Source organism: Sander lucioperca, chromosome 16, assembly GCF_008315115.2.
Source record: "Sander lucioperca isolate FBNREF2018 chromosome 16, SLUC_FBN_1.2, whole genome shotgun sequence".
In the NCBI taxonomy this organism is placed as follows: domain Eukaryota; kingdom Metazoa; phylum Chordata; class Actinopteri; order Perciformes; family Percidae; genus Sander; species Sander lucioperca.
Genome location: NC_050188.1, coordinates 7,231,048 through 7,375,226, shown reverse-complemented (window position 1 = coordinate 7,375,226; position 144,179 = coordinate 7,231,048). Strand labels below are relative to the sequence as shown.

Genomic DNA, 144,179 nt, shown 5'->3' with positions numbered 1-144,179 from the left:
TATCGTACAGGAGAGCAACACCTGGTCCACAAATTCATCCACACATTTAATATTTATTTACAAAACATTCTAAGAACATTTTAGGCAAATACTTATTCAAAAACGATTCAATTGCATTTACATTGGCTGGAGGAAGCAGAGCAGCCTTTCCCGATGTGGACTAGGGTTGCACGATATCAATTATTATCAATTATGAATTTGCGATATCGATATTAATTTCGATATTTTTAAACATATGTAAAATTACAAAAGTTATTGGAAAACGCATCAAAATAGATACAACGCAAGGTGTATTTCAATTGATGGTAATATTGGACTGGTCCAACATGAATATATAAATAAGCACCATGTCTACAGAACAGGACATGTTTTACTGGTTGGACAGTATAAAATAAATAAATGAAGAGAACAGGACACAACTTTTCTTTCGCTTCTCTGATTCGTTCCGTTTTGTTGTCTCTATCTATTTCTTCACTTACTGTCACTCTGTCGAAATATGCACACACGTGGTACGCTCCATAGGGTTTGTCACGTAGTGGACCCGTGTGCTGACGTGTACTAACACGTGCAAGTGGCACGGTAACTGGCCAATGAAACATGATTATTGCGTTTCAAGCAGGCTCTAAATCTAACACAACTAAGCCACGCAGCCAACGGACGGGACGCAGTGCTCCACAAAATAAACTAAATATTGCATACTTATTGCGACACTTTCAATATAATATTGCGCAACGTAATATTGCGATAACAATATTGAGTAGATATATCATGCAACCCTAATGTGGACATCTTGACAGCCAAGCACCCTAACTCCCCTCTTTTGAGTAGCTGTTTGATAGGGCAAGCACTGACATGTCACATGAGGGTTTGTGTGATCTGATATAGCAAACGTGGCAGGTGTTGATGTGAGGGATTGATAGATTGCTTCCGGCTGGAATAGGGCTGCATGATTTGGAGAAAATATTGCGATTTCCAATACTGCGATTTCGATTGCGATATAATGGTATCATGAGTTTACTTGATTATCAAGAAAAATGCAGAAAATTGGCTACTAAATTTTAGAAATGTTTTTTTTTTACTTGAAAATACAAAGTTAAATGCTTATAAGAAGAAATACATAAACAAAACCGTGCAATACTTTTTTTTATATTTTACTTAAATAAAAATTCTCATTAAAATAATACATTTTGTATACCCTTATAAACAATGCCATTTAAGATGGGTGTTATATAATAATTAGTGAAGTTACAAAATATACTTTGTACAACCTCTTCTTAAAGTCTGCATGCTCTGAACCCCTCCACACTTCTGGTACTTGACCATTGGTGACACACACACTACTACCTCAACACACTGATTGCTCACTGGTTATCACACTGGTTATCACACATCTTATTGTTTAACTTAAATCGCACAATTTTGACATTGCGATCTTGATTAATAGTGCAGCCCTAGGCTGGAAGCAGTGGGCCCGTCTCTGACGGGCTGGAGACCAGATGAAGAACACTACTCTATAGAGACTTTCTTCTTTCCCACAACACAAACTTTTGTAAATACACCTTTTAAAAACTGAAGGAAGAGCAGGTCTTCCCCGGCGAGGACGCCGACGGAGTGGAGCCCAAGCACCGGAGGAGTTCCTGAGGCAGCAGCCATCTTCTGACGCCCAACCATCTAGGGTCTGGGTGGAGTGAGTAGCAGCACAAACCCCTCTAGAAGTAGCTTTAGTTTTCTGTACTGTTTGATTTTGTCTTACATTGGCACTATTTAGAATTTATTATTGTATTGTAAATATTACTTATCTTTATCTTATTTGTACATATTACTTATCTTTTTTATCTTTATTTGTATATATTTCTTATTGTCATGTCTGTTTCTGTTTTTAGTTCCATTTCCTGTTTTATTTTGTAGTCTCTCTGTTCTCCCATGTGTTGTCTTGTTTTACTTCCTATCTTCTACTTACCCGCCTGTGTGATTACCTGTCCCCGCCCCTATGTGTTGCACCTGTGTCTCATTGTCTCCCCTGTCTTGTGTATTTAAGTTCAGTCTTTCGTTTAGTCCTGTGCGAGATCGTCTGTTTTTCTTGTGTGCAGCCTTCGAGCGGTTTTCCTTGTGTCCTGTATTCCTGAGTTCCTGTTTCCCCTTGGATTTTTGACCATTACCTGTTTTTCGGATTTCCCTTTGCCTGTCGTTTCCTGGACACTGTTGCTTGTGAGTTTTTATTAGCTTGCTAATAAAACCATTGTATTTTACTCACCTGAGTTGTGCATTTGTGGGTCCATTCTCTGGCGTGAGTGATACTTATCTTTTATATTATACTTGTTGTATTGCACCGTGGGTCGGAGAGAAATGTATTTTTAATTGTTCTGTATATCTGGCACATATTGCAGAATTGACAATAAAGTTGACTTAACATGACTTGAAAGATGTACACTCATCCAGACCAGTTTAGTCTAATTCTCAGGTTGAATGCAACACTTATGGACAGTGAGACAGAGGGATTAATGGTACCAGCTAAGTTAACCTTTAGTAGCTGTGTGCAGTTATTCAACGAGCGCAGGTTAGCTTTAGCCCATTTATAACACCTAAGCTTTATGTTTACTTCCGACTCCCAGGCCCGCAGTGATTGTGCCCGACTCCTGCATTATCTGTGCTGTTCCCTAGGACCTCAATCATAAATTAAGTAAGTAATCACACCATCAATATTTAGTGTGTGTGCCTCTAATACCCCTTTCAACAACCAGGGTTATACCCATATTGACTGTGTGTATGAATGAGTTAACCCTCCTCGATCTACTGTGCTTCGCGACCCAGGTCACCAGGTGGGTTAGATCAGGGTAGTCTAGGGTCCATTTCAATGTGAATAGCGCACGACGACGGCATCTATTCCCTGAATTGACACCTTGATCCATAAAGTTAAACAAAGGGTGTTTGCAGGTAGACACACACACACACATAGATATACACATGGACTAAGTCACACACTATACAAACTCATATGTGCGTGTGCACATGTAAAAAGATGTGCTTTATATTCTTCTGCAACCATATATTATATATTTGACAAAAGCCTTATACAACACATACAGTTCACCTCCTGTGTGACATTGACTTATTATGATCTCTCTTTTTTCCTTTGTAATGTAATGCATGCTGTGTATTTCCATGTGTTTTACTGTGTTTTGTGTCTGTCTCACCCGTATGAAGCACTGGAACTTTTTGTCTCTGGCCAGCAGTTCTTTGTACAATTTGACAGCCTTCAAGTGGCGGCTGCAGAACTCAGCATAGGTCTTTCGCATGTCGTCCGCACACTGGCCTGAAAACTGGCAGAAAAACACATGCATGTGACTGAGACAGAACTTGTGCTTAAATGCAAAGGAATGTCACTGTTCACAACTGCAATATGTATTCAGATTTAAGTTGTCAACATAACCAAATATTTCTAGGAAACAATCACAAGTAAATAGCAATCTCACAGAAAACATCATAAAAAGGAAAATCAATTATAATTAAAGCTGCAAGCAGCAATAAACGTGCCCTTGCACATTGCGCATGTCCAGGGTGGGGGGGCCGGGGTCTCAGTCGATGCGGCTGTGTATTTCCATCACCGTTAGACACTGCATGCACACGTTAGACTGAATTCCCTCCATGGAGTAGACTGGGTAAACCCAGCCCAATCTGCCGGCGATTTGATTTCACCCTGCAGCTCAGGCTGGAAACCTGTACATTTTTCTATCCTGCTTCCGTTACAAATCTGCGGGGACCAATCACAAACTGGCTTATCCACCTGGCACGCTATTGGCAGGTTTAACACGATGACGATAGAGAAGCGAGGCAAGCATGAGTCTGTTACGTGTCACTATTATGACTACAAACGGGTTAAAAAATGGGAGGGGAAGGTGTTTAGATTACATGACTGCCATGTTTGTTGTTTACTAGCAGTTTTAAACAGATTAATCCCTTGTCGTGAGTAGGAATGGCTTATTTTACGTATCTCTGTCTTTAATGCAAACACATGAGTTCAGTCCAAAATGGCGGTGACTTGGCGCAGATGTTGTATTGGCTACCCAATGGCGTGTTTCCTCTTATTATTATAACCTCTTTGGTGTCTCTTTCTGATCACGTACTGTATTTAAGGCTGTTTGACTCCCTGTGGTCTGTACATGAAGAATCATACAGATGTTTGTAGAGGTAAACCTGCTCGGCCAGTCTTCCAAGCCGATCATGTTGAACTGAAAGCGCAGCGCACACCTAGTTACAAAAATTCCAAGGTGCACAACCACGCGCCATGGTGATGTCATTTTATGGCTTGCGCTAGGAACACAACAGCGACTATAAACCTAGCTTCAGTCTGTTGGTGTGTTGGTGTGTCAGTGTGAGTCTGTTGGTGTGTTACAGTGTGAGTCTGTTGGTGTGTTGATGTGTCACAGTGTGAGTCTGTTGGTGTGTCACAGTGTGAGAATGCATGGCAGTCACCTGCTCCAGCAGTATGTCCCCCAGCTGGTGAATGGTGAAGTTGCGGCTGGATCCAGACTGCAGGCTGCTGTTGTGCCGCAGGAGAAGCTGTGCCAGGAAATGGGAATGTATCCTGATCAGCTGGTCCAGGCAGGGGAACATGGCGTGCACGGTGCACGGGTCTAGCTGAAGCTCATCCAGCATGCCTTGCCGGAACACCCTTTCCATGATACGCAGCGTTCGCATGTGGTGCAGCTCAGTCTGAATCAGTTCTAAGAAGGACACATGGCCACATTACGCACATGCACGCACGCACACGGACGCACACACACACAGAGACACACACATCAAAGTCACGTAACGGACTGTAGCAGTCAAAACATTGAATGTCTGTACTATGGGGGAGAAACTTTAGTGTCGATCAACTACTACTGTCACCATAGATGACATCCTGCCTCTTGATGACGTTTTTGCGGTGTGTCTGCAAGTAATTGTTGTCCACAGCCATACTCCATGAGTCAGCCTTGAAGTCCTGGCCCTCGAGTTCCAACTCCTCCAATACTGAAGTGTAGTAGTTGTCTCCTAAATAAGAGAAACCCATCAGCATCAAAGATTTCAGGCTGACAAATGATGTTAGATCTCTATACTAAACTACCAAGAAGTTATTGTTAAGATCCTGTAGCAGGTTGGAATGAGAACCAAGGTCAGCAGGTTGCACTGTAAGTCCAACTGAAATCACAATTAATCACACCCTTTGCAGTCAAAATCCTGGTAAAGTGGATATTAAATATAATACTTTAAAAAATACAAATGTCTTTAGAGATACAACAGATGCTATTTTAGCCTCTAATCCTGTGAGTGGGTGGGCCATTGTACATGTTTGATTGCAAGTTTAGCTGGCAGGAGTCCAGTGATGGAATATGACTAAGTACATTAACTCACTATCATTTTTTAAAACTTTATACTTCTACATGTCATGCCTACTACATGTCTGTAATGTCTACATGTCTAGGAGAAATACAGTATATATATTTTCTTGAAACTTTTAAAGTAAGCTAACAAAGCCCTTTTAAATAGAATTGAATATTTACTCTAACTTTTCACTAAAAATGTTTTTATTTATACCTAAGTCACTTCCCAAAATTTATCATTAAACCATCGGCCTCAGCGTCAGGAAGTATCGCGTGATATCAGGTCTCGCAATGTAACGAATTGCTTCACGGCACTGCACACATACAAGTCCCCATCCAGGAACCAGCTAGCAAGAACAAGGTAGCGATGGAGTTTTTCACACTATCGTCATGGCTGAGCCGGCAAAAAAGAAGCAGAAAGCTAGGAAAGCATTGTTGGAGGAAAAGAGAAAGAGGAAACGGCAGACTGACTGAGCGAGTTTTTACACAGTGTTGCCAAATATCTATTCTGAAGCTGTAGGGGGAGCTCTATAGAGAAACCTGCGAGCAAAAAGCAAGAAAACAGTGAAGAAATTGCCAAAACTGCATAGCGCCCCTTTAAGAGAGGATCTGTCAATGTTATGGTCTGGAATATCCAGAGTTGCAAGTAGTTGCAAGAGTCTCAAATGATTCAGTGGAGGTGTACAGATAATGATTCAAACATTAACTCTTAACCTTACACTATCTTGCTGCTGCACTATACAACTTACCAACTTCACACCCCCATCTCCCCCCAGCCATTTAATTCATGATGTATATTTTAAATGTTCTGATACCGTCATCATTGAGAGACTCCACTGACATAGCTCTGGTCCTGAAGCTCAGGGAGTCTGTGGACTGGGAAAGGATCCTGCGCAGCCCCAGGGGAGTGTCGTCATTCAGGGTCCTACAACACACACACACACACACGTAATCAAATGTGCAATTCACTTAGTAGAACATACAGTAACTTTTTACCACATCTAGTCAGTGTGTCGTTAAGGACAATACCTTTCATATGAAGTAATTGTCTTCCACAATGCAATGCTCACAATACTTTTGATATGCTTCTCTTCTGATTTGCATGAATCACATTTGAATTGGTTTGTCATCTTTAAAGAATGTGTCTGCATGAACATGTAAATCACATGGAGCAGGATAGACAGCAAGGAATAGGAAGAGCTTGTGGACAAGGAATCTGTCACAGAGGTGGGCATGGCCACCAACAGAGAGGCCAGAGAGGTGGGCTTGGGCCCCAAAAGAGAGGCCAGAGGTGGGCATGGCCACCAACAGAGAGGCCAGAGGTGGGCTTGGGCCCCAAAAGAGAGGCCAGAGGTGGGCATGGGCCCCAACAGAGAGTCCTGAGAGGTGGGTATGGTCCCCAACAGAGAGGCCTGAGAGGTGGGCATGGACACCAACAGAGAGGCCAGAAAGGTGGGCATGGGCTCCAACAGAGAGGCTAGAGAGGTGGGTATGGGCCACAACAGAGAGACCTGAGAGGTGGGCATGGGCACCAACAGAGAGGCCAGAGAGATGGGCATGGGAACCAACAGAGAGGCCAGAGAGGTTACTGTAAAAACAAAATTGTTCAAATCACTGTAGAGGATGTCTTCATTGATCGTAACTTGACTACACATAGGATAGATATTATAGAAATGTTGGGTAATGTAAGTGTATTACTAAATGTGAAAACCAAAGCAATAAATAAAACTGTAAAATCAATTAAAAAAAATAATATTACCCCAGCTAAAGTAAACAAATCAGTAATATTTTTCGGTCCTGTATGTATTTTTCAAGGATGTTAACAGGTTTTTAAAATATATTTCAAAGAGCTCAATTAAATTCAGTGGAACAAGTCATTAGTTTCTGATCAGTGTTTGACCCCCTCTGGTGGTGTATTTTGATTCTTGCCGTTTGTAGAAAGTATTTGAGATAGCTCAGGTGTCAGTAAATATTCTGATCCTAAGAGAATGGAGAAAGTATCAAAGAGCAGCAAATGTTCAGTATATGTCAAGTATATTAGGTCTAAAATAGATAAAATAGGTGTAAATAATGAAAGGACTGATGAGTGAATGACAATTACCTGCTTTTGATTTCAGATTCATGTATCATACATATTAGTTCACAGTCACTCACTGGAACACTTGAAAACAAGAGCTTTCATGCTATAAGAAATGTCTACTGTACTGTGAGAAAAGCCCATTGGAAGGTGCTTACAGAAAAGGAACAGGAATATCAAGTCACACAGGGTCTGACAATAGTTTAAGCCATCTAATGCAATGCAAAGTCTTAAAATGCAATGCAGTCAGGTGTGTCTTTAGGTATAGGCGAGTTAGTGGCAACCATTTAGATTGGTGCTAAAGAGTTGGAAGAAGTATCTTGTAATTAATTTCTAGATTTAAAAGTCTGTCGTCTGTCCAAAACAAGCATTTCATTGTTAAAGTCACTGCTCACACTGCACACATACTGAGAGAAGTCTACAGACTGACTTTGTATCGGAACATTCTTCTGGAGGCTGACACTTGGTTGTCATTTTATTTTTATTTAACCTTTATTTAACCAGGTAGGCCGTTGCGAACAGGTTCTCATTTGCAACGGTGACCTGGCCAAGAAAAGCATAAGCGTGCAAGACAACATACAGTTTCACATTCAATACAATACAAGAATACAGAATACAATAGGCTACATAAAGTGAGGATTAAGTAGGCATCACAAAGCCGGCGCAAAGTGAGGTGTAAGTAAGTTGATGGATATGCAAAAGTGATATGGTAAAAACACAATATACGTGAATAGACATATCTATCTATGTCTACCTCATGTCTATATAAATGCTGAAATATAGTGACGAGTCAATATACAGTTAGTGCAAATAGTGGTCTAGGAAGTGATGTAGATCAGTAATAACACAATAAACATGAATAGACAGTCTATATAAATGCTAAATGTAGTAAAGAGTCAATATACAGTTAGTGTAAATAGTGGTCTAGGTATAGATCAGTAATAACACAATATGCATGAATAGACAGTCTATATAAATGCTGAGATGTAGTAGAGTCAATGTACAGTGCAGATTGTGGTCTAGATAGTGATGTAGATCAGTAGATGTACAGAAATTGTGTGACAACAAAGGTGGGAAGAATAACAGTTGAGCATACCAGGGCAGATGAATAGTGCAAAAGAGCGTAAACAGATATGATAGCAATGCAGGTGAAGATGTGCATCTGTGCAACTATGCAGAGATGACAAGGGTGTGCAAAACAGTGGATGAAAGATGGGGAACAGTTAGCACGTACAGTGATCGGACAGGAGCTTAGACAGACGTACTTTGAAGGCAGTTAGTGGGATAAGGGTTTTGAGTTTCAGGTTTTTTTGTAGATTCCAATCATTTGCAGCTGAGAACTGGGAGGAGTGGCGGCCAAAGGAAGGGTGTGCTTTTGGGGTGACCAAGGAGATGTAACTGCTTGAGCATGTGTGGGTAAAGCTATTGTGACCAGTGAGCTTAGGTACAGCGGGGCTTTGCCTAGCAAGGACTTGTAAATTAATTGGTACCAGTGAGTTAAGCGTTGAGTGTGTAACGAGGGCCAGCCAACTAAAGCATAGAGGTTGCAGTGGTGGGTGTTTATAAGGGGCTCTGGTCACAAAACGTATGGCACTATGGTAGACAACATCCAGTTTTTTCAGGAGAGAGTTTGAGGTAGTTCTGTAAATGACATAACTGAAATGGAGAATTGGTAAAATTGTCATTTTCACTTAAGCGAGTTAGGCAGCATTAGTGAATGAGGTCCCTTTGCGGAATAGGAAACCGATCCTAGACTTAACTTTAGATTGAAGGTGGTTTATGTGTTGCTGGAAGGAGAGGGAACTATCTAACCAGACACCTAAGTATTTGTACACCGCCACATTTTCTAATTCCAACCCATCGAGCGTGGTAATGCTTGGTTTTGCCAGAGTTTAGTAGTAATTGGAGGTTTCAGAAGGAGTGCTGAATGGCATTGAAGCTCTCCTGGAGGTTTGATAGCACAGTATCCAATGAGGGGCCGGATGTGTACAGGATGGTGTCGTCTGCATAGAGGTGGTTTTGAGAGTTTCCAACAGCAAGAGCCACATCATTGATAAGAAAAAGAAAAGAGTCAGCCCGAGAATCAAACCTTTTGGCACCCCCATAGTGACATCCATAGGTCCAGACAACAGGCCCTCAGATTTAACCCTATCAGAAAAATAGTTATTGAACGACGTGAGGCAGTCATGAGAGAACCCAAGGTTGTTGAGTCTGTCGATAAGAATACGATGGTTAACAGAGTCAAAGGCCTTGGACAGATCAATGTAGATGGCTGCACAGTAATGCTTTTTGTCAATGGCTGCTGTGATGTCGTTTATGACCTTGAGGGTGGCTGTGGTACAGCCATGACCAGCACGGAAGCCAGATTGCGTAGCGGAAAGGACACAATGGGATTCACAATGGTTGGTAATCTGTTTATTGACCAAGCTTTCGAAGACTTTCGAAAGACAGGGTAAGATGGATATGGGTTTATAGCAGTTTGGGTCAAGGGTGTCTCCCCCTTTGAAGAGAGGGATGACTGCGGCGGATTTCCAATCTCCAGGAATTTCTCAAGATGCGAGAGACAGGTTAAACAGGTTGGTAATGGGGGAAGCAATAATATTTGCAGATAATTTTTGGAAGTTGGGATCCAGGTTGTCTAACCCAGCTATTTGTATGGGTCCAGATTTTGCAACTCTCAACGCATCAGCTGTCAGGATTGGGTTTGAAGGAGAAGCGTGGTGGGGGGTGTGGACGTGTAGCTGCGGGGGTTGTAGAGCAATTTGCTGGGGGGCCGGCCCCCAGCATTATAACAGCCTGTGGAATTGTTGGTGTGTATTCAGTGACCGCATGGTTCATTTCCCATATATTATATAACTAAAATAGAAGTATTGTAAACTAAGTAAAGCGCTGTAATGTGAACATATAGTGCCATAGAAGGATACAATCCGAGCAGCAATTGCTGGTTGAATTTAGCCGCTACAGAGCTCCGGGATGCTGGCTACCAGCGGCAGTTGTTTAGCCGCACAGAGGTGACTGTGAGCCGGCTACAGGCTTTCAGGGGCCATGGTAGTGGAGTTCATGTTTTGTTTTGTTTCATGATCAAAAAACCTCAACCCCTCTGCCTTTTCATAAATCACACCCTGCTGATATGGACCTGTGTGTCTGCAATAAAGTTGAATAAAGCCAAAAAATAAAGTCAAAGTAGCTGTTGAGGAATGGGTTAATTTCCTATGAATTCTCCACAATAAAAGCCCCCCGTTATTTTTGTTATTCAAAAGCTCTTAATATGGAGTGGCGAAATCAGGAAATGTTGGGTCTTCATCAGCAGCAACTTGATTCCTATAAGCAAAAATGAAACGTAAAATAAAGCAGATATGATCTAGCTGTAATCGCAGACTTTTTTTTCTGTGAGACATTGCAACAAGTAACCTAATGATAAATGCAACTGCAGCTGACAGCAGCGCTGCTATCACAGTATCCTAATATTTTTTTCATTGATAATATGCCAAGTTTATTTCACCTCCACTATTAATTAGAATGTCCATTTGTTTGACTCAATTTACAGATAAACCACTGTTGGTTGCTGCAGGCTGTTATCGCTCAATCCACAGAGCTTGCATGTTGTTCGTGATTGTTTATATGGACATTAATATTCCAGGCATGAGGCTGCTGTACGTCAAATTTTGCAAAATAAGGCTATAGGCTTCCCTATACAGGAAACTCTTGAGATCTCCGTCGGATCAGCTGCAGTTCATGTGTTTAGCCGCCAAAGTTTAAAAATGTAGGAAACAAAACAAGTATATTTAGGAAAATGATCGTTTTGAATTAAAACACTCTCAAGAGCATGCATTTGCTGGGTGCTTGTACTTGTTTTTTCCCAGGAAGCGAACTCCGCTCCCCGGCTTCAATGCGCTGTGTTTTATGATCCACCCCGACCTGCTCCTACACTGCCAACAGCATTCTCATACAGCAGCAGTCAGAGTGGTGCATAAAGCAATAATAACATGGAGTGGTAACATAGTTACAGTAGCCTATGTGTATGCATGGTACATGTGAACAGCCTGCTCAGATAGCGCACGGCACATGCCGAAATTTGTTACCCTATGATTAATTTTCCTCAGTGTTGGCTTTTAACCATTGTGTTGTCTCATAACATAAGTTGTCTCTGTTTTAGCTACAGAGTGAGGCATCTCACTTCTGTACCATCTTTGTTGGGAGTCGCACATGCACAGTAAGTACTGCTAGCTTGTCAGTTGCAGAGTATGAGGGAGTGCCACGCTAGCAGCTAGGCGAGCATTATAACGTTTCACAAAGTGACGCACGTTCATCACAGAAGTAAAGGCTGGACTACAATAGAGCTGTTTGGAGCAGTTTGTGAACAGTGTTTTCTGTTGGAGAAGTCCCTTTGGGGTGGTCTTTGGGATTTTTCACTTTGTAAACCTATAACGTGCACAAAAAGATATATAACACAATAAAGGAAAAGGGAAAAGCCAAAAGGCATAATATGAGCACTTTAAGAAATGCACATTTTATTGTAGCTGCTGGCTAATGAAAATGAGGCTCACCCTGTAATGTTGTTTGTGGAGACACTCTTGGACAGGGATAGGCTGGAGCGACCACGGCGAGATCCCAGCAGGGACTGTCGGAAGCTGTCCGAAGGGTAGATGGCTGAACTTGGACGCTCGCGCATTCCTGGAGCTATGGAATGAAATAAGTTGTAGGTAGAGGAGGTAGAACAACACGAGGGAGAACAACAAGGTATAGAGATGTAGAACGAAGAAGAAGAATATAATGACAGCCATAACAGCATGTTTAGGAGGAAGATAAAGCAAACAGGAGTAGGAGGGGAAAATGAGTTTGATGATAAAGAACAGAACAACATGCAGTTTTTTAAGGAAAATGAGAATAACAAGCAGAGAGGGAGAAAGAACAGAAAAAATAGGAATTGCAAAAGGAGAATTACTTGAGGTAGGAAGAGACTGAAAGTTTGTGTTTGTGGCTCTTACTTTTTGTGCGCAGTGTAACATTCTGCAAGGAGTTATTCCGCATTGGGGCAGTCTTCTGCTGCTGTGTTAATCAAGGACACAAATCAGTATGTAGCATGTACAGAAGCATTTTGTTTTTAAAAAACCTTGCATCTTAAGCCATGCATTGATTTATTCATTCAATAAAGTTGTTTTCTATATTTTCCATAGTAACAACAATCAGTTTTTGTCTTTTGTTGTATCACCTTATAGCACCTTAAATACTGTGTGTTAAGTTACAACAGTGTTTTTTTTTATTTTGTCCATACATGTCATCCATCATCATAGCCCCCTGATCTGCTGGAAGATTCAAAGTGTATTGCTAAGAGTAGAACAGTTGAATAGCAATATGTGTGTTCGGTCAATAGCAGATAAGGTGTTTTTGCTAATGCTACCACCTTCTAAGCCCTCAGAAGAATAGAAGTTCAGTCGGAACACCCTCACTCTCGCACTACAGGCCCAGCGGTAATCCCTCTGCTCTGAGTTGTTGTAAATGTGTTTTAGAAATGTGATGGGGTATCGAAACTATCTCTGCACCCAGCTCCATATTCCATACTGTATGGGGGCTCTGTAAAATAATGTAATATCGTAAAGAAGTGGAGCAGTCACAGAATCCAAAAACCAACACCACTGCTCACACCACAAACACAACCCAATGGGCCAATGCTACAAAGGAACCATATACAAATGTACAATATTTACAAACCCCTAATCCTGCAAGACAGGGAGAGAAGAAACCCTCGGTTACCGTAGCAAAACCAACAATAGCCATGTTAGCTCATGTAAGCTCTAATACTTTGGTACATCTGCATATAATATTTAAAATTACTTAACTGTTTGTCACTGACCGTTGCCTAACGTCAACACGTCCACCTGCCTTTAAACGGTGTGCCGGTGGACACAACCGGCACAGGTCGGTGTAGTGAGCAGCCAGTACCGCCAGGGGATCAGTTTATGCCGTTGTCAAAGTGGCATATGCCATCAGCCATCGGCAAATGCCGCTGTAGTAAGCGGCAAATACCGCCAGGGCATCAGCATATATGTACCACAGTGGCTGGCCATCAGCCACTTTTCGATCTCGGCGTCACTCATGTATAGAAATGACATATTGCACAGCAAAGGTGACACAGAGTAATAAATGAATAAATATGCATAGTGCAGAATATTGTCCAGTGATGGCTCATATTGCATGTATCAGCTAGTAGTGCTACATTATAATGTTGTATTAAAGGTGCCGTAGGTAGGATTGTGAAGATCCAGGACTTAGCCAAAAAAATTTGAACATCGACAACTTCTCAGTCCCTCCCCCCTTTCCGCTAAAGCCCAAAACGGTCTCCTAAGCCCCTTCCCCCACAAGGGAGAATGAATGCGTGTGCATGAGCAGTGATTGATACGCAGTTAGACACCCCCCCTGGCCCTGATTGGTGCGTCTGAACAGGGAGCGGTGGATTTTTGCAAATCGCACTACAGGCTGTAGGTGGTGCCAGAGGAGCCAGATTTTTTATTAATTATCTGCTTCATGTTGTTCTACTCGAACATAGGGACAGTTTCAGCAATTATGACAGAAAGTTAGTTTTATAAGTCTTACCTACCTTTATAGAGTCTGACTGCTGCTGGAATGAAGGACATGCCGTAGCGCTCACTGAGGGTGCAGCAGTGCGCTACTGAAGGAGCTGCTGAGGGAACTCACAGTCTCGTGTAGGGGGTGAGAGGTGTCACCGCACTCAGTTATTTAATGTATTGGACATTGGTTACTGGCAGCCCAGAACACATGTCTGAACATGTTCTCCCTTTCTCGCACCGCATTGGCCTAATGTAGGTCTGAATGAAAGACTCAACATAACCTTTTACGCCACGCTGACACAGTTAAAAGCTGTTTGCTTTCCCCTTTGCCACACACCTGAACCTGTTGTTTACCTATATGCTTTTCCGGTGCCAATGCTCCACCCAGTGATCAAACACAAATCTGCATATACCGTACATTCATGTCACCAACGTGCTATATAAATGTCACATTATGGCTCCAACAGCAGGCATGCTCTACATGAAATATGATAAATGAAATAAGGGTTGGCGTTAAAATACACCCTCTGTTTTGTGTAATCTTTGTGTGACTACTTGCTATTCATATTCTTCCTCTCTCATGGTTTATAGTCTTTATTTGATATACTGTAAAAGGTCTGTGTGTTTTATATTTACACTTTTTCATAATTTGTGTCAGACTGTAGGATATCAGTTTGAGGCTGTCAGATTGTGTGATGAATGTGTGGTAAATTTAATTGAATTTTTTTTATGTAAGAGCATCTATGCCACTCTGATTTAACCACCATCATTTTGGTTGTGTGTGTGGTCACATTGGGAGAATTTGGTCCTAACTGTGTGACTCTGTCAGGATTTTGCCAAAGCTCCAAAGGGTTCTTTGGGGGAAGTGTCTCACAGTGCAACCCAGGACCATCGTGATAAATGACCAAAGATTTCAATGTTTTTTCCATGATTAGACAGCCCAAAAGGCACAAAAGGGCCTTTGGAAGGAATGAATAACAGAACCGAGAGGAAACCCTTGATATGTTAATACCTTCTGTCAATAATTAGAGGTGTGATGATTTGTGGTGTAGCCTGTTTCTTACCCTCTGTTTCATTTTGGCACAGTTTGGCAAAGTGTCTCGACAGCGGTTATGGATAGTGACATTGCATGCTGGAAAAAAAAAAAGACATAGAGAACACGGACATGTTATTCTGTATCTTCTTTTTGGAGCAACTTCCTATCCCGAGAAGCCAAGTGCATCACCAAATAAGCTGGTACAAACCCATGTACTAGTCTGTAAAATGTGCAGTAACTATGTTACTTACTAGGGCAGCTGAGCGCCTCCTTGGCAGTAATACTCTTGTTGCATGCTGAACAGAGTGTAGTTCCTGACACTGTCAATGAGGTGAAGAGGTGACCATTGCTGTAACGTGCCTCCCTCTCCCTTGCCACCTTCTCTCGCTCCCTCATGTGCTCTCTCTCTTTATTCTGGAAAAGAAACAGACAAAATGGAGGGTTTAAGAACAAAACAGGACGTCACACAAATGACCCGTTTCATAGACCCCCCCCCCCCCCCCCCTCCACACCACCCTGCGGAGAATCACCAGATCACTTTTTTTGGTGTGAACGGCCCTTAAAGGAGAAATCCGGCGCAAAATGAACCTAGGGGTTAATAACACATGATTACCGAGTCGACCGTTCGAGGCGTCATCTTAGGAAAACAGTCATGACCAGTCGAACGACGAACGCCGTGTAGCTCAAGCACGGCGTTCGTCGTTCGACTGGTCGTGACTGTTTTCCCAAGATGGCGCCCGCCTCTATACGCAAACGGTACTATCTTTTTAATAAACTGTCTGTATACTTACAAAGTTCTCAATGCTTTGGTTTATATGTTCATTATGCTACCGTGGAAGTGTGGTGGTATTTTGAGCCTTGTTAGTGGTATAGAAATAGCGATTTCTAGCGCTAGTCGTCGATGCCCCGACGACTAGCTTTATAAGCTAATTAGCGGTTTGGGCTAAAACTGGTCACATTCAATTAGCATGAAAACAAATCCCAGAGAACGGTCGACTGGGTACCATGTGTTATTAACCCCTAGGTTCATTTTGCGCCGGATTTCTCCTTTAAGTCCAAGAGTTTGATTCATGACCGCCAAAGTTGTTGTTTTTTCTGTTGCAAAAAGGGGTAAAATTGTGAAGACAGGTTTAGTTTTCTAACTAACTAATTAGTTAGCGTTGATCATCCTGGTCATTTTATATGCAGAAGTTGAACTGTTATGGATTCAGGCGCCACTGAGCAACCATTATAGCAATGAATGGGGCTCCGCCTCCAAGGCTGTATTCAAGTCTGACTATACACCCATGCTCTCACCAAGTTAGATGGATGGACATCGCCGTTGGAGATGAGCCATTTTTTTACTCCTAGTCCTGAAAGTAAGACCAAAAATGTTTTTTTTTTCTGCCAGGTTCATTTCCTATTTTGAGATGCTTAATGACTCCAGATCCTGGTTCTCTCTGACATAACCAAGACATTCCTGATAACATATGATATTGTATCTCTGCTTTCTGTCAAACTTACTACCAAGGTCTTCTCCAATGATCTGGATTTTAATTAAATAAATTAGCATATTTATAGCATATCTATGTATGTAGGTTGTACATTTTATTCTACACTTGTATATACATGTACATTCTTTTCCATTCCTTTAAGTATATTTTTCAGTAGTTGTTCTGGCATTTTTGTCCATGGTAACTTGCTGCTTGTAACAGGCTAATTTCCCAATTTGGGATTAATAAAGTCCTTTCTATCTATCTATCTATCTATCTATCTATCTGTCTATCTGTCTATCTGTCTGTCTGTCTGTCTGTCTGTCCTACATCCAGAAATGGGCTGAAAGGAGTAACCCAGATTGAATCCTAAGGGGCAGCATAGCACCCTGGGTAATGTAAGTTTAGCCTTCCTGACCGACATAATATAGACTGGGTAAACCCAGCCCGATCTGCCGCCGATTTGATTTCGTCTTAAAAGATTGAGCTTGGTCTGGTGATAGCCAGACCACACATAATACTGTCAATGGTACACATAATGTACTGACACGACAGGAATAAAACACATAAATAAATGCACACTCATACACATTTTGTATGTAATCGCAGCAATATGACATAAAAAAGGCTGTTGGCAAATTTAAAACTGGAACTGCCTTCATTTTGTAATTTATTTTTGTGCTATATAAGCTTAAAGGTATAATATGCAACGGCATTCTCTTTTCTTTCTGGGCGGTAAGAAAGAGCCTTTGTGCCCCACGTGGGTGTGTAACCCTCAGCCAATAACAGCGTGCAGAGTGTGCAATGTGTGTGTGTGTGTGTGTGTGTGTGTGTGTGTGTGTGTGTGTGTGGTAATTAATAATTTATGGTCACTACAGTAAAGAAACAACAACAATATATCAATATAATCAACCGGTTGAAAAAATAGATGTAAGGAAAAAAAAATACATGAAGTAGAGGAGTGAATGAGAAGGCACAGTAAACTGTGATGTTATCTGTTGTGTGCTGGTTGTCTATCAGCCTGTGACATGCACTCACATATCTCGCTGCTTCTACAGACACTATTTTCTCCAAGTAGATGTTCAGTTTTTGTCTAGTCAGATAGTGAGTCAAAATCTGTGAGTTTATATTTCATTTTCGTAAAGAACTGTGTTCTAATATCTTTATATGTGCTAGATAGTAGCAAGAAGTATTGCTCTGTCTCCACCTGTCTCTGTGGACAGAGCTGACACAGCCTGCCTTCTCTAGGCAGCCAGGTCTGTCTCTGTGGGCCAGTCTCTATGGTCAGGCTGTGATCACTGAGTCTGTATGTAGTTAATGTCTTCTCTAGGAAGCCAAGTGTGCCTGTGTCGGCCAGTCTCTATGGCCACTCTGTGATCACTAAGTCTGTACGTAGGTAATGTCTTTCTCAGCTTCTGATACGTCACAGTGCTTAGATAATTTGCCACTGTGCCTCTGTTTAGAGCCAAACAGCATTGAAGTTTGTTTAGAGTTTTTGTGATAGATGTCCAATAGTCAATGTTCTTTTGCTTTTCTTTAGCTATGATATGGTTGGGCCAGATTGTGTGAGGGCTGTCCTTTTAGAGGTGGGGGGCCTCATGATCAGCAGGCTGAGGTGACTCTTCTCTATGTTCTCCTCTTGGCAATGGAGGGCTTTGTAGTAGTAGGAGTCAGGGTCACTTTTTTGTGCTTTTCTGCTTTTAATTGACAGGACAGTTAGGTGAGAAAGGGGAGAGAGAAGGGGAAGACATGCAGGAAATTGTCACAGGTTGGACTCGAACACTGGACCTCTGCGTCGAGGCATAAGCCTCTCAGTATATGTGCGCCTGCTCTACCCACTGAGCCAACCCAGCCACAGGTTCACTGGATTTTAGGTGTTTGTAGAATTTGATTGCTCTTGTTTGTATCCCTATTAAAATGGGAAATTTGCCTAGTTCAGCTCTGCATCCTTTGTTGGGGATGTTCCTGCGGACTCTAAGAATGCTCTTGCAAATCTCATTGTGTAGAGTTTCGATTGGGTGTTTGTCCCAATTTTTAAAGTCTTGATTTACAAGAGGACCCCATACTTTACTGCCATACAGTTACAGGTTTGATTAAAGATTGTAATATTTCAAGCCAGATTCTAATGGTTGAAGATTTTTTTTTTAACCGGTTATGAAACAGTCTCTATTTAATACTGATGCCTCTGTATCAAAGGGCAGCTCATCCAGCTGTGTACAGGGTGTTTGGGCAAACTTTTATAATGATTTTACAGAATTCCAATTGTAATTTTTTAGGGGAAGTTTTATCCCAGTTTTTAAATTCTGGTTTTGAAATTGGGCCCCAGACTTCACTTCCATAAAGCATTATTGGTGTTATCAAAAAATTGTAGGATTTTTAACAAAATTCTTGTGGGGAATTTTTTTTCCCAATTTGCATTTGATTGCATACAAAGCTCTTCGAGCTTTATTACAGAGAGCATTTATGGCCAGGTTGAAATTGCGTGATGCACTAAATTCAACCCCTACGTAATGATATGAATCCTTTTGTTCTAGCCTGGTGTTGCCCAGAGTGAAGTTGTAACTCTGGCTATTTCCCTGAGATCTGGCTGTCCTCTGAAATACCGTAACACTGTTCTTTTTCAGATTGACTGTCAGTGCCCATTTCTGACTGTACTGCTCTAGGATGGACAGGCTCTGTTGTTAACCCTCTGCTGTTGGGGACAACAGAACTAGATCATCAGCATAGAGCAGGAACTTGATGTTTGTATCATGAAGTGTGAGACCTGGGGCTGCAGATTGTTCCCACATGGCTGCTAGTTCATTGATGTAAATGTTAAACAGTGCTGGACTCAAACTGCAGCCTGTCTCACTCCATGCCCCTGTTTAAAGAATTCTGTTCTTTTGGAGCCAATTTTATTGCACATTTATTTTCCATGTACAGTGATTTAATAATGTCATAAACTTTACCCCCTACACTGCTTTTAATAAGTTTATAAAGAAGCCCTTTGTGCCATGTTGAATTAAATGCTTTTTTAAAGTCTATGAAACATGTAAATATTTTCCCATTTTTAATTTTGGTGTAGTTTTAAATAAGGGTGTGTAGACTGTAAATGTGGTCTGAAGTACAATATTTCGGTAAAAAGCCAAATTTGATTTTTACTTAAAACATTGTGCTTGAAAGGAAGGACAGTATTCGGGCATTAATAATACTGCAAAAAAACTTCCCAAGACTATTGTTCTCACAAATGCCTGGGTAATTATTAGGGTCCAATCTGTCACCATTTTTGAAAATAGGGGTGATGAGTCCATGATTCCAGATCTCAGGGAAATATCCAGACTCCAGAACAAGGTTGAACAGCTTGTGGAGAGCTGCCAGCAGTGTAGGGCTACTGTGTTTTATTAATAATAATAATAATAATAATAATAATAATAACTTTATTTGTATAGCACTTTTTAAAAATAATTGCTTACAAGTGCTTTAAAAGAGGAAACAAAAGCACATGCAAATTGATACACATACCCATACAACACATTCTCACTCTCATCGCGTAAAACACAGACGCTTGGTCAGGTGCCTTTGGTGTTGTTATTGACACTAAAGTCTCCTTTAGCGTCATATCCAAATGTGCTTTATCTAAGCGCGCTGGGTTGGGACTATTGGTGTCACTTTTGACACAGTTAGGTTTAGGAAAAGATCGTGGGTGGGCTTATAAAAGGTACGTTTACATGACACACGGGACAAGAACGGGACAGTTGGGTTTAGGAAAAGGAGAACCGGACAGTTGGGTTTAGATAAGGAAGAATGGGACAGTTGGGTTTAAGAAAAGAAGAACGGGACAGTTGGGTTAAGGAAAAGAAGAACGGGACAGTTGGGTTTAGGAAAAGGAGAACCGGACAGTTGGGTTTAGGTAAGGAAGAATGGGACAGTTGAGTTTAAGAAAAGAAGAACGGGACAGTTGGGTTAAGGAAAAGAAGAACGGGACAATTCGGTTTAGGAAAAGAAGAATGGGACAGTTGGGTTTAGGAAAAGGAGAACCGGACAGTTGGGTTTAGGTAAGGAAGAATGGGACAGTTGGGTTTAAGAAAAGAAGAACGGGACAGTTGGGTTTAGGAAAAGAAGAAAGCGACAGCGAACCCTGGTCTGTGTTGTTTGATCCATCCACCACCCCAACCAACCTCCCTACGCGGAATTTCGGCCTTAAATACTACTCTCTACCGTTGTCTCTGTTAATACTACGTCATCTTCATCTCCCCGGTGTGTTCTACACACACACTGAAGGGTGCTTTTCGCGTCGTATCTGACGCTGACAGCCACTGCCCAAGGGTCCGTATTTTACAAGTTTGAAGTGAGACCGTTGACCAATATGTACACATCATTGAATAGTGAAAAAAGTAAGATGGGACAGCTTTAAAGGACAGAAAAAAAACTACTCAATAAACAAAATAAGTTTACAGGTGATAGGAAAAATAAATAAATGAAAATGGCATCACATAAAAGCAAGTCTATAAAATGGGTTTTAAGAAGTGATTTAAAAGAAGTCAGTGATTCAGCGAGCCTTATCTCCTCGGGCAGGCCGTTCCAAAGCCGAGGCGTCCTGACGGAGACGATCACCTCTGGTTTTTAACCTCAACTTTGGAATGGTCCTGCCCGAGGATCTAAGACTGCCAACAGGCTCGTACAAGGGGCTGGATCCAGACAAGCTCTAAAAGTAATCAGTAAAATCCTTAAATCAATTCTGAAACAGGAAGGGGGAGCCAGAGAAGTGAAGCTAGGATTGGAGTGATGTGTGAAGCCCGGCTGCTGAGTTCAGGACCAGCTGGAGGCGGGAGAGGGGGTTGTAGTTGATGCCGGTTAGAAGAGAGTTGCAGTAATCAAGACTGGAGAAAATGAGGGCATGGACTACCTTTTCAAAGTTGGGCTGTGACAATATGTTTTTTTTATTTTGTTATATATTGTATGGAGGAAACAGGACTGAACAAGTGAAGTCTGAATCAAAAATGACACCTAAGTTTCTTGAAGATGCTGTCGACTCCACAAATCTTTCCAGCCTCGAGAGCCTGTAGTTGGCTCTGTAATTCGTTTAGTGTTATTTGTATGTAGAGGGTTTTGGTAGTCTTTGATCTTTTCTTCTAACTGTTATAGCACTATATTTACAGTAATATTCTTATACAAAAGTTCAAAGAGATTTTTTTCAGATCAAACCATTTTGTATTGGTAATTTATCTTTAGTTTGTTTTTGATTGATTTAAATCTACTGAACAGTTACGGTTCACTTCAATGTGAAAACCAACTGTACCAAAGTACGGAGTGGACTGCTATTAAATGTGACTTTAAGGCTATATATACACTATAAGGAGTTTTTCAGCGGTTATGAAACTCATAACCTCTCAATTTAATACAGATGCCTCTATGTGAGAGGGCAGCGCAGCCAGCTGTGTACGGACTCAGATCTGTTCTCACTGCCGCATTCAACCTGCAATCAGAGCGCCAGCGGGAGGCAGATAGCTTGGCCCCAGACACCAGCGGCTTTTTCTCCAGCCAGGAGCAAAAATGTCTGATGCCGGTGTTTACCAAGCAGCAACCTATGGTGCAAAAACATTTAGCCAATGCGGAAGTGTCAAAAACTGCAGCATGTGACGTCACAAAGACTACATCCATATTTTCTACAGTCTGTCGTGTCTACAAACGCCAACCGACAAAGTAACCTATTACACCTTTAAATTCAAGAGGTCCTCCCTGTCAAGCTTTGGCAACCTGTAGTGAGGGTCGGGACACAGGCAGTATGATAAGAGCCATCTCGCAGTGAGATATATACATTGAATTGATCATTCTTATTGCCTATATTGTGTATAGGCACCTTAAAGCAGAAGCTTATTACAGTCAGCTCCTGGGACTTCCATAAGTAGAGCGCAGTAGGAACAGTTTAATAGTGGAATTTGTCTTTTTATATATTTATTAAGCTTAGAGGAAAAGTATGTAATGGACAAATATATTATTACAGCTACAGTTCAGGACTGGTACAGTAAGACTGGTGCCTTAGGAAATTTAATGTTTATTTTTACACATTGAGGCCTACAACCTTCTCAAAGAAAGCAGTAATATCACACACACCCACTGCCATTTCTATGGCAACAGTTGCTATAGTCTAATATCCAGTGAGCTAGCACACAGTGTACAAGCAAACATACATAGACACCACCACCTACATTCACAAATACATGAAGGCCTATTCTATCTAAATGAGAAATGGTGTGCCAATGCAGCTATATCAGGGCCCATGTCCTGGGAGGCCTGTGCTGTGTTGTAATGAGTAGGCCTTGTATCCAAAAGAGGAAATGTTTCATGGCTGAGAGTGCAAGAACAGGCAATGACACAGTGATAGAGACAGAGGAGGGAAATGACAAAAACAGAGACAGGAAAAGAAAAACGCACACAACTTAGTAGTAAAGATTACTTATCTGATCTTGTGCCTGTCCTACTAAACGCAGTGTGGTTGGCAGAAACTGAAGTCTGTCGGATGCCATTGCATGATGTAAATTTATTTAATGTTACACTCAATACTGAACATAATGTCAACTCACCCGCTGGTTGATCTCCCTCATCCTCTCTTGCCGCAGCTTCGACAGATTGGTAACTCTGGACATTGTGACAGTCAGAAAATAAAATATCCAAAATTAATGTTTGTACGCTTCTCTGTGGATCCCTCAGATACCTACCAAAGAGAAACAACTAAAAATCTTTCCTCACTGGCTAACTGCAATGTGCTTCTGCTTCTAGTGAAGTGGCTGTTCCTGTGAGAAATCTGACTTCTGAATCATCACCGCCCACACACACACACACAAGCACGCACGCACATACACACACACACACACACATACACACGCAAGCACGCACACACACACACACACGCGCGCACACAGTGTTCAGCTGTCTCTGAATGCCTGGTATAGATCATTTGCTTTTAGCTACAGTCTAATATGAAACCATTTATAATAATAATATTAATAAAATAATAATGCTCCCATTTTAAAGCAGCTCTTCTAGTAATGATAAAGAAATGTTTTGGTTTTAGGACTGTCTCCTTTTGGAGTTTTCTTTTCTTTTTTAAACCTTTATTTATCCAGGTAAGTCGATTGAGAATAATTTCTCATTTGCAACGACAACCTGTCACATTCACACAGTAACACATTCATACCTGGAAACTGCCCAGTACAACCACAGTCTGATCTGCTGCCACTGAGCAGCTCCACTGGAGCGGTTGGGGTTAAGGGCCTTGCTCAAGGGCACCTCAGCGGTGGTAATGAGGGAGGGACAAGCGCTGCTCTTTCACTTCACGATTTCATCCTGCCAGTCTGGGGATTGAACCTGCGACCTCCCGGTCTTGCTTCCTTTACCCCTAGGCCACCACTGCCCCAGGTTGGTGGGCCTGCCACACATTTGCATACTTCCCAGAGAGAGCGCTAGGCTAAACTAGGCTTTAGCATCTGTGTTTACGGCTCCCGCAATATCTTTGTTTTGATTGAAGGTTCAGCTAAACGTAACACCTCCAGCATGAGTTGAAATACTCCTTCAGGAAGACAGGAACTTCAGAGAGTTGGGACGGCACAACACAATAACACATCGTGGTTAAACTGCACTGCCTGCTTAATTCTTTCCTAAATTGAATGTTTATTAAATGCTTCTGTGTAAGTCATCAAGGTCTCCCGAACATTCCTCACATACATGAAATGAGTTGTGCTGCTCCTCAGTTTTTCCTTAAAGCTATAGTGCGTAGTTTCTGGTGCCCCCATGAGGAACTCTAAGTAATGACAACAACGCTGTTGTTGCATCCACATGATAGGTGAATGGGGTGGAGGAGGGTTGCATCGATTTGACACTGATATAACAACCGACAGCGGCAGAGAAAGTAAGAGTTTTAAAGTTTAACTGCAACAAATGACAGAGGCTGAAAGTGGGAAATAGGAGATCAAAATCTGATTGGTTTAACCGTCAGAGTGGACAGCTGGAGGCAGGAAAAAGGGGAAGAGAGTGTGTGTGTGTAAATAAACAGATTAGGCATGAGGACAGTCCTGATTGAATTTTCGATCAAAAGAGACTTAGCTAACACAGGCAGATTATTTTTGGCATCATTGGGCAAATATTTAATAATATTTGAGTTTATTGTTATTCAATTGGTCTGAGAGAAAACTAGACTTCCTCTTGGTTCTGTTTCCATGCTCGAGAAAATCTAGTTGCGATGGGGCGGCTGTGAATCAATGGTAGAGCCGCCGTCGCTGTTCGATCCCTGGTTTTGCAGTCCCATGGCAAAGTGTCCTTCCTGTGTGAATATTTATCTGATGAGCAGGTGGCACCTGGTATGGCAGCCACAGCCACCAGTGTATGAATGTCTGTGTAAATGGTATCTATGAGGTATCCGTATTGTGTAAAACCACTTTGAGTAGTCATTAGCTATTTAAATGCTCTCTATATAAATTTACGGGAGACTTTGGCACAGGTCATTTCAGAGAGTGGAAGTTAATCATTCTTGTTGGTTGTTCTTCAAATGCAGATGCACATTCACGTCCCTTCAGACGTTAAGAGACTGATGCAGAAAACCCTGCAGAATGAATTGCTATTAGCAACAACTGCCTACACTGCAAAGCAACTTCTCTAAAAAAAGAGTCTGACAATAAATGCAATAAAACATGTCAATATCAGCAAAGTGTTTCAGAGATGGAACGAAAATGTTGCTAATAGTTTACCTTTCTAACTGTAGCGACATGCTCACAGCAGCAGCCGAGCTCACAACTCAAGGCGGCGGTTAGCAAGAGGCTCAACTGTTAGCAACATTTTCCCTCCATCTCTGAAAGGCTTCGCCTGTATTGAGACTTTTTATTTGAAAACTGTAGCTAGCTAGAGCCTTTAATCACAATATGTCATCTTAAAGGCTTTACAGGCCCCAAATTCATAGAATTGCCGCTGTAGATTCCCTTGGGACTCAACATAAGTAAAAGTAAACATAATAACAACTTATTGGAAATTTGAACAGACATTTTCTTGGAACCTCAGCCCACTCAAAATGGCCACTTAGGTTGTGTGTTCTGCAGACACACACACACACACACACACATGTACAGTATACACTAGACTGACTATTTATTAGCAACGACTATCCAGGGGGCTGTTTCACAAAAGCAGCCTGGCTTGGTGTGTTTCACGAAGGCCAAGTCAGGCTGAGGAGGAGCGACTAGGTTGAGCCAGGATGAAGTAATTTGGATAGATGCGCGTTCATGGCTTTCCTTAACAAACCGCGAGGTCGATAGCAGATTTATTGATGCTAAAATGGAGAATACACATTGTTCATACTTTATACAGAGTGAGCAGCAGCTTCTTGTGGAAGTATGATAACGTGAAACACATTATTTGTAAAAAAGAAACACGGTAATGTGTAATGTAATGAAATAGCGAGAGAAAGCGTGGCAGACTATCGCAGACCGACTGAATGCGTAAGCAGCCTAAAGATATACATTAACTGACCACTGCTCTGGATTGAAACTGTCATAATCATACCATTCAAGGATTAGGCTACTAATTATTTGCACAAATTAACCGTTTTCTGCTTACTTTTTGCCTTAAAAGTAAGCAGAAGATAATGTTACTCAGGAAATTTACCATGAAGATCAATTTTCTACAACACTAGAATATGATGCATAAATATCTCTCTCACTCTGTTTCTCTCTCACTCTCTCTGTTTCTCTCTGTCTCTCTCTCTCTGGGCTAAAATATAAATTTTCTAAGTCATATTAACTCCCACTGCTCGCTTTTAATGCAAAGTATACAGCTGTTCATTTTTGCAAATGACAAGTGACTCACTGAATGGTTTCAGTTAAGAGCAGTAGTTTGTTCATGTATATTTTTAGACTAGCATTCAGTTGGTCTGCTATTATCTGCCATGCTTTTTCTCACGTTTTTTTTCATTTATTTTATATAGAGGACGAGTTTCCTTCTCTACATATTATATGCTTTGCTCCCTTGTATATATGGACATAGAAAAGAAAGACACTGAAGAAGTCGTTATAAAACTATAATGAGAATTTTGTGATAAATTCCATGCACACTACACTACAACATGAATGTAACAGTTCATCAGTTATTTCCCCCCAGGAAAATATAAGATCAAAAACCATTCAGGTGTCCTCTCCCTGTTGTCACATGAATGTACAGTAGCCTACCACACTAGATACAGTAGTTATTGGTTCAGTGAACTAAGACTATAATTAAGGAGGATTGTACAATTAGAATAGGTTTTTATAATTGTACAATCCTCCAAAATTATAGTCCCAGTTTACTGGACAACACAAATTGTGTGCTAAGAATGCCAATTTATTGAATCCTTTATTGCTAAAGAATAATAAAAAAAATTAATCAACTAAAATAATTGAAGGTGCATTGGTCCACTATAGAAACACACATGTACAGCACTTTATATAGTGCCCTTAGTAACTGACTTCATTTAAACACATTTGGCAACTTTATCAGCCTTTTCTAATTATCTCAACAACTGCCATAATATATTCATCAAACTTCTAACAACAATATGAACAGCAGTCTTCATACAGCAATATAATAGTAACAATGTCACATGAATAATTATAAAAAATAATGGTCCCACACAAATAATAACAGTACTTAAATGAACAGCAATATGTACCTGTGTATATTAATGCAGGCTGATAATAAGGTAAAAGCACTGCTGAGTGAACAGAAAAGGCTCCAGGATTAATAAATCCTGGCTGTTAGCCTGGTCTGGACCAGGCTAGCTGTACAGAATAAATCTCCATGGTAACTTAGGAGCCTCTGCTTTCGTGAAACCGAGTCAAGGCTAAATTGAGCCAGGATAACTGGGAAATCCCGGCTTAATCCCTTATCTTGGTTTGTGAAATAGCCCTCTGGTTTGAAGTAATGAAAGTTAAACAAATGTTCATTCGAGTTGCTGACCAGCAGTTTGTTATAAGGCGTTGAAAGATTAAAGATGTAGTGTTCCATATGTATTTTTCTGTGCAACCATTTTATGTTTTCCATACAAACTTTGCAAAACCCTGATTTCTTAATGGCAGATGTGTGTGTGTGTGCGTGTGTGTGTGTGTGTGTGTGTGTGTGTGTGTGTGTGTGTGCGTGTGTGTGTGTGTGCGTGTGTGTGTGTGTGTGCGTGTGTGTGTGTGCGTGTGCGTGCGTGTGAATATAATGACGCGTATTGAACCAAAGAAAGGTAATACTAATCTACAGAACAAATAGTATATTTATAAAATTAATTTTGAGTCATCATGATTCTAAGTAGTCCATTCTGATACACATTTCATACCTGACAGAATGAGCTACCATACTTTTAATTACATTTATAGAGTAAGTAGTCCATTCTGATAGATATTTCCTTCCTGATAGAATGCGCTACCATAATTTTAACTACATGTATAGAGGAAGTTGTCCATTCGGAGAGATATTTCCTATCTGGCAGAATGTGCTAACATACTTAAAATTAATTTACAGAGGAAGTAGTCCATTCTGATAGATGTTTCCTACGGTACCTGACACAATGAGCTACCCTACTTTAAACTACATGTATGGATGAAGTAGGGCATTCTGATTGATATTTCATCCCTGACAGAATGACCTACCATGTTTAACTACATTTTAGATGAAGATGTCGGTGGAAATGCTTTGACAATCCCTTTTAATTAAACTTAAGCTCTCCTTTAAATGGCCCCGCCCCTATCGGCCTCCGTAGACCAGCCACTCTCTTGGTGCGTTCACGCCACCTGGGAATATCAGGGACCGCCCCCGTGATGACGTTGTTTTCCAGACTGCCAGCGTTCACATGGTCGGGATGCATGTTCTTCTTCTTCTTCTGTTATATTGGCATTTGGCATAACAACTTGTTGCATGACTGCCACCAACTGTTCAGGTGTGTGAAAACATGGAGGCCAGAATAACAAAGATTTGCTGCTGTTTTTTTATGCGAGCATACAAACAGCACATGGACAGGTGTTTGTGTTTTATGCAGGACAATGGACGGGAAAGGACACGGATAAGGTGTTGATGTTTTTTTATACATGGGCTATTCATGAATAATTTGAAACATGTTATGTTTCTTGGCAGAGGCATTTGTCCACAATTAACAGTTTATTGTCACTGAAATATTTTCAGTGAACCAAAGTCGCCTACATCAAACGTCAGTTGTCAACAACGCGTCACCAACTGGGAAACTGTTAGCAAAAGCAAAGTTTCCCACCTCTGATTCCCACATGAAGTGACGTGAATGGTAACGTTTTCACTGGGAAAAATGTTTTTCCGATGCCCATGAACGCACGGTCTGTCTATGTATCCCCGCCCCTCTCGGCCTCCGTAGCCTCACCGCTCTCTGTCTATGTATCCCCGCCCCTCTCGGCCTCCGTAGCCTCACCGCTCTCTGTCTATGTATCCCCGCCGCTCTCTGCCTATGTATCCCCGCCCCTCTCGGCCTCCGTAGCTCAGAGAGCAGCCGAGGCCAGCAGCTGTAGAGCAGACAAACATTTCCACTTCTCCCTCTGTGAGCTACCGGATTATTGGGACCAAACCGGAGCCCTGAGCGGTGAAACTCTGGAGAGACTAACGGTTCCGGGGAGTTTGACTGTTGGTGTCCAGTTCAAACAAAGTGTGTTTTTGCTGCAGAGCAACAGATTGGGCCCTATCTTGCACCCGGTGCAGCGCGGCACAGACCCAGGCGCAAGTGTCTTTGCTATTTTAAGACCGTCCAGCGCCAACGTCGTTCAAATAGCAAATGCACCTGCGCCCATCTGTGCCTCCATAGGCATGCTGGTCTTACAGGGAGGTGTGTTCAGATTAGAGTGCGGATCGGGACACATTTTTCTGTCCGAGCCCGGCCCGTGTCCGACAGAGCAGTAACCGAACCCAGCCCCCAACCCGACAGGAATTAAAATATTTATGTCCGAGCCCGACCCGAGCCCGACACAGTTACAGCCTCGTTTTTTTCTCATACTAATGATACGTTTGTTTGTGTGGAAAGACCGCTTTTATTAAGCAACTGTAGGAAGGCATTCAAATGTCAAAAAAACAGATGAGCACATCAGCGCACACTGGGCAACAAGTGCACGTTAACACAGGCGCACACCTACATAATAAGCTGTTTTAAATTTAAAATGTTCAATGCCTTATGTGACCGAGCACGACCCGAACCCCAACATCATTTCTAAATATCTGTCTGAACCCGGCCCGGCCCGTTGGGTACTGTTGGGTCCCGAAGGGCTCGGTTCGGGTGTCCATCCTATAGTTCAGATGCCTTCTTGGTGTATTGCTATCTTGAGGCAGCGGGAAGTGATCGCGCCATTGACCAACAAAAACCTGGTCTAAAGTCAATAACACAGCAATTCATTGTTATTTTAACAGCGCATTAGTAAAATGCGCCTAGGCTTATGCACAGCGCGCCATGCTTGTTACACACATACACAGGGAGGAGCACTTTATACAGGATCATGGACTCTATGCACTTCATGATGTTTTTGCGATTGCAAATTTTTGTCACAACATGTAGCATGTTCAATCTTCAATAAACATCTTCTTTTTTTTTTTTTTTTTTTTTTTTAAGTAAAGTTGACCAGAATGAGAGTGAGACACACAGATCTGAACAGCACGTACTATACATCTTGGGGAAGCACCCAAACAGATAACTCAAGCAGTGCCAGCAACCAGAGGCAGTAGGCTGCAGCTTGTGCCCTGTAGCAGGTATGGGGCAGAAAGAGACGTGATGTCAACCGAAATGAGGACATGGGTTTAACAGAAATATCAATATGAAGTATTCTAGAGCAGAGATCTTCAACAGGGTGTCCACGACCCCTAGGGGATCCTCAGGGGGGGGCCGCCAAATTATCGTTTGATACTTTTTTGAACGTTCCCCCCCCCCCAAAATGAAATATGTCTGAAAATATACAGTACATTAACATGATTCCAAAATATCATTAGCAAAGATAAATCAGCCTATTTGTAAAAAACAAAAAAACAAAACAAAAACTCAACAACATTGATGCTACGCTTACTGACCTACAGGAAAGGTCGATAGATACAGTCAAGCTTCTGGATTCACTGTGCCTTCCACGTGTATGTTTGACATTAAAACATGACGATTTGTGAATATGTAAAATAGAAGCTTAGTGTTGTAGGCCACCATTAAGGGATTGTGTAGGCCTATAGGCTTTAGGCCATTCTGGACGTTATTAGGCCCAGTTTATTATGCAACTCAATTTTACACAATATAAATGTAGTAGGGGGTCCCTGCTCGTCTCTCTTTCAGATTAGGGGTCCTTGGCCTAAAAAACGTTAAAGACCCCTGTTCTAGAGTATGGAGGGAATTGAAAAGGAGTAAAATAACTTTCTATGGTATAATGGCTGTTTGACTTCTTGAGAGATTCTGATGAAGATGGCACAGTAATGGACTAGCTAGTTCCAGAAGGTGGCAGTAGTGCAACACAGCGGACGCCGGTTGCCTTAAAACCCTAAAGAAGAAGAAGAAGGAAAAAGAAGAATGTTGTAAGTGCTTGAATGATGTACTGCAGCCCGGGATCGTGGTCCATACACGTGTAGAGTCAGAGGAGGATAGATGGGTATCTAGGGGAGCACAGGCACAAGTACAAGCGTTGCTATTTGAATCGAAATTTTTGTCTCTGACAAAAGGTGTTGTGAACTGCTTTAGACGTCGAAGATTTGTTTTTAAGAGCAGCTCCGGCTGGTGGTAAGTTGAAATGTGATGCTGTTAAGATAGGTTGTTGTTGGATAGCTAGCAAACACTGTTAAGTCACAAGCTAGACACAATAAATAAGTATGACTTCCGGTAAAAAGGATCAAAATAAAATTCTGTTGGAAATACCATGCCCTGATAGAGGTGTAATGGGTTACATTTCATCAGTAGTCTCCTAACCCAAATTGAGTTTATAATGCTGCCATAGATGGTCAATTGTAACTATTTCGCAGTTTTGTTGGTATACGTTTTGTATGAAATAATAATAAATAGCTAACGTTACCGTTGCTTTTATTTTGAAAGCAGTGCAGGGAATTCTGGTCACATGTAAATTGGCTAGCTTGACGCAGTTGTTAGAAATGGAGAGCATGTAAGCTAGCTATCGGTTGTATTTAAAGACAGCTTTGTTCAGAAAAAGTTGCATTTGTCAGTTTACAACGCGTTGTTAGTTACACTAACAAAGTCATTGGTCTTGTGTGTCTAAAAGGACATCATGTAGACAGATATGTTTGTCTCGTTAACTTTTTGGGATGGCGGTAACCTGGACTGGCGGTCCTCTCAATTGTAGTCCTCTAGCACAAGGGAATCAGGAAGTTCCCACCAGCTCGGCGTGTGTGTCTGAGCGCTTCAAGTGTGCCATGCTCTATAATATAGTGAAACTGTTGTGTTGTAGGAAAGATGGAAAACATTTAGCTTTCTGCTTTACATATACGTTAGTCACCAAGTTTTTGTATTAACCAGTGGTTCGAGGCCGTAAATGTTTGTTTATTGGCAAAATAGCCCTTCCTTTGACAACAGCCACTGGTGTCCACGTTGTAGAACAGGAGCATGGAGATTTAGCCAATATTTTGGTTAGCTGAACAGCTAAATTGTCTTCAACAGAAATGTTATCGAGCCATATGCTAATATTTCCTGTCATATATCTTAAGCCCGATTAGGTAAGAGGCAGGCTGCAGAAAATGTAATAAATAAAAATACATTTAAATCATAATGTTCAACTCAAAAGTGCATTTTCTTAATATATGTTTTCTAACTTGAATATAACGTTACCCTTACAGTAAAATGCAATCTAGTACAATAGCCCTACAAAAGATTATACACTTGCAAATAATGTTTGGTTAAAATTATCAACTCAAGGTCTACTTACTAGATTACTTTTGGAGGTTTCAGCTACATTTTGTGATCTTTATCAGCAGTATTGTATTCTCTGGACGTGTATAGTTGAAGTCATTTTTTTCCTGCTTAAAGGTGCAGTAGGTAAGACTTATAAAACTAACTTTCTGTCATATTTGCTGAAACTGACCCTATGTTCCAGTAGAACTACATGGCGCAGGTCATTTAAAAAAAAATCCGGCTCCTCTGGCACCACCTACAGCCTGTATTGTAATTTGCAAAAATCCACCACTCCCTGTTTAGATGCACCAATCAGAGCCATGGGGGGGTGTCTAACTGTGTGTCAATCACTGCACATGCATTCATTCTCCCTTGTGGGGGGAGTGGTTTAGGAGACCGTTTTGGGCTGTAGCGGAAAGGGGGGGGGAGTGACTGAGAAGTTGTCGATGTTCAAATTTTTTGGCTAAGTCCTGGATCTTCACAATCCTACCTACGGCACCTTTTAAAAACAGTGACCCAAAAACAATTTCCCCAAAGCACAACATGTTTATGACAGCCTTTTTGCATGGTCTACTGTTTGATTCAAAGCTCTCATCTATTTCCAGATACCGGAGCATAATGATGAAGTACATCCTTGTAACTGGTGGAGTCATCTCAGGCATCGGCAAAGGCATCATTGCGAGCAGTGTGGGCACAATCCTGAAGTCATGCGGCCTGCATGTTACTGCCATCAAGATCGACCCTTACATTAACATTGATGCGGGCACATTTTCACCCTATGAACATGGTACGTTAGGGGAAAAAAAAAAAAAAAAAAGATCATTCAACACATTCAGAATGAAACAACAGAATGAATATGTGTGTGTTACTATTGTGTCGTGTCCACTCTGTCCAGGGGAAGTGTTCGTGCTGGATGACGGGGGTGAGGTGGACTTGGATCTGGGGAACTACGAACGCTTCCTCGACATCCGGCTGACCAGAGACAACAACCTGACCACTGGCAAGATCTATCAGTCAGTCATCAACAAAGAGAGGAGGGGAGACTACCTGGGCAAGACTGTGCAGGGTAAACAACCGCTGCGTTATACCTTTTTCCCCACTGGCCAAAACAAATCCACATACACCCCCTAACATCTGGCGTTTGTCTGCAATGGGAAAGGTTAGAATTGGCATTCACTCCCGCGACAAATGACTCTGCAGTAAGCACGGGTATTTCTCAGCTCCAGCTCGGAGCGGCAGTGATGGAAACAGGACACCAGGGTAGAGATGCTAATTTCGGTCCTTTTCTATGGCAGTGCTGTGATGCGCGTCGGGTCATCTCGGTCACAAATTTCATTGGGTGTCCGCCCAAGCAGCGCTTGAACATCAAATTAGTCAGCACCGAGTTCAAAAGAGACTGAATAATTATTTAATTAATTATTAAAGGTACACTGTGTAGTGTTTTTAAGTATTTTATTAGCTAAAATCAATGTCTTCATTCATAAATATGTCCTCATTGGTGTAAAATGACCTCTGCCAATGATCTGACTTATCCTCGTAATAAGAAGAATTTCTTATCTGTATTTACATCGGACGGGCAAGTCCAAGGAGGCTTCCATGTCGTTCCGCCATTTTGAAAAACTATAATGGCTGAGAGGGACATGCAGCACTACCCTACCTGTCTAGCTAGTCCACAACGCGTTTTCGTTCAGAGCCAGCGTCACGCGACTGAAACCAGCTGAAACGAAGAAGGAGATCAGTGAGAGGCGCTTGTCACTGCCCCGGCAAATTTGAAAGCCAGCACTGCACTTTAGTTCATAACAGAGGATCATACTTATGCCGAGCAACAGGAGAAGGAATCGCCGTCGCCAAAAAAGCGAAAATTGGAAGACATGTTGTCATAGCTTTTTGGTACATAACGGCTACCATAGTTGCAACACGCATTTGAAAAAGCGAGGCGCTAGATGGAGATTTTACTGCTAGATGGGAGAAATTCCTACACGGTGTACCTTTTTTAAGTTTATTAGGGAAGATATTAAGTGAATGTAGCGCAGAGTTTGCGGTTTTGTGCACTGTAGCAGGAAAAGTAAACCACTGTTTTCTGGCACATTCGTGATGTGGAACGTGACACACCAGAAAAAAAAAAAAAACAGACAGACATGCTGAAAAGAAATTGGTTAACCAAGAATCCTTCATCTCTCTCTTTTCCAGTGGTGCCGCACATCACTGATGCCATCCAGGAATGGGTTGTTAAACAGGCCAGGGTACCAGTCGAAGACGACGATGTAGAACCTCAAGTTTGTGTAATAGAGGTAAGCTAAACAGTTAATTTCATCACATTGTAATTTTTAGCTTCTATTCACGTTATTTTGCACAGGGGTATCTGCTGAGGCAAAGGCTGCCGTGAGTTTCACTGCTAATGCTTGTGCACGTTTGCAGTTAGGAGGCACGGTTGGAGACATAGAGAGTATGCCTTTCATCGAGGCCTTCAGGCAGTTCCAGTTTAAAGTGAAGAGAGAGAACTTCTGCAACATTCACGTCAGTCTGATACCACAGGTGAGAGAGCCTTCAGGCTTCACTGGGTTTCTCAGAGGCCAAATGTGTCTGCCGCTCTTCGCAGAATAACAAAAACTGAAAAAAACACTTGTTAGTTGCAGCCCTCGAGTAGAGTTTGTTTGAGAGCAAAAGATCTAATTAACTTACTTAACTTACTGAAAGGTGATTTAAAATGCCTTGCTGACAAGAAATAACTTTACCAAATAAGGTCGGTTTGCAACAATAATAATCCCATACTTCCTAATTGTGAAATTAGACCCTAATGATTGCATCAGAACCTTTTTTTTTTTTTTAAATACAAAGTCAGCTTCTTCTTTTAAAAAATGTTTTTAGTTTCTTGTATTTGGATCGAAGTGGCTGTTTTGTACACTTGTGTCACGTTAGAAGTTGCCGATGCACCTAAACAAAGAGTTCTATACTGTCAGTTTAATGTATGTAATGTCTCCACAGCCCAGCGCAACCGGAGAGCAAAAGACCAAACCAACACAGAGCAGCGTCAGAGAGCTGAGAGGACTGGGTTTGTCCCCTGATCTGGTGAGTCATCTGCAGTACATCCTTTTAAAAAAAAAAAAAAAAAAAAAAAATTATTTTACAGTGTGCATGCCTGCAAATTCAGTTGGATACCAGTATTTCCCCTATAACTGTACATCTGGCAGGCCGCCAGGCCAACGGAATCGTTTTATCGCTTATCCGCTCATGGATGCTGTTCTGTGTGCTCACATCATGTCACAAAGCTTTAGTTGGTCTTGTTTGTCACGATAAAACCAGCCCCTTACAAAAGCGGTTCTTGGTTCAAGACCAGCAACGTGTTGGAACCAGTTTTCCTGGCTGAGAGCCAGTTCTTTGGCTGTTGAAATGTGAAGAACTGGTTTAAGATTAGGAAGCAGCCCTCAAACTGCCTTGGTGGAAGAGGGGTAATGATGAGCCAAAAACCATTGACCTGTGCAGACATGCGCATTCTCGTCTCTCTCCTGTTTGTGTTCCCTGGGTGAAATCCCTGTTGTGTTTTTAGTTGAATTGATTAAAGTGTCATCTCACCTTTGCCCACAGATCATGTGCCGCTGCTCCACCGTTCTGGAGAACTCTGTCAAAGAAAAGATCTCCATGTTCTGCCACGTAGAACCCGAACAGGTACGTCGCCGACAGCGCCTTTTGTCTTGTCGTCTTCGACGAAGCGGAGCCCCGACTCTCTCGGCCTCTCTAAACTCTTTGACCCGTCTCGTCCCAGGTCATCTGTGTGCACGACGTGTCGTCCATCTACAAAGTACCGCTACTGCTGGAGAAACAGGGCGTGGTGAGCTACCTGAGCAGGAGACTGAACATGCCCATAGAGACTCGACCCAGGAAAATGCTGACTAAATGGAAGGAGATGTCTGACAGGTGAGTCCTCAAAGATGAGTTCAATTAATGAAATGGGGCTGACATAGGGCTGAGCGAAATCCAATATCACAATCTTTTTGACCAAATACCGTAATGTCGATATTGCGGCGGTATTGTAGGGTTGACAATGGTGCTTTCACAGAATATCTTCACAATCATCATCAGTAATGTGGATATAATGACTAAGTGGTTAGAGGCAATTAATAGAAAAGCTTAAAGTGCTCATATTATGCTCATTTTCAGGGTCATAATTGTATTTAGAGGTTGTTCCAGAATAGGTTTACATGGTTTAATTTTCAAAAAACACCATAGTATTGTTGTACTGCACATTGCTGCAGCTCCTCTTTTCACCCTGTGTGTTGAGCTCTCTGTTTTAGCTACAGAGTGAGACATCTCACTTCTGTTCCATCTTTGTTGGGAGTCGCACATGAGCAGTAGCTAGGTAAGGACTACTAGCCAGTCAGAAGCAGAGTATGAGGGCGTGCCACGTTAGCAGCTAGGTGAGCATTATAACGTGTGTTACAAAGTGACCACGTTTGTCTCTGAAGTAAAGGCTGGACTACAATAGAGCTGTTTGGAGCAGTTTGTGAACAGTGTTTTCTGTTGGAGATGGTAAGTCCCTTTGGGGTGGACTTTGGGCTTTTTCACTTTGTAAACCTATAACGTGAACAAAAAGATATATAACACCATAAAGGTAAGGGGAAAAGCCAAAAAGCATAATATGAGCACTTTAAACAGTCGGTTCAGAAGTTCAGAAAATGAAATTACTTTACTCTAATGCAGCCTTCAAAACCAGGATGAACACTTACCTCACGATGTCCCAAAATCTAAGACGATATCTAGTATGAATATTCATTTTTTCTTTTCAGTTTTCTGGTATTTCTCTCTTTTGTTCTTAATTACTCTTATTATATATATTTTGTAATGATCATTCTGGTGATGTCTGGGCAGGGGTGTGGGGGGAGTTAGTATGTGAGTGAATGTTGTACTGTAATGTCTTGTCCTTTGTACTGTCCAATCCTACCGAGGACCCTCTTGAAAATGAGATGACACATCTCAAGAGGTATTCCTTGTAAAATAAATAAATAAAAAAAATATGTATATATTGCCCAGCCCTAGGCTGACAACTGCTATTGTCTTCTGTTCTATGTGACTGGATGACCTGTGTCTTGTTTCAAAAGGTGTACTGATTAATACCCGCTGTCTTCACAGGTCAGACAGACTGCTAGAGCAGTGCTCGATAGCACTGGTTGGGAAGTACACCAAGTTTTCCGACTCCTATGCTTCTGTTATAAAGGCCCTGGAGCACTCGGCCCTCGCCATCAGCCATAAATTGGAGGTTAAGGTATGCACACATTGGCTTTCTTTACATTTATTAAGGCAAGGAAAGTTTATTTGTGAAGCACAATTCGTACACAAGGCAACTCAAAGCACAAATACAACATGAGAATAGTTCAAATTTGGAAATAATATATTATATAAAATAATAAAATAGACGTAGATGTAACATTTCTATTTGTCTAAAAACGACTATTCCTGTGTTATATATATTTTGAGTTGTGTATCCAAAATGTTTCCAACAGTTTTCAAACCCAGAGAAATCTGTAATTTTATTTCTTTTCTTTGTTTAGTCGCCTGTCAGTGGCGTCATATAGCTTTTGACCCCTTTAGTTACTTCCGTCAAAACACGGGCACCCAGATGATACGTTCGAGTGTAATTGCAAATCATAACATGTCCCAAAGAGAGTTATACTTAGTAAACGTAATACTGCTTTTTTTTGTAAGTTATACGACTTACAGTTCTCACGGACACACGCGCGATATCAACTGGCTAGTTATCCTCCAGACAGCGACAGACCACGTCTCTTTTTCTTTCTCTCATTTCTGCCGTGTGGTGCGCATGCCCGCTCGCAGTGTGAAGCGCATCCGCGCTATTCTCCGAGATGCACTTGACGGCCTTTTGTGCAGCGGATTTTTTACGACCTAGTTAAGGCGGTAGGGTTCCCCAGCTTAGGCGGGCTGCCCGAACTGCAAAGTGCTGCGGGAAACCCTGACTTTGCAACACCGTAATACAGCAGAGACCTTATTTATTGATACATTTCTTTATCGATCGATCCAGCTTAGCATCACTATTATGGTTACTACAATGTGATGGTTGCCAGTAGCTAATGCTTGGTGGGTAACGTTAGAAGGTTACAACATCGTTCAACACGCTCATCACGTTATGTTTAGTAGGATTGTTTTCACCACGGTTAACAGCACTGGGCTAACCCAAGAATCCGGTTTTGTGCAACAACAAAGTCACAGTCTCTTCTCTTCATGAAACGAAGCTGCCTTCAAGTGCGTTTAGAAATGTCGAGATCTATAAACAATCTGACAGGAAACAGCAATTGTGAATTATAAATTCCAATTGTCCCACATTGGGAGGACCTCACACGAACGGGCCATTTAGGTGACACTCCCAACCCTGCGATTAATCTCTGGATGGCTTTCTCTAGTCTGAATGGGCCCTTTGTTTGTGTGTGTGTGTGTGTGTGTGTAAGCAGTCCAACAGCTAAACACTGAGAGATGCATAAACACACTGTGACGCACTCGAGATTGTATTGCAAGGATTTATTCCTCCACACGTTAAATACAACTAGCCCTGCAGTTACCAAATGTAAAGTTACTTTGTAAGTCAAAATAATGGCGTTAGTGCGTTGGTCAACAGAACATGTTCGCTCCCAGGCTCACCCCCTCTCTGTCAAAGCCCAAAAAACCCATGTGAACGGGTGAAGCAAACTAATATAATGTTATCCGTTCCGCTCAAGCCGCGATGAACACGCCCACCACCTACAATATAAGTGCACAATATAATAATAAATAAATAATATAAATGAGACCATAAACAACATACAATATGTGGCTCCTGCAGTGTGATCACACCAAACTGTGACTGTGATGAGGAGTGTGGTCACATGTGCAACAGACCTGACCCTTACGTCTCTTCTCCTCCTTCTCCAGTATGTAGACTCAGCGCATTTGGAGCCGAGCACTCTGCAGGAGGAACCAGTGAAATACCACGAGGCATGGCAGAAACTCTGCAGTGCTGAGTGAGTGCTGAGCTTTTTTTTTTTTTTTTTTTTTTTTTTAAACTTTTTGTAAGTAATACAACCTGGACATTCGATTTGCAGTTTCATTAACAGTTTTTGTCCCTCTCTCTATCCTCAGTGGCGTTCTGGTTCCAGGAGGTTTTGGTGTCAGGGGAACTGAAGGAAAGATTCATGCCATCAGCTGGGCCAGGAATCAGAAAAAACCCTTTCTAGGTACAGGATAGCAATGCCTTACTTATACCCAATGCTGTCGTAACTATTTCTATGTCAGATGTGTTTGTTTCGATTATATATTACAAACTACTTGACTGATGTCTGTGTTTCTGCAGGTGTGTGTCTTGGGATGCAGTTGGCTGTATGTGAATTTGCCAGGAACACGCTCGGCTGGACAGGTAATATAATAAACCTTCATTTATAAAGCGCTTTTCAGAACAAAGTTACAAAGTGCTTTACATTCATTTAAAGGAACACGCCAACTTATTGGGACTTTGTCTTATTCACCGTATCCCCCAGAGTTAGATAAGTCCATACATGCCCTTCTCATCTCCGTGCGTGTTGTAACTCTGTCTGACGCCCCCACCGCTAGCCTAGCTTAGCACAGATCCTGGAGGTAACCGGCTCCATCTAGCCTACTGCTCCCAATAAGTGACAAAATAACGCCAACATTTTCCTATTTACATGTTGTGATTTGTATAGTCACAGCGTGTACAAATAACAAGGTCACATGAGACCCAGCCATCTTCTAACTGTATACATACTGGGAACTATATTCTCAGAAGGCGAAGCACTGCTACTTCTGCTACTTGGGCGGAGTGATTTGTTCGCAGCCCCTGAGAAGCCCCGTGGTGAGGAGCAGAGAGTAACAACGGTGCTTTTCAGGTGTTGCGCTAATCACTCACTAAAGACAGTAGCTCCCAAGACGGCGGCCGCCTGTATACGAGAACGCGACTGTCTTTATAAACTATCTTTTTTAATAAACTGTCTGTACACTTACAAAGTTCTCAATGCTTCGGTTTACATGTAGGGACCCTCATTATGCTACCGTTGAAGTGTGGGGCTATTTGGAGCCTTTTTAGTGGTATAAAATAGCAATTTGTTTTTACTTTCCCTGTGCCCCGAATACTAGCGTTGTAAGCTAATCAGCGGTCCGCGCTAGCTTGTTTCAAGCTACAAACGCATTCGATTAGCATGAAAACATGTCCCAGAGAGCAACAGAGTGGGTACACATCCGTCATTAACCCCTAGGTTCGTTTTGTGCCGGATTTGTCCTTGAAGCTGTCTAAACGCCTTTCCGGATCGTTCCGGCCCACTTTATCCCCGGGTGACATCCAGTTACGTGTAAGGCCGGCTGCACACTGGATGCGTGGCGTGAGTGTGTCAGCTGCGTGGCGTGTCCGTTTATATTTCAGCTCCCATGTTAACAGGTTAGAGCTTGCACACTGCCTGCGTGACACGCGTGCATGCTAGAAACAGGACAGACGCCTATTTTTCACGCGACACGCAAGCGAGTTGAAGCGTTTCCAGGCAAAATAGAATAGGAAAAGATGTTTATATACATTTTGACACAAATGCATTTAATAAATGACATTTTGATGTTTGAAAGTCTCTGGGTTTTGACATAAATGCAGATATAAATGTAATAAAAAAAAAATTTGATGTTGCACCTGTCAATACAGAACGAAATATTCTGTAGTCTATTTTGCCATCAATACTGCCGACGTTGTCTTTGCTGTAATCAAATCAGTATATATTTATGTGGTATATGGTATTTCATTTTATCAACGTGTACAGACAAGGCTAGCAGCAGCGCCGCGTCAGACACGTTTCTTGTGTGAAAAGACAAAGGAAACGCCACGCAACTGACACAGAACCGAAACGCCACGCATCCAGTGTGCAGGAGCCCTAAGACACCCATATTGGTTTAGTGTATCGGTTTACCTTTATAAATGACCCGTAGCAGCAGCCAGTGATTACAAACTTGTATCATAACTGACTTTATGGCTTTGTCTGTTTTGCACTTAGATGCCAACTCAACTGAATTTGACCCAGAATCAAAGCATCCCGTGGTAAGTTTGTTTTATTGCACCGGTGATCTAGTTTTAATGTGACCCGAAAAGTGCGTTGAATTGAGATTGTCGCGCTTTGAACGTCTGCAGGTGATCGACATGCCCGAACACAACCCCGGGCAGATGGGCGGAACCATGAGGCTCGGGAAGAGACGGACCATTTTCAAGACCAACAACAGTGTATTGCGTAAGAAAAACGTTGAAGTTCGCATTCAGCTCAACGTCGATGTGTTGTTGTGTCGGCCCTGTGCTTACAGCTGTTCTGTATTCCAGGCAAGCTTTATGGAGATGCAGAATATGTGGATGAAAGGCACAGACATCGCTTTGAGGTATGTCCACCTCTCAGTTCACCAGCAGCATGTGTATTCTTTTCAGTGGTGGAATGTAACTAAGTACATTTACTTAAGTACAAATTTAAGGTACTTGTACTTTGCTTGAGTCTTTTCTTTTCATGCCACTTTATACTTCTACTCCTCTACATTTCATAGGGAAATATTGTACTTTTTACTCCACTACATTAATCTGACCGATTTAGTTACTGTACAATTTAAGATTTTAGCACACAAAACATCCAGAAAAAATATAAATGAAACTACCCAAGAATATTACTGCCTACAAGTCCAGCTGAAATGATTAGCAGATTAAAAAAAACAGAACAGTTTGGATCGTTTCCAGTTTCTAAAATGTGAGGATTTTTCTGCATTGAGTACTTTTACTTGTAATACTTTAACTACAATTTTTTTGATGATACCTACATAGGGTTGGGTACCGAAACCTGGTGCTAATACGGCACCGGTGCCTAAATGACCGGTATCCACCAGACCGAAATACAACGCAGATTTATATAGTAGTAGTAGTAGTAGTAATAATAATAATAATAATAATAATAATAATAATGCCTTTTACGCTGCTCTCTGATGCTCCAAAACAGACATTAGAGGCAACAGAAGCATCTCTGCATGTGACTCTTGTTAACATAATACACTTTACACTTTACAGCAGGTAACGTTAGCCTACCGTTAGCTAGCAGCTAACGGTTAAAATGCTGACAGCTAAACGGTGTAAAGTGTGACTGTATTTCACTGTAGAGGATTCCAACAGCGGGACGTTAACAGTCTGCTGCTGCCTTTTTCGGAAAAACACTCTGCATTCACTAGAAACTAGTAAGCCTCGTGGTGCATTCCAGGTTATTGTAAAATACCCTATTCCCCTATTCCCCTATTCTTTTTTAAGTATCGGTTCAGGCACCGGCACAGTTTTAAAAGTATCGTTTTAGCACCGGTATTGGGAGAAAAAAAAACAATACCCAACTTTATACCTACATACATACTTTTTTAAGTAACATTTTCAATGCAAGACTTTTACTTGTAACAGAGTATTTTTTTTACAGTGTGGTATTAGTACTTTTACTAAAGTAAAGAATCTGAATACTTCTTCCACCACTGCTGCCTTTCTAACTGCGTTGTCCTCGTACAGGTCAATCCTGAGCTCAAGAGTCACTTTGAAGAGAAGGGCTTCCGCTTCGTAGGTCAAGACGTTGAAGGGGAAAGAATGGAAGTCATAGAGCTGGATGGTACGGGAAAGGAAACGCTGAGTCACTTTAAAGCATGCGGATGATGGTGTTTCAGGGGTTTTAAATGTCAACAATTCAACTACAACCTTCTGTGTACTCTTAAAAATAAAAATCTAATTTCTGTTTTCAGATCATCCATATTTCGTTGGAGTGCAGTATCACCCTGAGTTCACTTCCCGCCCTATGAAGCCTTCACCCCCGTATCTTGGTTTGCTGCTGGCTGCAGCCGGGAAGCTGCAGAGCTACTTACAGAAGGGCTGCCGTCTGTCTCCACGGTAAACACGCGGCGTCAGATTTCATGTTCCCACCCATGCATATGCTGCAAATATAGACTCCGTTTCATCAGACCAGATGAATGACTGTAAAATTCTCTTTCACACAGGGACACATACAGCGATCAGAGCGGCAGCAGCAGCCCAGACTCTGAGATATCAGAGTTGAAATTGCCTTCCATCTCAAACGAATAACTTAGGTACACAATACAATAAAATGTTCATGTTTTCATTTGCAAATTCAGTCATTACCAGCCAAATGCAATTCCAATATGATCCAGAGTTGGGTGAATGACACCAGTTTGTTTCACTCCTGTGAACAGCACAGTATTGTGATAAACTTCACTGGTGCTTCTGTTTGGTTATTGGGATCCCATTGCTATTGCTGGGGTCCATATTTAAATTATTCAATCTGTATAGATTACAGAAGTAAAGCCAAAACATCTGGCTGGCTGTTGTACAGGTCATAAACCCCACCCCCTCCATGTTAGTGGACAGAACATGGGTCAAATAAATGTCATTTTATGTAGTTATGATCACTAGTGCATGTTTGTTTTTCCTGAATTTGTCCTGGGTGTTTTGACTACACTTCAGATTCAATACCATGGTATTAAACATGTACATAGTTTACTGACCACTGTGGGATGAAATTTAGGATGTGATCTACAGTGGTATGACACATGGTATGTTTCCACCTTGTAAATTAGTTTCTGGTAATGTTACAAGAGCAAGCTCTAACACAGGAGCCTAAACGGTAATGTACCGTTTATTTTGACTTGTCAATAGGAAACCCACAGCTGAAATTGATAACCTTAATGGCTCAATTCCATCAAGTGTCCCAGTAAGCTATTTCAGTGAATAAGCATGCACAATACCAGGACCGCCAAGTGGAATGCAGCCATCAGTTCTGATGGCACCTGTGCTTTTCCCACTGACATGTCAACTTGTAAACATTGAGGCTCAGGAATTGAGGTTATTTGATATGAAGTACCAGATTTGTCTACTTCTACACTATTGTGGCCTTATTGTAAATGTTCTGCTACTGGAACTACAACCATTTACTGTTTTCCTAACCATGTGATACAAGACTCCAAGTAAAGAGATTGACAAATTAATTGGTTTATTTTATTTCAACAATATTGATTCAACTAACATGGAAATGTAAAACACCTTCCTAGTTGTGCAGTCAGTCCCTACATCAACAGTTAAGTCACGGGTAGGCAACCTGCGTCTCTGGAGCCACATCCATTTAATCCCTCTGCAGTGGCTGCCTGCGGCTTTCACAAAATTTTGTCGTGGGATGCCCCGAATACGGCACTTCAGGCTGCTCCAACATGTCACTGGACCTGAACAAAAGAAAAGAAAGTGTTTAGAAGGGCAATGCAGCAGCAGTTTCTGAAAACTTGTAAATGGCTGATCTCAGTCCCATATCCGCAAGCTTCATCCAACAGTCCTCTTGTATTAAGTAATCATCATGGATCAGGAGAAGAAAAAAAAAAAAAAGCATATGACATGCGTTTACATACCTTGCCAAGAAGGTACATAGCCCATGCATTCCAAGGATACCAGATAGAAGTGCACTGATTGATGCCTACAACAGAAGAAAGATAGGATGAAATGGACATGTTAAATCACTTCTGACTGCTGTGCTTTCACACAGTAAAGCTGTAGGATAGTTGAGTGGCTGCTGGTGGCATAAGGGGCCACAACAGTCAAAGACCACCCCATTATCTTGCATGCACTTGGAGAACCTAGGGCTACAAACAAGCCCCGGTCCTTAGGATAGCATGCTGTAATGTGCAAGAGAAAGTATTTGTTACCTGATGTACTCATCTAGTCACTTTCAGATGAAGCCATGAGAGTCACCTAAAGGGAACAGTTTAGTCAGCTTTATAATCCACTACTTTAAGAAACAAATGTCCTTTTAGCAAATGTGGCTCAGTAAAATAATGTCTCAATCAAGAATGTCAGTGAGGGCAAGTTTGTCATCACAGCCAGAACTACATTAAAGAAGAAAAGGTGTGGCTCAAAAAGTACCTGCAAATGCTCTTGTCAGTCTCACGTTTGGTGCTTCCATCTTCACTGTTACCCAATACCTGCAGAAAGAATTAAGTAATTAGTTTACTTTGTTTTTCATTATGCTTGAGTCATTAACCACTTTTATTAAAAACTAATTTCATTTTAGCAAATGTGGCTCAGTAAGATAATTTCTCAATCAAGAATGTCAGTGAGGGCAAGTTTGTCATCACAGCCAGAACTACATTTTAATATAAAAAACAGTGCGCCTCAAAAAGTACCTGCAAATGATCTGGTCATTGTCATGTTTCTTGCTTCCATCTTCAATGTTACCCAATACCTGCAGAAAGAGTTTAAAGTAATTAGTAGATTATTTGGTTTTTCGATATGCTTGATGAGTCATTAACCCTGTGATTAAGTCAGAATGTCCTTCCCCTTAATGTTGCTTGAGCAGTTACTTTCAAACTGAACAGCGACCGTCGGTGAAAGTCTTCATCTCGGCTTCCTGTTGACCGTTCACTGCTACAGTAGAGCATGAACGGCTTCGATAGGAGCCTGCTACGTTAGAAAGAATGTCCTGATAGAAACAAACATACCTGCATTCGATACAGAGATCCATGGTTGGAGAGGTCAGGTAAGTTACGGCTCCTATTAACGATTCAGGTTGATCCTAGAGACAAATTACACAAATCAGCGCATGCGCTAGCGTTACAGTGCTGTAGAAGTTCAGGTTTTACATCTACATTTTCTGATGTATCAATTGTAAATCAAAAAGGCACTAGATATGAGCACTGTAGGTTATATAACGTTTATGAAAGTTTCCTCCATTTAAGTTTTTGCAAAAAAAAGCTGAAGTCTATCCAACATCAAGGTTATTAAATGGTAAAGTAAAGAAAACTGTTTTGAGGGTTCTCTACACAGGGTCGTGAAGGACCTTCCCACGTGGTTCAGACGTTAGCATAATGCTAAGCAATTAAGCCACATCCTAATCATATCTACCATCAGGTTTATTACCAAAAAAGACGTATTGTGGGGTGACGTTATTGTATTTGTGACGCCGCTTTGTTATGTAACGTTGCAATGAAACATTCATACTACCTGACTGACCCCGCGAGACTACATTATCTTAACGTTGGCTAACTTACATAAGCTAACAGTTTAGTCGCTGGCGCGTTAACGTTACAGCACAGGCTAGGCAATATGTTGGCCTTAACATTGATAAATCCTAATGTTCAGTAGGCCCTACACGCGTAATCTAACAGTAGCAACGTCATTTAACGTTACATTAAGTTTGGTGAAAGAAAACAAGAATAGTTGAGGCCTTACCGAAGTTCTGCCTTGGCTTCTCTTTCTCCTTGCGGAAGACTTGAGAGGAAGAGATAGAAATGAGTCTCTCGTGCCCTTATATACGCTAGCGCCGAGCAGCAGCCCGCTGATTGGTCCGCATGAAGCTCACATGGACCCCCTTGCATGACGGGATATGTAGGCCTATTTGTTTTTTTTTACAAGCACTTTAGGGACACCTTGCTTGTTTCTTAGATGTATTGCCACTTAGACACAGTAATGTCAACCCAAACAGAGATTTTAATATTTCACACACGTACTTTTTTCCACAGAGAACGCTTAAAGGAAATATACTGTGGATGACAGCAATACTGTACAGTCCGACCATATCTGGAACTGAAGCCACTACTTCAGAACCACGGACAGCAACCTGCCTCCTTTTACTGATCTAACGCTTGTGGTTTGGAGATAACAACAGTGCATTGTCATCCTCCAAATGGGCAGTTGCGAAATATTACATGGCAAAGCGATATTTCAAATGACACTGAGAAAATCTGCCAGAATTCCACACCATGTAGACAAAAGGCTCTCTGTGCACATGGGCCTGTTTGAAAGTAATGCTTGTCAGTTAACGTTGAAATTCCTACTACAAAAATAAGCAGCGGAGGTATGGCAAAATTAGAGCTTAGGCTATTATATACAGGGCTAGGGAAAACCTGCATTTTCTTACGGCTTAAAATCCCACAACGGCTTATCTCTCATTATAACACAGCCTAGTAGGCCTAGGCTACAGTTGCCTAATTCACGGCTGCAGAAGCTTTTATCGGCTAGTTGTAATATCCCCGTGTAGTAGAGCATAGGTGAATCTATCACATGATTGCTGCGGTCGCTCTGTGCTGTGCGTCTCTTCCTGAGCAGAAGGCAAGGCAGCAGCAGCAGCAGCAGCAGCAGCCGGGGCTTGATGTAAACACGCCGCTCGCAGGGCTTTGTTCCACACACTCCGCTGGTATCCCCCATCTAGTCATGCCATGGATATTTTGTGGCAATACCAGTTCAGAATCATTTTACTCGGGGATTCGACAGTGGGGAAGTCGTCGTTGCTGAAACGCTTCACGGACGGAATTTACAGTGATGTTGCGGATCCCACGGTCGGGGTAGATTTCTATGCCCGCTCGCTCGATATCGAGCCCGGGGTGAAAATTAAGCTTCAGCTCTGGGACACAGCCGGCCAGGAACGATTCAGGTACGAAACAGAATAAGTGTAGCTATAACCGTAAATGTCTCTGACTTGAATGCAACGGTCATTCTACACCGCGTAGACTTGTCATTAAATAACGGAGAGGCCCTTGGTTCGCTGTCGTGTTTGGCTGCTTTTGTGAAATGAAAACCCCTTCAATTAAATGAAGGCCATTCCCTCTGTCATTGTGATGTAATGAAGCGAATGTAGACAGTGCAGAAAAGGGTCAGGAGAAGATTATATAGGCTAGGCTATAGGCCTCGATCTTATGATGCCCTGGCCTCCAGAAAAACACGGAAAATCGAGTTGCATCATAGCATTCATTCACGGATGATGGGCAGCCTCCTCATATTTAGGCCCCAGTCGGATTCCCTGAGATACTGACTGCCCAGTCTCCAGGGCAACACAAGGATGTCCACTCTTTACCAAAATCTAGTTTTTGCATTCATCTGTCCTGTTGCTTGTTGTGTTTAATGTGTCCTTGCTGTCATGGATCATTTCCTTTTAAAGCAGTTCTCTGTGTGGAGACAGCAGCTCCACTCTCAGATCTGCTTTCCCCTTTGAAGGCAGATCTTCAGAGGGTGTTTTCCTTCAGGCTTCACCACTCTTCTCTTCTCTTCTCTTCTGTCTTAACTGACTATGAGAAATCAATCAGCAAATTTTAAACCACCACGTGCACAGATTAGGACTTGTGTGTGTAAATGGATCTTTGCGAGGCCGGGGACATCAAGGATCCCATGTTTACTGTCTTGTTTGTGGTGATTTAATTAATTTCAGTTACATTTAGCTCACTCATTCCCAGCAGGGAAATTACTACATTACGAGGCCCTGTCTTGTAAAGGTATACCCTGTGTCAAAATCTTCTTTCAATACCTTTATTATTTCATCAATAGTGTGCATGCATAGTGCAAATGCATGAATACATTTACATTTGCACATACAAACTGATACACAGCAAACCTGATATTCCGGCACAGCAGTAGCCTACTAGTTGGTTAGTTTTTGGTTAGGTAAGATATAATGAGGCTGTTGTTTTCCGTCTGCAGTGTGCACTGTACCGGGTGGGTGCAGAATACACAGAAAACTTAGATAATGCACAAAAAGTGGAACTACTTTGGAACATGGACATTCAAACATTAACAATTATTGTAAAGCAGTGGAAAATCAAATTATTCTCGAGTGTGATTTTGAGTAAATTCTTGCTGATGTAAGTACAGTGAAGGAGAATATGGATGAGGAGTTGGAGGCTTGAGATGGACTTGAGTGACAAACTCTGGGGCTGGGACTTGACTGCTGTAAGACTTGACTTACTTAAGACTTGGCTCCCTAAAGACTTGACTTGAGATTTCAACAAAAATGTAAGCCTCAGTTTTGACCTTGTAAAATTCCAGAACAATAAAAATAGCTAGGACAGGGCAGTGGTAGAAGAAGTATTCAGATCCTTTGCTTAAGTGAGAGTATTAATAACACACTGTAAAAATACACTCACACAAGTAAACGTCCTGCATTGAAAATGTTACTTAAGTAAAAGTATGTATGTAAAATGTACTTAAAGTATTAAAAGTAAAAGTACTCAATGCAAACAATACTATCCTCCTTTGAAAACAAAACGAGTACTAGTACCAAAACAGTTAGTTGAGCTGAGCAGAGCTGTACCATGCAGTGGAAACATGGCATTAGTTATTAGGGCTGCAACTAACGATTATTTTCATAGTCGATTAATCTGTTGATTATTTTCTCAATTAATCGATTAGTTGTTTGATCTATAAAAATGTCAAAACATGGTGAAAATGTGGATCAGTGTTTCCCAAAGCCTAAGGTGATGTCCTCAAATGTCTTGTTTTGTCCAAAACTCAAAGATATTCAGTTTACTGTCCCAGAGGAGAGAAGAAACTAGAAGATATTCACATTTAACAAGCTGGAATCAGAGAAATCTTGTTTTTTTTTAATAAAAAAATGACTCAAATGATTAATCGATTATCAAAATAGTTGCCGATTAATTTAATAGTTGACAACTAATCGATTAATCGATTCATCGTTGCACCTCTATTAGTTATACACTGAATTGTCTAGAATGACTTGCAATTGGAAACACGTTTCTTGTCAGTGTTAATAGACAATTCTCAATTATATTTCTGTGGGTTGAGTGTGCGGTCTCTCTACCACAAACACTTATGCTGTGTCTCAAATCGCGCAATTGCTATTTTGAGTACATAGTGCGTTCACACTGACAAAGAATGGCCAACTGCAGTGCACTACGAGTAGGGTTGGGTACCGAAACCTGGTTCCACTATGGAACCTACGCAAATCGGTTCCTCATTTCAGTTCCACTTAATGTGTCGACTGAAAATGTTTCCCTCTGTCGCTCCAAAACGGACGTAAAAACATCACACCTTCTCTGTAGTCTACCGTTAGCTAGCTACCATAGATGTAGGCTACTTTTAAAATGCCATATTTTCCCTCTGGGCTCACCAAAATGGACGTAAAAGCATATTAACCATTCACTGCACGTGATCGCTAGTAAACATATTACATCTTTGATGTCATTTTTCAGTTTTTCAAGAATCGGTTTAGGAATCGGAATTGTCTTCGAAGGACTTTTCTCAACTGACTTGAGACTTTTTCCGAAAGGCTTACAAACAGCCCTGGATCTTACGTACAGTCGAGATAGTGGAAAGCCTTTTGCTTGCAGGTCAAAGTTGTGTGTTCCTCAGAGCTGTCCCAACATGTTGCTAAATCACGATCATTTTGCCTTGAATTACTAACATGTCGTTAATCTATCCACCCACCAGGTCCATCACGACATCATACTACCGTAACTCCGTGGGTGGGCTTCTGGTCTTTGATCTCACCAATCGCAAGACCTTTGACCATGTGAGGGAGTGGCACAAGGAGGTGAGTGAGCACATCCTGCCCCACCACATGGTCTACATCCTCATCGGCCACAAGAGCGACCTCAACAAGGACCGCAAGGTGAGCCGGGATGAGGCGGAGCAGCTGGCGGCTGAGATGGGCATCCGATACGTGGAGACGTCGGCCAAGTGCAACAGCAACGTGGACCGGGCCTTCGAGCTGCTGACCAGAGACATCTACGAGCTGATGAAGATGGGGGAGATTGTCACCCGTGATGGCTGGGACGGCGTGAAGAGTGGCCTCACTGCCAAGGTCCTCTACCCAGCCGACGACGAAGAGGAACTACCTACGGCGGTCGCTGAAAAGGGCTGCCACTGCTGACTGTGAAGTCTCCGCGTCCAAACGCTGCCCCCGCCCCCGCCCCCGTCACACCGAGAGCTCCGCTCGTCTCACAGCTGTCCATCGAAACCAAGTCACTCAGGCTCAGCACCCTGCGATATCGCCATCCCATCACGTCCTCACCTTGTGCTTCGTGCCCTCTCTCTGTGTGGGTTCTTCTGACAACCGGGGTTCTTTTCTAACGGGGCGGCATTGTACATCCTGATGCGTATCTTATAGGCAACGTTGTATCTCTAAATCCATGTGGTGTATAGCATAAGCTGAGCTGTTTTTGGCCTTGGTAGGTTTGTAAAAACACAGAAAGTGTGCAGAGGGGATCAGGTCTTGGGGCTTAGAACCCTCAAGTTAATGGACTCCACTGAAGATACAGATACATTTCATACAGCACTATTGTGGGTTTCTACCTGTCAACATTTGTGCAATGCTTTGCCTGCAATCTTTTGTGACTGTAATATTGTAAATAATAGTGAAATCTATTTGAAAAAGGTGACGAGAGCCAAAATGTTACTGTAAGCTATTTAAAGGCAGGGTTGGTAATGTTGAAAAGCTAGCAAGGTTTGAAAGTAGCATCTCGTCGGGACTCCGTCTAACCCCTCCTGCTGCCCTCAGGGCTCCGCCTAACCCCTCCCCCCTGACCTCGGGGCTCCGTCTAACCCCTCCCGCTGCCCTCAGGGCTCCGTCTAACCCCTCCTGCTGCCCTCAGGGCTCCGCCTAACCCCTCCCCCCTGACCTCGGGGCTCCGTCTAACCCCTCCCGCTGCCCTCTGGGCTCCGTCTAACCCCTCCCCCCTGCCCTCTGGGCTCCATCTAACCCCTCCCGCTGTCCTCTGGGCTCCGTCTAACCCCTCCCGCTGCCCTCAGGGCTCCGTCTAACCCCTCCCCCCTGACCTCGGGGCTCCGTCTAACCCCTCCCACTGCCCTCTGGGCTCCGTCTAACCCCTCCCGCTGCCCTCTGGGCTCTGTCTAACCCCTCCCCCTGCCCTCAGGGCTCCGTCTAACCCCTCCCCCTGCCCTCTGGGCTCTGTCTAACCCCTCCCCCTGCCCTCAGGGCTCCGTCTAACCCCTCCCCCTGCCCTCAGGGCTCCGTCTAACCCCTCTGCACACGCACTGCTGCTTCGCTGCTTCAGTGCACAGCGGAGAAAGGAACGCAATTTTACTTCATGTCTCATTCACCGGTAAGCAAAGCTAATATTATCACACAAATGTTTAAAACAAACATGACTGCTGTTAGCAATGTGGCGACGCGCATTGAGCTCAGGCTCGTACACGGGAGGGGTAGAGTATGAGCAGCGGCAGTTAGCACATCAGTTATTTACTGCTGTCGGGGTGTAAAGACCATTTCAAGCAATATATAAAAAAGTGTATTTCGGAAATAGTTACCAACCCTGCCTTTACTTGCTAGTGTGAAAAGACAGTGCACTCTACAGTAAGTGTCACCATGTTAAATCAGTGTGCTCCTCCTGCTACTGTAAGCTGTATGTGCACTTGCGCCAAACTGACTTAAACCTTTGATCACTCTGTAAATAGATGAATACGTTTTTGTAAAGAAATATAGATTATTTCTAGTTAAGGTGTATAAATAAAGGTCAATGTATTTAGGGTAGGTGGTCCCATTTAGGTATTTGTATCATAGCTGAAACAGGAGCAAGGCATCCAGTGGGTTACCTCTCAGTCATCAGACCTTTAATGACGTCCTCAACGGTAGCAAAGATGTGTTTGACTTAGAACAAAAGGGAGTTAGAATTTCATCTGCAGCTGTTTGTAGCTTATGCAAACAGCTGTTCATTTTGTTCAAAGCTTAATTCACAAAAATAATATAAAAGCCTATACTTTATGCAGTGTTCCAGTGGGGTCAGTAGGAAATTTTGGTTCAGGTCTGGAAAAAAGTCAGGCTTCCAAGTAGAAAACCTTGGCAACATTTATCAAACCTGAGATGAAACATTGTCATTGCAGCATATATTGCAAAAGCCAATTAGCATATCTTTTTACATGTTTTTTACAGTCCTCCAAACCCACTACAGTTTAGGATTGAGTTTTGGCAAAGGACATTTCCTGCCTGACAAAATGCTTGATTTGATCTCTGCAGGGCCTTAAATGAATAGTTCAGCAGCGTTTTCACTGTGTTTCCGAGAGTTAGATCAGAATATTGATCCATCTTAGACAAGAGACGGGTATCAATGCTCTCATCGTACTTTCTCAAGGGAAGCAAATAAGTGAGTATTTCCCAACATTTTGAAATGTGTCCTTAAAAGCTATCAAAATGCCTGTTCTTACTCGTAAAACTCTGACAGAAGTGATTGCCTGCATCCATTGACTTTCAAGGCCAGGATTTTTAATAAAGGGCAGGGTCCATTGTTCTTTTTTGTTTATTTTTTAGGTTTTAATAACATTTTGTAGCTTCCGAATAGTGTTCCTCATGGATTCAAATCCAACATTCATATTTTCGAGTATGTTTTAAGTATGTTTTAGCATCAAAATACTGTTTCCCAAGCCCTTCTAAAAACGTATGCCGTTGTGGTTTCTGTCTGATGGCGTTGCTTCAGTACAGTATAGTAGGCCTACAGTACAGTACAGTATAGTAAGCGTACAGTACAGTACAGTACAGTATAGTAGGCATACAGTACGGTATAGTAGGCCTACAGTACAGTAGGTGTACAGTACAGTATAGTAGGCCTACAGTACAGTACAGTCTATTACAGTAAGTTGGGTGGCGGTCGGCACGGTGGCCCCATGTTTTTGGAGAAGCAGACAGGAAGCTAAGCAATGTACTGCTTTGGACGCCACGTTAATCTCTATCTTTTTAAGTGTACGCTATACTTAGAATATTTTCACTGCTTTACCTTGCCGCCAGACGGCGCTTTCCGACAGGAAACTGAAGCCGTTATCTATGCTCTCCTCAAATTCCCCGGATTTATTTGACAAAAACAGCAATTTTACCTCGCAGAACACCCACTAACGCTGCCTAATCCACAGCAGGACATTTCTGTTTGTTATTTCCAAACTTAGCACAGCTAACGTTGACTCAGCTGGTGCTAGCGTTCACATTCATAACCTAATTGATTACTGTGGTAACCTACATCACTGCTTTTTACTGTGGGCGTTTCCATTTGAAAAATCCAGGGAAAAAATGCACATGGACTCTGCCTTTAACCCTAATGTAAATCTCAATTTTAAAGCTGCACTTAAAGTTGCTGAAATTCTTTGTTAACTAAGAATTGTTGACATACCATACATAACTTAAGCTTTTACATGGGTAAGAGTACTTGGGATTTACCGCCTTGTGACACTAATAATCCCAGCTGTAATGGAGCCTGTGATGATCAGTGAAATGCATTTATGATGAATGCATGTCTGCCCACACCACTTCCAAACATAGCAGTAGTTACCTTTAACACAGAGGATTGTGTATGCTTACAAGCCTCCCGAGGCTTTTGACTGCAGACGCTATTAATCTGTTGTTTACAGGCCTGGAGAGTACTATAGACCAGTGGTTCTCAAAGTGGGGTCCAGGGACCTTGAGGGGTCCTTGAGGGGGTTCCAGGGGGTCCCCAGCAAAAAGGGGAATCATTTATTTAAACTATAATTCCATCCACAAGTAACACAATGTATGACTTTGTTGGTCATGGTTAACACTTTCTGTAATAATAAATCTCTGCTATAGACTACAGTACACCCCCCCCTTCATCTTTCACCAGCATCGTGTAAAAACACCTGTTCACACCCACACTGTAAACTGCAGGAGATTATGCATTCTGGAGTTTTTACTTTGCATTCATGTGACTAAATTGACTTTTTTTGTTTTATCTATGACTTGTTAAAGCTGTATGGGTGAGCCAGTAATTCTACGGTAATACATCTGCACCATCCCTTTATTTTTACTTCTCTCTACAGATTCAAACTGTATGCTTCCTTGTTATAGCTGTTATAGCCCGGTTTAAATACAGTAATACAGTGTATGTACACTGTATGTGTTTTTGTTCCTCTGACAATCAGATGTTAACATTTCGTGTGCTCGGCTCAGGTGAGGACTTCGTCACATGCCATATGCCACATGCCTTGAAATCTGGTTAAATGTTCTCGCAGCATCTCAAATCACCATTTGACAGCCAGTCTGTGTTTAATACTACAACTACCTTTCTCACTTTTGTCTCTTGTCAGAACAGGGTTAAAGTGTATGATATTGTTTGAATTTGTATGTTAATACTGTGCTGTACACATCAGAAGGGCCCGTTGCGCTGCACCGTGTGAAGATGGCCGCCGCCCAGCGTTGGAAAGCACTGGTTACATTTAAAGGACAACACTGGAAAGACACCAAGAAGAAAAGGCTTTTTGAAAGACTGAAACTGCTTATTTAACTGTTACTAGACACTTCTTTATCCAGCAATGATATAAGCCTATAGTTAAAAATAATGAATAAAATGGACTAATCATAGAATGTACAACAGTGACCATCATGTGTAACAACCATGACAAAGATGGTGCCACAGTCAACCTTCAGTCCAGATCCAGCCTCTCTCTTGATGTAATCTTAAAGCAGTAGTTCAACATTTTGGGAAACACATGTATTTGCTTTCTTTCTGAGAATTAGCTGAGAAGATTGGAACCACTCAGTAAGTACAGAACTGGAGCCAGGAGCCGATTGGCCTAGCTTAGCGTACAAACTGGAAGCAGGGGGGACAGCTAGCCTGGGTCGGTCTAAATTTCAAAATACGCCCATCAACACCCCTAAAACTCATGAATTAACACGATGTATCATGTTTGTTTACGGAAGAGTAAATATGACAGAAATATTTGGCGGGATAAACTGTTCGTCAGGAAATAGTTACAGCATGTAACTCCCAGTAAAACCACAAATTCTGTCTGTGTTCTGTTGGTGTATAGGTTAAACCGACAAGATACAATGAGTAGTGAGCTTTAGAGGTGTTGGTATTGGTATTTCTGCATTTCCAAATAGCTGTTTGACTGTATTTTCTGGCTCTATGCTAAGCTAGGCTAACTGTATCTTGACTCCATGTAGCTGCATACATAACACACATGTTTGTGTATATCAATTTCCTCATATCTCAGAAAGAAAGTGGGTAAGTGAATTTCCTAAAATGTTGAAATATGCCTTTAATGGTGGTGTGCTTTTTATGTATGTCCACAGGAATGATCAAACCAACCCACTGATAGGGCTTTTGTACCAGAAGACATCCACAGCTGTAAGACCTGCAGGATGGTACAGAGCACCAAACTGTTCAGCTCTTCATCCCCATGGTCACATTACACAGCTTATACAGTTATTTTATACATCATGTATAAGGGATATGCCTTTTATTTGATGTGATTTTATTGATTGGTTAAAAAATAAATAGATGTACAATGAGTAATGTTTGGACTCAAAGTTTGTTGTTCTTTTTAACTAGGGGTTGGCGCCCTCTTCTGACAGATTGATACAGGATTATCATGACCTAGATTGATTATTCTGATATAATAATGCTGATAAAGATTTGGACATGGGTGGCCATGTTATTACGGGGACCAAGCCAAGTCGACCATGCCACATTTTATCCAAAACATGAGTTACATTAGCCATGATTAGATTATTGCTGATAGTGAGATATTGCTAATCAGGTTCAATGGGAAGACAAGAAAACAAACACAAATAAAATAGATAGTCTTTATTAGCTGGGAGCCTTAGTTTGGAAGTATATGTTATAGAAATTAAATGTGTTTCATATCTCTGGTGACAGTGTAGCCTGTATCAAGTATATTATGTACACAGATTACACATCGTCTATGGGCTGTGAAGGCTATTTCTGACATTATTTTCCACAAAACATCTTTAAATTTGACAACAAATGTGAAATATAATAACGGAATTTGGTATTTCTCCCCACAAATGTGAAAATTTAAATTTGAAAATGAAGGAGTGGGTACTCCTTGGTATTTAAATTTACAACCTCGGTATTTTAAAATGCCTGGCTACAGCCCTGCATCTGTTTTTCTTTTTTTCATTATCGTTTATCTGAATTAACTATGTAAGACTGATTGAGAGAGAGCAGCCACATTTACAGAAAACTTCTATTATGATGGATTAATTTTCATTTTGAACCAAATCTCTGTCAACCTACAGGAAACATTTCCAAGGCTTTTGTTTTTCTAGGTGCTCATCGATTTTCCCACATTAGCTCAATGCAACACAAGATTGAAGTGCGCAAAGCAACCAATGAGAGCCAACACTTTTAGGTAGCCCCGCCCGTTTTGTTACCCATCATGCTCTTCGATGGTCAAACATGCACATTCAAATGTGTTTGAATTCCGACGACACAATTGTCAATTGTCAATACTGATGACTATTTGAAATATTACGAATTGTTTTCGAACATAGTTATTTTGCAACACACCATAAAACACTCATACGCAAAGGTAATTTTACATTTCCTAAACCTCTGAGTGAGGAACATGTTGCTACTGGCTAGGAGGTGGGACGTTCAAAGAACTCGTTAAAAAGGGCTTCTGCCGTGATTGGCACAGGAGGGGTGGGGAAATCCAATCCTCCTGCGGAATCGCCATCAAGAGATTTCGGAAGCACAATTTTTAAAATAGGGGCTGCTAGTGATCGTTTGTCCTGGCGCCCCGTCTCAATATGTTTAAGATAAAACTACTGCATCTAATGGTAACAGTAAGAACCGTAACGTTAGGTTTTGTAGTAGAATATTTTATGTAATGTAAGCCTTTGCACAAGGAAATACTTTTTATTTAAGCTATTTAGAATATATGTGCCTGTAACGATAACTTCCTAAACGAGCTAAATTAATTCTTACCATGTTCAGCAGTTACGACCACCGAGCTTTTGTTGAAAAGATGTTGAAAATAAACATAAATAATTCACATTTAAACGAGCACCCTAAATGTTGCACATCGCCAAAGGTTTATGGTTTAATTATCGGAACTTTGAAGTTGTAACCACTCTGCTCTATGCTTCAGTATTCAAAATGTCATACAATGTATGCAAACACTACATTACAATACCAGAATTTCACCAACGATAACACTGACAAGGATACAAGCAGAATAGACACAACGTGCGAGATATATCTTAGTAAATAAAGCATAGCATATACAAACAGATGGTGTCATCAAATATGAAATACTCTTCACTCTCTTACATATAATAAAGTAACTTTAGTCACAGTAAAGTGAGTTGCAGTTGAATTTTGACAGGGTTTACAAGAGCGTGATAAACAAGGCGAGCGCTATTCAGCAGGAAGTCAAGCCATATTAGCGAAGTGCGCATGCGCCGCAGCTCTCTTCAATCTAGGGCTGCGTTTCTCTTCATAAAACGGTAAGGACAAGCTATTTTTTTACTATGTGATTTAAAATATACTTGGCTGTAAAATATCAGCCGATGTTACGACACTAGCGGTAGTTTTAGCCGGGGATTTTGGGTACATTGCGGATGGGGTTCAGCCAGCCAGGCTCGTACCGAATGGAGGGGCAACGCCGCCGCCGTGCCGTTGTTTGCTGTACGTGCCGCCGCACAGGGAGACGTCATTTTGAGGGGGAGCGGAGAGTTAAAATGCAGAGTTACGAAGGGACGTACGGTTCAGAGACAAGCGGCACGTAACCGACACACTGTAAATGCATAGCTTTACCCGCCTCGGGCAGTAAAGTTCACAATATTGTCCAGATTACCACATATTAAGTTACGCCCTTGCGTTAGCCATAATGGCTACCGCCGAGCCTAGTCTGAGAGGGCTGTGTGGATCTCAACAGCGAAAAACAGTCAGCTGCCCACGGCGGGCGTGATAACCCACTTAACTTTGGGACATAGGCGTCTTTTATCTGCAGCCAAACGGATGGATTTAGCTCAAGTATAACTGTGAATGGTCTACTAAGCCCACGTCAGTTAGCATCTTCCGAAATGCTACAAACTGCGGTTTCTATTCCCCAATGTGTGCGAGGGGAAACCACACACTAACGTTACCGTTACATTTTGCTCAACAATCTGACAGCTTAAAAAAGTGTGACTGCATTGACAATTTGCATAAATAACTAAACCGAGCACGGTTTATGAGAATTTACTTGCCGATATGGTCTTGTGATTAATACAACATTAGCACACCACAAAGCAGTTGGTTAAATAATAATAATAACAACCTTACTGTACAGTTAATGTTATTATTAATAGTAATAATAATAATAATAACGTTAACGTTACCCATATTGTCTGTGAAGTTGCCACAGGCGCGAAAACATTTTGGGTCGAACCATTTCTAAAATACAAAATGTTATTGAAACAAGTAGGCTAACGTTAGCTCAATGTTTGGTATTTATAGTATATAAATAACGTTATATTAGTATATATAACGTTAAGTTATGTTATATTCGATTGAAATTCATTAATTCATAATTTTTTAACATATTGACCATGTTCTACAAGTGGTTGCTACTGTTTCTCAGAAGATAACATTAAAGTGACAAATTTCTGAATGAAGTTTGGTTTATGGTTTTCTTCATGTTGGGGAAAGCGAAATCTAGCTAACAGCTCTTACAGAAGATTGTATTACGTTTTATTTCAACTGCCTGTCAATGCTTAGCTACATGTAACATTAACTATTAGTATGTCTACACTTGGGTTAAAAAGGTCAGTTAACTAGTTCTTTGCCTAACCTTAGCTAACGTAAAATTAACTAGCTAAAGTTTACCAGCTATCCTAATGCTAGGCTATTAAAACTAGATTTGGGGTTCTGAAATCCAGCTATTTCCTGGTGGAACTTGTGCCTACCGTCACACAAGAACCGGAGACATATATGGGCTTCATATCATCTTTCATGGTATAGTTTTTATGTATTTATTCTTTTTCAGATGAACAAACTCCTTGATAGCTGTTGTATGAAAGCAGCCCCCCTCTGTAGACTACTCTGAGTGTGATGGCGACCACCGACGAGGTCACGGTGTCCATGGCGGAGGTGGTGATGGTGAAGGGTGACAATGAAGGAGAACCAGATGACCCGAACAAGACTCAGGTCATCCTCCAGCTCCAGCCAATCCCCACTGGGTATGTACTGAAGCCAGGTGTACCCTTGTTTATATCGGTGATGTTTCATTTCCGGGATTGTTCAGGTGTTGACGGAAATTCCGCCAGATTTCCCTGATTTTGGCCGGAGGTCCCTCATCTTCCACTTTCTTTGTGTTGGCATTCTAAACACTGGTGGATTTATGAGAAATGGGAATCACCAGAGGCCTCACGATACAATATCATCACAATACTTATGTCACAATACAATATTATTGCGTTTTTAAACATATTCAAATAAGGTAAAGTCCGCACAACAGTTAAATGCTCTGAAAAAATACTTTAATAGTGCAAATAAGGCACACAACGTTTCAGCCCACAATTTGGCGTCCCTCAGGTGTATTGTAAGACAGTGAAGGTGAAATACTTTACCTTATTTGAACATTTACTTTTTTGTCCTGCACCAACAACTTCCTGGATGTGCACAACATCGTCTTTTTTTAATTTTAAACATATTGCAATACTCTGCGATATATAGCAATTTATTAGCTGTTTTCCAACTTAAATTTATTCCCAATTTCAAATTATGTCCCAAAAAGGAAAGTTTGTCAACATCTTTTTTATCTAAAACGATAAATGTCTCAGTTTGTTCATCAGAACCATTGCAGAGACGTCGTTGCTCCGTCCGGCGCTTAGCACCACCCAAGACGATTGTGATTGGTTTAAAGAAATGCCAATATACCAGAGCACGTTTTCTCCCATCCCAGAATGCTGTGTGGACTAGCCAGACCTTCCTCAGCAGCGCTGTGGAGGAAGGTCTGGCAAGAGACTAGGTGTACCCTAACTGAGACTGAAATTACAGTTCATTTCACTTTAAGACAATGTAAAGCAACAGAGACTGGACAGAGAGACAGGGACACTAGATTATCAGCCACCATTGATTACAGTGGGACAGAGAGTGCTTCGCCTAAGTAGATACTTTGATACGAGATAGATATAATCTATACTACCAAGAAGAAATGTGATAAAATGCCAACTGCTTTCTTTACAGAGATGAATCTGCTGAAACAGATGCAGCTGTCATGACTGTTGAAGCACATCCAGGTAAGAGATTGTCAGAATAATAACTTTTAGCGATGCTTTCACTTTGCACATTACAGTAGGGCTGCAACTAACGATTATTTTCATTGTCGATTTATCTGTTGATTATTTTCTCGATTAATGGATCACTAGTTTGGTCTGAAAAATGTGGATCAGTGTTTCCCAAAGCCCAAGATGACGTCCTCAAATGTATTGTTTTGTCCACAGCTCAAAGATGTTCAGTTTATTGAAAATGTTCACATTTAAGAAGCTGCAATCAGAGAATTGTTTTCATAATAAAGGACTCAAACAATTTTATATATATATATATATATATATATATATATATATATATATATATATATATATATATATATATATCTATATCTCAATTAACCAATAATCTTCGCAGCTCTACATTACAAAAGCATGTTTTCCTCCGGCGTTCTCATGTGTAAATGTTGTGTGTATCTTTTTAATCTTTCAGAACAAACTGATGGAGAGGACGTTGAAATTGGCTGTCCCATAACATGTGGCGAGAGTAAAGCTGTGTTGCTAGTGAAGAAATTTGTATGCCCAGGAATCAATGTAAAGTGTGTAAAGGTTGGTATTCATCATGGTTTTTAAAGGGACCGTTCAAAAAAAAAAAAAAAAATACATATTGTTCCTCTTACCTGTAGTGTTATTTATCAATCTAGATAGTTTTGGTGTGAGTTGCCCAATGTTGGAGATTCAACTTGGTTTGTGATGCTCAATGGGCTAAAAAGCATACATTTGAAAAACTCAACAGCAATGTCTTTTTCCTGAAATCATAACTGGTTACTCAAGCTAACCTGTGCTGTGTCATGGATGAATTTGTCTATTTTTTGGCGTTTTAAACACTAATAGCTGAGTACCATTTAGTCCCATTATAATCGAGATAAGGCAGACATTTCAATGGCCGATATCTCCAACACTGGGCAACTCACACCAAAGCAATCTAAATTGATAAATAGCACTAACAGGAAAAAAAATATATTTTTGGGGTGAACTGTCCCTTTAGTCTACATTGAAGCAAAACGGCAACTGCAGCAGGGTTTCACTATTGGTCTTCAAATGCTCATCCATATGCTACTATATAAGGCATATAGACTAATATTGAATGGTGAAAAGGCCTTTACAAATGGTAGTTGCTAAACATTACTGTACATTAGGGCTGGGAATCGTTCAAAATTTTTCGATACTGGTACCGATAACATGACCGTGACTCAAATACCAGTTCCTAATACCAATTTTATAAAACAAAAAGAAATTACAACATTACACATTACAGCACAAGTCTTTTCATTTATTTTTTTTAGCTCCTACTACGCGTGCGTAATGTAGAATTCTTCCTGCGTGTCTCTACGACGTGTAACGTTAGACAGCCAATCACAAACATTATTAGATCTTGGTAGAAGCATGCTGCGTGCTCATTGGCTCACTGACACTGATGAGATTTACTCCTCAGGTATTTAAATTGGGTATTGGATGATGAGGCATTTTTCAATACTCGATACTTTAAAGCACATGTGTCAAACATAAGGTTCGAGGCCCAAATCCAGCCCCTCGCTGATTTTGATCTGGCCCGCATATCAATTTAGGTTCACAATGCAATTTGGCCCACCTAGTTGTTATCACTTTTTCCGATGCTTTAGGTGCTTTTTTCGACGTTTTTGGCACTTTTTCCAGCATTTTATCTATTTTTTTTCAACTTTTTTGTTGCTTTTCTCTATGATGGCTTTTTTTTTTGGGGGGGGCTTTATGTGGACCAAACTGTAAGTGAGAAAGCTTTATGAGACATGCAATAATACAGTCAAAATATTTGACTTTTTCTCTTAAATAAAAGCATGTCGAACTGATGTTCTTCTCATTCTCCAGCGTGGCCCTTAGTGAAGTTGAGTTTGACACCCCTGTTTTAGAGGCAATTCGGTCGGTGCCTAAAAAGTATTGGATTCGGTACCCAGCCCTACTGTACATAGCTACATGGCAACTAGGTCATTCAATAGTCAGTCACTCAGCAGGAAAGAAACATGTTCTACTTCTGGTCCCTGAATAACCACCTATTTATTTCTTCAAATAGCATGACGCTGATTACAACTAGAAGTGGCCATGTGCTTACATAATTGAATGTTCTGGAAAATGAAATAGGATGAATGTTTTGAAAGTTTTTGCAGATGGTCTTGTTAATGTTTCCAAACAAAGTGTTATGAAAGAGTTGAATTTAACAAGTTACTGTTATAAAATCATAGCTGGTCAAGCTGAACCTGTAACAAGCAGCTAAAACCAGATTATTACTGTACCTTTTTCTTTCAAGTTTTTCTGGTCTCGGTATCTGTTCGCTGCTAGTACCAACAGTAAATTGTAGACTACACACTACTGTCACAATTGCATACATGCAGTAGTTTCCTTATAAAGAGTCTTTAGGGCATTAACAAAGGGTCAAATGACAAATGTAAGTGTGTTGGTTATGACCGTATAGACACTAAAACCACTTGTTTTTTTAAGATTTTGTTTTGTGGTATTTTTGCATTTTATATGGTATCCACTTCAAACACAAGGATAGATTTACTTTATCATCAGTCATGACTCACTGCTGCCCAACACTTGACTGACTCCCACAGCCCATAATACTGTATGTAGTGCACATTTCTACACCACGTAACATCCCCTCAGCATGGTATGAAAACATACGGCCGTGATTTTAAAATGCCAAAGCATAAAAATCTGCACTCTGCTCTTGCTATAGCATCACCATTTATCTGCAGAACAAAAAGAACCGTTTCTCCGGATGGACCCGGAACGTTAGTTTTCTGTGAATAAACGGTGATGCTATAGCAAGAGCAGAGTGCGGGATTTTTTTTCCTCTGTTCCAAGATGATGATATTTTCCAACGCACCGGCACAGAAGAATTTTTGGATATGCGAGTTGTTTCTTCAAAAGAAAATGCCAAAGCATGCCTTTAGGCCAGTATCAGCAAAGCAATATCAGACATATAAAGTACACTATGTATGCTGTTTTATCATCTGCTGTGGCCTTTACATTCAATCAATCAATCAATCAATCCATCTTTATTTGTATAACACTTTTCATACATATAAAATGTAACACAAAGTGCTTCACAGGAACCACACAAAGCGATGAGTGGCTTTGAAATTAATAAAACACTCAATAATAACAGCATTGACTCAAACTCAAAACAGGAGGTGAGGAAACGCTATGCTAAATCTCATCATTTTCAGTGTTTCCTTTAGGATTTTCTTTAGCAGTGGGGGCAGGTCTGTCCGAACAGCGCCCCCCCGCAAATGTTTTACGTATGAAACGGAACTGACACTTCGCTGCAACACAATAAAAAATATATTTATTCACCTCCTATAGGTATATTTTCAGTTGTGATTGAACTGTATTTTTTGAGGAACTATAGGGCACTTAACATCTACAACAGGTCTACAAAATGAATTAGAACGGACCCAGTGCGGTGACGATTTTGGTGGAGCTGTTCGTTTAATAGTCGACTCGGAAGAAAGCGAACGTTTTGACAATAAGTACGTGGAGTGAAACTGGACGGGCCCAATAACCTCTGAATAGTTCTACTTGTTGTTAAATTGCAATGCGAGCGGCAGCCAATGGGGGGTGCATTATGTAAGCAGATAATTTAAAAGGCAACCGCGACTACATTGTGCGTCTGCCCTATTTCTGTTACCGTGGCAGCAGACATTTTGCCATGGCGGGCCGCCACTACAAAATCAACATAGAGGAAACACTGATTTTACAGCGAGGAAACACCAGAGGCAGGATTAGAAATAGATGAAAACTCCAACTTGGTATATACCAACACATACACCAAGAAGTAAAACAGGCTAAAAATGCATGGATTAATAGACATACATACATAGATAAATAAATAAAGCTCAATTAAAAAGGCAGATTAAAAAGGTAGGTCTTTAGTTTGCTTTCAAAAGTATCAGCATTCTCTGCTGCCCACAGGCCATTGCACTCAATGTGGTTTCCTAACTAATGCTCTCTCTCTCTTCACTAGTATGAAGACCAGCTGATCAGCCCTAAGCAGTTTGTGCACATGTCTGGGAAAGCCACTCTGAAAGACTGGAAGAGAGCCATTCGGATGGGTGGAGTCATGCTAAGGTGAGGGGACTTCTATTTGGATTAGTGAGCCCAAAGGCCATATTTCAATTAACTGAGTTCTGGTTGCTTGCACTACACAACATTATAATTCATCACAGTCTGCATGCAAACTCTTACATATGTTCTGCAAGCAGAGATGATGTGACTCATCCAACATGAGTGAATATCCAAAACGATGACAAGATCAAGTATTGTGTGTAGCTTTATACAAGTAATTCCATCACTGCTGAGCTGTAATGACGCTGGGATTTTCATCAAACCTCTTGTGTCTCTTTGTCTGATGGAAATGTTCAGTGGGGAAAAAATGATCATATCAATTAGGCGAATCTCTGTGCGAGATGAGACTCCTTTCTCTGTTGCTGCTGCTTGTTTCGGCGGCCTCTGTTGATGGTTTTAAAAAGCAACTACAGCTGCAGCTTTTTAGTCAGGCGTTCGATAGGGCCGCTCCTTTATGGGGAAAAAAAACATAATCACACTTGTTTTGGTCAATATTGAAATTGCGATTATTTAACACGATGACTCATCGAGTTGTGGAAAGATGTTGCATTCATTGAACTTAAAAAGTAGTGAAACAGTTCAACAAATCAACAGTGAAAATACCTTAAACTGTGACATTTCCCTTTTAAATTTTTCCCATTGGAATTTTTTTCTTCCATTCTGAACACGTGACAAAATAAGAGTTCACTTGAAACGTACTGTGCAAAAATAATTGTTTTTCTCGATTACATTTTTTTTTTTTTTTGTGATCGTTAGGAGCTGAAATCAAAATCGCGATCAAAATTCGGATAATTGCACAGCCTTAGCGTTTCACTAGCCACATTGTTGATTGTATTACTATGTATTTTTTATGTTCCTTGCCTTTGTGATTCATTGTGATTTTTATTGGGTATCGGTGATTTGATTTGGTTTTATCAGGATCCCCGTTACCCCGTTATCCCCGCACTTTGTGACTCTGTCTGTGATAAGTGCTATATAAATAAACTTGACTTACTTGTTTAGGTTCATGGTGATAAGATGTTTCTTTTTTATAGACATATGCTATCCGTGCAGCTTTACAAATAATTATTTTATTTAGAAATATACTGCACTGCTTGCGGTTGTGGGATGCTTGTATTATTTTTGCATTCTTTTTCTCTCCTCTGAATAGTCCTACAACTCTGTTTGTATGGCATGCGAGTCAGTTGTTGCACTTCTCGCCACCCATGTTGGTTAAAAACAGGGCAACACTAAATTCAATTTTTTATTCTAGATCACCACTGAAAACTGTAAGACAAAATCCACAGACTGAGTTTGGGCCTGATTATAAAGCATGCAGATGTGTTGGCAGTACTGATGGGATTGGTGGTGGCCAATCAAAATGTTCTTTGTCTCTTCCATTTACTAACTTTAAAGCAATACCAAAAATTCTTTTCTACCTTAAAATAATGTTTCCAAAATCGTTTCAGTGGTTCATCAACTCTTCAGGCACTTCTGTATTCGCTTTGCGGCTCTCTACCGGCTATAACCGCACTATGCAAGTTTGCCAGATCGGGTAGCGGCTCTGTAGTTTCGAATGAGACTTAATGGACACAATTCGGCTTCCAACCTGTAGGGGGGCCGAAGAGGAAAAGTGCTTTGGTGTTGCTTTAACTTTAAGTTTGATTTCTGCCCACCAGAAAAATGATGGATTCGGGTCAGCTTGACTTCTACCAGCACAGCACTCTGTGCACCAACACATGTCGCAGCACCAAGTTTGACCTGTTGATCAACAACACGCGGTTCCCTCCTGACGGCTCCGGGCTGACCACGCCCACATCCTCTCAAGGTGAGAACACACCAAAGTCGGGGCTTTACCAATGCCACATTATTTGGGCTTTATGAATTTTGTGTCAGATTATGTCATATTGTATGAGTAAGAAAACTAAATAGTTTTTTTTTAGCAGATGTATTGTACTGAATGGCAAGAGTCAAATATAAAAAAAGATAACTCTGTTTGTCGTCAAACTAGTATAAGAAAAAAAAAAGTATAAGACTGTGAAAATATGCAATTAGAAAGACTATAAGCAAGCACAATTGGATGTGTAGACAGGAGTGCAGTAGGTTCAAACTTACAGTTTCATTGACAGTCCACCTGCCGCAATTTTTTTTGGGTCTGAATGCCCCGTAATTAGGGCTGGGTACCGAAACCGGTTCCACTATGGATCCGGTTCCTACGCAAACGGTAGTATTCAGACCGGATTAGAACGCAAATTTCGGTTCCTCATTTCGGATCTGACTGAAATATTTTCCTGAAACGGACGTAAACATATTAGTCTACTGTTAGCTAGCTATCGTAAATGTAGGCTACTTTTAAAATGGCATATTTTCCCTCTGGGCTCACCAAAACGGACGTAAAGGCATATTAACCATTCACTGCACATGATCGCTAGTAAAATTGTCTGCCCTTTCAAACTCATACCTGTGTGTCCAGGCCTCTTGGTCACAATCTGAGAGAAGTTTCTCCTGTGCAGGACATGCATTAAGATAGGAGAGGTGTAGTATCTCACCAGAGAAGGCAAATATGGTAATTCTTCTGCAAAAGAACTGCTAAAGTTTGAAGCTGGTTGGCATACCAACTCAACAACATTTATTTTGTTGTTACTTGTTAATAGTGTAACTGTTGTTTGTTAAATTATTGTAGTTATGTGTTTACTTATTATATATTTAAGTACTTTAAAACGTTAATATATTGTTAAATTTAAATCATTTTCAATTTAAAAAAAATAAAAGAGCCTTTCTTTGATGTAATTTTTCAGTTTTTCAAGAATCGGTTTAGGAATCGGAATTGTTTTAAAAGTACCGGTTCGGCATCGGAATTGTAAAAATTCAAACGGTACCCAACCCTACCCGTAATAGTACTGTATGTGTCCATTGTCAGCGTCATTTCCCCGCTTCCCGTTCATCTCTATGGGAGCAGCCGTGCAAAGCATTCTGGTAGAGCTGCGGGGACTTTGGAGAAGCGGGGCGTCGTGTCGCCCTCTCCTCATTTGCATAAAGTTGGTTGGATTCAACTTTATGCAAATGAGGAGCGGCTGGCTCAGCTCACTGCCTCTCAAAAGCTGACACAAATTAATTTAAACTGACCGTTGTCAGACAGATTCAGCAACTGCATGGCCTATTTCTTTTGTTTTGGTGAACTATTTTCGTGAAATACGAGATCGTATTCCAAACAAGCCACCATTATGGTCAGTTTTGAAATTCGGGAGCAGCCAGCCCCACGTGACGCGTTTGTCCAATCAGCTGCAGCCATCACAGTTGTAAGAGGGTGAAGACTGTTTTCTTTGCTTGTCTGTGGGCAGTGGAGAGAAACTGGTGGCGAGCCCACTAGCGTGCAATGCTGGGAAGCAGGGCGATCCCATCCGTGAAAACAACTCGTATATGGACATCCGACACTCTAGACGTAGAGTCAGCTGGCAAAAGTTTGCTGCACGTTTTTAATGAACCAAACGAGCAAATTCACATGATCTTAGTTCTGCTGACCCCTCAAATCTCAGACATTGGACACACCAGCATAGAGCTGAAGATCTTTGCCCAGTCGAGTTTGGTCTTAATTTCTCTCATTTTACACGGGTTCGGGCTGGTGCTCCGGTTGCGCGGTGAATGAGCGGTCAGGTGATGCGTTTCGATTACCGCGAAAATGGATGCTGAGGAGGTGAAACGGAGGCTGGCCTCTGGAGGACTTATTTTATTTCTTTGTTCCAACTTCCAAGTGGCCTATAGCCTACGTTAGTCATGAATAAATTATGTTAAAAAGCTGTCAATCAAAATGTACTTGTCGGGCTCGTGCCGAATTCTGTTGGGCTTTTAAGGCCCAATTACAGCTCTACACCAGCACACACGACAGTTCTTTTGTTGGTCTGTGTTCCTAGCATAATGCCTGCTCTCTTGTGTAAATTGCAGCTCAGGTGGTCCTGGGTAATGGTGGGACAGCGGGCGAGGACAGAGCAGAGGTTCTGAGTGCGAAGATGGACTGGATTTCAAGCTCGCTGGAGGCCGTGGACAGAAAGGAATCGAACGAGATCTCAGGTCACAGAGCGCACACATCCCATCGCAGACGGTTCATTTCAGCACAGTGATAGCTTTAGCTGGCGATCATACGCACATAAACACAGGGCACAGCGGCGACTGAGACTTGCGTGTGTTGTCTGTTCTGTCCACAGAGGACACGCTGAACTTCTGGAAGGGTATCGCCGATGTGGGTTTGCTGGGCGAAGTGGTGACCAACATCAGCACAGAGCTGCTGGAGCTGCTGAATGGCGTGCAGCAGCGCAGGGAGCCGGCTGGCTTACAGGACACAGGTACGGAACAACGCTAAAGTTCACTTGCTGCTGCGAAAGCATAATCCAAATTAGAGCCCGACCGATAAAGGATTTTTAAGGCCGATATCCATACATATATTCGGTGATTTAAAAATCAGATATTCCGATATATCAGCCGATATATATTTAAAAAACAAATCCAGAAACGCGTAACAAAACATAAACAGATTTCCCTAACATTAGTTATTTGTAGTTATTTATGAGTCCTCACTAAAATAATATGATGATGCAGTTTAAAAATAAACGTGTTTGTTTTATTGTCACAACAGAACAGAGGAACAACAAAATATTCTAATTATATATTCTAAATATATATAAGTTCTAATAAATAAAATGTATAAAAATACAAACTTAAGATATGAAAGTTAAAGTCCTTTGAACAAAAACACAATAACATGATGGCGCAGTGGATATGACACATGCCTTTGGTGTCGGAGATCCGGGTTCGATTCCCCCTGTGATACATCAACCAATGTGTCCCTGAGCAAGACACTTAACCCCTAGTTGCTCCAGAGGTGTGATATATAGCAATTGTAAGTCGCTTTGGATAAAAGCGTCAGCTAAATGACATGTAATGTAACAAAAATCAAAGAGTGTCGCCAACAGGGATGTTGTAGGGCGCCCTCTGGTGAACAAACTATGCAACGGCAACACTCATAACATGGTTGAAGGGTGTTTCGTCCGTTTTTTTCTTTTTTAAATATTCATTTATCGGCCATTATAAATGCCGATACCCATAGTTTGGAAAATGCCTAATATCGGCCGATAATATCGGCCTGCCGATATATCGGTTGGGCTCTAATCCAAATAGACCATTATATAGGAGTTAGGGCTCGCTGCAAGGAGCATGAACCAGAAACAAATGGAAAGAAAGAACAAATTCAGCTGCTGATGGATGGTAAAAACCAACACCAGAAAGCTATTTTTTTTTCCTGTTGGTTTTGTGTAACAATATTGACTGGAAATGTAATGAGTCCCTGTTTACAACAGCTGAATTTGTTCCTCCTTTCTGACTGACCAAGTGACCCTTTGATTGATTGCCGCACTGATCCCAGATTCCTGTCTGGTAGAGGTGGCGGTGCTCAGCAACCTTGCCCAAGTGTTCGGCCTGCTCGACTCGGTCAAGAAGACGCTGGAGAAGACGAGGCAGCAGATGGATCCCAGCCAGGAGCACACCCTCAGCACACTCACCAGTGAGTACAGAACGAAAGCAGCTGCCTCACTGATTCTCTTAAAAGGGATAGTTTGGATTCTTTTTTAAAGCGGGGTTGTATGAGGTCCATTAGTCAGTGTATTAGCTACAGTAGATGTCTGTCGGCACGTCCCTAGTTTGGAGAACTATGAAGGTAAATATGGTGCAAAAAGGGAGAGCTTGTAGAATACAATGTGAGAACTTGCAGAACAAAAAATCTGAACTTGTATGTTAAAATTTGCACTTGTAAAAATACAATTTGCACTTGTAAAAAATATTCACACACATGTGATCTGAATTTGAAGTCATAGAAAGAAAAAAAACATGAGAGCTTGTAAAAAAAATCTGAACTTGTAAGTTGAAATTTGCACTTGTAGAAAATGTTCACACACCTGTATTCTGAATGTGAAGTTACAGAAAAAATATTCACAAATGTGTAGATTGATATTTACATGAACACAATGACAGCTGCAAACTTATAATGCAACATTTACTCGTATACTTTTTTTTTTTACTCTGGTACATTTTCCATCACAACCACAACTCAGTGATTACAACCTCTGGAATCTGTCACTGCAACCTTACATATGTGCTCTCTCGCATCACAAAGTGGCCAATCTGCGCACCTCGACTTTCACAACACTCTTGACGATACATTTGGTGCAAAACTAATTTGTACCTGTGGACTTAGACTGTGGAGCTCTGAGCTAACAGAACGGGAAAAGCAGGGTTTCTATCGCCAGATGAGGGACAACTCTGTCTGGCTTATTTATGTAGCATGGAAACTTGGTGGAATAGCATGCTAGCGTTAGCTAACTAGCAGCCAGCCCGCTTCTAAATAAATACCTTTTAATTATCTAAACACTTTTTAACAGTCAAACTAAAACACTGGCGGTGAGCTCCACGGCCTGCAGCCGCAGACGGACTGTCATTTGTGAATATTTTTTCTGTAACTTTTCTACAAGTGCAAATTTCAACTCTTTCAGATTTTTTTTTCTTTGTATGACTTCAAATTCAGATCACATGTGTGTGAATATTTTTTACAAGTGCAAATTTTATTTTTACAAGTGCAAATAAAATTTTTACAAGTGCAAATTTTAACATACAAGTTCAGATTTTTTGTTCTGCAAGTTCTCACATTGTATTCTACAAGCTCTCCCTTTTTGCACCATATTTACCTTCATAGAGAACCAGGCGGGACTCATGACACAGAAGCTAAGCAACGTACTTCTGTGCATGTGGGCAGCAGCTAAACGCATTTTAGCCACCTGAAAAAAGGACCACCAAAAAAATATCTACTGTATATCAGTTTAAGTGTTCGCTATATTTAGAATATTTTCACCGCTTTACCTCGCTGTCAGACAGCCCTTTTCGACAGGGAAACTGAAGCCGTTATATCCGTCTACGCTCTCTTCAAAGCCACCAGACTCCTTTGACAAAAACAGTAATTTAACCTCGCAGAACACGGGGAGTTGCTGCTCTACCTCTGCATCGATCAGTTAGTTAGTTAGTGTTATTATGTTACATTTGGTGTTTTAAAAGGTTAAAACAGCAAATGTAACACAATATTCGACAGCAGTACATTGCTAAGCTTCTGTGCCGGTACTAGAGGATGGATAGTCAAAAGAAAGACAGCCAAATTGCCAAAACGGCAGTCCACAAACCAACGGGTGACGTCCCTGCTGCTACAGCCACTATTTTTACAGTCTATGCTTCAACACTGACACATATCACTACACCTGAGGAACGAGACGCTCTGTATTTCACTGTGTGTATTTAAGACAGGGAGAGAGGAGGAGGGCTAGGATCATTTAACAATGTTGCCAACATGTTGTTTATCATCATACCTTAACAGTGTGGGGAACAAACTGCCAGGTCATAATTAATTAAGAGAAGCCTCGTCTGTTGTTTCCCAGCCTTTGATATTTTGTATGCAGTTCTGGTTAAAATTTGCACTGACTGCACACAAATACGATTTTTTTCTTTGCCACTTGGTATAAAAATGACAGTGTACATGTTTCACCTGTTATAGTCCTGCATCACCTCATCGACATTAATTAGACTAACGGCTGTCAATCCCAGGTCACAGGTGAGAGCGATGTTCACTATTAGGTCCTTTTTTCTTGGTGTGACAAAACAATGCCACACTGTTTGAAAACCCAGCATCTGAGGTAGGATATGAAGAGGATAACATTTAAGTACAGATTAAATTATAAATATTTATTTTTGATTATTTATTGATAGGGCTGTCAAACGATTAATTTTTTTTAATTGCGATTAATCGCTGAATTTCTATAGTTAATCGCGATTAATCGCATATTTTATCACATGATTAAAATTCTATTTTGCATTTCAGAACAGTTTTTCAGTACATATTAACAATTGAAAGCAATTCTTACCAGTGTATCTTGAATGGGAATCAAATGAATGCAAAGAAAGTTACTTTATGAACTTGATTTTAAGATTTGTAATTATTTATTTACTGTAAACAAAATAAAAATGTGTGAATCTGTCATTATTGCACAATTCCTCCAAGTACCTAACTAAAAAACTAAAAATCCCTATCCTTACCAGAGTCAATATAGTGTTTAGTAACTCCTAAATAATGTTGATTACTCACTGACGTCCAGTGATCACCGATTAATGAGACAGCGTTTGCAGCACTTTGCAGCTGTTCCAGTTGGGCTGCTTTCTCCGTGTCGTACAGGCTGTGTGGCCGTGAAAACTACTGTCCCTCTCGACGGCAACGAGACGGGTCAGACCACGCCAACCGTAGTACGTCTGTAAGACCCGAGCCCTTTACGATGCTGACAGGTCTGCAGTTAGCCCGCATGCTAGCGGGTAGCATCACATTAACTGTACTACTATGCTTAGCTCCGTAGGTGGTAGCTCAAGCTTGACGTGCTTCGGTGATATCTTAATTCGGCTTTACACAATGTGCATATGGCTTTCGACTTGTCTACGAGCCGTCCGGGAGTTTTGGAAACTAAAAAGCTCCATTCAGAGTTATTGCTGCTGTCTTTCTCTATCATGCCTGCAGCCTGCAGCAGCAGGATGTGTTACGAGGAAGTGGCAGCTTGATGATAAGTAACGGTGCTGCAAAGGGTCAAAATAGTAGCCTGTTAGGCACGACGCAAAGCCGAGTGAAGTGTAAAATAAATGAATAAATGCCAGCATGCGATTAACGCTGACAGCCCTATTTATTGAGTTAATATATTAAGTAAAATCCCATTCATCATTGCCTTGGTTTGGCAGTTGAATCATCAGTACAAAAGATGAACAACAACAGCGTTGTATCTGGATAAAATATCTGCTTCTTTGATTAAAAAGGCAAATGACCTGAAATGATGATGCAGGACTTTACTATACAAATAAGGGAAACAAGCCCAAACCAGTAGCTGTGTGCAGCTCCTGTGTAGTCAGCTGTTTGTGTGAGTTTGTTATGTTACCACAGTGTTTAAATACGGAAAATACTAACTAAAAAGGACGGATGGCATTTTAATTTAGTCAATGTTGTGTATGTTTTGAGATTGGACATGACATTTGCTGACTTAAGTATGCCCACCATCGTAGATAAATGATCTTGTAGAAGAAACTGACCTGAGTCCTGTGTTGTGTGCTCTGTGTAGACCTGGAGGTGCAGCTGGAAGAACAGAGGAAGCAGCAGCAGGTGCGAGCTCTGCTGTCCTGCCCGCAGCCCGCCAAAAACAAAACTCCCACCAAGCGCCAGACCAAGCGACCGCGTCTCCAGAGGCCCGCCTCCACCACCACCCTCGTGACCTCGTCCCTCAACCAGCAGGCCGCCCTGCAGCCCCAGCAGTTCACCGTGCTCTCCCCCATCTCGCTGTCCTCGGTGGGCCAGCCGTTTACCATGGCGGGCCTGCCCATCGCCTCTCTGGCCCAGTCCTCCAACACGGTCACCCTGCTCCCCGCCGGCTCACAGCTCTTCACCCGCTACATGGTGACCGGCGGAGACGGAAAAGGGGACACCATCACCTTGCACCCGTCCTCGGGCCTCACACTGGTGGGCACCGCCATGCAGGACTCCAGCCAGCTGGGCACCATGGTGAGCCCCATAGAGCTGCTGCACCTGAGCCAGCAGGCCGGCGGCGGCGAGATGGTGCCCATAGAAGGCCAGGTGATGGACGGTGCCATGCTGGTGCAGCAGGAGGTGATGCAGAGCGAGGCGGAGGCCGGCCAGGAGCACACGGTTATCGAGATCAACCCGGCTCCCATGGAGCAGGCGGTGGGGGTGATGGAGCTGCAGCTGAGCGAGGAGTCGGGCAGAGACGGGGCTGCCATGATGGTCCAGAGCGCGATGGAGGTGACGATGGCTGCAGCAGGGGAGGAGACGCAGTGCCAAATGCAGGAGGCACAGACTGGGGGGGTTCAGGGGCTGCAGCTGGATGCCAGCGGACAGTTGTCAGGGGTACAGATAGTGGTGATAGAAGAAAACACTCAGGAAGAAAACACGGTCAAATGAAATCCACCTCCTATTTTATCCAGCAGAGCAGGTATGGACTCATACGGAGCGATCACAGACTTGTGAAACTGTAAATACACAGAATTTCCAAATCCACAAATTGCCTTGGCCTAAGACCAAGCTCTAGGGGTAGCCATTTCCCTTTTTTGTGTGTGTGTGTGTGTGTGTGTGTGTGTGTGTGTGTGTGTGTGTGTGTGTGTGTGTGTGTGTGTGTGTGTGTGTGTGTGTGTACATGCTCCTCTCAACTTGTTGATTTTCATTGAAACAAAAAGACATCGCAACAAGGAATCTACAGTATGCTTCTGTTTGTTTTGTATTTAAAGTATGATTCTAGGTTTATTACAACTTAGGTCAAATGCGTGTCATTTTGGCTATGATTTCTAGCTGTAATTATAACTTTGTACTCAGCAAGTTAAACACTGAGAAATGGGAATGTGTCAATATTTCTTGACAGAAGTCAAACGGGGACCGGACACCTGAGTAGTCAGACAATCAGGTTAGCCACACCTAAAATGTCTGTTTTCCTGTACAATGATGGATTATTACCGACATTTTCGGTGTGCTAACTTTCACGTTTACCTACAAATAAAACGGGGGAGGATCAGACTTTCCCTAAACACGGTCCCCAGACCCGTACCAGGTCCGTTTGCTACTGAGCCGTGAGGAAACAAAATGATTTGGCAAAAAGAGCTGAATAATGGTAACGTTTCAGGCTATTTTTGCGAACCTATGGATACTGATTTTGATCTTAAATATGTCGATCAACACCGACTTAGCTTGATCTAATCACTCAATCTGTGAATGCTGTGCTCATGTTACTGTAGCTACCATTTAGGAGAGAAAAAGCCTGGTGTCTTAACCTTTATTTTGGTCACAAAAGTGGTTCACAACTACTTTGTCAATTTAAAAATGATCTGTAGAGCTGTCTGCTTGTGTTTCTTGCCCCATGTGGCTTCGTTGAAGAGATGTCACTGTGTCCCCAGATCTCAGCAATAACCTCGGTCAGTACAAAGTCATCAAAACCAACAGAAACGATGGCCAAAATGACAACAAAAAAATACCTCTGTTGTAATAATCTGGAATCATCCTTCAAGCCTCCAAGAACAACCTGAGGACAAGGGAATGCACTGCAACTGTAAAGTCTTAATGGTGCTGATGGACACTGACTCAGTAGCAGCGGGCTGCAAGTCCCAGCCCTCTACTGTTGATCAGACGTATTACCAGTTAACAGTGTTGCTGTCACTTCAGGCTGGGATTAATTGCACTGTTGTGTCGTAGTGTCGCATCCAAGCTGTAATGTTTTTTGCACTGTGTGGCGTCCTTACAGGACTACAGGAAGATGTTTGCAACAATGCCTGCTCTCCAAACATTTCTTTAGAATTTGAGTGTTTTTTATGTGCATAGTTAAATGGAAAACAGACTCAACTTCTCCTCTCACTGGATATGCATCGCTTATGCACTTATTCTCTCAGTGGTTTCTTATTGCCTGTTTTCATTCACAAACTTTTTTACTGTGTTCATCTACGTTTTTTTTTCTCAGTATGATAGATAGTGTGAGCTACTGGGCTTATTGTTTAAGTCAATCTATATATATATATATATATATATATATATATATATAAACATATATGTATACCTAAATGTCAAACTCGGTATGCCTGTATTTTAGTGTCATTTATTAGTTTCCGAACTGAAGAGTTGGGCCTCTCTGTTTAAGTTGCAACATGGATTAATTTATGCTCCCGGCTGTAATTTACATCAACAAAGACTTGTGCATTTCCAATAATTTAATTTAACAAATGAGGGTATTTGCATACTGACTTTGTAATGTGTTTTAATATCAGATTAAAACAGAAAACAAAACAAACGCGAGTGGCTGTTTCAGTGTTTTACCACCAGAGAGCGCTGTGTGCTCACTCTACCACGGGGCTGAAACTGGAGATGAGTGTTATAGCTGCATTAATACACGGTGGAAAATAGTCTGCTGCTGTAATCTCTGACTCCTCCATGTGTCAGGCTTATTGCAGTATACAGTGTAATCTGCACCGTCATGAGTGCTGTCCGTGATGGGCAGGCCTCTGGAGGCTGATCCGTGCTGACAGGGCACCAGGGCTCGCTGGTAATTACGTTTCTCTCTTCTTGTAGCCCCAAATATTCCCAGACAGCCTGTAGTCTGTGAGGGGACAGGCAAGAGGATTTTGGTTATACAAGCACAAAAACAGGCATATGCACAAACCAAAGGGCTGAAATGGACGCCTAGATCAGTAGTTCCAAACCTTTTTGGTCTGGGGTCCCCCAACAGCTCTGTCAGATGACCTCATGTACCCCTTTCATCAATTCCCAATGTATGTTCCAAATGTATAATTTATTATATAAAGGTGGATGTTGTTATAATTGAACAGTCAATATTAAGGTTGGTCAGCAATCATACTACTACTAGGCTACTACTACTGGAGTGAAGCTGAATGTTTCAACCATTTATCCATTACCATTACTTTTAGCTAACTATTTCATCCATTTATCTGTTAACGTTACTTTTAGCTAACTATATCAACCATTTACCTATTAACGTTACTTTTAGCTAACTATATCAACCATTTATCCATTAACGTTACTTTTAGCTAACTATATCAACCATTTATCCATTAACGTTACTTTTAGCTAACTATATCAACCATTTATCCATTAACGTTACTTTTAGCTAACTATATCAACCATTTATCCATTAACGTTACTTTTAGCTAACTATATCAACCATTTATCCTTTAAAGGTGCAATATGTAATACTGACAGCTAGTGTTTAAAACAGTTACTGCAGTACAAATTCAAAATACTGGAGAGAGTCGTCTCCCCCACCCCCTCCTCCCCAGATTCGAAGTTCACGGAGGTTGCCAGGCTGAGACCGCAGCATCCACAACATTGTTGCTGGACGCTTGTCTCACATAGCCAGACTTCACAGCACAGCAGAGTAGCTAACGTCAGATTCTGGATATATTCATAAGTCATAAAAGCCCGTCCTCACGCAGAGCTCTGTACCCAACTGACAGGCACACTTTTCTGCTTAGAATTACAGTAGAAACCACTAAAACACAACAACCTCGCCGTCCTCTCCACCCGACAGACAGACACACTTCCTTGGCTTAGAATTACGGTAGGAACCTTTAAACATACCACTACCTTGCCGTCCTTTCCACCTGACTGAACACAATTTATTGGCTTAGAATTACGGCAACAATGGCTAAACACACTGCAAACTCACGGTCCTCTCTTCCCGATTTACAGCCCCTCTTGGCTTAAAATAACTCACCGTTGTCGGCTATGGCCGATGAGCAGGCTACATGTACTATAATTATAACAACCATTTATCCATTAACGTTACTTTTAGCTAACTATTTCAAACGTTTTTCCATTATTTTTAGCTAATTATTTGAACTGCTTAGTCATTACTTTTAGCTTTTTATTTCTGCCATTTATTCATTACTTTTAGCTACCTGTACTTCTGTGCTTGCTTGCTAACTAGTTTTCACATACTCTAACATAACTGCAACATGTAGTGTTAACAGTTGACTTGATGTAATGTGGATATATATTGTTAATCAAATCATAATTTCAAATTTTTCCAAATTAGTTAAGCTACTTTACAATCTTTCCATGTACCCCCTAGCAACTGGTTGGGAATCACTGCTCTAGATGAACTGATTGTAGGTGTGTTGAGTACAAAAGGGAAAAATCCCATCATCAGCAGCTAAATGTGAAGCTGCTGGGGCCAGGTGAGGGCTAAGAGGTTGAGAAACCGAAACCACAGGGGTCATTGTGTGGTGTAGGGGGAGAGGATATGCTGTTCAAGTAAATTACAGAGGTGTTCCATAGGCCGTGGATTGGTTTTCTTCACGTTGTGCACAAGACAAAGAAAACAGGAGCAGCAGAAGCATCTGTTACGTGTCGGAAATGCCTCAAAGACTCCCGTGGGGTTGAAAGGCTGTTAAAAGAGAGGCCAACAGGGATGACATTTTGTCAGTATCGCCTCAGATACAGCAGGTTTAGTTGAAAATACACAAGCGTGACATCTTGTAGTCAGTGTATCTTACAGGGAGGACCGCTTGGAGCTCTAGCTATAGCATCGCAGGAGGAAAACGGGCTCATAAACAAACTCTGTCATCATACTCCAGCAGCTTCAACACATACGCTTGAAATAAAAATGAAGTGACACATGCAGTTATGAGTAAGGGTTTCAGCTGGTTTGAAATAATGTTCTTTACATTTTTTTCACGATCATTAACATAAGTCTGCATATTTATTCTATACATGCTCTCTAAGCTTGCCTGCTAATGAACTGGGATTGTTCAAGGAGTGATAGAATGATTATATAGGGTATTTCACACTGTTCCTTAAGGTCTCCGCTGATTGGTTGAGTGAAGCACATACACATACAGTGGAGAAGAGACAGCAGGTCTCATATTTCAGACACTGCAATGTTATACATTGTTCGTCTGCTATTTCGTTACTAAATTCACTTCTGAGACTTTTTTATGCAAGAAATCAACTATATAAAGCTCAAATATGGGCCGTTTTATGAAAATTGATGGCTAATTGCAAATTTGGTAAGACGTGTCGGACTTCAGGAGCTCCACACAGTCTGACGAGACAGCGGCAGCCCGCTGCGCTCCATACCCAGGGCAAAGTCACCGTTTCTGGGTTACTGGACTACCAGGGCTCGGGGCCCCGCAGCGAGGCAGCAACCCAGGCAGCACCGGCTGCTGTCACGTTTGCCTGCAGAGCTCCTGAACTCCGACACACAGTTGGACAAATTTTGCAATTAGCCATCAATTTTCATAAAACGGTCCATATTTGATCTCTACATAGTTGATTTCTCGCATAAAAAAGTCTCAGAAGTGAATTTAGTGATGAAATAGCAGACGAACAATGTATAAAATTTCTGAGACCTGCGCGACCTAGATTCACAAGACAAACTGGTCCCAGATCAGTCAGTGGCCTATGTAAATTTTGGGGCGTTACAAAGAGAAGGTAGAGCCAAATAAGGTAGGAGTTGAGGAGTTGACGTCAACTTTTAGCTTTGTTGAGATTCGCCCGTTTTCAGCGGCAGTTTCAAATTGTGAGATTTGCAGAGGAAAGAGGTGTCAATGGGACTTTGAGGTTCTATGTATGTCCTTTTTACCCAACTGTCGTTATTCAACTATGACAAGGTAAACTTGGTTTTGCATTCTATCACCCCTTTAAAGCTTACGTGATCGCGCCCCCACCCGCACCCCTCCTCGATGCAGTTGCTAGCAGCTATGGAGAACACGGAGGATTAAAAAAACATGATGGACTCTTCAGAAGAGGTAATTATCTTCATTCGAGTTTCTGCGCTGGAAAGTCACCGGATGACACAATCTTGTGAATATAGCCATACTGAGAAATACAGAGAGAGTTGTGTGGAGCTGATAGTCTTACTTAGCTTTGTAGCAACTCATTTGGCAATGGCTTGAATGTAACAGACGTTTATTAATGTCAAAAGGTTATTACACTAAAGCTTTAAAGCCATCATCATGAGGCATTACCAACTAGGACTACTTTTTAATTTTAGTCACTTTCAAAAAGTCAATCGTAGTGAAAACACTGCGAGCGTTGACTGTCTCATGAGCATGCGTGGCCAGCAGTTTCAATCAATGTAGTGATTATCTGATCAGTATGACTTTGCTCGCTGGTGTCCTATTATTATTTTAGCTTATCTATTTTATATCTTAGTTTACTGAAAAGTTTTTTCAAATTTTGAATAAAAGGTGTCAGCCCTATACCACCTTTAGTACCAAACTTTGAGATTATGATACCAATAGCTTTTAAACTTTGCTGATGCTAACTAGCCATTTACTCCAGAACTGTATTCTTGTAAGGACGGAAGTCTTTGACACAGCATTTAATAAACTACCACTCAAACTACTCAATTGATAGACTAATAGAGAAAGAACATTATTTCACCAACAATTTGTATAGTCGTTTATTTATTTCAAGCTGCATTTTTATTGTTTTGGCCACATGAGCGCAGACGATCCAATTGGAAAATTATGACATATTATCAACAAATACATTTGCTAATGTGTTTGCAAACAGTTGTTTATTTACACCAATCCCCCAGAACCGGAGGTGGGCTGTGAAGCGATTTTGGCATAGTGGCCGCTCTGGGTATGGCATCTTCAGCGTTCAATGTGATGCCAACCCATAAAAAATATTTTTCCCACACTCGATCATTGGAAAAAGAGCGACTGTAAAACTGTGAATATATCTTTCCGAGTATCACAAAATCCCCTCGAAATGACTCAGAATATGATCCATTTGGTCCAAAATCAAGTCAAGTCTAGAACAGTTGTATGATTAAATGACTTTTGTGTGGGAAAGCCCAGCCACCAGCTTCCAAATGTAACTCCGATATTCACTCTCATTTTAGCTGTTTTCATCTCCACCAACTCCTGAAAAAATATCTGTCTGTTTTTTGCTGCTAAATGCTCCACTATGTTCACCAGCTAGTCTGTCATTTGGTGCTCGGAAGGCAGCGTATATTTGTTTTATTAGAGGTTTTCCTTTGAAACTAGCTGTCTGGAAAAGAGGCTGAAGAGAGTGGAGTTTGTGTGTAGAAAACCAACACTGAGCTAACAGAGCTGAGGGGAACTGCAGAGTTGGATAATTCTCTGAGGGTTCGTCATGACTGACACCTTTTACATTAAAACGTAATTATTTAATCTGTTAAGTAACAATCCCATGGCGGGCCCGCACGGCACATCATGCTACATTGTGGGCTCAATGATGCTCTTGGAGTTGCATAAATTGGGTATGACTGGAAAGCTAATAATCTTGTGGATTCAATGAAGCAAATTGTATTCCTGTGTGATGAGTAACACCCCAAAGTAGTTAGTCCCTAAAGTAGCTATTTCATTTTAGTAAAACCTTTTTCTTTTAAACTTGACCTGTTGTGATGTCTAGGATAATCACAGACTCATAAAACTACAAACCACAAACTAGAGACTTTGGGCATTCAGTGGATGTATGACTTTCCTAGGTATATTACCAATAATTATGTGTTCTTAGGTACAGCTGTACTTTGGGCTAAATGCTAACATGCCCACCATGCCTGTGAGGGACCAAGCAGAAAGGCAAGACGAGTCACGGGTAGGTTTAAAAAGGAAGGATTTTATTTACCCAGAAAATTGCAACTCAAACGGTTTACAAACAAAAATGAAGATAAAGTTCTGGGCTTATAAAAGAGGAAAACTGAACAGAAATGGTGTGCACCATTTTGCTACGGTTTCTGGGTTGAACACTGCGTTTCCTTGGAACGGTGTGAAATGGTGTGCAACAGGCTTTGAGGTAGGTTTTTTCTCCTTTGGTGGGCGTGTCACAGGTGATACCCAATCAGCAGAGACTAGTACGTAAACTTGTTGTAATAAAAAGGCAGAGAGCTTGTGCATACAACAAGGTAGTGATGGTCAAATGAAGCATCGCAAACCACTGTCTTTATTTTCTGAGCTCACTAGATGGCGCTCTCTGTTCAAAGAAAAAGGTTAAAGGAATGGCAATTCAGTGTGTTTTCAACCCTTTGTTGAACAGAGAGCGCCATCTAGTGAGCTCAGAAAATAAAGACAGTGGTTCGCAAAGCTTCATTTGACCATCACTACAACAGGGTGTTCAACGCACCCCTTAATACTTAATATAATGTAAATTAAGTAAGTAAGACATCTAAAGAAACAATGAAGCTCCCCCATGCCTTAACGACCAGTGGTAGGGTCCAATTAGGCCACCTCCCCTATAAAGCAGCTCTGGCTCCAGGTGCCACCATTTTGCCCAGCAGACCGCATGGCAGCGTCCCAGAAGGTGGAACCTCCAACACTGGTGAGTGCAAAGAAATTTAGGTTATAAGAAAGAAACCGACAATACAAAAGTAACTAAATGTGCGCTTCAAAAGATACTTTGAAACAAAAAACATGGTTCCTGTAAATTTGAAGCTAACTAAATGCTTGAAACAAACGCATATAATGTGTCCAAGAAATTAAATGAACCAATCTTAAAGCTACATTGTGTAAGAATTACTCCCATCTAGCGTTGAGATCATATATCGCAATCAACTCTCTCTCGCCACGCAGTATTGCAGCTATGGTAGCATTCATGCTTCAAAAAGCGAAGGTGTACAAAAGGCCGTCTATCAGCCGTGGTTGTTGGAATTCATGGATGAGTTCATGTCGGAGAGTGGCGCGGACGCGCGCTTCACACCACGAGCGGGCACGCATGCCACCCGACGGAAAGGAGAGAGAAAGAAAAGTGACCGCAGCGTCCAAAGCAGCTCTAATGTTCACTCTTTTTTTCTGATGACGCCGGTCTCTTGCTCTTTTCAATATCCGTTTTCTTTTTTTGGGCGAAGAAGAAGACTCCTGTTCCTGAAATTTGGATTTTGAATACTTGTGGTCCTCCATGTTTCCTTCTTCAAACTTGCCGGGGCTGGGAAGCGACGATACCCATTAGCAGCAGCTGTGAGTCGAAAACGCGAAAGGCGGAGCAGTATGTCCTCTATGTCCCTTACCGGCTAACGTATTTCAAGATGGCGCATCATTCTGGAGCGTCTACCCCAGTTCATGCAAGCGCAAATGTAAAATTCCAAGCCAATAGGAATACTTGGAATTGATGGTGGTGGTAAATATTCATGAAAAAGGACAAGTTTGTGAAGGGCAATACAGATTCTGATAATGAACAACTACAAACGTTACACACTGGGGCTTTAAGAAAAAAAGAACTGCATAAGCCAAAGAAAATAAAGTGTGAGTGCACAAGGTTACAACTTTTTAAAAGGACTGTGTGGCCACGGCTGTGGCCATCACAATGACAATGCTAATGCTAATTAAATATCATTGGCTTTTGGACTGTGGGTCTGCTAAAACAAACATTTGGAAGGCTTCACCTTGGGCTTTTTTCTGCATTTCTCCCTATTTTCTAACAAATGGAGAATTATAATAATTATAAGTTGCAGCCCTAATTTAAAACATAGGAAACAAGAGCTATGGATTGTAACCCAGGCTTTTTTTTTTTTTTATAGTGAAAGAGTAGCTCTGTAAAGCCTAACTGAGTAGAATTTAAATCTTTCTTGTCAGTCTGAAGTGGCAATTAAGCAGTGATGGCTGGGGCTGCTGCCAAAAGATTTTATAGACCATCTTCACCTCTACTTTTATTCCCTGTAGTATATAGTTTACTGATGTAACATTACACAATTAAAGTAAAAATGTAGACACAGGTTTTTCATTGCCTCTTGGGGTTGCCAGATCCCAAGGTTGCTAGGTGCAGCTGTAGGGCAGGGTCAGGGTGATGCCGGTGGCAGTGGAATTTAAAAAGTAAAAACCTTTGCCACTGTTGAGTAAAAAAAACAAGTCTAAAGCCCAGGCTAGTGGCCCTAAGAGGGCGAAATGTTCCTTACACCCTACAGTTAGGAAATAGACCGTAGATTTCGCTATTCTCAGAGCCTTATCAGTAGTGGATCTAAATGTAAGTGTTAGGATAATTCCTGTTAGTAACATGGGTGTTCGCTTTGTAGATTTGACCATTATTTCTATCTGTTATGAGGACATTGTACTCGTAAAAATAATGTCTGTGCTTCAAGAACATGCTGACATCGCTTTATTAAAATCCACTGGGACAGAGACAGGAACAGTTTATCGACATCATCTCAACCACATTAAACTAAAATTAATAATTCCTCATTGCACATGAAAGCCATGCGACTTCAGCAGTTACTTTAAGTAACTAGGATGTCCTTAAAACTCATAAAAACAATGGCCACAAATATGAAAAAAATACCCATTAAAGCATATTATTTAAGTTTGTTCCAAAGGTCCTAAGATGTCATGCAAAGTCCAAAAAAATTAAAAGGATCATCCTCTGGCGATCATGACTGTGCTAGGTTGACATTTCATACAAGTGGACATTTTGACCGGACGGCTGTGCTAGAGCAGTGGTTCTCAAACCTTTTTCAATAATGTACCGTTCTAGCTCCATATGTATATCCATATATATCTATCCCCCCTTTTACTCCCTGACCGGCACAAAACATTTTTGGTAGAGAAAAATCCGATATAAAGAGGTACATTACAGCACTGCACCATCACTGTATGATTTACTGAAACAATGTAACAGAAAAACACTTTCATGGTATTTTTTAAATGTTTAGAATCCATCATTAAATTAATGTATTAATATAGTTGAACTATTTTAGTAATTATGCCTGACATATTTTTAAATTAACATTTAAAAACCCCCTTCAGTACTCCAAAGTACCCCTAAGGGTACACGTACCACCGTTTGAGAAACACTGTGCTAGAGGATACAGCATGATGAAACAACATGCCCCAACACACTACTATTTTCGGTAATAGGCTATTTTTTAGATTAATATTAAAGGTGCCGTAGGTAGGATTGTGAAGATCCAGGACTTAGCCCAAAAATTTTAACATCGACAACTTCTCAGTCCCTCCCCCCTTTCTACTAAAGCCCAAAACAGTCTCCTAAGCCCCTCCCCCCACAAGGGAGAATGAATGCATGTGCATGAGCAGTGATTGACACGCAGTTAGACACCCCCCCTGGCCCTGATTGGTGCATCTGAACAGGGAGCGGTGGATTTTTGCAAATCGCACTACAGGCTGTAGGAGGAGCCAGATTTTTTTTTTTAAATTACCAGCTTCATGTAGTTCTACTGGAACATAGGGTCAGTTTCAGCAAATATGACAGAACGTTAGTTTTATAAGTCTTACCTACTGCACCTTTAAGGTGATATGGGCATGATAACTACCAAATCTGAAACATAGAAGACCAAAGTTAAAATATATTATATCAAATGCTAATATATGTTTGAGCAGGGACCTACAGTATCCATCTGACAGGAAAACTATACTGTCAGAAGAAGCAGAGCTGTTGGTGGGCTGTTAATCCAAGCCAAACACTCCACTCAGTCTTGCTTGAAGGGATTTCTGGCTCTGAGGACCGCTGTGTTTACAGCACAGACAAAGAGGATTGTCGACCTTGTCTGACTTTTTTGGGCAGCTGAGGCTGTGAAGGGAACCAATACAACTCTGGCAGCCTGTGGCTCCATGTGCCACCCCATCTCCTCCCTCTGCCAGCCATGTTGGCACACGGCGGCGGCAGAAGGCGCGACTTCCCTTCTCCCGGGACCTTGACAAGCAAACGAGGGAGGGGGAGGGCCCCGCAAGCGATGACGCGAGCCCGGCAGATTGACAGAGGTGTTCACCCCGTCGTCGGGCAGGGAGAGATAGTGGCGTTCTTGTTTACACACACTGAGGCCGGATTGTCACCTTGTCTGTCAGGGCAACATCCTATATGCCTCCTCCTTATCTCGCCGCGAGACTGCCAGCTACTCTCTCTTAGAGACCTACTGCAGCGCCACATCATCATAAATCATTTCCCTCAGCCATACCATTGTTGCTTTGCATGTTATATTTTCCCTACACTCCTCCAGATATATACTCCTTTTCTTTCCCCCAGTGGTGGAATGGATCTTAGTTCATTTACTTAAGTACTGTACTTAAGTACAAATTTGAGGAGAGTCTTTTCATGCCACTTTCTACTTCTACGCTACATTTCAGAGAGAAATACTGTACTTTTTACTCCACTATATTAATCTGACTACTGGTTACTTAATTTACAAATTAAGAGTTTTGCACACATAACACATGTAGTTTATAAAATATAATCTTTTATTATAAATTAAACCACCCAAAAATGTATCGGCCTACAAGTACAACTGAAATGATCGATCGGTTTCAGTTTCTAAAATGTGAGAATTATTCTGCATCGAGTACTTTTACTTTAAGTAAATTCTCCTGATGATACTTAACATACCTTTACTCAAGGAACATTTTCAATGCAGGACTTTTATTGCAACAGAGTATTTTTACAGTGTGGTATTAGTACTTTTAGGGCGGCTGTGGCTCAGTGGTAGAGCGGTTGGTGGTTCGATCCCTGGCCCTGCAGTCCCATGTTGAAGTGTCCTTGGGCAAGACACTGAACCCCGAGTTGCCCCCGATGCTGCGCCATTGGAGTGTAAATGTGTGTGAATGTTTATCTGATGAGCAGGTGGCACCTTGTACGGCAGCCTCGGCCACAGTGTATGAATGTGTGTGAATGGTGAATGGTTCCTGTACTATGTAAAAGCGCTTTGAGTAATTGTAAAGACTATATAAAAACAGTCCATTTTACTTTTACTAAAGTAAAGGATCTGAATAGTTTTCCAACACTGCCGTCTCTTTGAATAACTTCTTAGACGTGCTTTCTAAACTCTTCAGTACTGATTAACAATGACCCTGTGCCCTAATACGCCCGAGAGCCACTGAAGCGTATACATTTCCCTTAAGTAGGCTACTGCTTTGTGAGATGAAAACTTATCACGGGAGTTTTAGACCAAAACTTACATTTTCATTTTCAATTTCAAGCTTTAGTTTTTCAACTATATATATATATTTTTTCAAATTAACAAAACATTTGGCCCTGATTTAGCTCCATACATAAAAGCACACAGGCGATTTCATCCTTCATCACGAAAGGACAGACAGGCAGAAAACGTGATGCAAGCTGAACTCACTTAACACTTGTACACTTAACAGTACCCCTCCTCCCCCCCCGGTCGCCCCCGCTCAAATGTCCTAGATTTTGAAAACCAAATGTTGGCAGGTATGCTGCTCATGCACACGCATTCATTCTCCCTTGTGGGGGGAGGGGCTTAGGAAACCATTTTGTGCTTTAGTGGAAAGGGGGAAGGGACTGAGAAGTTGTCGATGTTCAATTTTTTTGGCTAATCTTCGCAATCCTATACGGCACCTTTTTAATGTGAGCACTTGGCGGGGGAACATCAGGCTCCAAAAACAGTGAATTCAAATAAAGCAGGTGGTTTGGATGTGCTGTTGTGATGGACAGTTATTCTGGATATACACTGTAAGAACTGAGGGGGCGAGAGCAGCAGCGAGAGGAGAGAGTCCCAGGAGCTGAACATTTTCATAAATTGATGACTGCTATTGTAGAAAGCCTAAGTGGAGAAACAAATTAATGAGGAGGGAGGATGAGGATCTCAAAAAGAGCCAAGGCATGTCTGTCTCTTATTCTCAAGTTGAAGTACACGAGATAAAATGTTATCAACCACAGAGTGGGATTTCAAATTAAATAAGACAAATTTGTGCGTGCCGCAGTGTCAGACAGATAAGACGGAAACAGCAGATAGATAGCAGGGGAGAAGAAGAGTTGCTGTTGAAGTCGTGGTGTTGTGGCCAGTTACAGCAGTGGTGCTCAACCTGGGGGTCGGGACCCCCAAGGGGGTCGCAAGATCATTTCTGGTGGTCGCCAGATAGTTGGGGAGAAAAAAAATGAACTAACAAATTCTAGACTGGGGAATGGTTTTTACATGACTGTGTGAAGTTTGGTAAATGTCATGTGTTACATTCAGAGCTTCATTTGTAAATCAGGAGGTCCTGGAACACAGAAAGGGGTCTGAAGGCGGGTCAGGGGGAGAGAAAAAGTCACAAACATTGGACAAGGCAAGGTGCTAGCTACTAAAACTAAACTGTCATTGAAGCAAACAGCAGTTTACACCGGTTTGCAGCACTCACACCAACTTCATTATTCTGGGGGGGAGGAGGGAGGGCTGACTCTAAAAGGTTGAGAACCATGAGTTAGAGGAGCTGTAAATGCTAGGAAGTTCTGACTGCATGAGTGCGCGTCTGTATCCGTTTTTGTGTTTTACAAGAAGTGCTTCGTCAAAATGAAACTGCTCAAGCCCAGAAGCACAGCATGTCCTTAAATTACTAACAGCATACACTAGGTAGCTGTCGATTTGAGAAAAAACATTTCACAGCATGAACAAAGTGAGTGTTAGACAGAGAGTACTGGATATCTTGTCAAATGACTAAACCTCAGTAAAAATCTATTTTATATCTTTTCTAAGACATGAAGTGAAGTCTTGATTCTCATTGGGAAGAGTGGCGCATTGAAACTGCAAATTGTTCAAAATAGAGAGCAGAAAAGACTAGGAGAGAGATGTTAAACTGGTATAATGTTTACCATCCAGTTATTCACCATCACGCTAATATTTGCTAATTAGCACTAAACACAAAGTACAGCTGATGCTGATGGGAATGTTTTACAATGGAAAATTGCAAAAGGGTTCTCGACTGTCGTAGAAAGAAGTGGCTGATCTTTAATGCAATATCTACATTATCAGCAACCATTCATCCAATGGCCCAAAGGCACATTCTGTTTACTAATCTGATATCATTTTAAAAGGCTAACTGAGAAAACATTGGAGAACCCTTTTGCAATTATGTAAGCACATAATGTAATCTGAAAACTGCTGCCCTGGTTACAAAAACAATGCAACTGATCTCAGCTGGTATTCTGTCTGTAATGGAGTGGAATGGAAATTTATAAGTGATCCTAAACTTTTAACGTGTGTGTGTATGTATGTATGTATGTATGTATGTATGTATGTATATGTGTATATATATATATATATATATATATATATATATATATATATATATATATATATATATATACTTAATTAAAAAAATGAGGAAAAATCCGACCTTTTAAGGACACAAATTTTTTTTTTATTCATTTGAATAATGTATTGTAAATAAATGTTCTTCCTTAAAATACAGGGGCCATAATTATACATACCCCTATGTTAAATTCCCATAGAGGAAGGCAGATTTTTTATTTTTAAAGGCCAGTTATTTCATGGATCCAGGATACTATGCATCCTGATAAAGTTCCCTTGGTCTTTGGAATTAAAATAGCCTCACATCATCACATACCCTTCACCATACCTAGAGATTGGCATGGTTTTATTTCAGTTAGCCTAATAGCTAACTGAGATAAGATCCATATCAATGCAAATCAAAATCAAACCAGTATATATATATATACACACACACACACACACACACACACACACACACATAGTGTAGAATAGCTAGTTATTCAAATCTGTGACTTCCAATGGTAAAGAAAAACGAATGTGAACACATTAGTGTTATATAAAAATACCCTCAACACACACACACACACACACACACACACACACACACGCACACACTCTACCACTAGGGACTTATATTTTTAGTAATGCTATTCGATCAACCTGGCTGGCCACAATAATGAGTCAAGGGAGATGAAGGCTGGTTCACAGGTCAGCGGACTGACAAAGCCCAGTGTCCTGGTCTGGAACTGGGGAGCTGTCTGATTGCCGGGGTTTGTCTGGGGCTGCTTGGGCCTGTATGGGAGTGATCTGTATTCACCTCTACCGTGCTGTGGTCTGCTTCTGTTTAATATGGGCATGCTGTAGCCCCCCCCCCCATCACCTGGCACTGCAGAGTTCATTCTCAGTGTGTGTTTTTATCAGCACCCCTAGGGGCATATGTAATTGCTCAGTGCTGATGAGAACAGCCCCAGCTCAAAGTACCATCTCATATTGCAATTACACCCATGGAAGTGCAGGGAAAAAACAGTGAAAATAAACTAGAAACTACCTGGTGCGGCGTGGCAGGTGAAAGAACGGCCTTACCTCCTCCTGCTGAGCCTAGTCGGGGCTCATGGAGGACTAAAAGTCAGCCATCTCCTTGGGAATAAAGAGCTTTGAAGCTGTTAATCAGACGGAGCTGTAGATGATTGAGGTGAACATCTGACATTTGAAGCCTTTTATGTTAAAGTTTTCCAAAACTTACGTGTGTGTGTGTGTGTGTGTGTTTGCCAAGACAATAAAGGTGGTATACTTTCAGAGGAACTTCCTAGGTTGCGTGTGTGTGAGTTGTACACACAGAAGGGGAAATGTGAGTGGTGCTCTCGCCCAGACTATGACAGCTCGCCGCTTTCCACTTATGAAAATAAATGCTGACGAGTGTTGAACTGGCTGGGCTTCTCTGGTGTCAGCCAGGGAAGAGAGGCGGCTCTCCAGGCTGACAGGCCGACTCGCCTGGTTTGCATTTAGATGCATTACGCAGCCCTTCGCCTCGACCCCTCTATCCAGTCTCTGTGGCCCCTCGGTTGCTGCTGGAGAGAGGTGGATGACGGTTGAAGCAGAGCTGGCCGGGGCAGCAGAGGCTCACAGCCAAAGCAACATGTCCCCTATCAGTATTCCACTGTGACGAGTGCTGATGCTGCCCTGATGCTGCAAAACCTCAGCCTGTCTTTGTTTGTCGTTGCACTTTTCTTCTGAGTCTGACTTCCACAACTTTTGCTTTGAGCTCGTCTTTGCGTGTGTGAATGTCTCTGTGTGACTCTTAGCTTCTGAATGTTACTGAATATTTGAATTGGCCCCCTGCCGGCTGCCTTTGTCCATGTGCCCTGTAAATGTAATAACTTGACCCATGCTTATATTGGATTTCCTGCACACAATACCTAATTCATAAGCCACCAACACCAATTCTGCTGTTTCCTGTCAGTTTGTAGCCAGTGATTAATAAAGCAGTTTACAGCCACGCTAGCAGCTCTGTAAGACTATACTTAGTCACAGTGGTGTATTGAACTAAATGCTAGCATTAGTGTGCTAACATGCTTACAGTGACAATGCTAACATCCTAGTGTTGAGCAGGTATAATGTTTACCATGTGCACCAGTTTAGTGTTAGCATAGTGTCTATACTGACAGAATTCTAGAAGAAGTGTGTTAGCATGCTAACATTTGTTAATTAGAAGGAACACAAAGTACAGCTGAGGGTGGTGGGAATGTCATGAGCTTAGCAGGTATTAAGTCCTAAACCAAATTATTATCTTATGTGTATTAATGTTAGCTAGGCATGCCAAACCTATATTGTAAGCAACATGCTGTTATTTTAATATGAAGGTTTATGTCATTCTACAACATAGGGCTGCACAACAAAATGCAAGTTGTGGTCCCTTTATGCTACACAAGACAAAACTATTTTTATGGTTCAGTGTGGACAATAACACACTGAACCATGTTACCTATGTTACAGTTTTTTTTCAGTTTCTTATTTTTTTGATCCGATAAGGTTGTAGTACTCCCAGAACCACATCGGTTTCTGTGTTTTACCGTGTATTTTAGTCATCTGTTGTGGTTGCTCCTTAGCTCTGATCTGAATATGAAATTACCATCTGCACTGGAGAAGAGTGTTCCAAAGGCTGTGAACAACACATTCACAGCTGTAAAACGAGATACATTTTTTAATGTGTGGGGTTGAACCATTGACATATATAAAATTGACCAACAGATCCCATTGCTCTGGACGGAGACCAGTGAAGGATATTAGAAGCACTTTCCCGGTGATGGCTGAGCGTTACTGAGCAGCCTCCAACTGAGAGAGACGACGTAGATGTAACGTGAGCAACCTGTCTGAAAGTTGTAAGTCTTCTGGTAGCTGTGCCAAGAGAAATCTCAATCATTCTGAATCTTGCAGAGACGGAGAGCGTAGGTATATGTAAGGAGATAACATAGGGACAGGCTAATTATTGATCACTAAAATGCTAGTTAAAATTAGTAATTAAACTTAAACAGCTAATGTGAGTCGAAACTGCCTGCAAGCTTCTCCTGTACTGTATGGTAATTTCTCTACTGTGCGACAGTAAGTCGCGTAGTTATGACACAATCATTAGCCTATTTTTATAAAAACGTCTGCTACGGAGCCATAACGTGAGGTACAAGGTAATGGAGCCTTTTATACATTGTCGTGTTTCTTTAGAAATAAACAATGGACAAATAAAGTAACGCTTCAGATGTAAAGTTATTCGCTGTCAAAGTGGCGCCAAAATGAATGGCAGTCAATGGAATGCTAACGGGAGCTGATGGCTTGGTAGCATCAAAATGGCGCCATAGGAGCTACGCGTTCCGAGGAGAAGCTTACCCACTTGGGTTGACCGTCGTGGCGGCCATTTTGTGCATTTGCCATGTAACAGGATGTGTTGTAACTCGAATGTACATTGTCAAATCTGCCCCCAATTTCTCAGTCATAGCGCCACCTACTGGCAACAGGAAGTCAGCTTGATGTAACAAACATCCTCTGATTTACGTGAATTTTGCGTTGTGAAACTCAAGTTAATTTTTTTGCCTGTAAAAAATATCTGTTATTGATGATGACTGGACATTCTGAGCCTTAGTTCTCAGAAATATGCACCGATTGTGTAACAAACAAATGTGATGTGCACTTTTGTCACTCCTGTTCATTTTCTTGGTATAATTCCGCTTGGGATGAATATGATTTGATGTTTTTTTTTCACCACGGTTCCCATCCTGCTTTGAGTGATGTAAACAGGAAGTGTAATGTTGCCGTGTCAGTGAGTTAAGAACAAAACCAGCCTGCACTTAGTTACCAAAAATTGATGTGATGTCAACCCTGTTTCCTAAAAAATTACATTCCCATACAACAAAACTGCATTCTCAATTATGTTTTGAAGGAAACTCATTTTCCAGCGACAGGCACATGTTGTGAAACGGTTGCTCTTTGAAACGCATGGTTAACGTTGTGAATTGAAACAAAACTACATGGTTAGGTTTAGAAAAAGATGATGGTTTGGGTTAAAATAAATGTTTGTTATGTAATTTAAATTGCCTACTTAAGTACATTACATATGTGACATAGGTTAAGTACGTTACGTAAACAAGTCAATGTTGACTTTTGCTTTCATTCAAGACATGAACGTCGGTCTCCTGAGGAAAAGTCTGTTTGTTTGACCCATCCATCCACTGCAGACTTTGATTCCAAACGTATTTGTGATACATCAAGGTGAAACGTAATCCGGGACAAAATCGGTTTCCTGCAAAAATTAAGAATGCAGTTTAGTTGTATAGGAACGTAATTTTTAGGAGACAAGGCTGAAATCAGTAAATACTGAGCAGAGCCATCATGAGCTGTAAACAGTAAGAGTGATGCTGGAGTTTGTCTTGTAGTGTGATACTTAGAGTGCTCATATTATGCTTTTTGGCTTTTTCCCTTTATTGTGTTATATATCTTTTTTTGTGCGTGTAATAGGTTTACAAAGTGAAAAAGCCCAAAGTCCACCCCAAAGGGACTTACCATCTCCAACAGAAAACACTGTTCACAAACCGCTCCAAACAGCTCTATTGTAGTCCAGCCTTTACTTCTGTGACAAACGTGGTCACTTTGTAACACGTTACAATGCGCGTCTAGCTGCTAGCGTGGCACGCCCTCATGCTCTGCTTCTGACTGGCTAGTAGTCCTTACCTAGGTACTGAGCATGTGCGACCCCCAACAAAGATGGAACAGAAGTGAGATGTCTCACTCTGTAGCTAAAACAGAGAGCTCAACACACAGGGTGAAAAGAGGAGCTGCAGCAATGTGCAGTACAACAAAAATAAGGTGTTTTTTTTTTTTTTTTTTAATTAAACCATGTAAACCTATTCTGATATAATCTCTAAATACAATTATGAACATGAAAATGAGCATAATATGAGCACTTTAACAAAACAAGGTGATGACATAGCCTAGAATAATGACTTCATTTATGGACACAGTGCATCAGTGTTTCTATTGGTCAGTGAAGGCAAACACAGGCGAACTTGGCTGGCTGGAGATCACACTTAAACAAAAATAACACATGCTTGAATTTGTCTCTTATACGTGCTTTAATAGAGCTGAATGGGCAATAGAGCAAATATGGAAGTGGAATGTGACCATACCTTTAGCTGTGGGCTACAGAGTTTTTAGTGGATGGGTAATGACATACCAATGAGATACCACTCATTACCCATCCACTAATTCCATTAGTATACATGCAAGTCAAGCACATACACAAGTGTTAGTGTTTTCTACCAGCTGCCCAAAAAATGGCTTTGCTATCTCAAACTATTTAAAACTAAGATTTTAAAATACCAGCAATATTTGCCACACATACTTGGCCATGACAGTTGAAATCTATACAACACAGCAGGTACAGTGAGCGAGCTCCACACTCCTTCTGGCTGACTGATATTATATAGATGACCTGAATTTGGTTCCCATTGAATACATCTTTTACTGAAGGAAAAATAAGTGTCCTACCAAGTTTACTCCGTATGCATTATGAAAGTTTCATGTGACCTTTCTCTACATTTGTTTTCTACCAGGAGAGGAGGGGAGTGCCAGGCATTATTATTGAGCTGCAGTGGTGGAGAACCACTCATCACATTTTTAAGCTTGTTAAAGATATAAACTTAGAATAGGTGGGTGATTACTATTGTGTTGTGTTAGTTCAGAAGCAGTACATTTTTGTTGGCCTGCTCCTGCTGCTTGAACTCCCTTGATTTTGCCAGTGGTGGAGGAAGTACTCAGATCTTTTACCTAAGTAAAAGTAGCAATACAATAGTACAGAAATATGTGCTACAAGTAAAAGATCTGCATTGAAGGTTTTATGTCAGCATCATAAAATGTGGATTATGCATTATGCAGAATGGGTGGGTTTTGATCATTTTATTAAATTTGATCATCTTAAACTCCTCTATAAATGCTTACATCCCCAGGTGCTCAGTGGCCTTGTGGTTCCACTCAGAGCTTCAGGCTCAGTAAGGCGTGGAGCATCCAACAGGAATTGTAAGGATGCCCCAGCTGCGTAAATCCTCATTCATACAAACGGCCTTTTCTATTTGGGGGATCAAACATAGTATGTATAAAAAGCATGGATTTATAAAAAAACCTAGATACTGCATTGGAGGCGGAGCCCCATTCATTCCTATGAGAGTTGCTCAGTGGCGCATGAAGCCAAAAAAGTTCAACTTCCTCGTATAAAATAACCTAGACAATGCGGCCCACTAGAGATCCCCACCGGCCGGCCGAGTCGGCTACTTACGGTTTAGTGCTCGAAAACCTTAAATGGGGATACAATTATTTAATTATGCGGCTCTTCTAGACTTTCCAAATGTTATGGGACTGAATGGATCAAATTCTGATAGTGAGACGAATCATTTTGCAGGGGTTGTGATGCTAAAAAAAATGATCCACTGATTTACAGACCTCTCTTTTGCCGTGCAAGTCTGTGGGGCAAGAAGTCTTTTTGGGTCCCATGGCGTCACGTGACCAACACAGAAGTTGTAATTCCACTGTTTGGCCGCTATGTCAAATTGGCTTCAAAGCTTGGCACTGTTCCTGGCGGCCTGATATAAAAATGAACAATGCGTCTTCACTTCCTCCCACTGTACAAAAGTAAAGCCAAAATACAGTATCTCGGATACGGGCGCTGCCATCTTGTAATTTTTGTTGCAGATCAGGCGGTGCAGCTGCTGTTTCAAAGTCCCACCTATAAACCTGCCACACCAATCGCAAGTCAATCACAGCTGTCAATCCGGATGTTTCACCCCGTTTTTATAGCATCAAATAACTTATAAAAACCAAACATCAGAAAAATTAACACTTGAACAACCGAATGACCTAAAATGACAGAAACAAAATGTATTTGACGTGTACTTAGTTTGGCCTATGTCCCATCCGCTACCAGGGAGGGGGTGGGATCTATGACCTATACTGCAGCCAGCCACCAGGGGGCAATTGAGATGTTTTGGCCCCTGGGATGTTTATCTCGCCTATGCACTTATGCATAGGTGGCTCCTTGTGCAGTCTTCCTCTCCATTACCAGCCTTAAAGACGGCTTTAAAACATTTATTCAAACATTTCAACAGCCATTTAAACCATTTTAACATTTGGGAATTTGTATTCATCTTGTAGTAAAGAATGAGTTTACCATCCTAAATTAAATCTCCATTTCATTTATCTGGTTGCTATTTCCCAGCAGGTACCTCAGGTTTTTTTTCCTTTAATTTCTCTCATATAACTTATTTGCTTTTAAATGATGTTTGCCTTAAATCAGTAAAAACTCAAGTGTCAACTTCACTTTCCTAATCTTATTTCATGGAGAAATCTGATGCATTTTGTCATCTCATGTCTGACTTACTTGCTCTTCCACCAGTAGAAATGGTTATGTTTAGGTTTAAGGCTAGAGATAGTTAAATCTAGGTGTAGAATTATCACGTTTTTAACTTTTCCTCAGTATCAAAGTAGTTGTCTGTACATCCATGGGTACATTGCAAACAGGAAGTGCTTATAGCTAATTCGGCATACTTTTAATTGTACTAATTTGTATCAATTTCCAATAACATATGTAAGCTTATATCTTGTTTAAATGCCATAACTTTAGTTACAGGCCTGTTAAAACTAAATGTATTTTGAAAGGAATTTACTGCATGTCCCCAGCCAGATGTTGTATCCCAGTCTGCTTCGCTTTACTGCCAACAGAACAGTGTACTCTGCTGAGTAGGCCTAATGCCATTAAACTCCATTAAAAGTGATAAGTAGCTGTGTAATACTGCTATGTTAGAACAAACTGCAATCCACGTGCTGATCTGCTTGATATAAGGCGGCAGTAGCCTGTGTCTGTGTATCCATTACATACACACACACACACACACACACACACACACACCGGCTAAAATAGGCCCTGGACATGGCCAATATTTTTAAGGGAAGTGTTCTTTGAGGGCGTTGTGCATAGACATTCATCATAAGAGCTGGCTTGTACTTGATGTGGATATGCATGCAGCAGAGAGCACACAGTTGGAAAGATGCAGCCAGAACAACAGGGTGTATTTGATATGTACTACACTGTGTACTACGTGAAAACTAAAAAACAAGACTGGACAGCACAGGTGGTGCTTCTGCACTACATTTTAGTTCTGGCTGAGCAGAGAGGACAAGAACCACTGACTGATTCATGACTCTATCTGCATTAAAATATGTTAGTGGTAAACGTTTTTTTAATTTTTTTTTTAATATATGCTGTCATTCGAGACTGTCCTTCACTGAAAATGATTATATTTACGTTTCTAGTGACGGCGCCACGGCCTGAAATTAACACCAGACCACACGCCAAATGTGGGTGAATTTTGCCATTGACGGGTAAAACTGTAAATCTACCTGCCACGTTGGCGGGTAGCCAGTGAGAATGAAGTGATTCATTAGTTGTTTTTTGCCACTGTTTTGCCATTTCCATGGATTCAAGCTCAAAAATGTGGCGGCACATTACTGGGGCGAAGAGGCCCGGCTGAAATAAGCAACAAACTAAAAAGATGAGGATGTTTCGAAGAAAAGTTTTAATACCAAGTGGACAGTTGGAGACGACAACAACAAGGTGCATGAGTGGCTGGTTTACGACAGCAGTACAGAATTGGCTGGTAAAAAGTCTGTGTGGCTAGTGGATTTTAAAATGCGCCTGCCCTAGTGGCTGGTGACCAAAAAAGTGAACTTCAGGCCCTGGACGGCACCCTCTAGTGGCCAAAGTATTTATGACGGGAGCAAAACAGGAAGTATACGCCTAATTTCTGTGTAAGCAAACACAGGACTTTCACCTGGGCGCTTGCAGTTTTGGCCATTTCTTCACTGTTTTCTCGCATGTTTCGCTATAGAGCTCCCCCTACAGCTTCGGAGTAGATATTTGGCAACACTGCTGTAAAAGCTCGTTGGCGACTCTCCCCCCCCCCCTTCCATCTTCTCCCTCTGGTCATGTGTATTTGTTTTCAAAGACGCCGGCGAACGCACGGAGCCATGTCCACTGAGGTAGACAGCTAGTAAGCTAGCTAGTAAGCCCGTATCAGACAGCGATCATAATAAAAACCTTTACAGACAATAGCAAACCTCCTGAGGTCACAATAACAAGAAATGGAAGATTAAACAGAGTTCATCCCAAATATACTTACAAGTGCAGCAACAGCAAGAACGCAAGGTCAGCATCGGATTAGCAGGCTTCTGTTTGTCTCGGTATGTTGTCTCCTATGTTTACTTGTCTCTGACTCCTCGCTCGGTCAGTCTGCCGTTTCCTCTTCCTCTGTTCCTCCGACAATGCTTTCCTAGCTTTCTGCTTCTTTTTTGCCGGCTCAGCCATGACGAGTGCTACCTTGTTCTTGTTAGCCGGTTCCTGAATGGGCGTATGTGTGCAGTGCCGTGAAACAATTCGTTACATCGTGAGACCTGATATCACGCGATACTTCCTGACGCTGAGGCTGGCGGCTCGCCGGCCGAAAGTTGCAAAGGTGGTTTTTCCGCTCACAGGCGCTACGGGGAAACGAGACGACCACCATTCAACCCGAAAAAAGTCATAACCATTCCAATGACTCTGAAGCTGTTCAGTTAAGGTAAATTAAGCTAAAAAAAATTGCATAGTTCCCCTTTTAAGGGCCACGTGCGTAACCTTCCGGAAGTAAAATGACGTGTGATTTTAACCCAAACCACGATCTTTTTCTGAATTTAGTAGTTTTGGTGCCTAAACATAACCACACTGCGACCGTTGCGCCTATTTATTTATTTTACTTTACAAACTTCACATTCAGCACCACATGCGTAACCGGAAGTGAAGTAACATCTGATTTCTGAACCCGAACAGGATCTTTTTCAAAACATAACCAAGTAGTTTTTGTGCCTAAAACTTCGACCATTTCACAACATTGAATAACAAAATTAAATAAATATCGCAACCGTAACGTTCAAAACTGCAACTGACGTTCACTGGTTCAGATGTGAGGTTGTCAACGCTAGGGGCGCTAGTTTATGAAACGCTCCTGTGGGTCTTATCAGAATGGAACAAATGACCCATATCATTGTACAGTATGGAGGACTTTGGAGTGTTGACATGCATGCTAGTTTCTCGGTTTTGAGTCTTTGGTCAAGTACACATTATCCTGGATCAATTTGTGTCGTCAGTGTGCAGCTTCTCCTTGATTTGTTTTGTAATGTCAGATTTGCTGCTAAATGTGTTTATCCACTGAGTAGCCTTAGGCCTAATCGTATGATGATAAATAGTTTAAAGTGCCCATATTATGAAAAAATCACTTTTTCTGGGATTTGGGGCGTTATGTTGTGTCTCTGGTGCTTCCACACACATACAAACTTTGAAAAAAATCCATCCATGCTGTTTAGAGTGAGATACGGTTTCTGAATGTGTCCTGCCTTCAGTCTCTGGGTGAGCTGTTCAAAATCGGCACGGCTTGTGACGTCACAAGCCGAAACAAGCAGGCTAACTGCAACCATTAGCTCGTAGCGTTAGCATGCTAATGCTAACGCTAGCATGCTAACGCTAGCATGCTACCTCGTTCTCAATAGCAAAGCACTGCTACAACACACACAAGTTCACCATAATCTACAAAAGAACTACTTCCATGTGCGCCCTCATTTAGAAGTCTCCCAGCTAATCCTGCCTTGTAACTGACCGAAGTTGTAGAAACAGCCTTTCTTTTACTGTCTATGGAGCTAGCTAGCTGACATGATCTACATCTGAGCTACTGGGCATGTGCAAGTGCAATCAAAGATAGTACAGAAGAAGAAGAAGAAAAGAGGTCTCACTCTGTAGCTAAAACAGAGACCAGGTGAAAAGAGGATCTGCAGCAGTGAGAGAGAGCACTGCAGTACAACACAAATATGGTGTTTTTTGAAAATTAAACTATGTAAACCTATTCTGGTACAACCTTAAAATACAATTATGAACCTGAAAATGAGCATAATATGTCTGCTTTAAGTAACAAAGGTGGCAAACTGTGGTTGGCAGATTTTCTGTATTTCTAATCCCGGTGTTGAGAAAACTGGCTGGTGTACAGGATACTGTGCCATGTTCCTGATCACTGCCTGCCATGTGTGCTACATAGTGATTAGTCAGAAAACAAAACAGTACAGTAGATTAGATAACTTTTTAAACTCCACAAAGGGACTAGTTTTTTTTCACCCTTGCACGGTGACGAACAACAGAAGATACACAAGTCAGACAGGCCGTAGCAGGCAACGTGAGAAAGGCATACCACAGTAACAGCAGTAACACTAATGGAGTTTTTCCATTACATGGTACCTGCTCGACTCTACTCGCCTTTTTTGTTTTTCCTTTATGAAAAAAAAGTCCCTGGTACCTGCTAACAGGTACTTTTTTTAGTACCACCTCCGTCGAGGTTCCAAGCGAGCTGAGCCGATACCAAAAGGTGACGTGAAAACCTGCAGACTACTGATTGGTCGGAGAGAATCGTCACTAATCACTGTGTCATCATTGCTAGCGACAGACGTGGGTGTCCTGAACAAACCTGCCATTTTTAAATAGTTTAGCCAGCTGTGTTTTTTTGCTGGTACTAGCAGTGGGTAAGCGCCATTACACACAGACTAATAAATACTGCAGGAGGACATTGGTGTAGCTCTGGAACCCGCTAAGACATTGAATAAAAAATGATTTATTAATAATAAAACCTTAAACCTGCAGTAACTTATTTTTGGCCTTTTAGAGGCAGCAGTTACAAGTTGTGAGCACAACACTGACTAAGTTTAAGTCAAGTCAAAGTAGCTTTATTGTCATTATATTGAGCGGTCAGACGGCGATATAACAAAATTTGGGTGGCAGTACCCTGAGGCATAAAAACATGAAAACATTAGACAGTTCAGGACAATTAGGACAATTACAACAATTAAAGACACAAAATCACTTGCAACATAAACAGTAAGTGTAAGTGCAAGTACAGCAAGCAGCAGCAGCCGTTCTGTAACATGCACATATTATTTCGTTTTTTGCCCTGAATGAGACAAAATCCCATCTAGGCTGTTTAAATGGCTAATGAAAGAGAATATTCTACTAACGTTACCCTTTACATGCAGCCGTGCAAAAATAGGATTTTTCAAAGTTTTCCACCGGTGGCGGGCTTGTACAAACCATGCAAACACACCCTCCTTCTTTCATTCCCTCAACCACCTTCTTGAAAAGGTCGGTGTTGTGATGTATCCAAACATACATGACCTATCCAAAAACCTGTTGATATTCAAGTCTTGCATAATGTTTAAAATAGGTGTGTTTCTCCTTCTTTTGTTTTGGCCATGCATCTCTACCGCAGCCCTGCAAACTGTTGACTGGTGGGTTTGCGTACAACAACCGTAGCAACGCACAGAGCTGACTGTAAGCCTTTAACAGGTCAGAGACTGTTAACTGGCCGAAAACGGTTGTAAACTGCTGTAAAAACCCCGATTGAGATGCGTTGTTATGGCTCCAACAGCAGTTCTAGCCCACCCTACGAAGCAGCCAGATTGGGTGAGGTTAAGCATTGACCTGGAGTGGTTAAGGTTAGGATAGCTGAATGGTCAGGGGATAGGAACTGAACAAATCAGGTTCTGTTACGTCCCACGAGGATGGACGCCTGGCCAATCATAGCGCGTGAATGCTATTTAAGAGGGGGGTCTTGCCTAGAACTACAGTTGGATCCATAATAACTCGCATATTCCGAATGTGCTGTATACATGTCCAAAGAATGCTTCTAAAACCTGAGTAATACTGGCTATCCCACATCTTAATTGAAAAATGCTGAATTCAGAAAAAGGCCTTATTCAGAATGTTCAAAAGTAATATGCTGTTTACATGACCTGTATTAAATTCAGAATATTGTCACGTTCGGAATAATAGTGGAATACTAGTGTGCGTGTGAACATAACTTAAAATCAGCTTTTTTTAATGGGGATCACGACAGAATTGGCACATCATAGTCTGTTGGATAAGTCTTCAGGGGACCCAGTACTGTGGGAAGTCTGATAACTGTCCTCGAGTGATGTCACTTGGGTCAGTGTCAGTTGCCTCATTGATTTTTTTTTTTTGCTGCTGTTGGAAAATCATTTTACTGACGGCATTTGCACAGAACAGTCTCGAGACTCCCGCCTCTCATTAATTAGAAGAAATGTTATACAATCCCTATTTAATATGGCATATTATATATATGTGGCCTCAGAGATGATGAGAAGGCTACACAGGTCTGGTAATCTCACTTCTTTCTAACTCCACACTAGAGCAATGATCAATGACCCTATATGAACACGCGAGCCGGCCCACGCTGATGTTTTTTACCACTGGCAAATTGACATGACATTGAATGTACTTAGAGTTATTCAAGTAACTAGTTACCATATAATTATGGTTTGCTAATGTCTGGGTTGGTGCACTCAAAGCACTTCCAAAAACTAGGTCATTTTTGCTAACGGCTGTGTGTAGAAAACAAGTTCTATTTGCATGCATTCATTTGTTTGTTCACTGGTTTTATTAAGTATGTCACTCTCGTTTCTATCTAATGTATATAATGTTTCTATGTTGCCTCAGCACCTTAGCACCCATGCGCGTTAGCACACTTAATCCCTAATTGTGACACTAATTAAATTCCCCCGCAAACCTAACTCAGCTTTATTGGAAAATGAATATGTGGGAATGAAAACAATGTCCACAAAATGCTCCATATTTACAGTGATGGTTCAATACAACAGACTACTGAGTGAGCTTTTTACCACACGAACGGAGCTATAAAAGCCTGGGAGCTTTAGACTGTGTCACACTCTGCACATGCTGGAAGCTTTAAGACATGTTTTTTTGAATTTACATTTTACTTGGTCGCGATCTTAACAAGAGACCGTGTGTGTGAAAGGTCAGCTCAGAAATGTCAGTTCATGTTTGGAGCTTTTTGTGCTCCTCTTGAGAAAACCTTAATGGATTGAATACAATGTCTAGATGCCTCATATGATTTGTGTCTGCTGTCAGTGGAAATGTTCAACATATTTCATTCAGTTTGACAGCTGAATCAAATTGTACAGATTGTGTACTAATTTGCATTTGACTAACAAGTCAAGGCGTTGAGCAAAACTATCAAACAATAAATCATTTTGTTAAATCAATACATTCTACTTTTATTGAATATGACATTTAAGTCTTAAATAAGTCCTAATATATTTTCCCCAAACTTGTATTACTTGCAACACCCACTTCAATGTACTTAAACAATTTTTTTCTTTTATCTCCAGGTCTTGGACACACGCTCACCATTACAGTCAAAGTTCATCAACTATAAAAAGCTAAGTCGATTCCTATTTAGGTGGAATATTTCTGATCATATAGCACTGGATGATATAACAGGTGTAAAGCTTAATTGCTAACTCCTACACATTGACTTTTGACTTACCTGGACATTTGGACACAGGTGGCCATGTGGAAAGGTATTGTAAGCTGCAATATGGAACTTTTATCCACTAAAACATTTTATTCACCAGTCTGTTTGTCCCTCTGACCCTGTGTTTCAGTGATAATCTAACATTTTGGGTCGGGCTGTGTGGGCGGTTGTGAACAGTGCGCTGGCAGCTATTAAAGTACAATGCTGTTTTCTAAATTAAAGCTGGGGTCCCACAGAAACCGGCTAACAAAAAGGCAGTGTCAGACTGCATAATGATGCGACAGCAAAAATGGACATTCAGACGAATATTAGACGCTGCTAACCTCATCCACAGGCTCCGTGATGTTTCAAGGACAACTCAGACATTCTGAAACTCGGAACACTTTGAAAGGATTGGACGCCCAACACATTTTTTTAATCGAACTTGTCTTTATCACACCATGAAGGCCACGCTACACAGTGTGACAAAGAATCAACACCACCTGACCAACCTCTAATCTGAAGCTTGTGCTAAAGGGAAAAAAGAAAGGAAATAAAGATGTGGGTGAGGGTGAGCGGTTTGTACATTTTCAAGAGCAAGCTTGAGGTGAGCAACACTTGCAGTTTGACACTCTATTCCAAGACTGCATTGCCTGTCTGTGTTTGTGATTGGTAAGCACTGCATGAAAAATGGATGAGTATTGCATTGTTCATTACTGTTTATTATGAATCAATTGAATCAATTTAACGACCATGTAAATCGTGTCATCGCAGTGGGTCTGCTACATCTACACTGCTACGTTTTGCTTTAGAGACGAATATATTTTGCCACGTTTCATCTCGCGTCCACACTACTCTGGCGTTTCCAATCCTTGATTGATTGAAGAGCGTAAACATCGTTTCCATGGAGAAAGGCCTTCAGTGCCGTTCTTTGCTCCTCTTTCAATGACGAAATACCCCCCGGTTCTGATAGGATTGATGCTTTTGTAGCCTGGTTGACACTGGGGAAGGTTCATTCACAGCCCATTTCCAAAGGGGCGTCACCAACGGACACCACTCAAATGCCTCTGAGCGCAATTTGATAGACCTAAAACCAGTCGGAGTGATGAAGCAGATGACGCCTCAACGTCGCTGCGCTATCGTCATCGTGTAAAACCTGCCTCAACGGTTGGTGCCTCGATTTGGAAAAATTGGAAATGGGCTTGGCCAGACTGACTTGCAGAGCAAATCTCAAATTTGCGGAAGTTCGTCAGGGTTTTCCCAGGATAATGCTATTGTGGAATCCACGTTAACCTCTTAACCGCACATTGTTGTTTTGAACGAACAGTCTCCTTGCATGTCGTCACACACCTCAACCCACGCTGTAGCTGCAGTAGTTCCCCACACAACGCCGATTGGTCCGAGCCACGGTGGTTCAGGCACAAACACATTGCTTAGGCCTGGCAAGATGGATTCTCGCATGATCTCGTGATATCACAAGAATCCGGCTGCCATGCAAGGTAAGGCCAAAAAGGTCTAGATCACATAGGTAGGTAACTTTAAAGCTGTAACAATCGATATTTCTATATTAGAATATAGATAGATATTAGAACATAGTGCATGGAGTTTTGTAGTTTCCAGCTATAGTTTTAGTTAGAAGTCAATTAATACTGCTTTAAGATGATCATCTCTGTCACGTAGCACTAAATGAGGTTTTATGTTCTTTTTCGGTTACCAATAATGCTAAAAAAAAAATAAATGAAATAAAGTGCTTGAGTTCCCCTTTAATACCCACCTGGCCTGGAGACACTATATATTTTTTTAAATTTCCAGTTTTAAATTATTATAGGATTCAGTTTTTGCGACAGGACTTTTTTTTTTTTGTTTTTTTTTTTATTATGTTTTTTTTTAAGGAAACAATAGCTGAAAATGCAAAGAGATGAATCGATCAATACTAGAGATGTTCCGATACTGCCTAAAACGCTGGTATCGGGAAGTATTGGAGTTAATGCACCGATCCGATACCACGTAATAAAGCCCTAAAGAAAATCTACATTAAAGTAGTTTATTTATGTTTTTTTTCCGTTATAACTGACTGTCAAACTGGAGAATAAAAGAAAGTTCTGTGGTGTTCATTGTTTGTGTTTGTTAATGTTTCACAAAGAGTTTAACCTGAGCCAGACCGACAACAAAGATAGAAATAATATCACATCCATACAGGGATAGTAGTATACAATTAACATAAAAAATAACATATCATACTAATATATGACACACTGGTATCGGATCGGTACTCGGTAAGTTCAGGTATCAGAATCGGTATCAGGAAGCAAAAAATGGTATCGGGCCATCTCTAATCAATACTATAGGTTTCCAATCACTGGCAGTTACACACAGTGCCAATTGAAAGCTCCATCAGCCTCTGAATGTTTCGTCCCCTCATCCTTACCAGAGAAGAGCTATTATTTGTAGCTACAATATAAAAAAAAACTGTGACCGTACAAACACCGCCAGTGTAGTGATGGCAGTTAACTCACCAAACTTTACTTTCCTGCATTCCTACAACCCCAGGCATTTGCATGACTTCATCCCACCCACACATTATTCCCTGAAAACAGGTGTATGCACAACTGCTCTGAAAGCCCAACGCTTGCTTGCATAATTGAGGCCATCATTTCTTGCTGTGCATTATAATAGCTGTGTAAAATGAGCAACCGAAACATTTAAACGCATAAGGTACAGTGGAGTTCTCGGTGCCAGTTCAGATTTATCAAGAGATAATCTTTGCAGACTCTTCTAAATAAAAATCCCTAGGGTGGAGAGGAAAGCACAATCTAGTCTGGTTATTTATTTTATTTGTTGCCACACGGTGTATTAAAGTAAAGCTGCGTTAACATGAAAAACAGTTTTTATACTAAAATACCAGCAGATCCAATCTAAACCAGACCATCAGTAATGAGGGACACAGAGGCTAGCTGCGCTGCTGCCCTGATGAATTGTAAAACAGCCAAGACCTTCAGTTGACCTGCGACTTATATCCACTGAGCTGCTTGTATACAGAACATATTGTGGATAATAAAACCACTGCTAAAGTCCTGACTTAAGCACTACATGGTAAAAAGTGCCACTGCAGCAGCTAGACGTCGGCTTGCTCAAAACCTTCCTCTGCAACCCTTCATTTACCTTTCAGCTCGTATTAAATCACTCCAAATGTAACGCAGACACCAAAACAACTGCAGCAGTGGACTTCTGTTAGGTTGACCTCAGCTGTGTGCATTCAAGGGAGAAAATAGCACCCAAACCAGAGCACAGTACTCTCTGCAGGGCACCAATCTGTGACATCGTGCAGGGTGGACTCACTGATGTGTCTTTATATTAATGCACTAGGCTAATATTCAAGTCGAATATATAAAAAAAAAAAAAAGGATTTTGCAAGCCTGCTGTCATTGGAAGGGGAGCCTCAATAATGTTTAAAATATGGGGATATTGGCACATGCTATTGGACAATCTTCAATGAAGACTTGTTGCACTCGGTTTTATACGAAAATATGTATAAAGCAGTAGTGGAGCCAAAACCTAGGGACGTCTGGGGGCATGAATAAACGAATGAACTCTTTATTTCAAACGATTTAAAATATATTGAAAATGAATAAAATAACAAGAAAAATGAGTAACACATTTTTTTCAATATAACACTAGACCCATTCAAAAAGGGATAGGAAGAAGCCTAGACTTGTCAAGTCCTACTCCCAGTCTTTACCATAGACACATTTTACAATCCAATAAAATAAACTAAACAGACAATTTCAAATACTACAAAATACTACTCCAATTTACTTGACACTCTATCAAGCTATTAAGCATGCTGCCCCAGGAAGATCTTTTTCCCATTTACGGCAGCTATTTGCACTACTTATTGCTCTTAAAACACCCTGTGACCCTGTCACATCACCAAACTGCCCCTACCGTTCATGAGGATGTGCACAACTATCGCTCCAAATGGATGAGGATACGCGAGGCAGCACACAAACATGTAGTTAAAAGCAAGTATATTTTATTTATATTTATATATATATATATATATATATATATATATATATATATATATATATATATATATATATATATATAAAAATAATAGTCTCAAAGTCGTTTCCACAAATATGTAAAAAACGGATTCATCCTCTTTTGAAAAATGGAAAAATTATGCAAAAATAGCTGCGGGATCATGATAGTTTCACATGAGTTGCCAAATCAACTTTACTCAGGATATGAGATAGTTACAGGCTAGTACGTAGAATCAAATTGATATAACCCCTAAAAAATATTGTCTTTGAAGCGTGGAAAAGAATGAACTGACCCTTCCCTGCAGATGTAATTGATTTCTGTTTCTTCTGGCAGGTGTTTGCCAGCTGGAGCTCTGAGCTTTACCACCTTTATAATTCCATATTACTGGTGACACGGCTGACATGAAATACAGCAGAATTAATATGGGCAAATTAACTGGTTATATAACATGTAATATAAGCACTTTATGAGTCAGCTGCTGTTAACGTAAGCACAGAGGAAATTATTAGATTTGAAGGGCATGTGGACCACTATATCACTGACACCAATATATCAACCTCTCCCAATAGTTTAAAAAATGCACGTTGAATTATTACAGCCTGGCAAATGAAGTAAGCTCACAATATGGCCCCCAACTACCATCCTACAAGAAATAAATATCTCCCAGACACAAGTTAAAAGCCCTGAGGCTACCGAATCAATACTTCATAGGCAGGAGGTGATAAAGAGTCTTGATCCAGCTCTTCCTGTCTTTTGAAGCAGCCAGTAGTCCAGTAGCGAGCAGCAGGATGACTTGATGCCATCTGAAGCCACAGCCAAGTGGATTTGGGCCACTGCACACATTTAACAGGTATAGGAAAGAGTTGGCTGCACTTCACCCTGCAGTGTGTTGATAACTTTGGAAATAAAAGCCTGGCTGACCATCACAGGCTGTATGTGGAGCTATTCATCCACCGACTACCAAACTGTGGCCCTGTCACTTCGGAACGACTCGGAGGACAATCGAAGGCCAGGGGATAAAAGTATCCTGCACAGGCTGGGTCATTACATAAGCGCTCAGCCATTCTAACTGCCAAGGTTCAGGACTATTTTACTGGGGATAGGATCAATACCAACACCACGAGTTCAAGTTTCACATCCAAAGATGGTTGAGACCAAAAATCAAGATGTTGTATGCTGTAAACTGGCAAAAATGTCTTCTTACAAACATAAGACCAACTAATTCACCAACTAAATCTAGTAGTTTTCATACCTGGTTATTCCTGTTTTATTATAATATATCCCTTAAGTACATTGGCTGCACTTCATTAGTAGTTCAACATGCCCTCGTTCACTTCCCCTAAGCACTTGCCCTTGGTAGAATCCCCACCGCCATCTTAAAGGTCCAATGTGTAGGAATTTCTCCCATCTAGCGTTGAGATCTTATATCGCAATCAACTCTCTTGCCCCACGCAGTTCAAAATACGTATTACAGCTAGCGGGAAACTACGATACCCATTAGCAGCATTAGCAGCACCTGTGAGTTTATCATGTGACAGCGAAAGGCGGAGCAGTATGTCCTGTATGTCCCTTACCGGCTAACGTATTTCAAGATGGCGCATGAATATAGAGCGTCTACCCCAGTTCATGCCAATGCTAATGTAAAATTTCAAGCCAATAGGAATACTTGGAATTGATGGTGGTGGTAAATATTCATGAAAAAGGACAAGTTTGTGAACGGGCAACTAAACACGTTACACACTGGACCTTTAACTGTCGTTCCAGTTGTCTGAAAAACTGAAGTGAACTTGGTGAGATCGACCCTCGGAGGGCTGAGTGAGTGAACGACGATGGTCACTCCAGATGTAGATATCACCCACAATGCATTGCAGTTATGCATTTGGTGCACGGAAATGCATCCATGGTTAGGTGGCAGTCATGTACAACCGTTAAAACTCCTGTTGCTGACCACCAAAGAAGATGAATAAATACATTTCAACTTTTTATTTTCCTCATTGTTAGCTTGATATTTTACTGAAACATGTAATATAACTAATGTCAATTAATATTTACTTTATACGTTTTATTTATTAGATAGTTGAAAGTGTGATTTCTTTATTTCCATCATTTTCTGTAAATGCATGGAAGAACTTCTGTTTTTGCGAGATGTAAGCATTTGTTTGATTAATCATTACACAGATCACAAATTTCTAAATCTGAAACTCATGCAGCTGATTACCAAGCCTCATTGAAATGATTCTGCAGGTATTTGTGTAAAAAGCAGTAATAATACTTTTTTATAAATATTTGTATTGCACCTTTTATACAAGAAATAGGCCCACTGTACAATAAGGAAGTTGCATGACATAAGCAGACATATAATGGACATAAAAACAGGGATATAATGCAATAATTAATAGAAAATAAGATGGATAATAAAACTCACTTAAAGCAGTAGCGCTAAGCCTACAACTGGCGGTCGATCCGTATAGTTTGGGCTGAAAGTGAACGAGGGAAGGTGTGTTTCAATACAATCCCCCGCTCCTGCCCCGCCCACTTTCTCTCTGCTCTCCAAGTGGCCTTTGTGTGACGTGAGCTATCACGTCATACCAGGGGCTGAGGGGAAGTGAAGGAGGGCATGTAGAAAAGCTAATGAAACGCAGCTATTTTTACACATACACTACCGGTCAAAAGTTTGGGGTCACTTAGAAATGTCCATTCCACTCCATTCCAGACAGAATACCAGCTGAGATCATTTGCATTGTTTTTTTTTAATCAGGGCAGCAGTTTTCAGATTACATTATGTGCTTACATAATTGCAAAAAGATTCTCGACTGTTGTAGACAGAAGTGGCTGAAGAAACGCTTGAAATTCCATGGTTTTTGGTCTAAATGTCATACCCAAATTAAAAGTGGTACAGCTCCCGTATACTTTGACACTCTGGGGTGTGCCTGATATCATTGGAAAGGTAACACTCATGTTTTTGTTACAAGTGTCAGAGTGATTCTAGGCCTTACTGACACAGAGTTACAGAGGCTAGAATGGAGGTTTTTTATTTCCATCCAAGTCATACATCTGTAAAATGATTAGACTACACTGCTGTAAACACATCTGACAGGTGACAGACAGCACAGGGCATTAGCCACATGTCTCAGCTTACTACAGAAAAAATGAAGCCAAAAGACACAAAAATGGATTTTATATGATTTTTTTTCTACAGATATGTATGTGCATTTTTTTTTATTTCCATTTGAAAAGTGCAAAGAAAAAAGCCAATAACGTACAAAATAAAACACTTCTCAAATACACAAACACACCCAGCTACCCGCTGTACCACTTATAATTTGGGTATGACGTTTTGACCAAAAAGCATGGATTTCAAGCGTTTCTTCAGCCACTTTTGTCTACAACAGTCGAGAACCTTTTTGCAATTATGTAAGCACATAATGTAATCTGAAAACTGCTGCCCTGATTAAAAAAACAATGCAACTGATCTCAGCTGGTATTCTGTCTGGCTGTCTATGCATGTCTTTTATGGTGGGAGGAAACCGGAGCAGCCGGAAACGCTGGGAGGAGATGCCGACTCCACACGGAAAGGCCCTGCCTGGACCAGGGATCGAACCATGTACTTGGCAGTGCCTACTTGCGGTGAGGCAGCAAGTCACCATTTATGTAGAAGAAGAAGACATACTTTTAAATGATTTAAGGGCCATTACACACAGGCAAAGATGCACAACCAGGACCTTATACATGCACTGAGTGGAGAGATGTCAGAGTGAGGCGGCTGCCCATTTAAAGGGGGTTCGGTGACTTGCTCGGGGGCACCTCAGAGGTACCCAGGAGGTGAACTGGCACCTACCCCAGCTACCAGTCCACACCGGTACTTGGTCGGTATGGGGACTTACCGGCGACCCTCGGGTTCCCAAGCCAAGTCCCTAAGGAGGTAGGGTAAGGCTGGTGTTAAATCCCCACGTTAAACTGGCTTTATAGAGCAGGGGTCTTCAACCTTTTTTTAAGCAAAGGACCCCTTAACTGAAAGAGAGATGGAGCGGGGACCCCCTTCTACATATATTGTACGGAATGAAGTTGCATATTAAACTGGGCCTACCATAACGTGCTGGATAGCCTAAATCCTTTTTACATATATTTTATGCAAAGCATACTAAGCTATTGAAATAATTGCTGGCATGATTTTGTAAATCATGTTTTAATGTTAAATTCATTTAGTCATTCTCAGGATGAACTGTATCTGTGTATGGCCTTTGTGACTACCTTACCTATAGGCCTATCATCAGTGGGGATTTATATTTTCTAATATGTTGGATTCATGTTAGGACTTTTACATTTTTTTAAAAGCCCTAGGGGTCCCGGACCCCCCTGTTGAAGATCCCTGTTATAGAGGTTTAGATTAGCACCATGCATGTACTGTTCATGATCAGGCTGTATCGTGCTTTAATCATATTCCCCAACAGTGTTTACTTTCTTTCATTTACTTTGAGATACAGAGCAACAGTGGGCTGATAGAACTGGAGTTACATCCATTTATCTTATTCAGCCATGTCTCATTACTGAATCAGAGACAATCGCTGAGTTAACATCCATCCATTCATACAGAGCACAGACCTCCACTAGGGATCCAGGAAGTTGTATAAACCCTTCTGTTATACTCATCAACCCTTTGCTTCCAAACTGGACTGGACAGAGACAAATACATACATTTTCACTCTAATTATCTAATTTTATTTGTTTAATATTCCATGGATTTTTTTAATGAAATGTTTAAAAGATTGTTTTGTATTGCATTTACACTAGATCCCTATGTTTAGGCCTGAGGTTGCACCTAAAAGCCAATATTGAGAAAGAAAGAAAAGATGTCGGGGGTTAATATGGGCCTAGAGAACATGTTATATACACACCCATGTGTGCGCAGCATGTAGCCAGTTAAAAAGATACATTCCGCTCTGCATACGTTACGCATTCAATGTAGCCAAAGCATTAGAAAAGAAAAAAACAATCAGAATTCTGAGAATAAAAACAGAACTCCAATAGTAAGTAAGTCAAGTTTATTTGTATAGCACCTTTCACAGATAAAAATCGCAAAGTGCTTCACAATAAAATGTAATACAAGATAACAAATTAAAATACAAGAACATTTAAATACAAATAGAAAACATAACAAATAACCATAAAAAACCCTTGACTGACTAAAAGCGTGCTTGAATAGCAGAGCCTTCAATTGCTTGAAAAGATTCGACAGAATTCACACAACGTAGAGAGGGAGGCAAGTCATTCCACAGCCTAGGAGCCACTGCTTGGAATGATCGATCCCCTCTAGTTTTAAAATGACCTCAGGCTACGGGTGGGAGTATGAAGCTGTATCAAGTCAGAGATGTAGGGAGGAACATGACCGTGCAGGGCTCTGAAAGTAAGGACCAGGATTTTAAATTGAGTTCTATACTGGACTGGTAACCAGCGAAGTGCCGCTAAAACAGGTGTGATGTGTGCTCTTTCATTAATGTGAGTTCTGAACAGCCTGGAGACGGTAAAGCTCCTTCTTACTCAAACAGGTAAAAAGACCGTTACAGTAATCTAAGCGAGAGGAAATGAAAGCATGAATGATCATCTCCAACTCACCCTTTGACACTAGTGGTCTTAATTTGGAAATATTCCTTAGTTGGAAGAAACGGTTTCTAACCAATTCTTTCGAGTGGTGCTCCAAGGACATGGATGAATCAAAAACAACACCTAAGCTCCTGAGGCTCAGCTGGACAGACGAGCCGAAGGGCGCTGACACGCCAAGCCGATTATCGGCCGTCGGACCGTCTGGCGAGGTCGGTGACTCGAGTCTGTTCGGTGTGTTCCGTGCCGTCGTCCGTCCGAGGAGCCGTCGGCCTTCATTTTGGCCGACCCGACATGTTCAGTCGGAGACAGGGCAGTCGGGACTCACCCGGAAATGGCGAGATCATGAGCCTCTCAAAATTTGACGAAAATCTTTCAGGTCAGTTTAGACCTTTGTCGATCTGAAATGAAGACAGATTCAGCAACTGCACGGCCTATTTCTCGCTTAAAATGTTTTCAGAAACTGCTTTATCTGAGGGATTCCATACATCTTCACATTGGCCCTAATCCTCTTCCGCACTAGTAGTAGCAGCTAGGACAGATTCAGGAAAAGATTCAGGGCTTTTGAGAAAACATTCTCAGCTCCACCCCTTCTCCCTCATACCCCCAGCACAAGTGAGTCACAATTTATAATGTGGTGGCTTTAGCGTGACAGCAACAGCCGAGCACACGTGAGTCTGTTTGGAAGCCAGAAATGCACTAAAAGGCAACATTGAGGAAAAACGTCCCCTCCAGTGGCGATTTTAGACCCTTTTTAGGGGGGCTCAAGCCCCCCTATTTAGTGTTTACACCTCATTATCATTTCATTTGATTCTGGTAGTCATAAAAGGGACTTTTGTAGTTTTTTGACATGTTCAATATTTTGCATTTATCCTCTGTTATAATAATAAATACATACAGTATATTCATTGTTATCCAGTGAAATTACTGATTTAGCAGGGGGCGGGGTTAACACTTTTGCAAGGCACTGTATCCGTGTCACATTCTCATTAGGGGCTGAGCACCCCCCCTAAAGGTCTGATCCTAGAATCTACCCCTGGTCCCCTCAAATGTGACAGCGTGGCGACCATCTGTACTGTATGTCTAGTCATTGGCTGATCCATAGACACTGCAGACAGGTCTTGGAGGCTTGTATTAGTGTGAGAAGGAGATCCACCGCCTCGCCACATGGAGGCGCCGCAGCCCCGCACTCCCGCGTGCCACTTGCTTACTTTGACAGTACAAAAAAAAAAAAGTAGCGGAGCCGTTACAGGAAAAAAGGGAAAGGGGGGCTCTTTTTGAACGCTTTAGCTCGAGATCAGATGCTCCCTGTGCGGACTGAGAGGGGAGCAGGCAGGCAGCGCTTCTGCAGCGGGGATTCAGCAATGAACGGAGCCGCGCTCACAACTTCTCTCCAGTCCTGCTGCCGCTGCTGGAGTTCCCTTTAGGATTTTCTTCTTGTGACAAAACGAGCTGGACTTTACTTCTTCTGCCAACATGTATTCAGCAGCATTGCTACTGATGCTGGCAGTCAGGATCTACGCAGACAGCATGGAAGGACCAACAGGTAAAACAAAAAAACAAGGAAAAATTTAAATGTTTGCCAGTTTGGAATTTGGCGAGAGCGCGCACCTGTAAATCCTCTCGCTGTTTTTTTTTTTTTTTTTTAAAGTTGGTCGTCAGAGGTTTAAAGTGGCTCTTTCCCCCCCACACAGTCGAGACATAAATATCGAAGCCCATAATGCATTTTGCTCCGCAACTTGAAAAGTTGTCTCAAAGTGTGCGTTCAGCTGTTAAAATCAGACCCTGACTGCTTTCACTGGTGTGAACTTTCTCCTTTTGTAGCCTATATGCATTGAAACGTTCATATTTCACGGGGGCATGACATGTGGAATTGCTTGCAACCTCGTTAGTAAAATCATAGCATCATTTCATTTTATTACACGGCTCAGTAGGATTTCTGATTAGGCTACTGTATTTTCTAAGAACATTTTTCTCACAAGATTAAATTCGAGTTAAGTGGAGTCATTATTTGCATCCTGAACCCTCCACTCTTTTCTCTGTCCCTCTATCTCTGTACAGTGCATTCAGCATCATGACAGTCATGTATCATTGTTCAGGCTTCAGTAGGTGCCAACAACATTCTCTACTCCAATGTGTCATGCCATAAAATGCAAATCCCATCCCAGTGATGAAGTCATCTCTCACTGGGTTTTATTTATTGCTGATGATGTTCACATTAAATGGGCTGCTAACTTTCCTGCATGTTAATAGTATCGATGGAACATGTTGCAGAATTATGTCGCTGATGCAGGGGATGATTTGGTTGACTGGTTCAGACTAGAAAATCAGCCATCAGAGGCTTTTGGGAGGAACAAATCAGGAGGAGTGTGTTTTTATGCTGCTACAGAGCAATACAGTGGAGAGATGAATAAGTAATGTCAGTTTTGTGCCACAAATAATAAAAACACTGGCACTGGCAGATCCAAATATTCTGTGTGTGTGTGTGTCAGTCAAACTCTGATAGACAGAAGTAGTTTTAGTGTTCACGGTGAGGAAAACTGAGATTTAAAGCCATAATACCTGAAGTCCACAGAGCCTATGGAGTTCAAATGATCTTCAGTTTGCCTGTGGCGAGTTTAACATTTGAATGGTTGCAGATTTCGGAGGCCTCCGAACCTTTTGACTTTTGAGGAATGTTGTGGAATACGGTAGAACAAATGCCTCTGGTCACTCCCTTGTCAAGTTGTCTCAAGTAAAAGTGACAGTTGGTTAATCTCAAGAATGCTTTGCAACTCTTGTGTGAGCGTCGCAGCTACGGTATAAATACTCTGGTGTCAGTTACACAGCCACCTAAAGCAGTTGCTGCTGAACAGACGTGCACTGAGCCACTCCCTGCTCTCCAGGATCAAGTTGGTTCTGGAGGCAAGATTTAGTGTAGCAACCCAACTGTCTTCTGAGATTACACCGATCAACAGAGAAGAGTGTGTCTCTTCGCCAGCTGGCGTACATTGGAAATTAATTCTGTTGTCAAGAATGGACACTTGCAATGTGTGAAAATGTCCACATAAGAAGTAATAGGTCCAGACAAAGCTGGTCTCTCCTACTTCTGTCTTGGGCTGTATGTCGAACCTCGAATACTTTTTGGTATCGGCTGAAATATGTAGCACACGCTGTCTTTGAGAAAGTTGGCATTAAATGTCTGGTCAGATTTGTAGTCTTTTTTTTTTAACTTCATTGATCAGATGTTTCCCGGTTTTTCATTTCAAAGTTCTTAGACATTTTTATATTGGTCAAAGTAAGGTATCACATCGGCCCTAGTAGTAGTAGTTCAGTTCAGTTCAGTTTATTCTTTGTCCCAAAAGGGCAATTTGTAAGCAGAAGGAAGACATCACATGAAGAATATACAACACAAACCACACAACAATTAATCACAATAAAAACAGCAGCTTCAGCTTGAGTTAAGAATAAATAGAATAAATCGTTGCAGAGTTGTATTGGGGTGATAATGAAAGTAAAAACAACTACAACAACTCTAATAATAATAATAATAATAATAATGATAATGATAATGATAATGATAATGATGATGATGATAAAGATAAATACAAATAAATACAGGGGTCATTAATATAAACAAGGGCTATCACCTCCTCCTCTTAACTGAGTTGATTGCCTGAATGGAAAGAGGAATAGAAGAGTTTTTGTATCTTTGTTTAAGAGCCAAGGGGGTGCAGCCCTACTTGGGCTGAAACTAATGATTATTTTCATTATCAATCAATATGTGATTATTTATTTCAAATAATGGAACTCGTTTGGTCCATAAAACTACGACAAATGCCCATCGCAATTTCCCAGAGTCCATGGTGACGTATTCAAATGTCTTGTTTTGGATGACCAGCAGTACAACAACCAAATATATTTAATTTACTGTAATAAAGGACTGAGGAAACCAGAAAATATTCAACATTTGAGAAGCTGGAACCAGTGATTTTTTTTTTTTTACTCCAAAAAATAACTCAAAACTCACAATAGTTGCTGATTAATTTATGTCCGTCGACTTGGGCTGGGTATTGTTTAAAAAATACGATACCAGTACCAATGCCAGTTCCCTTAAAGTGATACTGATGCCAATAGAGTACTTCATTTGACAATTTTTTCTACTTCATTGGATACCCATCATGTGAATGGAAGCACTCAGTCGGGTAAAATGCCACCACCGCTCCTCCCCATCCAAAAGATACATTTTGAAAGTGTTCATATGGGCGTAACTTCACCACACTACAGACTGTATGGGTTGTAGCTGCTGGGGTAGTGGGCCAATCACACGTCATTAAATCAAAGAACGCTTGCAGTAATTGGCTGCTGGCATTACCATACAAATAGTCATTTGTTCCTAGATCTGGGTACAAAAGAATCAAAGTATCGTTCGGCTGGAGAAGTTTTGATAGTACTTGGTGCTGGGTTATTTCAGTCAATACCTTCAAGGTATTGGGCAGCGATACCCAGCCCTACCGTCGACTAATGATTAATTGTCTAATCATTGCGCCTCTAACGAGTGGTGAACATTTCAACAACACCCAGGCCTACCTATGTCAGATCTGTAGTCTCTGCCATTGCTTTGGTATTTTTAGATACACAAAGGGCTTCAATATCGGTTCCAATACCTAATGTTTTACCGCCGTTTGGGGGAATCTAAACTTGGTTTAACTCATTTTTTTAAGTTTTAAAGTAATATGCCATCATCAGACATAATGAACCATGCCTAAATAAAATATATACCATATGTTCGAAAAGTTGCTTGATTTAGATCAGATCATAGCTGATAAAAGTTAACAAGTCCAAAGTGCTACACAATTTGGCTGCGTTGCAGAGGGTTGCATCACTTGATGCATGTTAATTGATGGGAGCTGGGTTGTGGCGATCCTTGGAGCAAATGTAATAAAATGCTGATTTTTCTTTTTGAAAGGAGAGGCATTCGTTGTGAACTTTCGATACGTAACACTTGTTTCTACTCTATTACAAACCCATTTTGGTTGGTACTGTAAACGTATGGAGGTTCTGAAACGGCTCTAGGTTTAGACCTTAGACAGTTTGTTGACGTCTTGTCAGGATCTATGAGAATTGAATATATATATATATATATATATATATATATATATATATATATATATATATATATATATATATATATATATATATATATATATATATATATTCGTCTCCAGTCATTCGTCTCCGAGAGTTGTTTTGAGCGTCAACAACTTCATTTCCTGCATTAGGATACACTTTTATGCACCAATTTAAAATTGAAATACCTTTTATTTAGCCTATGCGAAGAAAAAGAACACAGATGACAATTCAAAATATATCAAAAATATAATAGAAAGATGTTTTTGCGTGTCATTGGGCATTTTTAAGTGGGTATATGGAAATCCTGGAGCTTTCTTAGTGGGTTCTTACCTGCGTATCACGTAGACTACACCACTGCTTCCGGGGCTGCCAACGAGTTGTGTTGTACAGCTTTAATGCTGAAAACAAGAGAAAAAGCAGTGCTACCTCACTTTGTATTTCTGTTGTAATCAGGCAAATGCACCACTAAACTAAAGTGGAGTGCCAGCATGTGGCTGCACTTGGAGGTCTCTTACCTCAGCTGTGTAGTTTCACCTACAGAATGTGTGATTGTTGAAAGTTGAAACCTGCTGTGTTGTTAAAGTGCACCCGGGCCCTGTTAGCTGGGTCTCCGAGGAGTAAAAGCAGGAACGTAATTTAATCTTAGAATAAAACCACGTGACCGAACCCCAACACTGAGCAGCCCTGACACGCTGCTCCAAACCCTATGAAATTGGAGGTTGGAAAGAGGTTAGCGTAAAAAGACCACACTGAAATGGGCGCTGACACAACAAGGTGAGCTTTCACGGGCTGCGGGGAGGATGTAGAAAGGGTCCTTGGTGTGTAGCGGCGTGAATCCGGCTCAGTGTTAATCCAACAGAAAATAGCCTGACACACACAGCTCTCCTGGGGCAAATGTGGAAGCTTTAAATGGAGAAAATGGAGCGTATGTTCGCACAAAAGGCAATACTGAAATGTGCTTGTTCTGGAGGAAATAACACAAGAATCTTTAATAGAACAACTGCATAATGGCTACACGTTGTTCAAGATAATGAGTGCATTCTGTAATTATAGTTTGTGATAATGAGATGTCAAAGGAACAAGGGTTGTTTCAACACCCATTTTTTAAAGGAAGAAAAATCACAGAAATCTATCAATATAACTCCCAACAGTTAGTCTCCAGAGCTGTGGGACTGATTTTTTTTTTTTTTTTAAGCACCAGACTAAACAATCTAGCTTTAATTGCCTTTTTTGGCTGAAGGAAAATGGACGCAATTAACCTGGAAATGGATAAAAACGATCAATTTCACTTCTCACCTTTCTAATGCAGCATTAGATGGGTTGCATATTGCGAACAGTCTGCATGAGCCTGATTTCCTTCAGTTAAAATGGATGGGTCAAGCATAAAATGTGTGGATATATTCGATCAGCCAAAGCAGCCTGACAGATACAGCCAGTGAGAGCAAAGCAGCCCGGGCTGAGGTGGAAGTCAATCGGGACTTCCCTTCCCAACACTCCACCACTTTGATGGCTTTTGAGAAATTTTAATTGCCTCTGCTGTTCGTCACCAGTCATTCGTCTCCGAGAGTTTTATTGGCAGTGTGGCTAAAGCAAACTTGAAAAGGTGTTCAACAGAATTAACATTTAACTTTTAATCATCACAACGGCAAACTTAAGAGTTTGGAAGTTGTGAGGCCTGTGAATAGCTGAGTGACTTGGCAAACTTCGATGCCTTTCATATATACCCGCAGCGTGATTACTTCTATCTTTAAATGATTTCCTCTTATCATCGAGGGATGAGTTAGGGCTGCTGTTGTGCAACTGAAGTCAATTTTCCCCTAGGGAGTTAAGTTGGTGAAATGCAATGTCGCCGGCTCCAATAGACCTTATTGTGCCTGTCTAAGCTCCAGCTCCTTCCGCACCATCTATCTTTCCATGTTGTGTATCTTCAGTTGTCAAGAGTATTGGGCAAATACACATCATGTGTTACAGTAATGTGAATACTTTCTTTTCAGTAGCAAGCAGTGTATGGGATTACAATTTGAAATTTTCAGTCACTGTGCGTTCAGTGGACAGATTGGTCCGGGACTTGCTAGCTTGACTCAGAACTGGAGGTTTGTACGTAACACTGCAAAGTAAGCTAATTTATTTATTTATTTATTTATCTAAATAATGCGACAGTGGGGGTAGAATGCAGAGCCTATATCAAAAGAGAAGATGTACAGCTCTTAGTACCAAAGTTGTCTTATTTACATGTTGTGTTAGCTTAGCTGGTGTGCTAACGTTAGCCACTGGTAAACCCACATTCAGAATTAGCTGGTTTTGTTCAGAGTTGGAGGATGTGAGAACCCTGCGTCATTACTCTGTGAGGTAAGAACTTTTGAAGACCTGTTGGGTTTAACCAGGGTAGCTACCTAGCTAAGCTAACAGCTAAGCTAGCTGTTGATGGTCAGGACATGTCCATGTAAAATAACCACAGGTTTGGCTGCTTGTTAAAACACAGTGTCTTCTTCATAATGTATGTTAGGCCTGGGTGATATCACCATATGGTATATATTGTCAAAACAGTATAAATATGTCTTATCGTATATATTTTTCTATATCATTTCTATTAGGGGTGGAACGGTACATGTATTCGTATTGAACCGAAACGGTACGGGCGTCTCGGTTCGGTCCATGAATTTACACGGAGAATACACGGTATAAAAATAAATAAAACTTGCGTGCAAATGAATTAATGTAATGTGGAACTACTGTTACATACGCTTTTCTTAGGGACACCTAATCTGTAGCCCCGCCTTAGCTCTGAAGCTCTCGAGCTCCGCCTACACGTCAAGTCGGTCCAGTGGGTCCAGACCAGAGCCATGTCTTTCTCCATCACTCTGGTCCACATGAAGCAAACTAGTCCCTTCCATATACAACCAAACACGGATGTACTGTAGCTGTAGGCCCTATCCCTTCTTGCCTCGACCATGAATGGCTTCCAGGCCCATTTGCTTCGCTGTTAGCTCCGCCGTTATTCGTTAGCTCCAGAAAACATGCTATTTTGTAATTTTATATATATATATATATATATATATATAGTTAATTTCATATCACAACAATAGGCCTATCGTTGAGATATGAAATTATCTATATTGCAATATTGTTTTGTATTTCTACACATGTTAATAGGGAAGATGTGACAGAGGCATTGGAATGGTTCAAAGGCATCTTTGACAGAGCTGGGCTGAGTTTGACTGGTGGTCATACGTTACATTTAAATTTTCTTGACTATTTATTGAGGTAATTGTTCAGCAGGGCTGGTGTTGGAAGCCACGTTGGTCATTTATGGTGGTAGCAATCAGACCATCTCCAACCATTATCGCCTTGTGCAATATGTTTATGACTTTAATCTCCCAGTGCTGCTGCTGCTGCTGCTGGCATGTGCCCATCACCACCACGCATGTTAATGGAGCTGACAGAGCTGCCAGACGGACTTGGCCTGAACCCACGAGGCGTCTTTGTGGGGAGAACCAGGAGCGGCTTCGCCTCTCCAGGTGTTAAAAATGTGTTATTCCCCCCCCCCCATCTACAACATCTATTGAGCAGATGGAGGGTTGCCAGCATGCGCCGCACATCCTGTTAAGCTGATCGATCCAACATGTTTAGACAATAAAGTTAATTTGCTCCTTTTCAGACTTCCTCTCGTGTCGTTGAACGCCTATGCTGGTATTCAATTTAGATTACTTTAAAGGAAGCTGCTAGGTTTGTGATTGCTATTGCTCACTCTTCCATCACTGACTCATTTCATTGCTTTTACAGCTCTGAGTTTTTTTCCAACAAGCTATATATATAATGATCTGCTCGATGAAATCACTGAAAAAGGTGAGTGGGGTAAACTCATAGCATGAACGCATCCGATTCTTGAGAATCAGCTGCTGGTGGAATTTGGATCTTGGAATTTGCTGTCTATTGCAGGTATGCAGAGTGCAGCTAATTTATGATTATCGAGGCTCAGAGGACTGACCTGCTGCCGGGGCAGAAGCCAAAGATATTAAAGCGTACAGACGTTTTAAACCGCAGATGATACTCCGACATCAGCTCGCTTTTTAGCAAATTCTTTGAAATGCTTCAAGTGCCTGAGACGCCTCTGTGCAATCCTCCCACCCCTCTCTCTTTCAATATAAGAGCTCACCGTCTGACACAGATCATGTCTCAAATTGTCCACGGAGCATTGAGAGTGTGAGGGTGATGTTTTGAAAGCAGGCGGTGAAGCAATTGCACTGACAACAATATTTGTCTCTGTAACCTGAGTACATTTAAAGCCCAGTGTCTCTAAATTCCTCAACCATCTTGAAGAAAGGCAATATCAATCCGCCAGGCAGTAACACTTGTCTCATCACATCTTGAAGCAATGAACCTCGAATAAATTTACCTTAAAACGCTTTAACACTGTTAGGTAACAGTCGGCGGTGATGTGCCTTGCATTCCTATGCCTTTTTTGTTGGCGTTTTCACTATGAAGAGTATTTATACTGAGTGACAAAAGTATACTCCAAAGTCATTGTGCATACCAAATGTGCTTGACTTTTGAGTGTGCCTTTGATGGACACTATTGTACCACAATGGACTGCATGAAGACTACATATGTGCTGCTCAAAGCTGCAAAACATTACAACAAATGACAGGCTTCAGAAAACAAACAAGTCTTTTATAATGAATTTAAGTTAAATCATTAGGTTTTATTCACAAGAAATTTCAGCATTGCATCCATGTGGAATGTTGGAAAAGGAATGGGCGGCATTTGTCCTAATAACCTCAAAACGGTAGAAATTACAGTATACGGAAAAACACTGTTACAAATTCAGAAATTTGATTTCTCTTTTTTAAATTCTGAACGTAAACACCAAAGGGAAAATGTCATGTTTTAAAATAGGAATGGGAAAAGGTGCTAGCCAATTGCTGTGGTGTTGATAACATTTTTACAGAACATGAAGACAGCAACCTTTAGTTTAATTTTCAAGTCTCGTTTCCTGTTAATTTAAAGGAAATCAATGTACTTTGTTTTGTACTAACTGCAAAAACTGTATACTGTGACAATATATGAAATATAGTACATATTCAATACTATTTGTATGTAGTTTGGAATTAGAAGTCTGAAGAAGACTGAAATGTGTCAGTAGCACAGAGTGCTGAATGGCCGCTTATGTTTAGACAGCGTTTGAGAACTTAAGCTTTTTCTGTCAAATGGAGAAAAAAAGGCTCTTTTGAAGAAAAGAAAATTATATTTCTCAATGTGAGGTATTCAAAAGTATCAAAACTGAAAGTCGGGTACCGTATCAGCACTATTATCAAAACATTTCAAATGATACCATACTAGCCCTACTTGGGAGGAAATAGACAAAGCAGGTTAAGGGAAAGTGGGTGTACCAGAAGAGCAAAGTACAGCACTTCATCAGAATTTAAGGAATGCACTCAACGTCACAGATTGATGATAGATAACAGTGTGGAGTGATTTGAGGGAGGATTTTTTTTTTTTTCCTTTTCGAGGATGATTTACCCTGTGGTATTGAAATCATTGCTCTTAGCACACAGACATGGCCGACTCTTTGGGAATGGCAGGTGAGATTGATGATGTCGAATCCTGTAAGCTGCGACTGTGTGCTTGGTTTAAGGATGAGTTGGACAAAGAGATGAGATATGCAGGTGCATGACTGTTCTGCAGTGATGGCTGCCTTTCCATTTAGTGCAGTCCTGCTGTCCGTCAGTCAGTCGGCGCCGCCATTACCTCCCAGATTTGTCACCGCCGCTGACAGCCAGCCGTGAATAATCTTTATGAATATTCCTCTATCGCTCTCGCTGCCTAGCCGACGGCGTGTTTACACTGTGCGGCTGAACCAATTGTCCAAGCTTTTCCCCGGCTATGAAACCTGTGGTCGGGCCTGTCACGGCCGATGACAGGTTGATGGGAGTCGTGAGAGGAAACTGTCGCTCGGCTATCGCTGCAGCGTGAGATGACCGAGCAGCAGATTCAGCAGATGGGGGTTAGAGTTCAGCCACAGGATGATTTTGTGGCGGTGCTGTCAGCATGTGTCGCTTTGGATTGAGATGACATCTAGGGCCAAACTGCGGGAATGGCATTCCTCTCCCACTCCCTTTCCCTTTCTGCAACTTCTGGGGTAAAATAACTGCATGATGCCAAAAGCTATTTCTTTTCAGCTCTGCTACCTTCTCCTCGACACTTTATCTCCCAGAGTTTTCTCTCCCGGGCTCACATGTTTAGTCCCCCGTGTCATTAAGGTAGAAGACCACAGTGCTGATAAACTCGTGTTAGATGAAATGCCAAACTTCAAACTCCAAACTCCAAACTCACCCCGTCTTATATCTTACCCTTTCATTTTTGTAAGATAAAAAGAAAAAAAAACAAATCAGTGATATGGAGCAAGACCCGGGGTGTGCAGGTCCCAGGGCAGCTGTAGATATTACACTTTAAAAAGTAGGCGTTTAAAGTTATCAAACCTGTGGGCCTCTGAGTGTCCCTGTGGCGCACAAGAGATATTAAAAGTTGAATGGAAACTTGTGAAAGAGAAAAGTCAAATTATTAAATAAATAATAAGACATGTCCCTCAAGGGATTGTACAAGGGCAGTGCAGCATCGCCTGCTCACCCCTGTCAGGGTTAGCAGTGACCCTCCTGTGCACAACAGGGGGAGGGTATGCAGCATGAGCAGCAACACCTGTGTGTCTGCTATCACTGCGGGACGTCCTCATAAACCGCTTCTTCACTTCCTCCTTCTGTAACTAAGTTTGGATTAATGCCAGGTTTAGGCTTATTTTTCCCTTTTCCGGAGCATCTTACTTTGTAGTGGTATACCTGAAGTGGTCCGATCTCCTGAGTGCAGTTCGTATGACGTGTAGTTCGACTACGTCGGAAGTAGAGATGTAACGATTACCGGTGTAACGGTAAACCACGATAAAAATGTTGACGGTAACAATTACCGTTTTCATTTAAAATATCATTATTATCACGGTGGATTACCACGGTGTGGAAACGGCATGTTCCCAGCCTACAACGTGCGTTTCTTGAAGTTGGAATCATGGCGGAAGGAGGAGATGACAGCGCTCAGGACATTTATCAGCCTATTGCCTATATTTTTGTAATATAATAAACCCTGTCACACTTTTTGAAGCCATTTCAGCTTGTGTAGGCCTATCAGTGCTTTCTAAACATATTGAACACACTTTTAAAAATACCGCGGTAATACCGAAAACCGTGATCATTTTGGTCACTATAACCGTGAGGTTAAATTTTCATACCGTTATATCCTTGGTCGGAAGGAAAAAGTGTTAGTGTTAGCTGGTCAGAAAAGCTATCCTGTTCAAAACCACCATCTCCCATCATGGGGAGGGCCGAGAAGCAATAACCATTTCAATTGGATTAGAAACATCGATCCAACTTTTACCCTAGAATTCCACCAGGCACAGATGCGCCGTGTTCCGGCTGCGCCGCGGTTTGGTTCCGACCGTCGTCCGCCATGCGTCATACCACACCGGGAGCGTCTCAAAAGCCGGGCGTCTTGCCTGCCCGATTCGCAAATCTTGTTGTTTTGGTCATTTTTCCTGGATATTTGTAGTAAGTAGTATACATAGTTAAATGGTTTCTTCCATTTAGTCCAGTTATGAACGGCACGGATCAGAGATTTGTGGCTGTGTTTTAGTGGAAGTCTGCGGGAGTCTGCACAGGGTGTTTATTTTGAAAATTGACGGATGCTCTAGCCCTTCCACTCCCTGCCCGGCCTGGCCGTCAAAAATAGACCTGACGCATATTTTTAATGGAACAGAGCGGAGAACTGCTTCTGGAACGCGCCGCATTGCGACTGGTGGAATCCCAAGCATTGTCTTGAGTGGCCGTGATGGGTGCCGGCAGCCATGGCGCCGCCGGGACGCCTGGTGGAATCTAGGGGTTACTCTCCCGATATCTATTCTGGTACCTCAATTTAGGTGTTGGAGAAATGTTAACAGCGAATGCCGATACCAGTATTCTATTTTTTCTGCTCAGCCGGAACTCTTGTAATCATTTTAATGTAAGGTAACATGATGGTGTGGTGTGATGGGAGGGGGTTTCACAAGCTGTACAAGCACTTGGGCTGATGAGCACCTGCACCTTTACACCAAGCAGTTCCTACTGTGATTGGAAAGAATCGTGTCAGTGTGCAGCAGGATGTGTGAAAGAAGCTGACAGTAGGTTTGAAAGTAAAACTAATAAACCCTTCTATCGCAGGTGTTCGCGTTGGGAGTCAAACCTTCAACCCTGGCACCGTTAATGCCTCTCAACCCATCTGTCCTTCCTCTGCTTCTTTTTAGATGGCATGCACATGTTTGTTAGTTCCGTCTCTTTCTTCTTTTTAGCTCTCCTCTTGACTTCTATGTGGAGGGGTTAGCTTGGCAGTGATTTAGATGATGGCAGTATTTTGGCACTTCTAAGATGCAATAGCACCTGGGCCAGCATCTGCTGTGTTTCCCTTCCAAAAGGCGTCCGCATCAGCAGCGAGTACGGGGGGTTTGAGGCACCCGTGGCCACTGAACTCGGACAGATAAATGCAAAGGATTACATTCATGAGCAAGGAGCTGACGGATCATGCCCTGCATGGGAATGAGCGAGCGGTCCATGCATTCCCAGAGGAACGTGTTAGCCCAGCCAAGGATGATTGGAGGCATATACTAAAATCCTCATTCTGTTTCACGAGATGTATCGCCGCTGGTGCCCGGAGCAGGATGTTGTGGTTTTTATAAGCTTGCTGTTACAAGAGGCCTTGAATCATTATTTCAATAAGATGGACCCCCGAGTGTACTGCGGGCGCAGCTTCTCAGGTGGAGGTGGAGAAAAAGTGAAAGTGTGAGAGTGAAGCGAAAGAAGTTGGAAAAGAGAGGAGTGTGTGAAGTACAGGAGGGGGTGGGGGGGGGGAGAGATTATTGATTACATCAGTGGAAGCTGTTGGGAAACAGCATGGAAATCAGCTGGTGGGCAGCTTTCTGTCTGTGCCGCATCTCTGAGCACCATCTTTCATCTTCCCTCCGCCGTTTGATCTAACAGGCCGGCCCGAGGTGAAAGCGACACCGGGGAGGCGTCTCCAGATTGGCCACTGAACATGTGTGTCCCTGCGCCCTCCTGGCCTACACCCCTAATCTCAGCGTCAATAGAGTCTGAGCAGATGGCACTGTGGCCGGGGTCAGCGAGCTCGTACACAATAATAGTAGGCCATGAGAGGATGATGGGGCTGACCCAGACACAGCGATGACCTGAGTGGATATTAAAAACAGATCTACTTTGTTTGCCCTTGCACAAGGCAGCAGTTGACATATGATGTTTGTGAGTTGCTTTAAACACAGCGTCCTGTGTATTGACCTAGAAAAGTGATGAGAGCAGCAGAAAGCATCAAAAAGCACGGGTGGATTTTCTTTTTTTTTTCTCGCATTCTGCGTTTCATGTAGAAGCCCCTTGTGTTAATGTATAATGAAATTAAAGAAAATTCTCTGCCACAGGAGGAGCACTGGCTCCGATCTCTGTGTAGGAAATAGGTTGCTCAGATGGCATGGCGTATTTTAGGATAGGTGTGGATTTTTGAGGGGAGATGATAACATTATGCAAGCACTGATCATTTTTATGCCAAAACTATTCCTTCATTATTGAGGGTTAAGTTTGAGCATGTGTTTTAATAAAGGGGAAATACCTGCAAACGGATTTAACCGTGTTTTTATAAAACAAAATCAGAAGTCAACTGTATTTATTCACCCTTTTAAATGCCACACAGTGGATCTGATGTGCTTGACAGAGCAGAGAGAAGAGAACAAAGCAAAGGAGAAAAAAAGATGGAAAAATAAAAAAAATCACAATTTCAAGAGATGGAGTCATTGCCTGGGGCTGGGAGATCAGAGGTGAGACTGTTGTTGTCACTGTGTTCTCGCGACACATGCCGGCCACCATCCCTTGGCTACTTCTTCTGTGTGTATGGAATATTCGCTGTGCTACAGTTGTCAAATATTGCAACTTGCCAGTATGTGTTGCACAGAAAGAGTACACTCACTGATTTAGCGTATCACTCTGTAACATTGTCGGACTCATGATGGACAGTAAAACATCAGTGCAGTTGAACCAGAGACATCGTCTTTTTTTTAATTCCGCACATTCTTCTTCATCCTCAAAACCTGGCGTCTCCATTACCCACAATGCAACTCGAGTCAATTCACTCGACTGTATGGATTTGGGTGTGTATAATATAGCCACACTTTAGAGTTATTCTCATTGAGTTGGAAAAAAAAGTTCCGAGCCTTCCAGGATTTTATGTCCTGGAGGCAGTTATTCAGTCTGTTAATTTATTGTAGTTATGTGGCTATAAGGGTAGGTATTGTCAGCATAACTGTTATAGAAATATTTTACTTGTGATGTGTATAATGTGGCCTAAAGGGAACATTTAAATGTAAAGAGACTTGGACCAAGTATCAAACCCTGGGGACAAGGCAAGGAAAGGGCTGTGCTTAAGCCTAGAAGGAGGGCAGTACAAGTTCCTGACTCAGCTGCCAGAGGAAGGTCATTTTTCACTTTTAGTTATGCAAATTTGCAGCCTGAAATCCCGATTCTTCCCACTTCCATTCATATCGTATGTCACGAAGGTAACTTGAACTTGTCTGCAGCCTGTGAAGTGCAGGGAGGGTTTACAGTGGGCCCCGAAGTAGCGGAAGAGAGGAATGCATATGTAGAACAATGTGTGACATGTTTGTCATTGTCTCTCCTAAGGGACGGTTTGCACAGGAGCTGCTTCTGCCTGAATCTGTGCAGCCACGCCCACACAGTTCTGTAGTCCCCCAGACATCTCTAATTATATGCACACAAAAGTAGGCTACGTATTGTTTCCTTGTCCCCCTCTCCCCTCCACTGTCATCCCCCTACCAGTCGCCAACTCTCTCACCCACTTTCTGCCAGGCCGGAAGACCTGTTGTTAATTAAACCTGCCAATCATAGAGAGAGAAGGTGGGTGGGTAAGGAGGAGAGAGAGTGTTCCTCACTTTTCACAAAGTGTTTTACTGCAGTGCTTACTTTATGGTAATAGAGTCAGTCACATCTTCGTTTTAGAGGCTGCAGCCAGGGACGGTAACAGTAGTTGACTATACTGTGTTGGTGTGTGAATGTGTGTGTGCGCCTTGTCCTCACTATGTATACACATGAGTGCATTTAGGGAGGGTGGAACAATTAATTGGGGGGGGGGGGGGCGCAGATTAGGAATCCGTTCAAAAGTGACAGCTTTTTTCATTCTTTGTTCAGTGAAAGGAAGAGGCGTTGAGTAACGAGCTCTGTAGCACAGTCCGACATGAGTATGAGCCACCTTTTGCCTGCACGTCCTTGCCGTCTGGGCGACATCTCTGACCCCATGTGTTGTTCCATGTTTAATTAAGAATCCGCTGGAGAGGGGTAAAAGTACAAGGCAGGGTGAATCTGTAGAGGCAAGTGACCGCACAAGTAGAATCACTAATAGAAGGTTTAGTGTGGCCGGTTGGCTGGGCATTGAAAACGTCAGCCACCATGTTAGGGAAAGCTAACGAGTTTGTTATATCTAGGGATGGCCAGGGTGTTTTGGGGCGATTTACAGTAAATCTTTAGCTAAGAGGTCTCCTGCTTAATTAAGTTGACTTGTTTGTGCTTAATTGGGCTACAGGTGTGCTTGAATTTCTCACCTACTGCACCGCTTACTGCAGCACAGATGAAAGAATGACCCTGGGCCACTACAAAACGTTGCTTGCAGCTACGTCTGGGCATTATATCGATATTATATTGATATCGATATAGTAAGGTTAGATATCGTCTTCAATTTTGGATATCGTAATATGACACAAATGTAGTCTTTTCCTGGTTTTAAAGGCTGCATTACAGTAAAGTGATCTCATTTTTTTTTAACTTACCAGACTGTTCTAACTGTTCTATTATTTGCCTTTACCGGCTTAGTCATGTATAGCCTATACTGATGATTATTTATCCAAAATCTCATTGTGTAAATATTTTGTGAAAGCACCAATTGTCAATCCTAGAATATCGCCGCAATATCGATATTGAGGTATTTGGTCAAGAATATTGTGATATTTGATTTTCTCCATATCGCCCAGCCATGTGAAAAAGTGCACTCTGACACACAAACAGTGACACACAAGCATGCTTTGGTCATCTTTCTCACTCAAAGGTTTTTATGTTATACCACCAACATTACTGAGCCATCTTTAACATCAGTGCTACTGCTACTTAGGCCTGCAGCGACGCGTCGATGACGTCGACGCATCGACGTCAAAATTACGTTGACGTCGTATTTTTGCGTCGATGCTTCGCCACACACACATGTGGGAGACCAAAACATTGCAGGAAACAGCAACCTCCTCAGAATTCCCAACAAAGCCCTGCAAAAAGCCCCATGAAAAGAAAAAGTCCTAAAAAAACAGCTCGCCCTTAATCATCGAAGGTATGGGAATACTTCAAATATAGTCCCAAGTACTAACGTTAGCTAAATTAATTTCATGTTTGTGTAGTGTGTTGTGTAGCCTGCGCACTTAGGTGGTGCTAGCTAACTATCTTAGCTCTCCGTGCAGTTTGTTCGTGCTAGGTTAGTAGCTAACGTTAACGTTAGCTAGCTACTGGCGCCTAGACAGCTGTGTTTAGCTAACGTTAGTTATCATCTAATGTTGGCTAGCTTACGGCTGCAGAACACAGCTATCTATAGTAGCTAACGTTAGCTAACGTGAACGTTAGCTACTAACCTAGCACGAACAAACTGCACAGAGAGCTAAGATGCGTTGGTTAGCCTAGCACCACCAAAGTGCACAGCTGCATTAGCATGTAAACCTACAGAATAGCAGTTAAGAGAGTGAGTTTGATTATGCATCAGGTTTTATGTTGGGACTGTTATGTTGTGTTAAACACTCTCAGGAATGTCTGTACTGTTCACTGCAGTGTTTTTCTTTTTTGCACTACAACTTGATTTTTTTGAACAAGAGAGTTATGTTGGTACTGTAAAAGAGTAAACAGGCTGGCCTTTCATTTTGTATAACAGTAAAATAATTATTTTATTTTGTGTAAAGCAGAAGATTTTTTGCTGTGCAAAATTGTTTAATAAAATATATTAAGAATTTTTTGGTATTTATTTGAGATACATTATGGTTTTTATTAATCGAGCAACAGAAAAATAATCGTTATATTAATCGTCCAATTAGTCGTTAGATTAGTCGACTAATCGATAAAATAATCGCCCGATTAATCGTTTAATAAATAATCGTTTACCCCCAGCTCTACTGCTACTACTATTACTAATGTTGCACAAACGCTACTAATTCTACTAATACTGCTGATAAGTACTAATGATGCTACTACCACAGAATTATTCTACTACTAGCAGTACTCCTTCTACTTCTAATGCTGCTGATGCCGCAAAGTACTAATGCTTTTTCTGCTGTTTGCTACTAAAACTACCATGACTACAGTACTCATGCTTCTACTACTAACGCCACTGTCTTTATTACTCCAGTTACTATTACTGCTAATGTTCCAAATAGCAACGGAATACATGGGGCGTTGTTACGTAAGTAGGATAGAAAAAAAGTAAATATATTCCATTAAAGTTACAGAAAAAAGAGGTAATCGGATTACTGATACATTTTGTAAAAATAGGGGATTATTTTATTATTAGGATTACAATTTTGAAATGTGTTTTTGGTCGAATTTTCTCCGACAGTAGGGGAAAGGCAAGCTGCAGATTACTGCTAAGCTAACGTTGCCCTGTGTCTTTAGCTGCATGGTACCAGCTGGTAAGCTACGCTGTGTCTGTTGTTTTTTTTTCTCCGGACGTGCACGGTTGGTGAGAGAAAAATACTGGGGGGGGAAACGTTGATCCTGCTTTTGATTTCAATAGTCGAAATCGAAAGCTCATTTAAATCGATTATCGATTTAAAATGGAACTTTTGACACCTCTATATACTCTATGTATCTGTCTAACCACAGTCTGAAGACATACACTTATGCATTGACAGTATGTGCTGCTGTGTCAATGCATAAGTGTATGTGTGTGTTCCCCTCCCCCCGCCCCGGTTCCCCATGGGACCACTGGACACCTGACTCAGTACTGACCTCTAACTTTTGCTGGTGCAAGACAAGACCAGGGGGCTTGTGGGAATTTGGGCGGCAGGGTTTGCCAGAGGGCATCAGGGGGAGAAGCAGACAAGAAAAAGGACTCAGCGTTTAGGTGTATGTGGGTATGTCAGTTGTGACCTAGCCTGGGGGCATGAATAAAAATGTCCAGTAATTGCCTGATTCTGTCACTGGGATCATTACCACAGGTGTTTGAGCCCTCGTAGATACAGGCGGGGATGTAAGCCTGTAGAGCTTTGACAGCAAAACAACCTTTTCCCTTCGAGTTTTTAAAGACTTGGCATGAAGTTATAATGATCTGGTAGGTAGGGGCCCTTTTCAATGTCACTAAATCTGACAGTTGGTCTTAATGATGTTGACATTTCAAATATGCTTTGGGAGAAAATGTTGTTGAGAGCAATCGCCCTCTCCCTTCATGTTAGGAAAAACAAAGTCACTGGCATGTGAAATTTGCGTGGTGGAGGAGGAGGGGAAGTGGTTGTAGTAGGAACTGGGAGGAGGGAACACGTTTTTTTCTAGTTGATTAGGCAGCTGAAATCATCCTTTTGTGAAGGCAGTGCAGGCGAGGGAGGGAAGCTAAACCTCCTAGAGGAAGGCCTTTTGGGTTCATTGCTGCTGGATTGATGCGGGGGGGGGGGAGGGGGGGGGGGTTGTTCTGGGCTCGCTTTCAGGGGCGTGGGTCCATTCAGAGGCGAGACTGGAGGCTCCTGGATTTATTCCGGCCCAGTGGGTAGCTGCAGCGGTGCCGGCGGGCCACGCCGGAGGATTTCAAACCCTATATCGCAACGGCAAAGCAGCATGCGCTCGCAGAGAAAATGAGAGCAGGGAAGCAAAACCGTACACGCTCATTATCAGAGTGTACAGGAGACTGAAACGGAAGGATGGACAGAGAGAGTACTGCAGAAAGAGAAGCACAATGAGCAGAAGGAACAAAGTGTCCCAGTGATGGAAAGAGTAAAAGATGGAGGGAGAAATAACAGAGCCGAAAGTTTGTTATGCCTCAGCAACACTATTACTGTCTCCAGCTGCAGACTGAAGGAAGAGGGAAGAGGAGACAGAGATTAGGAGAAGAGGAAGATGCGAAGGCCACTTAGTGACTGTGAAGGATAGAGGGCCTGTTGTCCACTGTTTGAACACAGCAGAGACTGTCTGCAGCTGCTGGTCCCAGTGGCGGAGCTCCATCTGTGGGACTATGTGTATTAGCACAAACACACAAGAGAGAGCTCGCACTAAAGGGGAGGCTTCTCATTAATGTGCGCTGCGGCACAAGGCTCATTTAAGAGACCATTATGTCCTGGTAAGAACTGCTCGTTTGTCAAGATAGTGCAGGATTCACGTCTGATTTGCCTTCTTTATTGTGGCGCTACTATTAAAGTCAAACCAGTCCAGAGAGAGTTCAAAACTGGGACTACATAATTCCCTGTGTGGAAAATATCCATGCTGAGTATCCTTATATACAGAGAGAGAAACAGATCACAATCTATTTTTTCTCATGGCCCTCTGCCGCATCGGCCTTCTTTCAACACTTCGAAACACCCAAGGGAGACACTTCATCTTTTTCTATACAGGTGCGGGAGACAGGAAGCAGTCTGCCTATATAGAAGAGTTCAGTTAAAGATGCCCCTCACAACTTGGGATGAGCTCAGCCAGTTTTCTGGATCATCATTCCTTTAAAGCTTTAGTGCGTAACTTTTTGATATTAATGAACTTTTGTTATAAACTCCAAATGAGTTGCTACAAAGCGAATGAAGACTATCAGCTCCACACAACTCTCTCTGTATTTCTCAGTATGGCTTTGTTCAGAAGATTGTGTCATCCGGTGGTAACTGCGTGGAGGAGGGGTCGGGGCAAGTGCGTGATCACGTAAGGCTTGTATCATGTGGACGTGCCGACAGTATTTTTGTCATTACTTAGAATTCCTCATGGGGGAGACAGAAACTACGCACTATAGCTTTAAGTGTAACCTTCAAAGTAGAGCTCAGGGGTGTAAATCACACTAGGGATGTCACGAGAACCAATACTACCGACACGTTCCGGTTTTAAAATTACAAAACACAGACGATGCCCATTTTTTGAAGCACCGTAGGCACCGTTAGCGACGATACTAGTGTTAGCAGCATCGGCGCTGCACCTTCTGGAACTGATGGGGGCAGTATACGCTTCAGAGTGTTCCAGTCGATACATTCAGAAGAAGGAAGTCACGAACAAGTGGCCGAAGTCACGGCCTTCTACTGCCGGTACATGTCTTTTGGAAAAATATGAACGAGAGTCAACTCTACCCAACCTAAAAAACGGCATGTTCACTGCAAACTCGCAGTCCTCTCTTCCTGATTTACAGCCCCCCCTCTCTTGGCTTCAAATAACTCACCGTTGTCGGCTACGGCCGCTGAACAGGCTACACGCTGTAAACAGCCGTGGCCCGCTTGCCTGCTCCTCCGGTAACGTTAGCCGTTAGCAGGGTTAGCATGGCGGCGTTAGCCATGGTTAGCCAGGACCAGTGGCATCACTTTACTGGCAGTGTCGCAATTGTTTTTGCAAGTAACCAACTCGGGTACTCTAGCTATATAATTCAAATGTGAGTACACGAATGTTGAAATTACATAAAATGCCTGTGATAAATTAGCCTGAAGCTAATGCTTAGCTACCTGTTCAGGAGGAAATTAGCCAACTCGGCTCTAAGCTGTCTCCATCTTTCAAATACATCTCCAATATTTACCCAGGGTTTGTAACATCTCTGGTCACGCAACTGTTGAAACAAGAGGAAGAAACACTGTTGTTGTTTTTGCACAGTACCTTTTTGAAAAGATGCCTGGAAGTCTGGAATGTGTCTGGGGACACTATTTATTGCACTATGAGCATTAATTGCACTTTATTATGTTGTTCTATGCTCTATTGCACATGTTTTGTATGTCTTGTTATGACATTTGATATTTTTCAAATATTTTAATAAAGAAGTTCATATTTCAAGTTAAAGTACATGGAATCTTAGAAAATCCTTCTTTTTTTTTACCGTGGTATCGAAATCGGCATCGAGAATCGTGTTATTTTACTGGTACTGGCACCGACTACTGAAGTTTTTGGTATCATGACACCCCTAATTTACACCACTAGTAGAGCTGCAACGATTAGTTGACTAATCGATTAGTCGATGGACAGAAAAATCATTGACAACTATTTTTATAATCGTGATATTGATTGACGCAAAAATGGCAGGAAATGCTGTTTACCGCCTCTCAAATATAGAAATTTCCTGCTCTTTTCTGTTTTAATTCATATAAAATTGATTGTCTTTGGGTTTTGGACTGACAAAACAAGACATTAAAAGACATCACCTTGGACTGTGAGAAACTGGGATGGACATTTTTTACTCATTTCTGTTCAAGTAAATGATTAATCGAGAAAATAATCGGCAGATTAATCGAGAAAATAATCGGCAGATTAATCGATTCATCGTTAGAGGCAGCCCTACCTCCAAGTAGCACAGTGGATGTCTGTCTTGGACGTAGACCTGATGCGGTTGTAAGGCTGTTTCCCGGGGGTACGGCTGAATGGGCCTGTCTGCTGGCCCGCTCCAGGGTTACTGATGATGAATGGACAAACTCAAGGGACTGTGTCCTGGAGTGGAGAGTTTTCCAGGACTGTACAGGGTGACCTTAGAGCGGACGTGAAGAGGATTCACAACTCTGGTCTGATTGATGATCCGTGGACCTGATCTCTCACCTCCAGGCTCTGAGTAGATTAGAGTGACATAATCTGGACTATTAGGCTGATGTATTCGTCTGCCATTTATTAAAAACACAAGTATCAGACAGGTAGTATGATCCACCTGTGGTGTGCTGGAAAGGATGTATATTTTGATGTAGGGCTGGGCGATATGGAGAAAATCAAATATCAGGATATTTTGGACCAAATATTTTAGGCTTGACAATTAGTGCTTTCACCAAATACATTCATGTTTATTATTGATTCTAGATTTTAGATAAATATTCATCAGTAATGTGGATATAATGACTAAGTGGGTAAAGGCAAATAATAGAACAACTAGAACAGTCTGGTAAGTTCAAGAAATTACATAATTTTACTGACAGCAGCCTATGAAACCAGGAAAAGACTAAACTTAAGCCATATTACAATATTACGATATCCAAAATCTAAGATGATATATATAGTCTCATATCACAGTATCGATATATTGCCCTGCCCTATTTTGATGAACTACTACACCTGTAAAATGGCCTGCTCAGTGTTTATGTTGGTCACAATACACAGAAAACAAATCCGTGGGGTCTGTATCAAGATTGTTGTGTTGTGTTATATTTGTTTTATCAGATTTTTTAAGCATCCACCTAAAACATCCAGTATTGGTCAGGCTGCACTCATAATAGCCTTACTGCTATATCAGATACCTTTTCATCCTGACAAGAATACAGTTAAGTAAAAGTTAAACTAAATTCTTCCACAAGAAAGTGGTTAAATCAATAGATACACAGTCTAATACCAGTATTAGATATCAGCAAGTGGCAGGTTATATTTAAATATGTTTTGAATGCACTTAAAAATCCATACCAGGCGAATCCTGTTTTTCATTGGTGTCGCTCGATGTGTCCATTGGGATCAATGTAAACTGTCATCACTGACAGACAAGCAGGACTGTCACATCTACAGTAATGGGAACAGGAGGCTATAAATATATCAGTCAGGTTTATGGTGCATTCATGTCAGATTGGATTTACCGTAAATACAGGACGAGCTGCCAAGTAGGATGCTGTCAGTTCGGTGGCAAGGTACAGGTTAGACGTGTGAGATCTCAATTTCCCACTTTTTATTATCACCTAAATTCAGCATAACATTTTCGTCCACTTCACACTTTTTAATGTACTTCTCTTAGCCAATGCACACTATGTTCTACTGAGACTGTCCTCCCCGAAAAACACTCCCAGACAATGTAATTAGACGTAAAAAAGAAGAATGCACATCACAAGTCAGTCAGTCTGACATTTATTTCATCTGTAAAGAAGTACATAACATGGATTTTCTGCATTTTCGGTCTGTTTTGCTGGAAAGGGATATGATGTAGTCACCGTCGGCAGTACCACATGAACACAAAATATTAGGTGAATATTAGTTAAAAAATAAATAAATCACATTACATACGATTTTCGATTTTCTTTTTTTTTCCCCCACCCTTATTGACAATCCTACAATATCGCCAAAATATCGATATCGAGCCCTATGTGATGATCCAAATAAAGCCATGTTGTATAATCTATGGTTGTGATGTTTCATAATATGTAGCACTGATTGCCAAGTTTCTCGAATTCTTGTTGAAAAGGACGATAATTGCAGCCCTGCTCTTATACATTCTTTGAGTGGCGAGTGGAAAATTAGAAAATTGGTATTTTGTCCCCAACAGCAGCTTCTCTACCTTCCAAAAAATACAAAAAAAGAAGGATCATTGATGCTTGATTAACAAACCGATTATCAGTGCTTCTATTAAAGGAGGACGGAGGAAAAAGAGCTGCCTGCCAATAGTTGGCACATCTCTCTTGCAAATGAATTACCCACTTTCTCAATGACTCGTATACAGTAGACTAATTATAATCATTCTCAAGGGTTCGGTGGAATGTGTTATATATCGCTAAGTAGGCTGCCCATGCTTAGAGAGATTCCAAGACCCTGCGACGCTGAGCGCTGCCTGTTGCTGTGTGGGTTTATTCTAGTCAATACTCTAAAGTAAAGACGGAAGGTTTATGAGGGTGGTTACTGCTCCCCATATTCCCCTTCTCTCTGATGTTCTAGTAAATTCGGCTGAATATCTTTAGAGAAGCGTCGTCTCTGAGGAATGTGCCCTTCCACAGGGGACCGGGTGTATTTGTAGAAGCGATCTGTCTACTTGAAGAATGTATCTCCCCAGTGTCTTAACTCTCATTTCTTCTCTTACTGGCAAAATGAAAGAAGACACACAGCGCTGTCTGCCCATTATCCTCAGGCCTTAGTCTCCCCTGTCTTCTTAGATGAGACTTAGGGTGTGTGTGTGTACATGTCTGTATGTGTTTGTCTGCATTTGGTGCATGTTTCTGCCACTGAGATGACATTAACACCTTGTGTAGCTCTCAAAGAAACCATATCCCTCCCCCAAGAAAGATTCAGAGATTTAGTGGAAATGGGATCCATAGGGTAACACCTAGAATTTAAGATGTACAAAAATCCCCATTTTATCAAGTGCTTTTTATCATTTTGAACCCGAGAAATCTCACTTTCTTAGAACAAGGCAAACAGTCTGTAATGTGTTAAATGCAAATTAACTTGTTTCAAGAATTTTGTTGATCCTACTCCAGCACTATTTCTTAAAATATCATTTGTAGAAAATTCTTGAAACATGTTAAAATAATCTTACCGCACTGGTACATTATTCCATTTCTTTTGAGAAAGTTTATAGTTGTTTAGTACACCATTTGTTTGTAGTGTAAGCGTAACATACTGTTAAAAAAACATTAGATTTATCTGCGCACAAGAAACACCAGGTGCACTTGTACAGTAAATGAAAACTTTTTTTGCCGTTTTGGTTGAAAACTTGACATACATTCATTACAAGTGGTGTAATACTGTTAAGGATCATTATAGGGAAGTGTGCATGCAATCATGTAACATGCTTAAACAGACTTCTAATTTTCTTTATGTTCAATTTGCTTACATTTGGAGAGAAGCAGGGTAAATCACCGGACTGACACACAAAGATGAGCGACCACAATTACATCCATGATCAGATGAGCGTCTCCAGTTCATCTTACATCACCTGACTGTGGACTATTTTTATTTTCACTGTAAATGCATATCGGTTCCAAATATCGGTTATCGCTTTCATTAACTACTAATAATCGCTATTGGTATCTGCCTTGAAAAACCAGTATCGGTCAATCCCTAATATTAACTTTTGAAAAATAAAATCAAGCCTCCTTCTACGTTAAAGAACTGTCTTGAACCACGTTTTCGTTACATTAGGTCGGCCTACACAACAGTTTTAAACAAGCTATTTAAAATAAATCTTTGTGCAGCAGAGCAAGAGGTAAACATTGTTTCAAGAAACTATTGGAAGTTGAATTGACACTCCTTTGTCCATGATTGCATCATTTCCATGAGCAGACCTTGCAATTACAAACATGGATTTAGCTTTAGTAGCAAAGCCACACTCAACAGCAGCACATGAAATCGTTAATCGTAATATTTGTATGACAATTAATCGTAAACTAAAATGTCCTAATGGTGACAGCCCTAATCATAACATAAAAAAATCACAACGTAAAACCTGTAATTGACTGAAAGCGTGTTAAATTAATACCAATGACTCAACAGTTACTCAGCCAGGTGCTAAGATTTCAAGTCTTTCAGGGATCTCTTTGAGTCCCCCCCCCTTCTATGTTGGAACAATCCCACCCCCGGTCCCCCCTCCACTCCCCCAGCTACTGGCATTTTCAGCTCACTGATGGATGGTGCAGGGAGTGAGTTTCAGCTACGAAAGCTAAAACGCCTGGTTCTCACGCCAGAAAACGACAGTGACAAAGCAGCATTTTATTACAGTGTTTGTCCCAGTATTTTGCATGGTGACATATTACCTTTTAACCTCACATTTTTATTTGATCTCAGCTACAGTTAGTCAATGGCGTTATTGTTTCTATACGAACTTTGCAGCATTGCCTCAAGTCTTCCTTTTTTGTGGATAGAGGTCGATAGAAGTAAGACTGCTTAATGCAGCTTCAAAGCCTAATGTATACAGTGAGCTTCATACGTTTTTGGAAGCACTACATATTCCTTTTCATGGACACAAAGTTGGCAACCCTGCGTTGCCAGTGCCCTGTCTGTATGAATAACACATGAAGCCAGAGTTGCCTGGATGCTGTGCTGTTACCCACGCAACGCTCTCGGCCGCCGGCTTTCCTCAAGGATCAGCTGCTTATTAGAAGTGTGTTGCTGCTAATTAATCGGCGGCGTTGGACCTGGACAACAACCCCCGACTCAAACCACGGCCATGTCGGAGAGGAGATCTCTTCTATTTTTATTATTTATGGAAAATCTGGCTCCAGCATGATCCAAGCAGCATGAAGCCTCAGAACTAAAAGCCATAGAAGCAGACAAACAGGAATAGCTGAAGGCACCTCTTTCTTCCTTTCCTTACATGCATGCACATTCACACTCACTCCACTCACATGCACGTTCACACTCTTATTTCTTCCTCCCTGTGCTTTCTAATGCACACAAAGATAAATGCACACAGGTTTTTTGGCTTTGCTGTTACCCACCCACCAGCCCACGCCTCTTACCTGTCCTGGCCATCAGTCAGCCTTCGCGCGTGCTGCTGATGTGACAGAGGAGCCGTCAGAGCATCTCAGTCAGCGGCTGTGATGCTGAGCCAGAGTGACAGAGCGACAGGGGGAAACGCGGCAAACAAACAGCCAGTAATATTGCCCTGTCCTTTCACTTCTAGCTCTCTGTCAAAGCAGAGTGCTGACAGAGTGGGAAAAAGTACAGACACCCTTAAACATGTACACACCCAAGCATGTACTTGCACACATAAATACAGTATACACACAGCTGTTTGCATTATAATTGGATAATTTCAGAGAAGCTTTCATGCTGATGCACGGTGAGTGATTTCCTGCAGCGCTTTGCTGCAAAGCTCCGAACGCCGACGCAAAGATTCATGAATTCCCAAACTGTATCTATCCCCCGCATTCGGTATGTGACTTTGCTGCGTAACCCCCCTCTGAGCCATGATCGGTTATTTACACAGCTTTCGGTAAGGATTATGTCCTTGGGCGCTGATTGTTTCCAATGCATGACTGGCATTAATGTGTCTGGCTAGCTAAACAGGATGGGTGATGCACAGAGACACGGCTGGCTCTTACCTCAATCAGGGCCTGGATGATCCGGGATTACTGGAGATCGCATCCATTCATTCCCTATGGGCTGCAGCTTGGTCTATCTCCAAGACACCGACATGGTACTACATGCTAATCACTGCTGAGATGGAGCATCGGCAAAAGACTGTACTGGGAGATTGTTGGTATGCTTCTGTATGTAGCATATTTGCATGAAGTTGTCATGTGGGGTAGTAACAGTTAGAAAAGGTATGCATGTTCAGATCCGGGGCAGGGACCTGCTGTTCTTGCTGCAGGAAGAATCCTCAAGCATTGGCTATATTTTTATAAATGCTAGATTAAAACATCAATGACAGATATTCCTACTTACATTCAAATTGACACTTTTACAAGCATACCCGGCAGGAAATGTGCTTCTGCTGCTCCCTGAGACTTTGCCAGCTTTGGCAGTGGCTCATTATTTAGAATGCAAAAATAATTAAGCAGTGGAGTGCCATTATTGAATTTAATGTGGAAAATCAGTCCCTTTTCTGTCTGAAATAGTCATTGTCTCCTGGCTGAGTTCTGCGGAATAGTGACAAAACAGATTAAGAGGCCCTAATTCTCCTCAGAAATCCACTTCAGCCCTACTAGAGAATCTACCCTGAGGGTTGGAGAAAGCTTTATATCTCTATCGCCAGACTGAGCTCCTCTTAGCTTTATGTGTCCCTAGTCTCCGTCCCATTCAGCAATGACAGGTGCATCTGATAGTGTTCACCTGGGGCAAATGACTGGGATTACTTCCTAGATTCCTACTTGAAAGACCTTGTGACCTCCAGACGGACTCAACGGGTTCTCACACGTCTGGCTGCCTATTAAACATACCATCTCCATAATAATGTGGGATGGAACTGCATAATTCAAAAGACTACACTCCTCTTAGTCCACTGTTAGGTGAACTTTTGACCTGGGCACCCAGGCCGATCTAACCACACTGCGGCAACATATTCAGGCACTAAGCACTGAATAAGCACTCTTCATCTACCAACTCATCTTTTAAGGCATGTGTTTCTCTAAGTGCAAGTATTGCCAGCCTTTATTACACTCGAGCACAAACAAAGATGTGTCCGGCAGCATGGCTGCAGGCTACAACAAATCCGCTGGCTGCCGAACGCTAAGATGTGGTTGCTCTCAAAGGTGACGCACATGTTTGTTGAGTCGGCGATGAAGAATTTTCTCCTTAATCGGGACAGAAAAGATCCTGTCCTTCTTCAAATGGGCTGCCTGGGCGGTGTCACCGGCATCAGGGAGTGTCATAAATCACCTCTCAAACTTATAAATCATGTGTGGGACAACTCCATGGATCTCCTTACTCTTTGGGGCTTCTGGCCAGATGGAGCAGTCAACAGGTAGTTCATTTACCCTTCGGCTATGACGGACCCCTACTAGAGATGAACTACTGGGTAGGCTGCAGCTAAATTCATTGTCCTTCATTCCTCCGTTATCCCAGAACCTATGGATTCCAAGATTGGGATCAAAGAAAGTAATCCCATTTTGAGCAGCCCATTTGGTCCAGATGTATTTATATGTTTCATCCGTCAGAGAGCGAGTGATTCATTTTGTTGTGTCGGGGCTCTCTGCCTGAATAAAGCATTAGCTGGCAGGTTAGCCTAATGCAATGCTCCCTTCTGGAACTTCACTATGTGATAGCCTTAGGGTGCAAACATAAGTGGATTAGAAAACACACATGCACACACACACACTGAGAATCCACTGTCTGTTTTATAAAACCTGCACATCCTGGCATCTCTAGCTCGCTCTCTTCTCCTTCTCTTTTCCTTAGTACTCACCATAGCACTTGGAAACAAACACGCGCATGAGCATGAAAAGACCCACATGCAGGAACATTGTTCCCGGGCGATGCGTCGGCGGTGGCCTTGCGCTGAGCATCTCAACCTCTCCCTCAAATCTAGCTCTAGAACTGTTATCCGGCACGGCCTGGTCTTCAGGCGTGCCGTCCGCGGGGTGGCGCAGCACCAACTGTGCAACGGCAGACATTTGGTACAACCTCGAGCAAGGCAGCAGGCGAGAGCGAGACCCAGAGATAATTATGCAGTGCATGTTGCTTCCATTTTTT

At 41.6% G+C, this 144,179-nt stretch overlaps 5 protein-coding genes, 2 long non-coding RNA genes and 4 other non-coding genes across 24 annotated transcripts in view; 5 read left to right on the top strand and 6 right to left on the bottom strand.

Moving 5' to 3' along the window:
• Positions 1-23,305, bottom strand: part of arhgef1a (Rho guanine nucleotide exchange factor (GEF) 1a) — a 41,388-nt gene extending 18,083 nt beyond the window's left edge. For 4 of the 5 annotated variants that reach the window (XM_031278637.2, XM_031278640.2, XM_031278639.2 and 1 more), the window contains exons 1-9: positions 23,081-23,305; positions 15,297-15,459; positions 15,074-15,141; positions 12,429-12,489; positions 11,988-12,120; positions 6,179-6,288; positions 4,891-5,034; positions 4,474-4,724; positions 3,195-3,320 (exon numbers count right to left, since the gene is read on the bottom strand). In XM_031278637.2, coding sequence (XP_031134497.1) covers positions 3,195-3,320; positions 4,474-4,724; positions 4,891-5,034; positions 6,179-6,288; positions 11,988-12,120; positions 12,429-12,489; positions 15,074-15,141; positions 15,297-15,459; positions 23,081-23,143 — 1,119 coding nt within the window. In that variant the 5' untranslated portion in view covers positions 23,144-23,305. The remainder of the gene's footprint in view (positions 1-3,194; positions 3,321-4,473; positions 4,725-4,890; positions 5,035-6,178; positions 6,289-11,987; positions 12,121-12,428; positions 12,490-15,073; positions 15,142-15,296; positions 15,460-23,080) is intronic. The other variant, XM_031278638.2, reaches the window with a different exon arrangement.
• A 7,706-nt stretch (positions 23,306-31,011) lies between these two features.
• On the top strand, positions 31,012-43,529 carry ctps1a (CTP synthase 1a). 2 transcript variants are annotated; one of them, XM_031278642.2, is made up of 18 exons: positions 31,012-31,260; positions 32,985-33,166; positions 33,275-33,445; positions 34,570-34,670; positions 34,798-34,914; positions 35,365-35,448; positions 35,965-36,045; positions 36,143-36,294; positions 37,507-37,639; positions 39,298-39,386; positions 39,505-39,599; positions 39,716-39,778; positions 41,409-41,452; positions 41,543-41,639; positions 41,726-41,781; positions 42,929-43,025; positions 43,156-43,300; positions 43,408-43,529. In XM_031278642.2, the coding sequence occupies exons 2-18, from the start codon at positions 32,998-33,000 to the stop codon at positions 43,490-43,492; spliced, it is 1,779 nt and encodes a 592-aa protein (XP_031134502.1). In that variant the 5' UTR covers positions 31,012-31,260; positions 32,985-32,997; the 3' UTR covers positions 43,493-43,529. The 2 variants fall into 2 exon arrangements, with proteins under 2 accessions (XP_031134502.1, XP_031134504.1); XM_031278644.2 differs by having other exon boundaries at positions 31,049-31,260; positions 32,968-33,166.
• An 876-nt stretch (positions 43,530-44,405) lies between these two features.
• Positions 44,406-46,729, bottom strand: LOC116035530. 2 transcript variants are annotated; one of them, XR_004101395.2, is made up of 7 exons: positions 46,640-46,729; positions 45,910-45,983; positions 45,595-45,653; positions 45,335-45,393; positions 45,118-45,163; positions 44,824-44,888; positions 44,406-44,643 (listed from the first exon to the last, which is right to left on the bottom strand). It is a non-coding gene; the product is annotated as an uncharacterized LOC116035530 (long non-coding RNA). The 2 variants fall into 2 exon arrangements; XR_004101396.2 differs by lacking the exon at positions 45,335-45,393.
• LOC116035945 lies at positions 44,709-44,781 on the bottom strand. The gene has a single exon (XR_004101496.1). It is a non-coding gene; the product is annotated as a small nucleolar RNA SNORD99 (small nucleolar RNA).
• Positions 44,961-45,090, bottom strand: LOC116035941. Its single transcript, XR_004101493.1, has one exon. It is a non-coding gene; the product is annotated as a small nucleolar RNA SNORA44 (small nucleolar RNA).
• On the bottom strand, positions 45,736-45,872 carry LOC116035940. Its single transcript, XR_004101492.1, has one exon. It is a non-coding gene; the product is annotated as a small nucleolar RNA SNORA16B/SNORA16A family (small nucleolar RNA).
• Positions 46,730-47,467: 738 nt separating the features above from the next.
• Positions 47,468-56,451, top strand: rab42a (RAB42, member RAS oncogene family a). Its single transcript, XM_031278805.2, has 2 exons — positions 47,468-47,840; positions 50,627-56,451. Exons 1-2 carry the CDS (start codon positions 47,626-47,628, stop codon positions 51,066-51,068), a joined length of 657 nt encoding a protein of 218 aa, XP_031134665.1. The 5' UTR covers positions 47,468-47,625; the 3' UTR covers positions 51,069-56,451.
• Positions 56,344-80,855, bottom strand: LOC116035621. The gene is made up of 3 exons (XR_004101414.1): positions 80,585-80,855; positions 67,713-67,718; positions 56,344-56,355 (listed from the first exon to the last, which is right to left on the bottom strand). It is a non-coding gene; the product is annotated as an uncharacterized LOC116035621 (long non-coding RNA).
• On the top strand, positions 57,573-57,706 carry LOC116035943. The gene has a single exon (XR_004101495.1). It is a non-coding gene; the product is annotated as a U11 spliceosomal RNA (small nuclear RNA).
• gmeb1 (glucocorticoid modulatory element binding protein 1) lies at positions 58,295-77,206 on the top strand. Of its 3 annotated transcripts, none has more exons than XM_031278804.2 (10): positions 58,295-58,412; positions 59,936-60,128; positions 61,138-61,190; positions 61,654-61,769; positions 65,224-65,327; positions 66,983-67,131; positions 69,246-69,371; positions 69,506-69,643; positions 70,735-70,857; positions 74,486-77,206. In XM_031278804.2, exons 2-10 carry the CDS (start codon positions 60,001-60,003, stop codon positions 75,337-75,339), a joined length of 1,791 nt encoding a protein of 596 aa, XP_031134664.1. In that variant the 5' UTR covers positions 58,295-58,412; positions 59,936-60,000; the 3' UTR covers positions 75,340-77,206. The 3 variants fall into 3 exon arrangements, with proteins under 3 accessions (XP_031134664.1, XP_031134663.1, XP_035848722.1); XM_031278803.2 differs by having other exon boundaries at positions 70,720-70,857; XM_035992829.1 differs by lacking the exon at positions 58,295-58,412 and adding an exon at positions 58,463-58,593 and having other exon boundaries at positions 70,720-70,857.
• Positions 80,856-115,207: 34,352 nt separating the features above from the next.
• Positions 115,208-144,179, top strand: part of LOC116035679 (receptor-type tyrosine-protein phosphatase U-like) — a 237,639-nt gene continuing 208,667 nt past the window's right edge. For all 6 annotated transcript variants that reach the window (XM_031278927.2, XM_031278926.2, XM_035992827.1 and 3 more), the window contains exon 1: positions 115,208-115,480. In XM_031278927.2, coding sequence (XP_031134787.1) covers positions 115,411-115,480 — 70 coding nt within the window. In that variant the 5' untranslated portion in view covers positions 115,208-115,410. The remainder of the gene's footprint in view (positions 115,481-144,179) is intronic.

Bases quoted from the DNA above. Each gene is read 5' to 3' on its own strand.
- ctps1a (XM_031278642.2), top strand. From the start codon at position 32,998: ATGATGAAGTACATCCTTGTAACTGGTGGAGTCATCTCAGGCATCGGC. The intron at 33,446-34,569 runs GTAAACAACCGC...TCTCTTTTCCAG, and splicing joins CCTGGGCAAGACTGTGCAGG to TGGTGCCGCACATCACTGAT. The intron at 41,782-42,928 runs GTATGTCCACCT...GTCCTCGTACAG, and splicing joins GGCACAGACATCGCTTTGAG to GTCAATCCTGAGCTCAAGAG.
- rab42a (XM_031278805.2), top strand. From the start codon at position 47,626: ATGGATATTTTGTGGCAATACCAGTTCAGAATCATTTTACTCGGGGAT. The intron at 47,841-50,626 runs GTACGAAACAGA...TCCACCCACCAG, and splicing joins GCCGGCCAGGAACGATTCAG to GTCCATCACGACATCATACT.
- gmeb1 (XM_031278803.2), top strand. From the start codon at position 60,001: ATGGCGACCACCGACGAGGTCACGGTGTCCATGGCGGAGGTGGTGATG. The intron at 61,770-65,223 runs GTTGGTATTCAT...TCTCTTCACTAG, and splicing joins TCAATGTAAAGTGTGTAAAG to TATGAAGACCAGCTGATCAG. The intron at 69,372-69,505 runs GTCACAGAGCGC...TTCTGTCCACAG, and splicing joins GGAATCGAACGAGATCTCAG to AGGACACGCTGAACTTCTGG.